At 45.8% G+C, this 142,934-nt stretch overlaps 5 protein-coding genes, 1 long non-coding RNA gene and 1 pseudogene across 12 annotated transcripts; 3 read left to right on the plus strand and 4 right to left on the minus strand.

Annotated features, from left to right (window-relative positions):
• Positions 1–1,464: 1,464 nt before the first annotated feature.
• On the minus strand, positions 1,465–13,110 carry HTATIP2 (HIV-1 Tat interactive protein 2). 5 transcript variants are annotated; one of them, XM_083599884.1, is made up of 6 exons: positions 12,766–13,110; positions 9,381–9,640; positions 7,785–7,892; positions 6,863–7,000; positions 5,278–5,339; positions 1,465–2,074 (listed from the first exon to the last, which is right to left on the minus strand). In XM_083599884.1, exons 2-6 carry the CDS (start codon positions 9,573–9,575, stop codon positions 1,858–1,860), a joined length of 720 nt encoding a protein of 239 aa, XP_083456010.1. In that variant the 5' UTR covers positions 9,576–9,640; positions 12,766–13,110; the 3' UTR covers positions 1,465–1,857. The 5 variants fall into 5 exon arrangements, with proteins under 5 accessions (XP_083456010.1, XP_083456011.1, XP_083456009.1 ...); XM_083599885.1 differs by lacking the exon at positions 12,766–13,110 and adding an exon at positions 12,277–12,403; XM_083599883.1 differs by lacking the exon at positions 12,766–13,110 and having other exon boundaries at positions 9,381–9,947.
• Positions 2,071–8,020, plus strand: LOC310756192. The gene is made up of 2 exons (XR_014544753.1): positions 2,071–3,738; positions 7,815–8,020. It is a non-coding gene; the product is annotated as an uncharacterized lncRNA (long non-coding RNA).
• Positions 13,111–35,751: 22,641 nt separating the features above from the next.
• On the plus strand, positions 35,752–37,082 carry LOC310754252 (1-phosphatidylinositol phosphodiesterase-like; annotated as a pseudogene). The gene is made up of 2 exons: positions 35,752–35,856; positions 36,074–37,082. The product of its transcript is annotated as a 1-phosphatidylinositol phosphodiesterase-like (transcript).
• A 676-nt stretch (positions 37,083–37,758) lies between these two features.
• On the plus strand, positions 37,759–44,153 carry LOC310756184 (olfactory receptor 10K2-like). Its single transcript, XM_083599879.1, has 2 exons — positions 37,759–39,449; positions 42,475–44,153. Exon 2 carries the CDS (start codon positions 42,514–42,516, stop codon positions 43,462–43,464), a length of 951 nt encoding a protein of 316 aa, XP_083456005.1. The 5' UTR covers positions 37,759–39,449; positions 42,475–42,513; the 3' UTR covers positions 43,465–44,153.
• Positions 44,154–53,447: 9,294 nt separating this feature from the next.
• Positions 53,448–56,796, minus strand: LOC310756254 (olfactory receptor 13H1-like; the record flags this gene model as incomplete). The annotated part of the gene is made up of 2 exons (XM_083599966.1): positions 56,590–56,796; positions 53,448–54,399 (listed from the first exon to the last, which is right to left on the minus strand). The coding sequence occupies exon 2, from the start codon at positions 54,378–54,380 to the stop codon at positions 53,448–53,450; it is 933 nt and encodes a 310-aa protein (XP_083456092.1). The 5' UTR covers positions 54,381–54,399; positions 56,590–56,796.
• Positions 56,797–79,031: 22,235 nt separating this feature from the next.
• Positions 79,032–80,430, minus strand: LOC310756185 (olfactory receptor 13H1-like). The gene has a single exon (XM_083599880.1). The coding sequence runs from the start codon at positions 80,069–80,071 to the stop codon at positions 79,139–79,141; it is 933 nt and encodes a 310-aa protein (XP_083456006.1). The 5' UTR covers positions 80,072–80,430; the 3' UTR covers positions 79,032–79,138.
• Positions 80,431–105,691: 25,261 nt separating this feature from the next.
• Positions 105,692–113,976, minus strand: LOC310756183 (olfactory receptor 13H1-like). 2 transcript variants are annotated; one of them, XM_083599878.1, is made up of 3 exons: positions 113,953–113,976; positions 110,339–111,795; positions 105,692–106,842 (listed from the first exon to the last, which is right to left on the minus strand). In XM_083599878.1, exons 2-3 carry the CDS (start codon positions 110,376–110,378, stop codon positions 105,902–105,904), a joined length of 981 nt encoding a protein of 326 aa, XP_083456004.1. In that variant the 5' UTR covers positions 110,379–111,795; positions 113,953–113,976; the 3' UTR covers positions 105,692–105,901. The 2 variants fall into 2 exon arrangements, with proteins under 2 accessions (XP_083456004.1, XP_083456003.1); XM_083599877.1 differs by lacking the exon at positions 113,953–113,976 and having other exon boundaries at positions 110,339–111,953.
• Positions 113,977–142,934: the final 28,958 nt, after the last annotated feature.

Below are 142,934 nucleotides of genomic sequence, written 5' to 3' on the forward strand. Positions count from 1 at the left end.
GGAAATGTTTTATCCCATGAGATGGCCTTTCAGCTGATTCCATGGTGGCCCACTGGAATGCAGAGTTAACCAGGGCTATCGACTGTCTGGCTCCGAAGCACCCTCTCTGATTGCATGGAGCCCAGACAGCCTTGTGGTTTTCCCCAGAGCTGACAGTGATGAAAGAATTGCTGAGATTGCTAGAGCACCAGTGGCAGAAAACTCATTCTGAATCAGACCGGACACAGGTTAGAGCTCAACGTCAAGCCTACCAAGTGGCAATAGCAAAGGCGAAGAGGACCTTCTTCACTGCCTCTATTGCATCTGCAGAAAACAGCAGCAGAAGACTCTTTCGGGTGGTTCGCAATCCAACGGAACCACCTTTGCCAAGTGGCCTGGTAAGGACCCCAAGAACTCCTGCAATGATTTTGCTAAGTTTTTTTGCAGATAAAGTTGCTCAGACCCACTGAAAGAGGCTGTTATTAAACCTACTGCTCCCTAGATCTGCTCTGGAGGAACAGATTTAGGGATGCATGAGGGGAGGAGAGGGAGAGAACATTTCACTGTACAAGGTGAAGTCTTACTGCAAAACAAATAAATCCACGAAAATATCAGAAAGCTTCACTTAGTAGCATTCAGCCGAAGATAGACTTTTACTTGAAGCACCAGAGCTCAGCTATGGCTAATATACCAGGCAGATTCCTGTACAGGCCCCTCCTCCATAATCTGTAGGCCACTTCACACAAGGCTTTCTCTAAAAAGGTGTGTGCCAACATTTCCAAACCTGGTCCCCTCCAGGTGTCTTGGGACTTTCTCTTCATCATCCCTGAGAACTGGCCATACTGCCTGGGGCTGATGGGGACTCTAGTCCAAAACATGCACAGGAGACACAAGTTTGGTGAAGGCTGGTGTACCTCGTGCGAATGGAGATCATGTGAACATGTATTGTGCCCTCTTGGGAACTTGTAAGTGACTGCTGTAACACAGCTTTGAAGCACAGCAGAAAATTCCGGGGTGGTGGATAATATTTGAGTCCTGTTCATTATTACATTCCTCTTTTCAACCTGTGTAGAAAAAGCATCCCTTATTCATTTTCACTCATGAGAGTTGAATAACTCCATTTTTCCCTTGAGCCATAAGCAGAAATTCAACATAAAAAGAAATCACAATCTTCTTTGGTATAGGACTAGGAAGAGATTGCCAGGTTCCCAGCGCCAGCTCAGATTGTTACATGTCTGAAAGCTTGACAGCTCAGTCCTGCCAGGGTTGCTTCCTGTGTCACAGAAACGCCTAGAAGGGTATAATCTTTGGTCCAAATGATGGTGACAGAACCACTGTTTTCAGACATGGGTATCCCAATCACACATTTTATAGATACTGACAGGAGCAAACCAGTTATGGCTGGTTTTCAGCCACATTCCTAAAGAGGCAGTTAGCCCAGAAGGGATCTGATCAGTACCTTCAAAGCAGTAAGGAAACAAGCACTTGAGGGGATCTTATTTTAATGCAGGACAGGAAAAGAAGACTTGTACCAAGAACAGATCTCCCATAGATCAAGGCACAGAGGAGAGTGACCCCATAAGCAGCACCCTCCCTCCATAGATGTGCTTTACAATCTTTAGTGAGCATTGCACAGCAGTGAAAATCAAATATTTGTCCTTCTGGTAACCAGCAGTGCTACTCAAAATGGCTGCCATGGGAGGTGTGGCGGTTTGTCCCATTACCATGGAGACACAGAGGAATGGTTTCAAGTTAACAGGCAAGGCTCTACTGCTTGAGGGGCACCTTCTGGCGGAAAAGAAGAACAGGAAAGACTGGGTTTGGGGAATGATGACACCCTCTGCCACTAGGTCATCTAGGAAACAATACCCTCGCCCCTTATTTTGCCTGCCCAAGGGCATGTATATCTGCATTTTCCAGCACATAAACCTTCTGGCCCTCCTTTCCTGGCATCACCACATGATTCAGCATTGCCTGCGCCACAGTCACTGTTGGGACAGAAAGGGCTGTGGGGAAGACAAGGGCTACCACTCCTAGGAATTTCTGGGCCATCCACTCTGCCGGCCGAGACTCCTGGCGATCACACAGCAGCACTCTGTAGGAGACAGAAGGAGAAAACCACTTCCTTTCAGTTGTCTGATGTCACCAGGTATCACGGCTGCTCAGAATGGTGACTTCTGGAAGGCAACAGATAACACACTGGATACCTTTTAGAGTACAAGCAAGCAGGGAGGGGGAAGCTGCATCTATCACAGGCATTTCTGGAGACAGCAAAATCAGTGAATCATATAAAAGACCAAGTGTATTGGATTCAGGACAGTGAATACAGTAATTTTTCAAACAGGGCATATTAAGTATCTGCCTCAGGCCCCAACATGGAAGCTACAGTGGTTCCAGCATAGGGGGCCGTTCACTCCTGCTGAAACAGCAACCCAGTTTATACAGAGGTGGGAGCTACTGGTTTGGGGGTTATTATTTACTTATATTTATCTGTCACTTACTACAAAGAAATTGTCTCCAAGTGACTTGCTTTTATTAAAAAAAAGCAATATAAGATTAAACTTCAAATACTTCAGAAGATAAAACATTATCAACTAAAAGTGTTCATTCTGCAACAACATGAAAAGGCACATCCCACCTAATGAAATAATAACTCCAATTAAGAGAGAAATGCCTGAGTGAATAGGAATGTCTTCACCTGGTGCCTAAAGGTTAACAGTGAAGGCACTAGGTGCATCTCTCTGGGGAGAGAATTGCAGAGTCAGGGAGCCATCACTGAGAAGGCCTGATCTTGTGTTGCCACCCTCCACACCCCAGATAATGAATGCAGGGTCTAGGCAGGTTAATGAAGGGAAAGGGGCAGCCCCGCAGGTAAGTCAATGCACTGGCATAATCTAACCAGGAGGTAGACAATGGAAGCTAGGCTCTCTTTCTCCAGATGAAGTCACAGCTGGGCCACCAGCTGGAACTCATGGAAGGAACTCCATGCCACCAAGGTCACTTTGCCTCCAGTGATAGGAGTGGATCCAGAAGTAACCACGTTGTGCATCTGCTTCTATAGGGGGAGTGCAACCCCATCCATAACAGGTTGAACCCCACCTATTCAGTCCAAGGAACCTCCATTAACAGTGATTCCATCTTATCTGAATTAAACTTCAGTTTACTGGGTCTCATCCTGGTCTAGAACATCCACTTCTACACCTGCAGAAATAGAGTTGCAAATCACCTGCAAATTAATGGCAATATACTCCACATTCCCTTCCAGTGGTTTCATGCAGATTTTAAACAGCATGGAAGATGTGGCACCTCACATCTCCTGAGCACAACCCTCTGGAGATGGCCATACAAACAGGACTAGAACCACTGTCAAGTGCCACCACCTACTGCCAATTCAGCTGCTCCAGAAGACTGAGAGATGAAAGAGAACCAACCGAGTCACATTATCCTGCCTCTGTCCTGACAAAGATAATCAAACAGGATGACCAAGGCTGTTTCAGTCTAAACCAGGCCTAAACACAGGTGGAAATTGGTCTCATCCAAGAGAGCCTGGATCTGGTTAGTGACAACTCCCTCAAGAAGAGCTGGAACGCCCAACAGAATGTTGTCATAATACGCACTTAGCCACTGTTGGGAGTAAAATGATGCCAAGCAACCTGTTGCAAACAAGAGCCAGTGTTACGTGGGAGGACTGAACTTGGAACTGAGGCGATCAAGATTCAAATATCTGTTCAGTCATAAAACCCACTGGGGAGGCCTCTGGTAAGTCAGTATCTTGGATTCCAACTGGCTTCACAGGTTGAGCGGATTATGCCATAACCTCATACCTGTGATCCTGGGTTTCCTTTGAGATGGAAAGATAAATAGGATGGATTACATCAAGCCAAACTGCCCTTGGAAGGGTGGAGCCATAACCACTATTTTACCAACTTCTTTAATAATACCTATACCAAAGCGTGGTTAAAGGGTAACCTATCCAGGGCAACTGAACTGGCATTATATACCCCCTGAGACCAAACTGGAACAATCCTCTTCTACTACAAACTTCGGAAAGTTGTTTCGTTAGTTATGCATTTAGACACCTCTTAAGATACTGGAACCAAATTTTTCAAAATGGTTCCTGGGAACAAGGAACATCTTTTTAACTATGTGTGGCTACAATGGGGTACCATTCTGAATGAAGATGGCAGGCTGAACTTTTCAAAACTCAGCTGCTTTTGGCCACTGATTATTATTACCATATTTTTCGCTCCATAGGGCGCACCTGACCATAGGGCGCACCTAGTTTTCAGAGGGGGAAATCAAGGAAAAAAATATGACCCCCCCCCAGCTCTGGGAGCAGCGGACAGGCTGCAGGCAGCCTGTGCGCTTCTCCCAGACCTTCTCCCTGCTTTTGCGGGAGGTGGGGGAATTCCCCCATCTCCCGCAAAAGCCCACAGGAGCCACGCACGCTTTAAGGAGTGCATGGCTCCTGCGGGCTTTTCTATGAGGAGGGAGAAGGGACTGATGCGGCCAGTCAGTCCCTTGTCTCTCCTCGGGGAAAAGCCAGCAAGAGTGGCGCGCTCTTTAAAGGGTGTGCTGCTCCTGCGGGCTTTTCTACGAGGGTGGGAAATTCCCCCACCTCCTGCAGAAGCCATGCGCTCTTTAAAGGGGCTGTGCCGCTTCTGCTGGCTTTTCTAGGAGGTGGGGGAATTCCCCCACCTCCCGCAAAAGCCTGCAGAAGCCGCTTTAAAGGGTGCGTGGCTCCTGTGGGCTTTTCTATGAGGTGGGAGAAGGGACTGGTGCGGCCAGTCAGTCCCTTCTCCCTCCTGAGGAAAAGCCCGCAAGAGCCACACGGAGCTTGTGTGCGGCTCTTGAGGACATTTCCCGCCTGCTTCCCCCCTGCATTCGCTCCATAGGACACGCACACATTTCCCCTTGCTTTTTAGGAGGGAAAAGTGCGTATTTTTTGTTTCACTGGGTGCAGGGCTGCTCGTGTCTTATCCACAGGTTACGTTGGACTGAAGCCTCCTCACATCCACACACTGTGCTTTGGGACCTGCTCCCGAGTAGACAACAAGATGGGAGTTGACTAGTTCGTGCCTGTTGGGAGGAGAAGGTTTAAATACATAGATCTGCAGGGGTGGGTCGGTCAATGCACAGAAGTGTAACCTGCCCCCAAGCGCTACTGTGATGTGCCCATCAACCACTCATCATCCCCACAACGGCCGTCAATAGTTGAGTGCTTTTCCTTCTATCCCACCCACACATCCCCAATCTACACACAGACACACAAACAAACACACACTTTGCATTACTTACGCCGGTCTAAAAATGGAGCAACGGTCAAAGCCAACTGCTTGGACCCTGTCCTCTGCTTCACCCTGTAGGGGAAGAGGAAATGAAATATTAGATCTCTCACACACGTTCATTTATTTACATACAAAAGTTTTATCCTGCACTTTTAACATAGATTCATTTTTCTAGGGTAGTTAACACAGTAATAAGAAACAAGAGGTACAATTTAAAATATTACTGTTATTATACAATGAAACTAAGTCAGCAAATTAAAAACCATCTGAAACATCAACAGCCAATTTAAAGAGTGTAAAATCAAGTTGCTCCAAGTTTTAAAATATTTCACTTTTTAAGAGACTGGGAAAACAACTTCTTTGAATTTTTGTCTGGGACCTAAAATGTATTAGAACTTAGGGATTAAAACCAATATTTTGAATTGAACCTGAAAACTCACTGGGAGCCAGTAGAGTTGTTTCTATGCAGGCAAGATATGATCTTTTTGCCTGGTTCCTGTTCACAACCTAGCTGCAGTATTCCATACTGTCTTCAAAGGCAGCCCCATGAAAAGTGCACTGCAGCAATCCAGCTTCAAAATTACCAGGGCAGGGGCAGCTGATGAAGCAATCCTATACAGAAGCAAAACACCGTAAAGTACACCAGATCCAAACTCTGTTCAGGAGTGCAGCTTCTCCTGTCGGAGCTGGCCTAAGCCTGGCAGAAGAAAAGTGAGCCTTTAAAACAGGGTTTGAGTAACACTTCCCTTTTCATCAGTGTAACTTACACTGGATTACCAGGTCATGAAACTGAACTGCATGGGCTGATGATCCAACCCAAGCCCCCCCCTTGCCCCACCACATCCCTTTATTAGGGCTTACACTGGCTTCGCATCTACAGCACACCATATTATGGCAGGGATACTGATCTTGACCTCTTAATTTTGAACCACAAACACTGTGTTGCTTCTGGGTTGTTTGTGTGTGTGCGCACGCTCATGTGTGTAGTGCTGATAGTGTCAGGCCAAGACTGGGGAGACCCAGGTTCAAATTATTCCTCAGCTATGAAAGCTACGTGATGATCATGGACCAGTTACTAATCTCTCTCAGCTAACAAACCCCAGAGGGCTTTTGTGAAAGTTTAATGGTCTGGGGGAGGGAGAGAAAACCCTGTAAACCACCTTGGAGGAAAGGCAATAATAATTATTATTATTATTATTAATAATAGCTTCTGCTAATATCCAGAATAGCAGTAGTATGGTTAATAAAAATTATTTAAGTTAATAAAAATTATTTAAGTTAATAAAAATTATTTAAAAAAAAAACAGATTAGCAGTAGAATGAAGAGTAGAGCCTAGAGCCACAGCCATCTGTACATAAAATTAAAACCTAGAACTTGGCAGTTAAGGACAGAATTCAGAACAGCTCAGAAAACTGGTATCTCCTCCCATACATTGATTACTTTGTTTTGAAAGACAATTCAAGACCTGGGGAACCTGTGGCTCACCCAATGTTGCTGGACTGCAACTTGCAGCTGATGAGTACTGGAGTCTGGCAACATCTGGACGGCCAGAGGGCTTGCACCCCAGGACTAGGCTCTCTCCAACAAGACACACCTTAACCCGGAGGTAGAAGAAGCGGCTCGAGCTATTGGCCCCTTTGCCCGACTGCAGAACGAAGTGGTGACAGCCACCAGCTTTGGCGAGTGTCGCAGAGCGCTCAACGTAGTCACGGTCGACCCGCACAAATCCATCCTGCAGGCCAGAGAAAGTAACATTTATTTGGAAATCCTCTCTATTCCAAAGGGTAAGGGTGACTCAAGCCATATTTAAATACCAATAATTTTCACTCAGTAGGTTGAACTAGCAGGTGACAGCTAGTGCAGGGCAAAACTTGGACTGGAAAGACCTGTGTTCAAGTTGGGCAAGCTAGTCTTTCTCTCAGTCCAGTGTACCTCACAGGGTTGTTGTGAACAAAGAATTAGATAACCTCATGCAACTTGGAAGAAATGTTGTGCATATGTAATAAATGAACAACTCCTATTGCATCCTCTGCCAAGGTCCCAATGCTCCCATTTCACCCTCACAGCTCTCAGACACAAAGGAAAAGAAAGCAAACATTAGGCCACACCAAAGTGCTTGGGTGGCTGCTTCATGCAGCTCCCATTTCCTTTTACTCCGGAGACAGGGAGCCACTTTTCCTTTGAGAAACCTTCCAGGGATCACATTCCAGTGGCAAAAATGTGCGGAACAAGAGATGTGAATTTTACATTTGCATATTAGGCTAGTTTCTTCACAGGCCACTCTCCATCCTCCATGCAGGCAAGCAAGAAGCATCACCTGGAGATGTGGCTGAGGGAAGAGGGGGGCGGCAGCTGTGGAGGGTGTGTGGCGTGGGGAGATGGTCACGGAACCAATACAGGTGCTTGAATGGCTCCTGACCTGAGGCTCCCCATGGCTGTGTGGGCCTTGCCATCTTCCTCAGTTCCTCCCACCCACAAAATACTGCCCCGCACTCCTGCTGGCATTGGTTGCTCACCACTCCCGCTTTGGCCTTTGTTGTCCCCAGGCAGCAAAACCCAACATCATGGCCTTGGAAGGCAGCCGCCGATTCATCCAGTTTCTCAAAGTCAACAACTTCTTGTGACTGGGATGCAGAGCACGAGAGGAGCCAAAAGAAGGAGAAAACAACATGCAAATCTTCAAATTAAAAAAATGACCCACGTGGAGGAATGGAGCTTCAAACAAATAAGTAAACTCACTTCTATCTCCTGGTGTAGCTGTCATCACACTCCCTAGAAGCCTCCACACCTCCACACATGTGGAAGCCAAGCACAGACTACTAATGTGTGTATGGGGGGGGGAATACATATGTTAAGCGGTGTTGTAACCCCATCTCTCATCCGCTGGCTCTGCCATTCTTTCCTAGAGAGCAGAAATCTACAATTTCTCCAAGGATTGTTTGGCCAACCCACACCTCTCTGCTCCAGACCTCCTGCCAGCCAGTGTGGGGGATTCTTGCAGGGCAGAGCTGGGCAGCTTGTCTGCGGCCCCATACCACATTCTGTGTTGCCCCCAATGCTTCCTGAAGCATCCCATAAGAGTGTCTTCTTTGTTGTTCTTTTGGTTATAAGTTTTACCTATAATATTAATTAATTGATTCCACCTGTGTGTTTTGTGTAACATTCTGAATACTGTTGGTTCTATTCGGAGAGCAACTTTTATCAGCCAAGCCCACCGTCTTAAGAGATGTCTCTGTGGTTTCTGACAGAGAAATCCAGCAGCAACATCTTGGCGTGACAGCCGAGTTGTTAAAGAAACACAAAGGAGCATCTTGTTGTATGAAACAGTGTTAATTGGCTGGCACTGCTCAGAAACAGGAAAAATGGACTCAGTGCACCCTGAGGTTGTGTTTCCAGATGGGGAGAGAAGCCAGGCATGTTGCAGGCAGTGGGCTGCCCACCACAAGGAGGATCCAACACAGGTAGCCATCCTTTTGGGGTCTTCCCTTCTGGGGGTGAAGGACTGCACCCAAATGGAAGTAGCAGACCCTAGGTGAGAGGCAGGGAAGTGAAGATCTCCCAGGATGAGACAATGGGAGAGGAAAGGAAAGATCTCTGGCGAGAGCTCCATCCACCAAAGTAGGATGGCGCATGACTAGCCCAAGAGCATCATGAGCACAAATCCAACATGAATGAGCCCTAAATAGGATGCCTGGAGGAACCCTGGTGTGGTCTAGTGGTGGAAAAGTCAGACTAGGCTTGGAGGAGACCCAGGTTTGAATCCCCAGGAAGCTCAGGGGCTTACCTATCTCTTAGCTTAGTAAACAAAACTGTGCGCTCTGGCACTTGTCAAGGTGACCGATTGCACCAGAAGCAGTTTAGTCCTGCTGGCCACATGACCCAGAAAGCTGCCTGTGGACAAACACCAGCTTCCTTGGCCTGAAGCAAGATGAGCGCCACACCCCATAGTCGCCTTTGACTGGACAACCATCCAGGGGTCCTTTACCCTTACCTTACCATAGCTTACTCTACGTCACAGCGTTGGTGGGAGGACAAAACGGGGGTGAGGGAAAGAGAATCTGGATCTATGTTTAAACATCAACAATGACTTAAGGAACATTTGCTTTCATTACCACATTGCTGTAAAGTGATCCTTCCAACTTCCGGCGGCCAATGAGGGTAATCTTGGAGAAAAGCTGTCGCCTCAAGAGCTCAGCTAGGAGTTCCTTCCCAGTTTCACCAGAAGCACCCAAGATGAAACAGGTTTGGTTCTTCTCCTGGAAACTCTTCCAGAAGCTCTTCATTTCTTCTGTGCTGGGGACAGTCATGCTGTTGGCAGGTCAACAGAGGTGGCGGAGAGGGGACCACAATCCTATGTAAACTATACACTTACCTGGGGATAAGTCATAAGAGAGTCAGTATGGTATAGTGGTTAGAGGGTTGAGCTCAGACCTGAGAGGCCGGGGTTGAAATCCCTGCTCAGTCATGAAACTCACTGGGTGATCTTGGGTAACTCACAGTCTCTTAGCCGAACCTAATTCACAGGGTTGTTGTGAGGATTAAAGATGAACATACTTCAAGGGACACAGGTGGCGCTGTGGGTTAAACCACAGAGCCTAGGACTTGCTGATCAGAAGGTCGGCGGTTCGAATCCCCGTGACGGGGTGAGCTCCCATTGCTCGGTCCCTGCTCCTGCTAACCTAGCAGTTCGAAAGCACGTCAAAGTGCAAGTAGATAAATAGGTACCGCTCCGGCGGGAAGGTAAACGGTATTTCTGTGCGCTGCTCTGGTTCGCCAGAAGCAGCTTAGTCATGCTGGCCACATGACCCAGAAGCTGTACGCCAGCTCCCTCGGCCAATAAAGCGAGATGAGCACCGCAACCCCAGAGTCAGCCACAACTGGACCTAATGGTCAGGGGTCCCTTTACCTTTACTTCAAGGGAAGTCATAGCACTGCTCTATTCTGCCTTGGTCACACCAGGAGTCCTGTGTACCACAATTTAAGAAGGATATTGACAAACTGGAATGTGTACAGAGGAGGGCAACCAACATGGCCAAGGGTCTGGAAACCAAGCCTTATGACGAATGGTTGAAGGAGTTGGTAATGTTTAGCCTGGAAAGAGGAGACTGAGAGGAGATAGGAGAGCCCAGAAGGGCAGTGGCCCTGGGCAGGGATTTTTGAGGGTGCATGAATCAGATGCCCCCCACAAGTGCCCTTGGTGCAGCGCAGCCCGGTCAGAGGAACCAACGTTTGCGGAGAGGAACACTGGGCCACATGGGGGGCACCTGTGTGGGAGCGCCTGGTTCACATCCACAAGTGCAATGTCAGCTGGCTGTGTTCCCCGCTGTGCGGCAGGTAGGAGGCGCAGCGCAACCCTGCTTGGATCTGGGGCGGGGTCACTCTGGCAGGGTTGACGGCAAGGGCTGGGGTGCCATGGTGGGCTCCTTCGCCCTCCCCCCTGCCTTGCACACATGCCTCCAGCTCACATGTGTCTCCCCAGGCGCCATGAGCTCATGAAACGTCACGGTGATAGCCATCTTCAAATATCTAAAGAGCTGTCACAAGGAGCCAGCTTGTTTTCTCCTGGTCTGGAGGGCAGGACTCAAACCAAAGGCTTTAAGTTACAAGAAAGGAGATTCTGACTGAACATCAGGAAGAACTTTCTGACGGTAAAAGCTGTTACACAGTGGAAAGGACTTTCCTTCCTTGGAGGTTTTTGAGCAGCACTTGGATGGCCATCTGCCAAGGATGCTTTACTTGAGATTTCTGCAGGAGGGGTTGGACTAGATGACCCTTGGGATCCCTTCCATCTCTACCATTCTAAGAATTTAAGAGCCTGCTGGATGAGGTGAGAGGCTCATCTAGTCAGGCATCCTGCTCTCAGGTGGCTGTAGGAGGACCTTAATGCAACAGCCTTTATCTCCCCAATTGTCATCTCAGCAACTGGCAGTCAGAGGTTCACTTCCTTTGACAGTGGCAGGAGAACAAAGCCATTGTGTCTCCTATTCACTGACAGGCTCTAATCTCCCTGACTTTGCCTAATTCCATTTCAGAGCCACCCAAGTTGGTAGCTAGTGTGAAATTTTGTGGCAACTAATTCCATAGGTGAATTGTCTGTCTTGAATCTTCCCATATTCATTCCCACTGAAGTCAACAGGGATGAGTAAAAAAGGGGAAGATTGATTGCACTGTTAGGCAAGAGAACCACCATTTTTTTAAGCCTGTCAAGAAAACGGGACAGTCAATTGCAAGGTATTTCATTTTCTTTCTTTTTTTTTTTAAAAAAGAGCATTCTTTTGAAAGCCTCTATCAATATACTGCATGACTTTTGCATCTTGGGCAGGCAATCCTGTCATCCTATCCCAGCATCGAGGAAACTTTGCTCCTCCAGATGAAGGCTGAACTCCCACCGCCATTCCTGCCCACTGGGGCTGATGAGAGTGGGAGTCCCCCCTCACCTGCACTTCCCACCCCTTTGCTACCTTACCATGTACACCACCTGGAGCTCCTTGGAGGAAAAAGCTGCAATATAGATGCAACAAACAAGCAAGCAAACATGCAAGCAAACAATGACATCATTGGAAGCCCCACCTACTTCTAAGCGACTTAGATCCTGGTTTAAGAACAGACATGATTTCAAACCAGATACCAGTGCTGGTTCATAGAACTGCAGAGTTGGAAGGGATCCCTGAGAGTCATCTAGTCCAACCCCTCAGCTCCTAGATTCTAGAAGCTGTCAGCATGCGACAGTGGCCCCACCCCAGGAACAGCTAAACCAGGTGAAGGTAGCCAATGGGTCTCAGACCCTTGATGAGTTACGGAGTTCCCCTGCATGTGAAGACAGGCTCTGGGCGGAAGATATCAAGAGTGGGTCCAACCCTCAAGCCCCTGCATGTGCAGTTGAGGGAAGTGGGGGGTCTATGAGGCTCCTCAGCCTGGGAAGGTAGGAGATGGAAAACTCTGGTCCTAAACCTCTGCTGCCATGAGGGTTATCTTTGGAGGAAGGAAAGGTTTAGGAGTAAATCCTACACAAATCCTGAGGGGCGTCCCCAAGACGGTGCCTCCTGCCAGCAACTCCTGCGGGTGCCAAACACATGGCTCTGCTTCCCTTGGCACATCAGTTCGGCTGAGAGAGGCGTCTTGTTCTCCCGACAAGCCCAGGCCCTCCGCCCACACTGACGGGGACACGGCGCTGCTAACACAGCGCTTTGGCTTCACCCTCAGAGGCGCACTCCATTGCCCCCGCCCGCCCAGCTCCGCCCCCGCGTCGCCAGGTGCGGCCGCGCCTTGATCGCCCTTGGGGGCAAAGGGCACCGGGGATCGGGGCCCCGGGCAGCCCCGGCTCCTGCCCGCAAACCCCCCCAGGGGCGCCCCCTCTGGCTCCTCTCCGGGGGCAGCTTCGTTCCCCAAACCCCTTCCCGGGGCTGCGCAGCCGGAGAGCGGCGAACCGAGCGGTGCGCTGCCTCCCCGCGCCGCCCGCCTCCTCCCGCGCCGCCCGCCCAACCGCCCGCCACTCACCGGCCGAGAGCAGACAAACCGCCGCCGCTCTTCCCTTTCTCCGCCGGGACGAAGCGCTCGGGGACGCATGCGCACGTGCGCGCCTCGCGCTCTCCGCCTCCCGAGCGGGATTGGAGAGCGGCGAGGGACGCCCCGGGGCCATCTAGTCCACCCCCGCAAAGCCAGCAAAATGTTTCGCGGCGAAGATTCAGGATGAGCTGCGCATTTCCCCCCTGCTTCAACCGCCCCGTCGTGTTAATCTCGCGACGTCTTTGGGCTGTTGCGTGTTCGCTTTTATTTGGGGTTTATTCTTCCTTTATCGTTTGACTGGTCCCGGAAACGCATTTGCATCGGAGAATGAAATCTTAACAAAATGATCGCAAGCCTTTGCCCCCTCCCAAGGAATTTTTTTTGGGGGGGCAGGGCAGGGCGAGGCCAAAGGGGGGGGGCAGCAGGGCAGCTCCCCCCATCCACAAATATTGTTGAAGAGCATTGAAAGTACTCAATTATCTGAGGTTCTCTGCCCCCCCCAGCAGAAGCCTGCCCCCCCCGCAATATCCTTTTTGCGGGGTATTTATACTAAGGTTACCAGATTTTTTTCAAAGAATTCGGGACACTTGTTTTAAAAAAAAAAGAGAAAAAAGTTCGTTTGAAAAAATCATTTTTAAAGAAAATTAAGAAGTAATATCTTCTCTTCTGTGGTCTCCTCTGTCGCACAGCCTTCCTCTGGGCCTGATCTCTTGGAGCGCTATCAGCTGTGGAATAGGCTCCCGCTGGGCCTGGCCACATGTCCTTGCCCTCCCGGTGCTCTCCTACCTCTCTTCCGCGGTGGCAGAGCAGCAAGGTCAGGGCTCCCCTCTGTGTTCTTCCTTCTCTTTCTCCTCTCCTCCTTCTCCCTGTGTTGGCTCCAGGGTTTTTACTGGCCCTGGAGCGCCGCTGGGCAGTTGGCTGGGTGGCCAGGCGCTCTCACTCCTGGCTTGATTTGGCTCTGCGGTTCCCCCAGTTGGCGTTCCAGGTGTCCCTGGTTCCGCCTTGGCAGCGGCAACCTAGGCAGCTTGGAGCCAGCCTGGTAGTGCAGTTGGCTCTGGCTGGCTTCAGGAGCTGCTCGCTGCCATGGTGCCCACCATTCTGCCTCGCCAGAAGTCCCCATATGATGTGTCTTGTGCCGTTGAACCAATCACGCAACATTCATTTCCTACTAATAAATCTACAACACTTAAAATATAAATCTGGGGACATTAAATGAAATCCGGGGACATTCTGGGGACGGATTTTGTCCGGGGACTGTCCCTGGGAAATGGGGACATCTGGTAACCATAATTTATACCCAAGATTTCCCAAGGTGGGTAGATCTTGTGTCTTCCAATACTTTGCGATAAGAATTCTTGCTGCTGTTGTAGCGTACATAAAGAAAGTTCTATCCTTCTTTAACACCAATTGGCCGACCATGCCCAGGAGGAAGGCCTCAGGTTTCTTCAAGAAGGTATATTTAAATACCTTTTTCAATTCATTATAGATCATCTCCCAGAAGGCCTTAATCCTTGGGCACGTCCACCAAAGGTGAAAGAATGTACCTTCATTTTCTTTACATTTCCAACACTTATTATCGGGCAAATGATATACTTTTGCAAGCTTGACTGGTGTCATGTACCACCTGTATATCATTTTCATAATATTCTCTCTTAAGGCATTACATGCCATAAATTTCATACCTGTGGTCCACAACTGTTCCCAGTCAGCAAACATTATATTATGTCCAACATCTTGTGCCCATTTAATCATAGCAGATTTAACCGTTTCATCCTGAGTATTCCATTTCAACAGCAAGTTATACATTCTTGATAATATCTTAGTTTTGGGATCTAACAGTTCTGTTTCCAATTTTGATTTTTCCACCTGGAAACCAATTTTTTTGTCCAAATTGTAAGCCTCCCTTATTTGATAATAATGAAGCCAATCTCGCACTTTGTCTTTTAATTTCTCAAAACTCTGCAATTTCAGTTTGTCACCCTCCTGTTCCAAAATCTCTCAATATTTTGGCCATTTGGCCTCCATATTGAGCTTTTTCTGAGCCTTCGCCTCCATCGGTGATAGCCACCTTGGGGTTTTATTTTCAAGTAAGTCTTTATATCTTATCCAGACATTAAACAATGCTCTTCTGACAATATGGTTTTTAAATGCTTTATGTGCTTTAACCTTGTCATACCACAAATATGCATGCCACCCAAAAACGTTATTAAAACCTTCTAAATCCAAAATGTCTGTGTTCTCAAGAAGCAGCCATTCTTTCAACCAGCAAAATGCTGCTGATTCATAATAAAGTTTAAGGTCTGGCAGGGCAAATCCACCTCTGTCCTTTGCATCAGTTAATATTTTAAATTTTATTCTGGGCTTCTTGCCCTGCCAGACAAATCTAGAAATGTCTCTCTGCCACTTCTTGAAACAGTCCATTTTGTCCAAAATTTGCAATGATTGAAACAAAAATAACATTCTTGGCAATACATTCATTTTTATCACAGCAATTCGACCAAACAAGGAGAGCTTCAAGTTTGACCATATTTCAAGATCCTTTTTCACTTCTGACCAGCATTTCTCATAGTTATCTTTAAATAAATTCAAGTTCTTAGCAGTCATGTTAACCCCCAGGTATTTTACTTTCTTAACTAGTGTTAAACCCGTCTCCTTCTGAAACCTCTCTTTCTCAAACGGTGTTAAATTTTTCTCAAGAACCTTAGTCTTTAACTTGTTCAACTTAAATCCTGCCACTTGACCAAATTCCTCAATCAGTTCTAATACTCTTTTGGTACTAGATTCTGGCTCCTGTAATGTCAATACTAAATCATCTGCAAAAGCTTTAAGTTTGTACTGTTTAGCTCCGACCTGAATACCTTTGATCAGATGGTCCCTTCTAATCATATTTAGCAAAACCTCCAGGACCGAAATAAAAAGCAAAGGGGAAATTGGGCAGCCTTGTCGTGTCCCTTTCTCCATCTTAAATTCTTCTGTCACCACGTTGTTAACAATCAATTTGGCCTTTTGTTCTGAATAAATTGCACCTATACCATTTTCAAAACCTTGACCAACCCCCATCCCCTGAAGATTTTTCTTCATAAAATTCCAAGAAATATTATCAAAGGCTTTCTCCGCATCAGCAAATATCAAAACTGCTTTAGTATTAATGTTCACTTGCAGCTTCTCTAAAATGTTAATTATATTTCTCGTGTTGTCAGACAAGTGTCTGCCCAGGAGAAAGCCAGCTTGGTCTTTATGTATCTCCTCAACTAAAACTTTTTTCAATCTTTTAGCCAATATATCTGCAAAAATTTTGTAATCCACATTAAGCAGGGATATGGGGCGGTAGTTCTTAAGTTGGGTTTTTTTCAAACTCAGTTTTTGGTATAAGTGTAATGTAAGCTTCCTTCCACGTCTCTGGCGCTTTTTTCCCCTCCAAAATTTCATTGCAAACCTCCTTTAGTGGTTGAATTAACCAATCTTTCAAAGATCTATAGTATTTTGAGGTTAAACCGTCCGGCCCTGGAGATTTGCCCAACTGCATATTCTGGATGGCACCTTCAACCTCCTGTTCCGTTATTTTATAGTTCAGCATTAACTTATTTTCTTGAGAAATTTTTTGTAATCCATTTGTTCTTAAAAACTGGTCTATATCAGTCTCTTTCTGTGGCCCTTGTGTATATAGTTGTTTAAAATATCTCTGGAAGCACTTTCTAATCTCCAATGGATTCTGTATATTCTTTCCTTCCACTTCCAAATTTGTGATGGTGTTTAAATTTTGTCTTTTTTTCATCTGCCAGGCTAGCAGTTTCCCACATTTATTAGCCGATTCAAATGTCTTTTGTCTCATCTGTTTAATTTTCCATTCTATTTCCTGATTTATCATTTTCATATATTGTACTTGATATAACTTTATTTCTCTCAGAATCTCTTGCAACTTTGGTTTCGCTCTTAATTTTTTCTCTCCTTTTATTTTCTCCAGAATTTTATCTTTTTTCTCATTTTGAGTTCTCTTCTTTATTGCATTCTGTTGAATCAGAAACCCTCTCATGACCGCTTTGCTTGCGTCCCAGATTACTCTTTTTTCAACCGTGGTATTCAAATTTATCTCAAAATAGTCTCTCAATATTTTTTGGGCCTTCTTGGTAACCTCTACATCTCTAAACAAGGTGTCATTCATCCTCCATCTAAAGGAACCAATTGGTGTTAATTTCATCTCCATTCTCACAGCATTATGGTCGGAGCAGGTTTTAGGACAAATTTCTGCTTTTCGGATTTTAGGAGCCAATCCTCTAGTTATCCAAATTTGGTCAATTCTTGTCCATGTCATTTTGGCTTCAGAGAAGAAAGTTCCCTCTCTACCCAAGGGGTTCTTAGTTCTCCAAATGTCAATCAAATCTATGTTGTCAGTCATGTCAAAAAAGGTTTTTGGCAGTCTGCCGTCTTTCATGACTACCTGTCTTTGTGACTTATCCATATTTGTGGACACCACTCCATTCATATCTCTCATCATAATGATGTTATACTCCATGTAGTCCAACAATGTCTCATGCAACTTCTTAAAAAATTCAGATTTCCCCTCGTTTGGTGCATAAACTCCTACTATCAAGAATTTCTCTCCTTGAATTTGAATTTCAATTGCCACGAATCTTCCTTGGTCATCTTTAAAAATGAATTTCGGTGATAGGCTCTCTTTAGCATAAATTACAACTCCTCTCTTTTTAACCTTATCCGATGAAATAAACTCTTGGCCCAATCTTTTGTTAATCAATACTTTCCTGTGTAGCCTTATCACGTGAGTTTCCTGTAAACAAATCAAGTCCAATTGTTCCTTTTTCAACAAATGAAAAACTTTTTTCCTTTTCTCTGGGGAATTAAAACCGTGAATGTTCCAGCTTAATAGTTGCAGAGGCATGATGTCGTTATTTTGCTTCTCCTCCAACTGCGCCAAGTAATTGTTCTTGTTCTGTCGGTGGTGTCACTTTCTCTAGTTTGTCCAATCCCAAAGGTAGTGACACTAAGTCTAGTATTCCTGGTTTTAGTACTCTTGGCTCTTCTTCTTCAGCTTCCTTTTGTAGGTTTTCTCCGTGTTCTCTCAGAAATTTTTCTTTGTCTTCCACTGATCTTATTTTGATTTTTTTCCCTTTAAAGGTAAAAGAAAGGCCTTGGGGAAACTCCCACCTGAAAACAATTCTGTTTCCTCTCAGCAGGGCCACCAGCTCTCCGTAGTTAGCCCTAAGATCCAATAAATATTTCGGAATGTCCTTAAAAATCTCCACTCTTGATTCTTGTATCTCCAAAGTCTGCTGGAAATGCAGACTCAATATTTTATCTCTCTCTTCTTTTGTTTGGAGGGTAATCAAACAGTCTCTCACCCTGTTCTTTCTCCCTCCTCTTCCAAGTCTAAAAGCACTTACTATCTTGAAATCTTGCTTATCATCCAGATTCCAGAAGTCTGCAAATTCCTGTGTAAGAAAATCACTTAGGCTGTCTTTTTCAAGTTCAGGTACCACCCTGATCCTCAAATTAGTCTGTTTCTCCTTCAGTTCAATCATAGACAAAAGTGACCGGTGGTCCTCAAGCTGCTTACATATCGGTGTTATCTTTTCCTCTACAGCCGATGCTTTTTCCTTTGCTTCCTCAGCTGTCTTTCGATTCGAAGTAGATTCTTGCAGCAGTTTTTCAATAGATTCTGTGTTTGAGTTCACCTTCTGCCCCAAGTTGTTAATGCTAGTAGTATTTTGGTCAATTTTAGTTGTTGCTTCAGTAACTTGTTTACTTAATTTTTCCAAGGTTTCATAAATTTTACTTAATACTGAAGTAAATCCCTCTTCAGATGCCATTAATTTTGACCCAGCTTGTGCAGGATCTTCCCCTTGTGGTGCGGAAGGGCCGGATGCAGATGCTCTGCGCTGCTGCAATACTGCACTGGTCTGCTGCAGTCTAACCTTGCCCGATCTTGTTGTTTTTTCCTGAGGCAAGTTTGCCATAACACTTTATCTGAGGATCAAGGTCAGTCGCACGGCCAGAGCTTGTTTTGCAGTGGAAATTTCCCTGGCCAGTTAGAAGTGGAAAATTCCCCAACTAATTGTAGCAATTTCAGTGTTCCTCTAGGGGGACACAGTAACAGTCAATGGTATTACAATAAAGTTTCTTTTCCAACTTTCCAAAGTCCCCCTTCAACAAAATAAGCAACAGTTTCAAGCCCAAAGAAGCCCTTCAGAATAAAAGTATCTCACTTGCAGAGTTAACTGTCAAAAAGTTACATTGTCCATAAACAGTGCGACTCTCAATACAGCAATTCTATTGATCCTGGCAGTCTGTTCCCAAGGATTAAGTGGTGGTCTTTATTCCCCTTTCTCTCCTTTTTTTCTTTTTTTGCAGGCAAAAAATACTTTCCACTCTTCCCTCCCCTCTCCTGCAGTTCAGGGAGGGAGTTCTTTTGATTTGACGTTAGGATTTAAGTCCTTTTAACGCAACTCTCCAGGTCTTAGCTTAGACAGTCTTTGCTTTGATCTGTATACAGAAAACGGAAGGCGGACTTCCTGTTTACACCTTCCCGCTTCAGTGCCAAATTAATCCTTTTTTTTCTTAAATTCCTCGATCTTTAAACTTGACCTACTCACGGGTAATTGTTTAGTAGCCGAATTGTCACAGGAAAAAGGTCAGCGCTCCCGGCAACAGCTGTGCGGCTTCACTCCACGGAAGAAGCAGTTGACTCTCAGCACCGCGCCAGGCTCCCCGTTTCGCTCCGGAGCCCCTTACAGGGTTCCCTCGCAGATTGGGGGGTGCTAAAGGTGCCCGCTGAGTCCCACGGTCACAGGCTTTACCCGCCTGTGATTTCAAAGGGGTCCCCGCTTCGCCGTAGCGGCAAGACCCGATTTCCGCGGAGCTACTCCCTCAGAACTAGAGGGAATCTGCCATTGCTGATGGCGCCGCCTCTGGAAGTCCAAATCAAATATTTTTTAAACATTTCATTAATTTGGAAATAATGCAGCCAGTCATTAACATATTCCTTAACCTCTTCAAATGGTTTCATTTTCCATTTACCTTCTGTTTTCAGTATTAACCTCTGATATGTCACCCATCCCCCTTTCATATTAATTTTTTTCACACTCATCGCCTCCAATGGCGAAAGCCAATACGGAGTTTTTGGTTCCAACAAGTTTTTATACCTTTCCCAAACTTCAATCAGAGACCTTCTTATGGTGTGGTTTTCAAAACCTTTATGTACTCGTTTTTTGTCATACCACAAATATGCGTGCCACCCAAACCTATTATCAAACCCTTCCAGATCTAACAAATCAGTATTTTCTAATTTCATCCATTCCTTTAACCAACAGAGGCAGGATGCTTCATAATATAGTTTCAAGTCTGGCGGGGCGAAGCCTCCTCTTTCTTTCGCATCTGTCAATAATTTAAACTTTATTCTCGGCTTCTTACCCTGCCAGATAAACCTTGAAATCTCTTTTTGCCAATTTTTAAAGATTGCTGCCCCCTTGATTACTGGAATCGTTTGGCATAAGAATAACATCTTCGGTAGCACGTTCATTTTTATCGTTGCAATTCTTCCCCAAAATGACAATTTCATTCTCCCCCCACACCTCCAAGTCTCTTTTAATCTTATTCCAAGTTGGAGTGTAATTATTCTGAAATAAATCAATACTCCTGGGGGTTAACCATACTCCTAAATATTTAACTTTCTTTACCACTTCTATCTCTAATTGTTGCTGTATTTTATCTATTGTTTCCTGATCCATATTTTTGGTAATTATTTTTGTTTTTTTCTTATTCAGATTAAATCCCGCCAATTGACCAAACTGGTCTAATTCTTTCAAGACTTCTTTTACAGTATTTGTAGTATTTCCCAACGTTAATACTAAGTCATCAGCAAAGGCCTTAACTTTATATTCTTTACAACCAACTGTAACCCCTTTTATCTGATCATTACTTCTTCATGCCCTTAAAAAGACCTCCAGGACCGTGATGAATAACAATGGTGAAAGTGGACATCCTTGTCTTGTACCTTTAGTTATCTTTATGTTTGTACCTTTAGTTATCTTTATGTTTTCTGTAATCACATTATTAACTATTAGTTTTGCACTTTGGTCCTTATATATTGCTTTAATACCATTCAGAAACCCTTGTCCTATATCCATCATCTCAAAATTTTTTAACATAAATTCCCAAGAAATGTTATCAAAGGCCTTTTCCGTGTCCACAAATATCAACATAGCTTGTTTATCATTCCTGGCAGTTAGATATTCCATAATATTAATTACATTTCTAATATTATCTTTCATTTGTCTGCCTGGAAGAAAACCCGCTTGGTCTTTATGTATCAACCCCTTCAATACATTTTTCATCCTATTTGCTAATATGCTTGCAAACAGCTTATAATCATTATTCAAAAGCGAAATTGGCCTATAATTTTTAACTTGAGATAAAACAGAGTCTTGTTTGGGTATTAAAGTAATATATGCTTCTTTCCAAGTTTCTGGTATTTCTCTTTTTGTTAACATGTTGTTCATTACTTCTTTCAATGGTACAATTAGAATGTCTTTCATTTCTTTATAAAATCTTGCGCTAAATCCATCCGGTCCTGGTGTCTTTCCACTTTTTAATTCTTTGTTTGTTTGTTTTTAAATGAATATTTATTAAATTTTCCAATTTTAAATAAAGACAAAACGAAAAAGAAAAAGAAAAGAATTAAAAACAATTCAATATCAATAACAATTTTCAATCACATGTTTCTTTGACTTCCTCATACCTCCCCTTCTTGTTCTCTAGTTCAATTTGTTAGTTCAGCAAATCCTAATCTCTTAACATTCCTTTTAAAATATCACCTTATTTTCCAGTCAACTTTTTTAAATTTAGTAACAAAAACAATTATAATCCCCATTATCTTTATCTTAACAGCTGGAGACCACCAAAGTTCAAACCAACATCTTTTCAAAGTTCATTAGTTTTATAATATTTCTGTAGGTATTCCTTAAATTTCTTCCAATCTTCTTCTGCTGACTTTTCTCCCTGGTCGCGGATTCTGCCGGTCATTTCTGCTAATCCCATACAGTCAATCAACTTCATCTGCCATTCTTCCAGAGTGGGTAAATCTTGAGTCTTCCAGTGCTTTGCTATAAGTATTCTTGCTGCCGTTGTAGCATACATAAAAAAGATTCTATCCTTCTTTGGCACCAAATGGCCGACTATACCCAAGAGAAAAGCCTCTGGTTTTTTCAGGAAAGTATACTTGAATATCTTTTTCATTTCATTATAAATCATTTCCCAAAAGGCCTTAATCTTTGGGCACGTCCATCATAGGTGAAAAAATGTACCTTCCACTTCCTTACATTTCCAGCATTTATTATCGGGCAAATGATATATTTTTGCGAGCTTGACTGGGGTTATGTACCACCTGTATATCATTTTCATAATATTCTCTCTTAAGGCATTACATGCCGTAAATTTCATACCTGTGGTCCATAACTGTTCCCAATCAGCAAACATAATGTTATGTCCAAGATCTTGTGCCCATTTAATCATAGCTGACTTAACCGTTTCATCCTGTGTATTCCATTTCAGCAGCAAGTTATACATTTTTGACATGATTTTAGTTTTAGGTTCTAGCACTTCTGTTTCTAATTTAGATTTTTCCACCTGGAAGCCAATTTTCCTGTCCAAATTGTATGCCTCCCTTATCTGAAAGTAATGTAACCAGTCTCGGACTTTGTTTTTTAATTTATCAAAACTCTGCAATTTCAGTCTATCTCCTTCTTGCTCCAAAATTTCCCAACTTTTTAATTCTTTGATTGCATTTCTTATTTCTTCTATTTCTATCATCTCGCTTAATTTATTTTTCTCTTTCGTCGGAATCGTCTGCACCCCTTTTTCTTTTAAGTAGTCTTCTATTTTTTCCCCATTCCCTTTCTCTTTCCTTTTATATAATCGTCTATAAAAGTCCACAATTCCTTTTCTTATTCCTTTCAGATCTTCAATCTCTTTATCTTCAACAACTATTTTGTGTATAGTGTTTTGCTCTTTCCTTTTTTTAATCTGCCAAGCCAATAGTTTCCCGGATTTATTAGCAAACTCGAAGTTCCTTTGCCTCATCCTTTTGATATTCCATTCTACTTCTTTATTTATTATCATAGAAAATTGCGCTTGTAATGTTTTTATATTCATCTTCAATTTTTTATCATCAGGTCTGGCAACAAGTTTCTTCTCATTCTCCATTATTTGTTTTAAGATTTCTTTCCCCCCTTTTTCTCTATATTTATTTTTAATTGTGTTCTGTTGAATAAAGAAACCTCTCATTACTGCTTTGCCAGCATCCCAGACTATACTTGTTTTTGTTCCTTGATTCATATTGTTTATAAAATAATCCTTCAAGCATTTTTGTGCATCCTCTACCACTTTTTGATCATCAAAAAGATTTTCATTTATTCTCCACCGGAAATATTTTTCTTCAAATCCTTTCAAAATACATTTTATTGGGTTATGGTCCGAAAGTGTCCTAGGTTGAATTTCGATCTTTAGAATTCTTATTGTAAGCTCATTAGTTATCCATATTTGATCTATTCTTGACATTGATTGATTTGCCTCTGACTGGTAAGTGAATTGTTTTTCTAATGGTTGTTTCAGTCTCCAGATATCAATTAGATTGCAGTTCTCCACCATTGAAAAGAAAGTTTTTGGCAGTTTCCCCTCTTTTGATTTACCTGTTGCTCTTAGTCTGTCCATCTCCATTGACACAACTGCGTTCATATCACCCATTATTATAATCTTTTGATCTAAATATTCAAATAATTTTTCTTCTAAATCCTTAAAGAAGTCCATTTTGTTTTCATTGGGTGCATACACTCCGACGATTATTATTTTTTCACCTTGCCATTTGACTTGTACCCCACAATTCTACCTTCTTCATCTTTAAAAATCTGTTGAGCCTCTATTTTATTTTTAACATATAGAACCACACCTCTCTTTTTAGTTTTATCTGATGAAATAAATTCATTTCCTAATTTTTGGTTTATTAAGATTTTTCTGTGTTTCCTCATCACGTGTCTCCTGTAAACAAATAATGTCCAAATTTTGTTTTTTCAAATATTGTTGAATTTTATTTCGTTTTCCCCCCTCATTCATCCCATTAACATTCCAAGTCCATAATTTCAACGCCATGATAGTTTCTAATTAATTTTTTATAATAGTCCTTAATTTTATTTTTCCTCTTCCTCTTCTTCCTCTCCTCTATCTTCTTCTGAGTCTTGAGAGCCTCCTCCTTCAGCTCCTTCTTCAATTGATGCTGCTTCTTCTCTTCCCAGTTCTTTATATCTTCTCAGAAATTTGTCCAATTCGTCTGGTCTTGTTAATCTGTGTCTTTTCCCTTTGTATGCAAAAGATAGTCCTTCTGGGAACTCCCATCTGAATTCAATTTTGTTTTTCCTCAAAGCTTGCGCCAGTTGTTGGTATTGGTTGCGTTTTTTCAGCAAACGAAGTGGGACGTCTTTAAAAATAACACCTCAGAGGACAGGATCATACTTCAAAACGACCTTGACAGATTAGAGAACTGGGCCAAAACAAACAAGATGAATTTTAACAGGGAGAAATGTAAAGTATTGCACTTGGGCAAAAAAATGAGAGTCACAAATACAAGACGGGTGACACCTGGCTTGAGAGCAGTACATGTGAAAAGGATCTAGGAGTCTTGGTTGACCACAAACTTTACATGAGCCAACAGTGTGACGCGGCAGCCAACAGTGTGACGCAGCTTTTTAGCCAATGCAATTCTGGGCTGCATCAATAGGAGTATAGCATCTAGATCAAGGGAAGTAATAGTGCCACTGTATTCTGCTCTGGTCAGACCTCACCTGGAGTACTGTGTCCAGTTCTGGGCACCACAGTTCAAGAAGGACACTGACAAACTGGAACGTGTCCAGAGGAGGGCAACCAAAATGGTCAAAGGCCTGGAAACGATGCCTTATGAGGAACGGCTAAGGGAGCTGGGCATGTTTAGCCTGGAGAAGAGGAGGTTAAGGGGTGATATGATAGCCATGTTCAAATATATAAAAGGATGTCACATAGAGGAGGGAGAAAGGTTGTTTTCTGCTGCTCCAGAGAAGCGGACACGGAGCAATGGATCCAAACTACAAGAAAGAAGATTCCACCTAAACATTAGGAAGAACTTCCTGACAGTAAGAGCTGTTCGACAGTGGAATTTGCTGCCAAGGAGTGTGGTGGAGTCTCCTTCTTTGGAGGTCTTTAAGCAGAGGCTTGACAACCATATGTCAGGAGTGCTCTGATGGTGTTTCCTGCTTGGCAGGGGGTTGGACTCGATGGCCCTTGTGGTCTCTTCCAACTCTATGATTCTATGATTCTATACTTTTGTGTTTCTTGAATGTGTGGTCTCCCCAGCACGCCTTCTGTAGTGCAAACTAATCTGTGAAAAAGCCAATATGAGGGGCAACTGAAGGAAGAAAAAGGAGGCTACACATTCTTCTGGAAAGGTCTACCTGAACAAGAACGTTGAATACATGGAGTAGACTTTGCTACCAAAAACAATCTTGTGAGGCTCTTGTCAGAAGTCCCTACTGGCATTAATGAGCAGCTTTAAACCCTTTGAATAAAACTCACCAAAAAGCAACAGGCTATTATTCTAAGTGCTTATGCACCAACACTGGATTCCAATAAAGACATTAAAGAATTTTTTTACTCTCAGCTGGATGCCATCTGATCAGAGACGCCTAAGGAGGATAAAATTATTCTCATGGGTGATTTTAATGCAGGAGTTGGGCAAGATTTAGATCTGTGGCCTGGGACTATTAGGAAAGAAGGAATTGGCAACAGCAACCAGAAAGGAATCTTACTTTTGACTGTATGTGCAGCACATTACCTTGTTATAACCAACACACTCTTGTAAAAAACATAAATTTAAAACATAATGGAGGCACCCTCAGTCAAACGACTGGCACCTCTTAGACTATGTAATTGTCTGAGCTGAAAATCACCGTGACGTGCTCCTGTGACGAGTGACAATGACTGCTGGACAGATCACCGATTAATACACTCCACTATGGCTACCAAGATTATACCTCAACACAGGCTTCAAGGAAAGAAACCAAGGTGCACAATGAACACTTAAGCCCTTCAAGATCCTATTAAGCGGGACTGCTTCCAAATGACTCCTAAGGACCACCTGCTTTTGGAGTTCCCTGATAACAGCAAGGAACACTTGACCAAGCTAAAAGCACCCATTATTGCAGCCTGTGAACAAACTATTGGGTACCAAACCAAGAAACACCAGCACTGGTTTGATGAGAATGACAGTGAGTTTGAATAATTATTGACAAGAAAAGGAAGGCCTTACATATCTGGCAAAGAGATAGAAACTGCTCCACTAAGAAGAAAAAACCTATGCCAATGCTAAGGCTGAAATTAAAGAAGAACCAGACAATTAAAGAACACCTGATGGATAAAAAAAATTCAAGAGATCCAGCACTTAGTCAACACTAATGATGCACAGTTTCTTTAAAGCAACAAAGACCATCTATGGGCCAATAAATCATGGCATATGTCCCCTATGCTCAACAGATGGTACCATACTTCTAAAAGATAAGCTATTGTACTGTGCTGGAAAGAACATTTCCAGCATCTCCTAAACTGCAACTCCAAATCAAATCAAAATGTTTATTCGGCTTTACGCCCATCATGAAACACAACACAACAAAACAAATCAAAACAAATCAAATCAAATAAAACAGCGGACTCGTACAAGCCACAAGTAGTATAACACAGTTCACAACTCACAAGGACAGATATTAGCCATTCATAAGAAAAGTTTAAGATTAAGATTAAAAATTTTAGGCACTACACTAAAATCAATATCTGATATCATTATAGAAAATTCTTATAACTATCAATAATCAACTAACATTCCATTCCGCCTCTTGTACGAGAGGACGGCTGTTAGGAATTTAGCAACCTGTAGGGTAATATAAGGATCCACATCTTGAAGAACCCAGGCAAGCTGTAGGTCTACTGGTTTGTCAGCCATAGGCTGGATTATGGAGTTTAGTATACTAAGACGGGCTGAACTGTACAAAGGGCAGATAAACATAACATGATGTAGAGATTCAGATGTTTTCATTTCACACGCACACATTGAAGGGACTTGGCCCTTAGTGAATCTATGTCTCAGCACGTTTGTTGGAAAGACATTAAACCTAGCTCTAATGAAGGCATATCGGTGAGACGCGGCCATAAGCGATGTTAAGTAGAACGGAGCGCGGTAGATAGGGGTTATGCTGAAATTTAACTGCGAGCAGACTCCACCACCAGCTACGAAATTTTGGTATAGCTCCGCATCATCCAGCCTTTGTTTTATACACCTTTTTGCCACATTTAGATCCAGTTTGAGCAATTCAGTGGGCGAGATCTCATAGGACAGCAATTTGGCATGGATTTTTCCTGACCACAAATTTGTGAAGTCATCTCGCCACATGCATTGAATAAGATAGTGGTTCGGGAGATTATGCCATAGGGATATCCAATAAATCAAAACTCTCCTCCATATAACTAACTCCACTGAGGGGATCTTCATTTCTAAGCGGATAGCCGCATTACTTACGCATGTTGGTAATTTTAGAAGTCGGCGTAAGAATTGGCTTTGAAGTGACTCTAAAGGTGAGAGATTTGCAAAGGCAGCCCATAAAGGTGCAGCATAGGCCATTGTGGCCATCACTTTGATGCTATACACTTTCAAGGCCGCAGGGATGAATAAGGCCCCCTCAGAGTAGAAAAAACGGAGGAGGGAGTGTGATAGGGCTTTTGTCTTGTTTTGAAGATATTCAACGTGCGCTTTCCACCCTAAATTATATTGAAAATAAATTCCTAAATATTTAAATTTATGTACTTGTTCGATTTTCGTGCCCTCCAGTTTCCATGAATAAAGTTTTCGACTCCTTGAAAATATCAGTACTTTGGACTTGGTGTGGTTGATAGACAGATGATTAGAATGGCAATATGTCACAAAAATCTTTAGTGCCCTCCTTAAACCCACTCTGGAGTAAGAGAGTAGTACCGCATCATCTGCGTAGAGAAGTAAAGGACAGCGGTAATCTGCTATACGAGGGGAGTGGATAAATTTTTGTGAGACGGCTAATGGGTTCCTCATATCACTGATAAATAAGTTAAAAAGAAGAGGCGCTAAAATACAACCCTGGCGTACACCCTTATTTACTGGCACTGGGTTAGTCAGGTCTCCAGCAGGGGATAATCTCACCCTGGCCACGGACCCGGCATGAAGTTGGGAGATAAGCCACAATAGCCTTCTATCTATTCCCCAACAGGCAAGTTTATCCCATAGTAATTTCCTCGGAATACTATCAAACGCAGCTTTCAGATCTATGAAAGCTGCGCAAAGTTGGCCCCGTCGAGGTGTCGAGTATTTCCGGGCTAAGTGATAAAGAATAATTGCCTGGTCTGTTGTGGATCGGTTTAATCTAAATCCAGCTTGCTCATGTCCAATCAGGTCAGCCTCAACTGACCACTTCATCAGCCTTGCCAGCAAAAAACGGGCATATATTTTCCCAATGGACGATAGCAGACTGATATTCCGATAATTCCCTGGGTCACCGGGAGGGCCTTTTTTGTAGATAGGAATTATAATGGCCTCCTTCCACATTCCTGGTATTAAGCCCGTGGCATTTATTGCGTCGAACGTTTTAGCTAAAATCCCTGCCCACCATGCAGAATGAAGCTTTATAGCCTCAACAGGGACCAAATCTGGCCCAGGGGCCTTACCAGTTTTCAGCTCAGCTATCAATTCTAGGATTTCAGCAGGGTCGGTATTAGGCCAGACGGGAAGGGGATTAGAAGGTCTCCAATGAGTGGCCGGGGCTTCTGCCACTGAGAAATATTTTCTCAGGAACTGCTCCCATGTAGGGGCTGGGATCATCGTTAAGGGATATTTCGTGTTTCTTCCCTTTATTAAGGACCAAAATTTCCGGGAGTTATGAGATTTTGAGGCAGAAATTATAGTCTGCCAACGATTTAAGTGCCACTCCCATTTGGCCGATTTCTGGGCCTGTTTGTATGCTTTTTTAGCCAGGGAATAAGATGGAGGTAAGGCCGGAGCGCCGGAAAATTGCAACTCCACTGTAGCTGCTGAGGTCCTCTCACAAATTCTGCAGAAACAAATTAGAGATGAGCTTGCAGCATCTCCAAATCAGGAGAGCTGTGTACAGCTATTAACCAAATGAAAAATAACAAAGCCAGCAGACCTGATGGGATACCTGCCAAAGTCTTCAAAGTGGGCGGAATTGAACTTGCGCAACAACTTCACAAGCTCATCAAAAAAATCTGGGTGAGTGAGGAGATCTCAAAAGACTTTAGGGATGCCAAAATTATCAATGTCTTTTAAAAAGATGACAGAATGGATTGTGGAAACTATTGAGGCATCTCTTTATTAGCTGCAGCCAGCAAAATTATTGCAAGGGTCTTAGCAAACCGTCTCTTAACAATATCTGAGGCAACCCTTCCTGAATCCCAAAATGGTTTTAGACCTTCTAGGGGGACAGTGGACATGATTTTCACTGCTCGACAGCTTCAAGAAAATTGCAGAGAGCAAAACCAATCCCTGTATATGGTGTTTATTGTCCTGACTAAGGCCTTCAACACTGTAAATCATAATGCCCTGTGGACTGTCCTTCTGAAAATTGGCTGCTCAGATAAATTTGTGAACACCCTTTGGCTCCTCCATGATGATATGACAGCAGCAATCACAGATAACAATGGCTCTCAAAGTGAACCATTCACAGTGGGATCGTGTGTAAAACAGGGTTGTGTTGCCCCAACTCTATCTATTATTTTCATTGCCATGATCCTTTGTCAAAGGGAAACTGCCCACCAGAGTCAAAATCATATATCAAACAGATAGAACACTCTTTAATCTGAGTAGACTGAAAGCAAAGAGTAAGGTTACCATAACTTCCATCGGAGAGCTTCAATATGCTGATGACGTTGTGTGTGCACACTCAGAGGATGACCTCCAAACCATCCTAAATATCTTTGCAGAAGCTTACAAAAAGCTTGGCCTATCGCTCAACATCCAAAAAACCAAAGCACAAAACACCCCATCTACAGCACTACAAATCCAACTCAATGGTGTAACGTTGGAAAGTGTTGATCATTTCTCCTACCTGAGTAGTTATCTTTCCACACGGCCGACATTGATACTGAAATCCAGCATTGCCTAAGCTCTGCAAGCGCAGCTATCTCCTAATTGAAGTGCAGAGTGTTGAGGACCAGGACATTCACAGGGGAAGCAGAGTGCTTGTTTATAAATCTATTATACTACCAACCTTACTGTATGCTTGTGAAACATGGTCTGCTTATAAACACTATCTCCAGCTTCTCAAAAGATTCCATCAACGGTGTCTATAAAAATTACACATCACTTGGGAAGACAGGCGAACTAATTCCAGTGTACTGGAAGAAGAAAACATTAGCAGTGTCGAAGCAATTGTTCTTCAACATCAACTTCGTTGGACTGGTCATGCTGTGCAGATTCCTGATTATCGTCTTCCAAAGCAACTACTCTATTCCGAGCTTATAAATGGAAAGCGTAATGCTGTCTCAAGGCAAATCTTTAAAAATATAGTATAAACACTGACAACTGGGAAACTCTGGCCTGCAAGCGCTCCAATTGGAGAACAGCCTTTACCAAAGGTGTCATGGACTTTGAAGACACTCAAACTCAGGACAAAAGGGAGAAACATGCTAAGAGGAAGGCACGCTTGGCAAACCCTTACCGGGATCAGCTCCCACCCGGAAACCTATGTCCCCACTGTGGAAGGACGTGTAGATCCAGAATTGGCCTCCACGGTCACTTACGGACTCACTGTTAAAACCATGTTCATGGAAGACCATCTTACTTGGCTACGAGTGAATGCCAGAGAAGAAGAAGATGACCTTTGAGTACCCCCAGAAAAAAGCACTGGATGGCTTTAATAATTCACATTTAAGTGAGAACTTAATAATTATTGAAGGGAACTCTGGGAAAATTAAATTGAACCTTCTCTTTTAAAATGTTTCAATTCTTATCAGACCATAATATTTATAAAATAAAATACTTCCATGACAGTGGAAGGGAGATTTATTTTCTTTCACGTTCAATTTATGGTATTTGAGAAAGGCAGATCATGCATTGAGACTTCAGAAGCAATTGTGTTCCTTTGGAAGTATTTCCTTTGGTTATAAATATCTGCTCAGAAGTAGGACCCATTGAACCCAGGTTAGTGGATATAGGATTGTGGCCTCATTCACTTAGATTATAGATTACAGATTACAACCACTCTGAAATTATTTAAACCAAACCTAATTGTTTTAAGATAGGCCTGTAACAATTTGACATGTAATCACTGCACTACAAATAACTACTTGCACTACATGAACAATATTGGCAAGCTTATTAACCTTCAGCTGTTATTTAATAAACATCCTATTCCCTGTTAGCATTTATTGCATGGGCCAAGCGCATAAGGCATACTGTGTGCCAATGGGGATTTGATAGTGAAAATAAGACACAGAAGACTATGGGGTGGGTTAGATTAGGCCACAACTTTATAGATTTCAGATGTAAGCCGTTTTGGCATCAGGCATTGGATAAGCATCCGCCATCCACCCTTAAGCAGACCACATGCTGGTTGAACTTAATAATAATCATCGTCATCATTATCATTATTATTTATTATTTTATTTATACCCTGCCCATCTGGCTGCATTTCCCCAGTCACTCTGGGTGGCTTACAGAATATATAAAACATAGTAAAATATCAAACATTAAAAACTTCCCAATACAGGGCTGCCTTCAGATACCTTCTAAAAGTTGTATAATTCTTTATCTCCTTGACATCTGAAGGGAGGGCATTCCACAGGGAGGGCACCACTACCGAGAAGGCTCTCTGCGTGGTTCCCTGTAACCTCAGTGTCCAGGCTGGATGATGGGGTTGGAGACGCTCCTTCAGGTATACTGGGCCAAGGTCGTTTAGGTAGGGCTGCCAAACGTCTAGACTTTACCAGGATTTCAAAGGCTGAATTGATGTCTGGGGGGAATTTCAGAAAGGCAGCACTTTGTTCTGGATCTTCAGGTTTTCCCTACTTTAGGGCTTTAAAGGTCAGCACCAACATTTTGCATTGTGCTTAGAAATGTCCTGGGAGACAATGTAGGTCTTTCAGGACCGGTGTTATATGGTCTCGGCGGCCACTCCCAGTCACCAGTCTAGCTGCCGCATTCTGGATTAATTGTAGTTTCCGGGTCGCCTTCAAAGGTAGCCCCACGTAGAGTGCATTGCAGTAGTCCAAGCGGGAGATAACCAGAGCATGCACCACTCTGGCGAGTCAGACAGTTGGCAGGTAGGGTCTCAGCCTGCGTACCAAGTGGAGCTGTAAACAGCTGCCCTGGACACAGAATTGTCCTGGGCTTCCATGGACAGCACTTAACGAAATAATACAATAAAATACTGGTGTGTTCTGAAGGGCCTTCTAGGCTTTGAGAAACTGCTTGGACCCATGTTTCCTAGGTGCAAGTGCAAGTCTGGATGAGCCCATAGTGCAAAGGGCACATGTGAAATGTGTCAAGAGCAGTGCACCAGCTCAAGTAACTTTGGCAGCCCAGCCCAGGTGAAGCTGGTGAAGATTGACTAAATGAGGGAGGTGCTTGGCATGATGTTCCAGATTGGTTGATAAAGCCCTGTCAGATCTGCAAACAAGGCTTAAGCAGGCACTCAAACCCGTCTTTCCTGCCTGTTGAGTAAGGTGACATCCACAAACTGATGAAATATTAATTAATCTGTTTGTAACATTTTAGCAATTAAATCTGAACTCTAAAGTAAGAGAGGCAGGAGAGGATCATGATTTCCAAAACAAGTAAATGGATCTGGGGCAGAAGAGTTGCTTAAACCATAGAACAAGGGGGACCTGTACCCAAAATGTTCCACTATGCAGTGCTCCCTATCCACCCTTTGATTCTTTCCAGCACTTTGTTTTCTCTATTTTCCTCAGTTATCATTCGTTGCCTACTGAGCATGTTCAGTCCTCATCAGCTTGCTTCTTTTCCTTTTTGTTCTTCGACAAAGGGGTTTCCCAGAACACAATGGAGCAGTTCCCTTATTGGGGAAAAGTTTCACTGTTCTGAGCTTTTTAGTTTAAGGAAAAGGCGATGAGGGACTCATACCTGCTTCCTTTTGCACCATGCTTTCCTAGCACAGGTCCGGGCTTCAAAGCTCTGTGTCTGAGCAGGTCTTTTTGTCTTGGTGCTTTTCCTGGAAAAACCCACATTTCACTGTGGAATTGGAGCAAATGGCAATCTGTGGAAAATCTGACTGACAAAATATGCTTGGACACAGTAAAACCCAGACTTGTGCCTAGAAATGCAGCACAGAAGGCAGTCTGGAGGAGCACTTCAAGGCAACATGATAGAAGAGTGTAAAATTATCCATGGCTTAGAGAAATTGGGCAGAGAAAAGCTCCCCATCCCCATAGCACTATGTGAACTTGTGAACATCCAATGAAGCTGAATGTTGAGGGATTCAGGGCAGGTAAAAGAAAGTCCTTCATGCAGCCCAGTGTTAAACTGTGGAATGTTCTCCCTTAGGAGGCAAGGATGGCCACTAACCTGAATGGCTTCAGAAGAGGGTTAGACCAATTCATGGAGGAGAAGGCTTTCGGTGACTACTAGCCACAATGGTTGGAGGCAGCAGGTCTCTGAATGCCAGTTTTTCTTGTGCGCAGTGGCTGCTTGGGTACTTCCCACAGCTATCTTGTTGGCCACTGTAAGAGCAGGACACTGGACTAGGTGGGCCACTGGCCTGATCCAGCAGACTCTTCCAGTGCTCTTAAGCTGATATAATACCCTCTTGTGTATGCCATTTTGGCTATGAAAGGACCAGTGGTCAGAGAACTGAGACCTGCAACAGAATGTTGCAGTGCAGGGTGTTAAGGATTCCAAGCATTCCATTATTTCCAAATTGCCTGTAGGTTTCCTATTTCTCTTCCCAGCAGTGCATGAGCATTCAATGCCACTAAGCATGCTCAGTCCAACTTCCCTCAGAGCCGCTTTTTTTTGGGGGGGGTGTCCAGAGGCGGAGCTAGCGGCTCTGGCACCTGGAACGGCACACATGCTGTGCACCCAGGGGCGGGCGGGGCGGGGCGAGAATCCCAGGGGGACGCCGCAGTGATGTCTCCCCCCCCTCAGGGATGACACCCGGGGTTGGCCACACACCCTGCACACCCCTTCCTCTGCCAGTGGGGGGGTCCCTTCATATGAGGGTTTCTTCCCCTAAAGATTAGTTGTACTTCTGCAAAACTTAGGGTATCTTGAGTCAGTGGTGTATTGGGGGGCACAACCAGGGCCCCCCGCTACAGGCTCCCTGCCAAGCTCCTACTGCCTTCCAGAGCTGTGAAGAGGCAATTCATGCCCAGCCTGATATTCAGATGCATTAGTGCCTCCAAGCATGAAGATGGATCAGCCATACTGACCATTTTTACGCAATTCAAACTCCAGCAAATCCTCCTAAAGGAGGTGTTCTGAAAATTAAGGGGTTGGGTTTTGAAAGGTAGGGGTTTTTCACATTAAAAATATGAGCACTAACTTCCCCAAACAGAAGATAAGTGCACCTGTGTGTTGAAAGTGGGCTGCTCTTCTGAAGAACTGGGATTCAGTTGTGGTGCTTCTGTAGCAAAAGTCCTTCCATATGCCTTTAAATCCACCAATGCTGTGACAGATGAGGCAGCCACAGCTCCTCTTGCCCCATCCCTTGCTGATCCTTCCATCCACCCACTTCCCTCACCCACTGCTGCTGGGCAGAGAGGGGGAGGACATTCAAATCTAGAAGGGAATGGGTGGGGTAAACTCTGGATGCCTCTTCCTCTGCTACCTTGAGAGATTTAAATGTGCCTAAGTGTTCATGGGGTTATTCACCCACGCACCTACCCATCAACCTCCCAGATATAAATGAGGAAGAGGGCATTTATGTGGTGGTGGACGTGCTCTGCAATGGCCTACCCACTGGAAATAAGGGGTGCACCAACTTTTATACAATATCAGTGTATGCTGAAAACTTCCTTGTTCATCTTGGTCTTTGCTAGCTGTTGATGCTAGCTGCTGTAGAATTGTTAATGAGAGCTTGTTGGGACTTGATTGTAACTATATATTTTAAAAATTGTATTTGTACTGTTTATACCATAATACAACACACTGAATAACTTGAATTTGGTATGTACGCGTATATTCTCTCTGTGTGTATGTTGTTTTTATGTAGACACACAGAGACAGACAGAGACATTCGTTTCTCAAGTTCTCAGCTGCCTTCCCTACAGGAAGTGGTAAATCATAGAATCATAGAGTTGGAAGAGACCACAAGGCCCATCGAGTCCAACCCCCTGCCAAGCAGGAAACACCATCAGAGCACTCCTGACATATGGTTGTCAAGCCTCTGCTTAAAGACCTCCAAAGAAGGAGACTCCACCACACTCCTTGGCAGCAAATTCCACTGTCGAACAGCTCTTACTGTCAGGAAGTTCTTCCTAATGTTTAGGTGGAATCTTCTTTCTTGTAGTTTGGATCCATTGCTCCGTGTCCGCTTCTCTGGAGCAGCAGAAAACAACCTTTCTCCCTCCTCTATGTGACATCCTTTTATATATTTGAACATGGCTAACATATCACCCCTTAACCTCCTCTTCTCCAGGCTAAACATGCCCAGCTCCCTTAGCCGTTCCTCATAAGGCATCGTTTCCAGGCCTTTGACCATTTTGGTTGCCCTCCTCTTTACACGTTCCAGTTTGTCAGGTCTGACCAGAGCAGAATACAGTGGCACTATTACTTCCCTTGATCTAGATGCTATACTCCTATTGATGCAGCCCAGAATTGCATTGGCTTTTTTAGCTGCTGCGTCACACTGTTGCCTCAGTGTAAAGTTACGATGTTTTCTATCCCTTGCAGGAAAGTTCATTTTCACCATGGAGACTGAAAATCAGGAGCAGACGGAGGCATTTGACAACACTCCATGGTCCACTGTTACCCTCCCTGACTGGATGTCAGATATGACAGTTTGATTCCCTCCCCCTCTCTTTTTCTTTTTCCTTTCCCCTCCTGTGAAGAGGCTGCATCCTAATGTTTTAATGTTGTATCTTAATCTTTTAAATTTTATTTTAATCAACTTGTTTTTATTATTGGTTGTTAGCCGCCCTGACTTGGCTGGGGAGGGTGGGGTATAAATAAATAATTAATTAAATAAATACATAAATAAATAAACTTCTCCTTTCGAGAGTCTCAATCCCTGGTACCCATGATTCCATGAGTCTTCTTGGTGACTTGAAGATCCACTGTCAGAGCTGGCCTCTCGAAGCTCAGCTGGCTGCTGGCATGCGCTTTCTGGATATCCGCTGCAAACTAGAAGGTGGCCATTTTCTTATCTACCATGTCAACACTTTCCAGGAGGCTGATTTTTCTGAAGTTCTGAACAAGACATTGAGCTTCCTCAGGGACCACCCACAGGAGACTGTACTTATGAGGGTCAAAGAGGAACTCCCAATTATTCCCAAAGAAGACTTTGCCTCCTGTTTGCAGCAGTATTTGGATGAAGAAGGCCAGGGCTGTGTTTGGACAAAGGAGGCCATTCCCACCTTAGGCCAGGCATGAGGCAAGGTGGTCCTCTTGGAGGAACTGGAGAAAGAGGTGTTGGGAGTGCTGTATGAGGAACTAAGTGTTGGCGATGCCTGGGATGTTTTCTCTGCAGAGCACAAATGGGACCGGGTTAAGGAGCACCTTAATGCAGCAGCCAATGGTGACCAAGCTGTCATACACCTTACCTATTGCTCTGGTAATGGGCTTCTCACCAACCCTGAGGAACTAGCCAAATAAATCAATCCACTCTGCTACGAACACCTGAGGGCTCAGGCTGTGGAAGTTGTGTGCTGGGGTGTGGTGATAATGGATTTTTCTGGTACAGGACTGATTCGCACCATTGTGGAGAGTAATTTGGAGATGGGGAGTGGCCACACAACCACTTAGCTTGGTAGAGGTTAGTTTTTGTTAAGAGATGTACTAAGGAAGCCAAGTTAAGGAGAGCCTAATCTATAATCACAGATATTTGTAGGCAGGTTGTTATCACCTAGTGGTGTCCAGAATCACTTTGTTTTGTCCATTATTCCTTTACTACTGACTAGACCATTTGACTTTGTTCTGTTTGCCAGCATGAAGTTCAGTGAAGTGTTTCAAGAGGAGTGAGACCAGAGCTCAGTGATAGTCCATGCTTTGCATGCAGATGTTATCAGGTTCAATCTCTGGCATTTCTAGGCAGAGTCCAGAAAGAGCCCTGTCTGTTAAAAAGAAATGCACATGAAAAGTCATATTTCTATACATATAATAACAATCTAAGAATGTTGTCACACTGCAGTTCACTTGGCCAATGACAGGGTGCTGTTGCCATACTGTAGTATCGCAACAGCTCAGCAGTAACAGCAGAGAGGATGGGGGGGGGGCTTTCTCCTCTTCATTTCACTCTCCCCCACTGATGACATGCTGGTCCTTTCAATCTTAGACATCAGAAATTAAAATGTTGACTCCAAGGTGGATGAGACCTTCCCCTTTCCACCTCATGCTGCTGCCACTGTCACTCCAGAGCCAGTGGTTGGCTGCCACTTCTGGGTGCTTTCCATGTCCCTTTCCATCTCATGCCATTGTGGCCTATGGCGGGGGTGGGGAATGAGGGACAGAAAGTCTTTCCTCACATTCACCACCCCATCACTTCTGAGCTGCCTTTCTGCTGCAGTTAGCAGCACCAACTTGTCTGTGGTCAAGCGGAGTGCAGTGTGGTGACATTCTTAGTTTTTTATTATATGCAGTGCTTTTTATTGGGGGGGATGCAGGGGTACACATACTCCTAAACATTTTGTGAATCTTTGTATTTTTGTCCATTTGTTCAGCTGGGGATGGGGCGTGCTGCGTGGAGCCTCTCTGCCACCTCCCCCTCAGCTGTAGGGCAGCTGAGGGAGAGGCAATGGGCAGATGCAAACACCACGTTGCAGGCCCTTTTTTTAAAAAAAAAAACAACCACTCAGATTTTTGTCACTTTGTCACCCCCCTAAGAGATGACACCCGGGGCAGACCACACCCCTGCACCCCCTTCCTCTGCCACTGCATTTACTGTATTTATTTTCCCCAATTTGAACTATAAAATGGTGGTTTTCTAGAGTCAAAATGAGAGTACCCCTAAACATTGTTTTATAGAAAAAAGGCACTGAAAAAAGGCACATATGAATTTCCATGTGAATTTTAAGTTTGGGTTTTTTGTTTTTTTTACAAGTTAATGAAGAAACTGGACAGAATGCATTTAGGAATATATGCATGAAAAAGTGGCATGGATCAGAAATGGTCTGATGCCTTATTATTCACTCTGCTCTAGCCAATCTAGGGAGTCAGTTGGGCCAGTTAAAGTGCAGAAGGTTACAGGGCTTTCTAATGAAGGCAATCAGTGGTGGGGGGATAGATATTCATGGGGTGATAGGGGTGAAGTTAAAAGGAAGGGGGCATTGGCTTACTTGGTTTCCTTGCTTCCCTCCTCTCTCATAGTGCAGGCTACAGTCCACATTGTAAGAAACTCAATGGGACATGTATAGGGTTGTGCAGTTAGTTTCCCATTTACTCCCAATTTATTTTGCTGCATATGTACCTGTAGTCCAGGTTTAAGATATTAGCTGAGGCTAGGGATGGATCAGTTTATCCCCCCACTCCCCCACCCTGACCTTGAAACAAGATTTGTTTTTACTTAAGATTTTCATAATGCAACAAGTTAAGCAGTTTTTGAGTAAATTATATAAAACAACTAGTTTTACAGCATCCCATAAAAGAAAAGAAAGCAGGACTTGAACCTGCTATGCTACATTCTTACTACCATATAATACTGAGTCATGCTCAAGGTTCTCGTATTAATTTACAAGGCCCTTAACAACTTGGGTCCAGGAGACCTTGAAGACCACTTGACTTCTCATATCCCAAACTAATCATGACAGAAGTCACTTTTAGAGGGCCCACAAGGCTTGGTCACACAGCTTGCCTCCACGAGGAGCTGTGTTTGGTACTGTGGACCGAATTCTGTGGAATTCTCTCCCACCCGAGACCAGACAGGCCCCTTGTTGATCTGCTGGCATGTGATGAACATCTTTTTTTATCTCAGCAGGCATTTAAAGCAAATTTTATGATTTTATAGTTAGTTTTATTTTTCTTTGTTTCTTTTCAACATCAGAGAGTGGCTGTGGTGTTACGCAGTAAATGAAATAGAATAAAATAATTCTTTTGGCGAGAGAGACATTTTATCTCAGCCTAAGTTATTCACCTTCAGCAGCATGCATCCTGTTCCTATTTTCCTTCTGGACTTCTGGTGGAAAAGGCTGGCAAGATCTCCCTGAGGACCAAACAAACCTATAAATGGCTCAGATAGCTATTCCATCTCTGCCAGCAGCCAGCACCTCCTGCTAGTGATGGATGTTCAGATTACAGCAAGCCTTCCTATCTGACCACCTAGACTTATGAATAAACATATTCAGCATGAGAAGAAAAGTTTGTAGTTGCTGATTCTTGATCGAAAAAATGTCCAAACTTCTCAGGAAAAGAATAACGAAACAAATCAGACTTCTGACAGGTAAGGAATTGCAGGGTTTTAAAGTTCTAAAGCAGGACAATGTTTCACAGGAACATAGGAAAGGCCAGAGCATACAGAGCCAGACCATTAGCCCATCTACTTCAGTACTGTAGCCATTGATTGACAGCAGTTCTCTAGCATTTCAGGCAGGGTTCTCTCCCAAGTCCTTCCTGGATGTGTTGGGGACTATTCTGGGACATTTCAGATTCAAAGCAGATGCTCTACTAATGAGCTACAATCCTTCCTCTTTTCAGCTGCAGGAGTTGAGAATCATAAGCTACAGCTAGACTTTGCAGAGACCATTTTTCAGAATGGTCCTTTTTTGAGCCTCTCTTACTTTACTATGTTAAACTCTTCTGATAGTTGCCTGGAAGGGAAAGCAGAGAAAAAATGTGTTTGTATTGCAAACTGGGTTGAAGCAAGATCCACTTTGTGAAAATGCCTGAAAGATATTCAAGGCAGCCTTTCCCAGCTTGAGGCCAACCAAATGTTTTGGACACCGGGTTGGGGGAGCTGGGGCTAAGGATTTGCATAGCCAAGCAACAATGGTGGGAATGGAGAGGGAATGCAGGAGCATACAGTTCCAAGAATTTCTTTTCAGAGCCAGTGTAACTGATGGACTCTCCTTCCTCTGGCAAGTGAATGTGGTGCAAATAAAGTTTTCAAGTTTCTTTGTGACAGATTTGCATAGAGGAAGCTGAAGAATGAGGACAATAAACAGAAGCTGGATTGGGGGTTCCTACATCTACACTTTAAATGTCAAAACTTCTTTGCAAGATTGCTTCCATTTCTAATTAAAAGCTGAAGGCTGCTCTTTATCTGGATGAAGAGTTAGCTGGACCTCTGTAGCAGTTTTGTGACAGTCATCCTAATGAACTGGATATTATGCTATGGTGTCCTGATGCTCTTTGAGGAAGCTGCATGTTCTATAATGAAATATATAGAACACTTAACTAAAAAAACCCCTCTGGGTGGGTTACACACATGCAGATGTACATGCACACACTTGTGTGTGTATGTAATAAATGCAAAAAATAAACAAAGCTGCTTGCGTTTTTGGACTTTCCTTGGAGACATGGCTAAGGGAACTTCTTTTGCAGGCACGTCTCTGTGACACACTTCAAAACTGACCACTGCATAGATCTATAACACCTGTCATACCTCTCCACTGGTTATTTATTTATTTATTTATTTATTTACATTTATATCTCACCTTTCTTCCAAGGAGCTCAAGGTGGGGAACAGGCTTCTCCCTCTCTCCATTCTCACATCACAGCCACTCATTGAAGCAGGTTATGCTGAGAGATAGTGGGAGCAGTAAGATTGCTACAACCTGCAATAATCAACCACTTCTTAAAAAAATTAATCCAAAAACATGCAGCCCTTACTCTGTTGTTGTGGGGATCTCATACATCCTACTTAAACAAACGTCCAAATGTCTAGGTGAGTTATTTTTATAGGACAGGAATATAGGAAGTTGTCTTCTACTGAGTCAGACAAGTACTGTTTACAGCAGGGCTTCCCAAACTGAGGTCTGTTGACCACCAGCCATCTATGAGCTCCTGTGACATATCTGTAAAGATACAATTAAAAAACTATACCACATCTAGTAGAATACATTACAATTGCCATAATGGGCAGAAAAATAATTAAGGCTCTATGGGGATAAATGTGTACAACTTTGGTTGGTGTGGCTCTCCAAAGTTTCAGGCAGGTGTCTTGCCTAGCCTTAACTGCAGATGCCAGGGATTTCAACTGGGATCTTCTGCATTCAAAGCAGATGCTCTACCAACTAGTGTTTTTGTTTCAGAAGAACCACTTCCAGACTCTGTGTGCAGGGGGATTCCCTTTGCATTGAAGCCATGAAGAAACATAGGAAGCTGCCTTGTACTGAGTCACACCATTGGTCCATCTAGCTCGGCATCACCCACTCTGGCTGGCAGCAGCTCTTGAGGGTTTCAGAGAGCAGACATTCTTTTTTTAAAAAAAAATATTTATTGAAGTTTTCAAAAAATTAAAAAACAAAAAACAAAACACACACAAAAAAAGAAAAAAGCCAAAAACAAACATATACCTTTCAATAACCTTTTTCCTTGACTTCCCCACATCTCCCCTTCTTGTATTCCAGTTCAATTTTTAATTCAACAAGTTCCTATCCCCAAACAGAGAGCAGACATTCTTAGCCCCATCTGGAGAATGAGCATTGAACCTTCTGCTTGCAGAGCAGATGCTCTACCACTCAGCAAAGAGTCACATGATCTGGTGCTAAGCTCCCAGTCCAGGTCAGGGTGCCATGCTAGCGTCCCGCTCCAAATCCACCCCCATCCCAGCTTTTATTTGGCCTCTAGGATGCTGTTTGCAGTAAAGAAATACTGCCAACCAACTCATACTGTTGTTTGTTATTTTAGTGGGTTTTTTGCAACACTGTGTTTTTAGTCTGTATAGTGCAATATCTTATATAAAAGTGAATATTCAAAGGAAGGAAGGAAGGAAGGAAGGAAGGAAGGAAGGAAGGAAGGAAGGAAGGAGCTAGCTGGGGAAGTGATTTTTGGCAGGAAACAGTTGTGAGTACCAATCTGGGTTGTGAGCATGGTACTAGGTCAGGGTTCCAGCTGGCTGATTTCCCTTCAAAATAAGTGGCCAGTTTAAGCTCCCCCCACCACCCCGCTTTAGGTTTGAATAATATCACATACCATTTGGTACATGATTTTCCTCTCCGCCCTCCAAAAACCACTACCACCACCAAAAAACCCAAACTGGCTTCCAAATTGCAAAAAGGGGAAAGCGTATGTAAACATTGTAGCAACTCATGATCTGGATGTCTCTGCTAGGGCTGTCACCCAATGATAATGAAATCTTACCTGACTCATCAAATTTGTCTTAACTGATTAACTGATCAATTAAAACTGCATACATTTACTTTTGACTAAAAGAGTAGTTTCGAAGGCAATCTTTTCATCTTTGCCTGTTGCCTCTTGCTAATATTATCCTGTCTTTATTTTATCTTTGTTTCACTCTTGTACAGACTGACAGCAAGCACTGCCTGACAACTATGTAACCTAGGATGGAGCAACAAGGGCAGAACAAAAGCCTGGGTGCTGATTTTTTCATGCTGGGATTCAGCACCAATGCAACTTTGCAGTCTCTGTTTTTTGCCTTGTTCCTTGCCATGCATCTTATCACTCTGTCGGGACACTTGGCCATTGTGGTCATAACCTTAGTTGACCCTGCCCTCTACACCCCCATGTATTTTTTTCTGCGCAACCTGTCTTTCATTGAGGTCTGCTACACTCTGGTCATTGTACCCAAAATGTTGGCCAACCTCTTGGCCAAGAGCAGAAGAGTCCCATTGACTGCGTGTGCTGCTCAGATGTATTTCTTCATTGCCCTGGGGGGCGCTGAGTGTTTTCTGTTGGCCGTGATGTCCTATGACAGATATGTGGCCATATGCAACCCATTGCGCTACACTCTCATCATGAGCAGGAATCTCTGCATGCGACTCTTGGTGGTAGCCTGCGCCAGTGGATTCACAATCTCACTGGGACTTACCATGCTGATTTTCAGCCTACCCTTCTGTGGCTCACATGATATCAACCACTTCTTCTGTGATATCCCACCTGTGCTGTACCTGGCCTGTAGTGACACACATTTCAATGAAGTGGCTGTGTTCCTTGTCTGCATGATGATCTTGCTCATCCCATTCCTGCTTATTCTCATTTCCTATGCATTCATAGCCAATTCCATCTTCAGGATCAAATGTTCTGAAGGCCGGAAGAAGGCCTTCTCCACCTGTTTTGCTCACCTGATTGTGGCCGTGCTCCACTATGGCTGTGCCATCTTCATTTACATCCGCCCTAAAGCTAGCTACTCCCTAGAGCAGGACAAGGTGGTCTCTTTGATCTACACCAATGTCACGCCCATGCTGTACCCCATGATTTACAGCCTCAGAAACAAGGAGGTCAGGGGAGCATTCTGGAGAATATGGGAAAGGAAATTCCCTTCCACTAAAAACTAAAGGGGTGTATGCATCTTCACTTTGAAAGATTGCATGGAAGGGTTAGGGAACTGTATGGGATAGGTCCATCCAGTGCTATTGCTGTGACCCACAGCCATGCTCTCACCCAGTTCCCACATGTCTAACTCATATCTGACGATGTGTGCTGTTGCATGTCTTCATCCCCATCTTTCAGCCCAGACACTGAGGTCCAGCTCTGAGGGCCTCTGGTAATTCCCTCATGGCAAGAAGTGAAGTTACAGGGAACCAGGCAGAGGGCCTTCTTGGTAGTGACACCCTCCCTGTGGAATGTCCTTCCACCAGATGTTAAGGAGATGAGTAAAATAAAACCCTGGATTTGTTGCACCAGAGCAAAAGAGTGCTTTAGTCCACTTTCATTATGTAAACCTAAATTTCTGTTATGCATTTGAATCCCTCCCCCCAAATACTCCCAATTGGGAGGCGGCCACTATCAGTACATGGATCTAGGTAGCTGATCTTTACATGCCAAACCTGCCATTTAGGATTAGGAAATTTTAACCTTTTCACATTTCCTTCCCCTTGAGACTTATGAGATAGAATAATAGAATCATGAAAGGCACCCCAAGTGTAATCTAGCCCAACCCCCTGTAATACAGGAATCTGAGCTTAAGCATTCATGTCAGATGGCCATCCAACCTCAGTTTAATAACGTCCAAGAAGGGAGAGTCCACGACCTCTCATGGGAGTCTGTTCCACTGCTGAACAACTCTTAATGTCAGAAGGTTTTTCTGAATGTTTAGTTGGAATCTCCTTTCTTGCAACACTGCCAGCTACGGAGGGCTCTCTCTCTCTTTTTTGTTAAATCATTTTTATTAATTTTCCAAATAAAAAACATCCAATTAACATATCAAATCATAATCCAATTAAAATAAAAAAATACCAAATTATAATCCAAATTATAATTATTAATTTTTCGGGACTTCCCATAGCCTGGACCTTGAAGCATAGCTCCAAATCTCAATCCTGCCTCTCCTCGTTGTTTCCATATTTCCACATCTATAGATGGCAGTTTGTCCTCCACCCCCGCCCAATGTGACAGTTTTGGCTGGGATGCCCCCACTTGTGGCCCTCCAGAGGTTGTTGGACTCCAGCTCCCATCCCCCCAGCCAGCATGGTCAAGGGTCAGGGGGTGATGGTAGCTGTAGTACAACAGCTTTTGAAGGTCCACAAGTCATCCCCCATACTGGTTTAAGCAGTCCTAGTGTATAGGTCATTGGTGGCCACCCTAAGTCATTGGTGTCACACATGGCACAGGATTTATCACATGCTTGGATATGTGCAAAAGAACCCTTGGGCCAATGCATGGTCAGGACTGGTGCATCATCATCATCATCATTGCCTGTCCTCATTGCAAAGCTGCCTCCAAAGTCTGGCCAGTGAACTAGAGGCAAAACACCATTAAATGAGAGGTGTGTGTGTTCTATTACAGGTCATTTCCAGCTTGTGGAATACAAGCTGGAAAAGACTGGCCACCACTGATTTAGGATCTTTGGCCATGAAGTCTTGGTCAACAACATTGGAACTCTGTATGCTGACCACTCCCTATGGTTTTCCCCCTCTATGTATGTTTTATATGTACAAGACCTCATTGTCTTGTACATGAAGGGATAAGTTATAGCCAAGAACATAATAAAGAGTCATTTAGGCTGGAGGCCATAGATTTCAATCGATTCATATGCACATATCTTTTTTTTTTTTTTTTGGATGGCCTGATCTATATTTTGTACCTGGGAAAATACAAGACTTCTCCCAGGAATTGTCCTTGTTGCCATCATTAATTGGAATGTGGAATGTACATGCATTGCACAAACATTTCCAGCACTTACATATATTTCAGACCTATCACTCAAAGTGCTTTTGAACCCCTATCCCACTGTTGGTGTGCATGTGAGAAAGACAGAAATATCATTTTATAGGAACTTTGTAAGAATTAAGGTCCATAAGGTCCATTTTTCTCCTTGGGAAAAGATGACATTACTGTCACATTTTAGCCTTCATGTTGTTGTCTTTGTGTATGTGTGTCTCCTATAAATTGTGGTGCCATATCTGAACCACATTTTTGTCAGTCACCCACACTGAATTACATGCATTTGGGAATGGCTATTTTTGCTGTTTGACCTCTCTCCTTGCCTATAAAGGGGCAGCCTGCGGTTCACAGAGGAACATATGCCTGCAATCTATCGTGCCATATAACCTGTAGCCTATAATGAGAAGGAATCCTTGACTTGCAAACCATCATTTGAACCTGATAATACTTGAAATCACATTGGGTGGGGTTAATCATATTGCCAATTTCTCTTTCTGTATGAGCTAAGAGATGCATGGACCAAGACGCTGAAAAGATGGGAACCAGAGTTCTGTAGTCCTTCCACAGCCTAAGGACTTATCCACACCCTCCTTTTGTCCCACTGCTTTCCTCTGGGGAAAACTGTGCTTTAGTGCTCAATTGGAACAAAAAGGCGGACTTCCGGTGCAGCGCGATCTCGTCGCAAGCGGGGATTTTACCGTGAGGGAAATCCCAGGCTATTTTGGAGGATTACGGGGTGCTACAGGGTGCGGTGGCCCCCAAAAATACCTCTGGTGGGTGTCCAGAAGGTCAGGTTCCCAGCGGGACCAGAAGCGGTCAGCCCGGCCGTCAGGTAGCTTCGAAAGAAGTGAAGAGAATGGCGGAGCAGAACGGCGGGTCGAGGGAAGCCATTAACTACCTCCGAATAGCGAAGCCCCGAGCTTGCTGAGGAAGCGCTACGCTCTCAAATAAAAAGAATCTGGGTCTAAATTAACTATATATCAGGAGTATTAACAACAAGGAAGTCCTGGAGAGAAAAAGAGAAGTTTGCGGAGTTCAGCGGACAGCCGAAATCAACTTTGACGCAGCGCAACTTGCAGAGCTGGAAAGTGAAAGTGAGTTGCCTTAGCGGCTACTGTTTTTCTCCCATATAAATTTGACTAAAAAGTAACTCTTTATGAGGATACATTATATCAGAGACATTATCAAAATAAGGGAGAACAGAAGAGAAATTTGTATAAATCTGAAGCCTTTGGTGTAATGGAGGGCATAAATAGAGGGAGGAAGCGCTTCTTCACTTTCGCTCTTAAGAACAAAGAATACTGAAACGGAAGAGAAGGTTCCGACGCCATTAAGAACCTTGAAGCTCAGTGAACAGAAAGAATATTAAAGAATAAGTACATTTTGGCATAATTATTGGCGGTTGTAAACTATCCTTATTGTTAATTTGATTTTGTTTTTTGGAATCCTTGATACCGAAGAGACTGAATTGTTGGAGATACATATATATATTTTTGTTTGTTTTTTTGGAATAGCGATACATCAGTGTGGCTCTGAGACCCCTAGTGGTCGGACTAAGATAATACAACTTGTTTTTTTCTTGTTTTTCTCATTTTTCTCTTTTTTTCTCTTTTTTTCTGCATTTCTTCCTTCTTTTTTTGAAGGACCTGTTTTCACTCCCCATTCGATGGTTGTGGAAAGTTGAATATAATAGTGGACATTGGATATAAATCAGACTTAAAGCATTTGGGATTATAACTGTGATATCTTCTGCCACTGGTGAAATTGGACTTTGAAGTACCCTCTCCTTTTCCTTTCTTTTCTTTTTTTGGACGTTTACCATATATATTGCTTTTGAATTTGAAGACCTTCATCGCTCCTTCTTTTTAATTGGATCATATCGAGAAAATAATACCATAAAGTGGACTAGCCTGAATAGAGGCAAGAAGACGGTGTTGTGCGGACTCTGTATTGATTTGTGGTGATATATAGGACTATATAGGACTATTAATTGTAAGAGAGTAAAATTTGAAATTGAGGACTAAATAATTACAACTGCAAATTTGAAATTAAATAACTGAAAAAGGTCAAATTGATAAATCGTGAGGGATTGCTAAGAGGTTGCTATTGTGCTGGTGGGATCAAGTAGAATAAAATGTCAAATCCATCGAAGAAAGGGACAGATGGGGGGACACCTGCTGAGAGGAAAGGGTCTAAACAAGAAACAGATTTCAAAGCTGATATTTTAAGAATGTTTGCAGAAATTAGACAGAGTGAAAAGAATTTAGAGTCTAAATTAGAGCAGGTAGACAATAAGATTGGAAAAATGAATAAGAAATTTGATGAAACAGTTAATGAATTGAAAGGCCAAATAAAAGAAGTGTTCAGGAGAACGCAATCTGTAGAGGAGGGGTTGAAGAAGACAAGATTGGAAATGAAAGACGTCAAACGGGAGGAAGAAAAGATAAAAGTAGAGATGATGGAACTAAATAAAGCACAAGAGGAAATGAAGGGTGTAATAGCAATGAATGAATTGCGGCAGAGGGAGGTGAATTTGAGACTCAGAGCCGTGCCAGAGACACAAGGAGAAAATATTAAGGAGAAATTGATAACAGAATTAGCGCAATGGTTGGAACTACCAGCAGAAGAAATGGCAAAAACAGTCCAAAATGCATTTAGAATGAGAGTAAAAACAACAAAAGCAAAAAGACTTACAGGGGACTTTGATAACATTTAAAGATAGAGAAATGAGAAATACGATTTTACAGAAGAATAGAGAAAAGAGACTGAACATAGACGGGAATTTCATAATTATCTTTAAAGACATACCAATTAGATTACTTAAACGAAGAGATCCATACAAATCATTGGTACAGACATTGAAGAGAAACAACCTTGAATTCAGATGGGAGTTCCCAGAAGGAATTTCATTCATGTATAGAAGCAAGAGGCACAGACTGACAAACCCAGAAGAAACTGGGAAATTTCTGAGAAAGTATAAAGAACTAAGATCAGAAGCAGAAGAAATCAAAGGAGCAGAGGGAATAACACCAGGAAAACAAAGACCAGAGGAAGAGGAGAGAGAAAACGGAAAGTATACAGATGAAGAAGAAGAGGAGGAAGAAGAATTAGCCAAATTATAGGAAAATAAATTAAATTTATTTAAAATTTGGAAATTATGGCGCTAAAAATTTGGAATTGGAATATTAATGGGATGAATGAAAAAAAGAAAAGGAATAAAATTGAACAGTTTTTAAAAAAGAAAAATTTAGATATTATTTGTTTACAAGAGACACATGTGGCAAGAAGACATAAAAAAGTATTAATCAACAAAAGACTGGGAAATGAATTTGCATCTTCAGATAAAGAGAAAAAAAGAGGAGTGGTTATATATATTAAAAATAAAATTGAAGCTCAACAAATTTTCAAAGATGAAGAGGGAAGGATAATCGCGGTTCGAATCAAATGGCAAGGAGAAAGTCTGATTATAGTCGGGATCTACGCACCAAATGGCAATAAGACTGAATTCTACAAAACCCTAGAAGAAAAATTATTTGAATATATGGATCAGAAAATTATATTAATGGGTGATATGAACGGAGTGGTTTCATTGGAAATGGACAGACTTAGAGAAGGAACAAGTAAAGAAGGGAAGCTCCCCAAATCTTTTTTTTCAATGATAAAAAATTATAATTTGACAGACATTTGGCGTCTCAGACACCCGTTGGACAAACAATTCACTTACCACTCCGAACCGAACCAGTCAATGTCAAGGATAGATCAGATTTGGATTTTGAACGAATTGATTCCAAGAACCCAACAAATAGAAATTCAACCGAAAGTAATTTCCAATCATAGTCCAATAGAATTCCAATTGAAAAGTTTTGAGGAAAGAACTTTCAGATGGAGACTGAAAGATTATCTCTTGGATGACCAGAAAATAGTGGAAAAAGCGCAAAAGAAGTTAACAGAATATTTTGTTGACAACTGTAACAAAGGAACAAAGACAAAAGTGGTATGGGATGCAAGCAAGGCAGTAATGAGAGGATTTTTCATACAGCAGAACACGATCAAAACTAAAAATAGAGAAAAAGGCAAAGAAGAAATCTTGAAGCAAATAATGGACAATGAACAAAAATTAATTAAGAAACCAAATAATCCGAAAATAAAAGAAAATATTAAAGTTTTACAAGCCCAGTTCACAGCTATAATAAACAGAGAAGTGGAATGGAATATTAAGAAACTGAGACAAAGAAACTTTGAGTTTTCGAACAAATCAGGAAAGTGGCTTGCATGGCAAATCAAGAAAAGAAAGGAACAGAGCACAATAAATAAAATAATATCAGATGGAGAAGAGAAAACCAACCCGAAGGAGATTAGAAAAGGGTTCTTGGACTATTACAGAAGATTATATAAAAACAAAGAAAGAAACAATTTGAGGAAAATAGAAAGATTTTTGAAAGATAAAAAGGTGCAGAAGATCCCGACAGATAAAAAAGAACATTTGAATACCCCAATTGAAATAGAAGAGATCAAAGAAGCAATAAAAGATTTAAAAAGGGGGAAGGCTCCAGGGCCAGATGGATTCACCGCGTGCTATTATAAAGAAATGAAACTTATTTTGATGACACCATTGAAGGAAGTAATGAATAACATTTTAAGAGAAGGAGAAATTCCGGAAACATGGAAAGAGGCATATATTACATTTATTCCAAAACAGGACTCAGACTCAACCCAAGTCAAAAACTATAGGCCGATCTCACTGCTAAAGACTATAAAATATTTGCAGGAATTCTTGCAAAGAGGATGAAGAATATATTATTAGAAATTATTCATAAGGACCAGGCAGGTTTTCTTCCAGGCAGGCAGATGAAGGACAATATAAGAAATATAATTAACATCACGGAATATCTGTCTGCCAGGAATGACAAACAAGCCATAATGATGTTTGTTGATGCGGAGAAGGCGTTCGACAATATAGCATGGGACTTTATGTTGAGAAATCTGGAATATATGGACGTCGGCAAAGAATTCTTTAATGGAATAAGGGCAATCTACACAGAACAAAAAGCTAAATTGATCATAAATAATGTAGTTACAGAAGAAATAAAAATACAGAAAGGAACAAGACAGGGATGCCCACTCTCACCATTATTATTTATAACAGTGTTAGAAGTGCTTTTGAATTCGATTAGACAAAGCAAGAAAATAAAAGGAGTGACAATCGGCCAAAATGAATATAAGATTAAAGCATTTGCAGATGACTTGGTAATAATGATTGAAAAGCCAATAACTACAGTAAAAGAGGTAATGGAAGAAATGGAACAGTTTGGAGGAGTGGCAGGTTTTAAATTAAAAAAAACAAAAACAAAAATGATTGCGAAGAATATGGACCAAAGTGCAATAGAATTAATGCAACAACAAACACAGATAGAGGTGGTTAAAAAGGTTAAATATCTAGGAATATGGCTAACTCCTAAAAATATAGATTTATATAAGAATAATTACGAGCCAGTATGGAAGGAAATAAGAAAGGACCTGGAGGTGTGGGGAAGAATGAAATTGTCATTTTGGGGAAGGATCTCTACAATTAAGATGAACGTGCTACCAAAAATGTTATTTTTATTTCAGACCATCCCCATAATTAAGGGGAATAGAATTTTCAAAGAGTGGCAAAGAGCGATTTCAAGATATATTTGGCAGGGCAAAAAGCCAAGAATTCAATTTAAGTTGTTAACAGATATAAGAGAAAGGGGAGGCTTTGCCCTGCCGGATCTGAAATTGTATTACGAGGCATCATGCCTTTGCTGGTTGAAAAAGTGGATCAAGCTAGAAAATAAGGAACTGCTCGATTTAGAGGGGTTCGCCAACAGATTTGGATGGCACGCCTATCTATGGTACGAGAAAAGGAAAGTCCATAAAGGTTTTGAGAACCACATCTTCCGAGGTCCTTTAATTCAAATATGGGATAGGTATAAAAACCTATTAGAACCTAGAATCCCACACTGGTTATCTCCTTTAGAAGTCATGAGTGTAAAAAAAATTAATATGAGAGACAAGTGGATAACATACAGTCAATTATTATTTGAAGAAGGAGGAAAATGGAAAATGAAACCATATGAGCAGGTTAAAGAACATGTATATGATTGGTTGCATTACTTTCAAATTAATGAAATGTTTAGAAAAGACAGTAAGGAACATGGTTATGCGGACAAGGATTCCAAATTTCAGATGGAAATTATAGATAATGATGGGAAAACTTTATCCAAAATGTATAAGTTGTTACTAGAATGGAATCTAAAAGATGAAGAAGTAAAGTTGGTAATGATTCACTGGGCTAGAGATGTGGGACACAATATACAATTTGAGGATTGGGAAAAACTATGGAAGGAGGGTGTAAATTTCACTGCATGTATGACGTTAAAAGAAAACACTATGAAAATGTTTTATAGATGGTATATGACGCCCACAAAATTAGCAAAAATGTATAAGACATGTAACAGGTGTTGGAAGTGCAAAGATAGAGAGGGTACTTTTTACCACATGTGGTGGGAATGCAAGAAACTGAAAGACTTCTGGGAAAAAATATATAATGAACTGAAGAAGATTTTAAAATACACATTTATAAAGAAACCAGAAGTCTTTCTGTTAGGAATATTAGGAAACGAGATAAAAAGAAAGGATAGTAAATTCTTTCAATATGCAGTGACGGCGGCAAGAGTGTTAATAGCCCATAAATGGAAACAACAGGAAATACCGACTGTAGAAGAATGGAGAACGAAATTGCTAGATTATGCTGAGTTGGATAAATTAACAGGAAAGATTAGATATTTAAGAGACCAAAAGTTCATCGAGGACTGGGGGAAATTTGTGGAATATCTGGAATGTATAAGTAATGGACAGATAACGCTAAGGGGATTTAAAGAAGCACTGTGAAGAATTAAGAAATATTGTCTAAAGAGAATAGAAAGAAAGATACAAATAATGTCAATATAAAAATAAGAAGTGTGTTATCCAAATGATAACTACGGATGATTTACGGAAAAGCTGAAGGAAGTCTTGAAAAGGAATAAGCTGTGAAATATTTGTTGTGAACTAATTTGTTTTTTCTTTTTTTTTTGTTTCTGTTGGAAATTAATAAAAAATCATTTAAAAAACAACAACAATTGGAACAAAAGGCAATTCAGATTTTCTCTGGATTGATGTTTGCTCTGAATTAGCACTAAAGAGTGGGTTTTCCATGGGAAATGAAGAGGACAATAGGAAAAACACTCAGACCTTACCTAGAAAGCATGGGTCATGTGGAAAACCATTCAGACTCCTTGCTTTCTAGGCAGGAGTGCCAACTTGACCACATGACTGTAGGTGCCTGGGGCCATGGGTGTCATGCAGCGTATATGGCCCTGGCAACAGAATTTGTGGGTGCCCGGCCTCTTCATGGGGAATTTTGTGCTCAGGCACCCAGAGAGCCAGCACCTGTGTTTCTAGGAGTGGGACAAGTGGAAGTGTGGATGATCCCTACGACTGCAAAAAACACCCTAGAACAGTGGCTCCCAATTAGGGGTCTGGGGACCCCTGGGAGTCTGCAGAACACACCCAGGGGGTCTGCAGCACCCTGCCAGGGACTCACTTATCTTGTTAATTGCACAGTGAAAGTCACAATGATGATCAGATCGCCCAGCCTCTGCTCATGAGCAGGGCCTGCTTGGTGGCAGGGGGAAAACATGTAAAAGATTTGCTGGGTGGCAAGTGAGCAGGGATTGGGCAAAAACCTCAGACACAGTTTCATTGGGCTTTTGTGATTGGAGGGGGGAGAGAGCGTGTGCAAACGGCTTGCTCCATGTGGCAGGTTCACATGCTTGTCATTTAAAAAATAATAAAGTAAGGTAGCCCTTCCCCTTGCTCTCTGCTTTTTAACTGAAAATAACTTCTAATTGCTTTCAATGACTATCAAGCTTAGAGGACTCTCCCACTGCTTGTAGGTAGGGTTTTCAGTGAATTTTGCCTTATGACTTTGGGATTCAGGTCTCATTCAGGTATGCAAAAATATACGGATCCAACATGAAATAGTTTATTTAAAGAGCCAGGACAGAAGGCTACACTAGAAGAAAGGAAGGAAAGAAGCATTGGCATATACAAAAACTTCATGATAATCTTCCATCAAAAACAGATATATTTATTCTGGTGGATTCTTCCCAATCAATCTGTACACAGCCCCCTTTACATCTTTGTTTCTCAAACTGTAAATCATGGGATTTAGCATAGGGGTCAGTGCCCCATACAGTACAGAGATCAGCTTGTCCCGATCAGAAGACGGTCTACCATGTGGCTGAAGATACATGGACATGGCTGAGCCATAAAATATACTGACCACAATCAGGTGGGAGCCACAGGTGGAGAACGCTTTGCTTCGACCTTGTGCTGATCGGATTTTCAGCACTGCCTGGCCAATGCGAATGTAAGTCACCATGATGAAAAGAAAGGGAACAACAAGAACTGGAATAGCCCGAGCAATTGAGAAGATCTCATTGATGCGGGCATTGGAACAGCCCAATTTAAGGACTGCCTGGGCTTCACAAGAAAAATGATTGATGATTTTAGGGCCACAAAAGCTTACTGGTATGAAAAATACAGGGACCACAGCCAGCAGAAAAGCAATAATCCAGGATGAGGCTACTAAACTGATACAGAGCCTACTGTTCATGATTAAGGTGTAATGAAGGGGATGACACACAGCAGCAAAACGGTCATATGCCATGACAGCCAGAAGAAAGCACTCGGTCATCCCAAGGAAGAGTCCACAGTACATTTGGGTCAAACAATTTGTAACAGGAATGGTAGCTCTAGCAATGAAGCAATTGACTAAAATCTGTGGTACACTGCTGGAGATGTAGAAAATATCTATTGAAGAGAGATTGCTGAGGAAGAAGTACATAGGAGTGTGGAGGTGTGAGTCAGCAATAATTACCACCACCATCAGACCATTGCCAAAGAGGGTAATGAAATAGACAACCAGAAGTAGGCAGAAGAGGACCTTCTGAGCTCTGGGGTGATCCGAGAGTCCTATCAAAATGAATTCGGTTACCATTGTATCATTTTCATCTCTCATAGTCTTCTAGAGCTATTATCTGTGAGGCAGAAATAGAAACAATATATTATGATGCGCCTATAGGCTAGAATGAGGCAGATCAGAAACCAAAAAAATGATTGCGCAACCATATCATAAATCAAATACACTCCTGATAGCTAACTCAGCTAGTAGGTTCCAACATGATTGTAGGCAAAATGGACAAAACAAAGGTTTCCCCCACAGAATTGAAAGCTTCACCTACATTATCTACTTCAAGGGCGGAGAACTTGTGCCTTCCAAATGCTGTTGGACTCCAAATTTCATTAAGCCCAGCCAGTTCTTTTCTTCTAGAATAAAAGGTGTCAGTACTGCATTCCCTTGAGTACCCCCAGAGAAAAAGCACTGGGCCTGACCCATATGGCCAATGGTCAGGGATGATGGGAATTGGAGTCCAGCAACATCTGGAGGATCACACCCTCATCATCCCTGATGTAGTTGTATCCTTGCAACTATCCTGTAAACATAGGAGCCAACTCCTAGGGGCTGAGATCCCTTCATCCCCCAAATAAAATATCTGAAAGGGCCACCCTTCATGGTGTGCATGCATGACATTTTGTGTTTAGTTATGTGGGGTGGGGCTTACCTGCCCCCTGCACAATATTTTATTCAAGTTGGCATCCCACCTGGAAAATATTACTCCCCATATTGCAGAGATCATGTGGCTTTCCTAAGTTCATGGTGGAGCTGAGATTCAAACTAGGGACTGGTGTATCTCATTCTTAGTCATTGTGTTACACCAGATCTCAAAAATAATTTTCATGAAACAGATTTTGCACTTTCACAGTGCACCTCTTTTCATATGCTGTATATAACACCCAGTCATGACCAAAAAGTTAGCATTGGGAATTAACTATGGTACCATGTCATGTTGACTTTCATTGAGACCCTGACCTAGTTTGCAGGGGTTTGGGCGAAATATACTGCTCATCCCTGGACTGCTGCATGGAAAATCTAGTGCCCCCATCTGCTGATGCAGAAGTTGGCCATCTGCAGACTGCAGTTTAGCCTATTACACAGAGGGAATAATCAGGGCTCTTAATTCAAAAGCTGTAGTTGGAAACAGGTATTCCTTCAAAGTTTATAACTGAAGGATTTTGCCCCCACCCTGTTATCTCTCACACTACCATGTCATTCAACATGTGGTGGGGAATCTGGATCTGATCTCATAGCCCATGTTAAACTTGCATTTTGAGATCTGTGGGATTTAAAGACCAGAATTTTTTAAAAAATGAACCTCCTGCCTCAAAATACTTGCAGTGGTAATTTCAGGGAGACAGTGGTGAGTACCAAGAGGCTAAGATATCCTAGCAGTGCCATAAGATGAAAACTGGGATTTACCAAGACTTGACAAATGTTTTCTCCCCCTGTTTAAAGCTCCCAGTGTAGGAGGGCCTCACTCTATTCTCATGGTTTTTGTTTTTTCATTTTATAAAAAAGACTTACATAGAAGTAACGTGGGGTTAAGCTGTCTGTTATGGACTTGAGTGTCAACATGGATCTAATTTAAAAGTCTTTTTGAAATCACTCATCTGTCCCCAATAAGATCAAAGAAGTTAATATAATGAACACTGGAGAAGAGGATAGCAAACAAATGTGTTACCTCAATTAACGAATATTGTTCTTCCATATTGTTCCATTTTTTATATTAGAGCCTTCCATCTGTACCACTGCTGAGCTTGCATATATAGGAATATCACACAGTAGAAGTTCTGTCTTCTAAAGCAGTCTCAATCCCTCTCGAGCCATTACCTCTACAGTGATAGGTCCCTTTGGTGTGAGAGCAGCAAATTTGCTATTGCTTCACTCTAGGGATTCCTCCACTTTGGATCAGGATCACTGATGCACTGCATCCTAACATCCTTATAAATCCTTAAAAATAAGTACCTAGAAGAACAAAAGAGAGCACCATCCCACCTTTTTTCTCTAAGGAGCACATGGTTCTCCGCCTCCTCCTTTGATCCTCACAACAACCCTGTAAATATTTTGCTTGCCATCAGCTTTCATGATTACAACTCCCCACACTGTTACATTTATGCTCTTGTATTATCATTTAGCATTCCATGAGTCATAGTATTTTGTTAAATAAAAAAAAAATCACCTATACACTCCAAAACAAAATAGTTTTTTCTTCAGTTTTTATTTGACTTCCCCTCCCGTTTTCCACAGTGTTATGTCCTGAAGTTCTCACCCTGGGCCAGCAGGGGGATACTGTAGATAGCTCAGGTCCACATATGCAAATAAGGGATCGAAAGTGACGTTCAGTGATTGGATAGTTACAGAAAATGGTTACTGTTGCGTTCTAGTGGGGCTCTATATAAGCAGGCTGGCTGAACCCTTCAGTTCTGTTCTGTTCTGGCCTGTGAATAAACAAGAGCTGTTTGAAGAATCACTGTGTCGTCTGATATGTTCACCCACAACTTAACACACAGGGTTTTTAATTTCTCCCCCTTGCTGCACCCTGTCTTCTCTCTCTCTCTCTCTCTCTCTCTCTCTCTCTCTCTCTCTCTCTCCATACAATAATCTCTAATTCCTTCTGTTATTTATAGTTCAAATCCTGCTCGCAAATTCATCATACTATACTATTTCCCACACATTCATGTCATTACCAAGGAGGCAGGTTTAGTTGTTATTTGAGGACTATCCTTGGTATGGTTTTGTCTGGACAAATACTGGAATCAGCAAGAGATACTCACATGACGACTTCCGGGTTAGCGCCATCGCCTAATGGCGGATTCCCTCCGAGCTCCGGAGGGAATCGGCTCAGCAGGGGTCGGGTCCTGACGCGCCGGCGATGCGGGGACCCTTAGAAACCACAGGCGTGGAAGCCTGTGGACTTGGTGACTCGGTGGGCACCTTTGCGCCCCCCCGACCCGCGAAGGAGCCTTTTTAAAGGCTGCGGAACGGGGGACGGGGAGCGGCGCGGTGCTGAGAGTCCTCTGCTTCCCCTGCTGAGTGAAGCCACATGCCATGGACGGAGAGCGCTGACTTCTTCCTTTAAATATCTGGACTAAAAGTAACAACCCGTGAGTAATACGGAAATTGGATTTAAAAGGGAATTTTTTTTCGGATTTGGAACAAACGGGGTAGGCGCAAAGAGGAAGTCCGTCTCCCCGCCTTGTAAACATTTTAAAGCAAGGACTAGCTAACTAAGGTTGAGAGAACATTTTCTTTTTTATTGGATAAAAGTTATTAATTTCACGACTTGGCAGTTTAAGCTATTTGCTGGAGGATAAGAGTTGTTTTTAAGAGTTGAAGTGCAACCCCCCCGGGATCTGGGAGTGATCCGCGAGAGAGCCTGTTTAAGAGACATAGAAGATTTTGACAGCTGTCAAACTAGCTGTCAAAGTTGGGAAAGAAAGAGAACATTGTTTCTGTTGTCTCTGCTGGATATATTTGTTACAATTTGGTTATAAATTGTTGGAAACAAGGAAGAATTGATACAAACTAATTTGACTTTTGGTTTTTTGAACTAAGTAACCAGAATCCCTCTAGAGGGGGTTCTGGGACACTACAATGGCTGCAAGTGGAAAAATACTGATGGAGCTAAACAGGACTTTCTTTCTCCTGGGAAAGTTACAAGAACAAAATGATGTTTTGGCTATAAGGGTCAAAACACTGAATGAAACCGTAAACAATCTTACTGAACTTGGAAGGGACTTGACTCAAGTATTTGCAATTGAACAAAAGGCCCTTGCTGCAGAACAAAAAGTTTTGGTAGCCGAACAGGAAGAGAAACTTGAGAAACTTGAGAAAGTGGGGAAAGAAATATATGATGTGCTGGAGAGTAAGGAAGGAGGAGCAACAATGCCACAGATGAAGGAAAGCCAGAGGCCTGTCAAGAAGGATACAAAGGAAAATAAGAACTGGATGAGGAAAATTTGGTTTGAATTGGAGAATGAAGAATGGAGAGATCTCCCTAGGAGATCTGAAGACTCTTGGATTATAAATCTGATCAAGATGGAAGTTGGAGCTTTTGGGACATTTGGACTTAAAAGGATTAAGAAACAAGATTTGAGCTCCACTTTTAAATATGGAGATCTGGCTGGAAGAAAAATGGACATTACTGAGACAGAGCTTCTCCGAGTTTTGGTGTTTGATATAAAGGACTATCAAAAAAACCGGCAGAGAGGAATTGAGAGAGAACTACGAGCCTCGGATGTGAGATCTCCAGGCTGACTGCAGATAGACTGATAGACATTGGTGGGGGATCAAAACCGGGAAAAGGGGGGTGGGGATTGGGAATCCAAAGGGTGTATAATTATATTTTGATCTTTTTTATTTTATTTTGTTAGGGGTATTAAAATGGGGAATTCGTGGAAGGGTATTGGGGTCGACCTTAGAAAAAGATTCTAAGATGGATGTTTATAAGTTAAAATTGGTTATATAAAATGAGCTAAATATAACAATGAATTAAATATAATAAGGTTAAAAATTGGGGATAAGAACTTGTTGAACTAATAATTGGAAATGGAATACAAGAGAGGGAGGTGTGGGGAAGTCATGGAAATATGTTACTGAAAATAAGGTTGTAAACGGTGAATGGTTTTTTAAAATCTTTTTTGTTCTTTCTTTTCTTTCTTTTTTTCTGGATTTTTGGAAAATTTTAATAACATTTTTGGGGGAAAAAAGAGATACTCACATGACCTGAAGATGCTGCTGTGCAATGCCAGGTCAATGATTCATAGGACCACTGCCATCCATGACTTGATCGTGGATGGAGGACTTGACCTGGCATGTGTAACAGAGACTTGGTTGGATGAAGCAGAGGGGCCTATTCTTGTGTGTCTAGACCCCGCAACCACCCCTCGTTGAGGAATAAAACACACCAGGACACAGATATTAGGTTAATGTTATTGGGCAAATTTAGGCCACAACTTTATTGATTACAGAATGTGAGCGGTAATTTGGTTAGACATTGAATGGACCTGACTATATCTCACTCCTGCCTGCTGCCGGTAAGGGTAAATCACCAGAAGGGGGGAGCCCCGTCGATGCAAACCAACTCGAGCTCCCCCAGGTGTTCATGACGGGGCCGTGTCATGGCCCTAGCCCCGCCTTGGGCTTTGGACAAGATCCACACACCCGGATTCCTTTAACAGAAATACCCTTAAGCTTGGAGGGGCAGGTGATGGCCACACCTCCCCTCCCCTTTCCTTGCTTGTACCCAAGTTGCGTCACCATTTTATGCAACTTTTGGTTCCAGGCTCTAGCAGCCTGCTTAAGTCCGTAAAGTCCCCTTTGCAGTTTGCATACTAAATGTGCCTCATGTGGTTTTACAAAACCTTGGGGCTGTTTATTACGTTTATTTTCACGATTCTGGACAGCTAAATTCTTTTCTTGCAGTAGCAAAGTGCATTCAGATTTACCCTTCTTTTCCCTTTTTGGTTGAAAGGGGTGGGGTTTCCTTGTTCTAGGAGCTTTGCAGTTCTTTGCAATGTGCCCTTCCTTGTTGCAATTGAAGCAAACCACTTTCTTGGGCATCTCTCTGGACTTTGTAAATTGCCTAGACACATAATTACTGTCCTTGCTTCTAGCATTTCTTATGGGAGACTCAGCTCTTCCTCTGCATTCCTCCCTTAAATGACTGGTCATGTCTTTAAAAGTTAGACCTTCAGAGTTGCATTATCGACAACTATATGAAACACATAAAGAAGACAGTAAGAAAGGATTTAGTTATACTAGATCTAGGTTTCAAATGGAAGTGATTGAAGGGAAAGTGAAACGACTGAAGGCCGCGTACAGCATACTATTAGAATGGGAGACAAAAGATGAAGAGGTAAAATCAATTATGATTAAATGGGCACAACATTATGATGGAAAATTGGGTTAAATTATGGAAAACTTAGAATTTACAGATTGTTCCCTATTGAAGGAGAATTACATGAAGATGATGTACAGATGGCATACAACACCAGTGCAGTTAGGGGAAATGTACAAAACTAGTTCAAATATATGTTGGAAGTATAAGGAAAAGGAGGGGACATTTTATCATATTTTTAATAAGGTAATTAAAAAAATTTGGGAAATGATTTACAACGAATTGAAGAAAATGTTCCATTTAACATTTGTTTTAAAACCCGAGGCATTTTTGTTGGGGATTGTAGGGAAAGACCTGCCAAAAAAGTTGAAAAACCTCTTCATGTATGCGACAACGGCCGTGAGAGTTCTGGTAGCACAAGGATGGAAGACTGAAGAAACCCCAACTAAAGAATCATGGCAACAAAAATCGATGGACTATGCAGAACTGGCAAAATTGACATGTAAGCTACGGGACAAGGATAACTGTGACTTTAAGGATGAATGGGAACCCTTTACAAAGTACGCAACAAAGCGAACTGGACTCCTTGGCAGGTTTTGAATAAACATTCACAATTTTTTTACTGATAATAATTAGCTAAACAGTTGGAGGATCTATACAACTTTGTAACATGCAGAAAACTGCATTCTTAGAGAAACCAAAGACTGGAACTGAGGGAAGTCGGGGGGTGGGGGGTTGTGTGGGAGGGGGGAGGGAGGAAAAATGGGGTGGGGAAACAAGGATGATATGTTTTTGGATAATATGTCTTGTTATAATTTTGAATTAAAAAAAATAAAAATAAAAGTTAGACCTTCTCTGTGGTCCATTATGCTAACAAATGAATCAAACTTTGGTCCTAGGGACGATAGCAAAAATGATGTCTTTGTATCTTCATCAAAAGGCTTAGGAATAAGATCAATCCTTTGAATAATCTCAGTAAACTTGTTGATGTGCTCTGTGAATTCTTCTTTTGAATTCATCCTCAGTCTGCTTAATTTACACATCAAGGTTCTGTAGGAGTTCTTGGTAGATTCTCCATACATGCACTCAATATCACTTAAGATTTGAGATGCATCATCTTTACTATTTATTAATTATAGATGCTCATCACGAAGCCCACTCAAAATTATGTGTCTGGCTTCGCTGCTCTTGTCTTTCCAAGCTCTTATCTTGGCTAAATCTTCCTCAGTTGCGCATGTAGGCTGAGGGTTCTCTACAGCATCCAAAATGTGTTTTGAATCTAAAAATACTATTAAACGCTGCTTCCAGTGCACAAAATTGTATTCATTTAGCACAGGCATTCCTAGTTTTGCATCACTATCAAAAGCTGCTCTAGCCATCTTAGAATTCAAAATTTTGAAAAATATTCAAAATTCAAAAATTTCTCAAAATTCTAAAATCAAAATCTCAAAATACAAAACAAATCTTCACTGCCTTGGGTCACTGTGAACTCTGGGGGGGGGGGTTGCTTACTCCCCACTGCACAATGGAACAAAGGACCATGTGCTCACCAGGAAGTTCTCTCAGAAAAATGCTTGTTGTTGTTGTTGTTTAGTCGTTTAGTCGTGTCCGACTCTTCGTGACCCCATGGACCAGAGCACGCCAGGCACTCCTGTCTTCCACTGCCTCCCGCAGTTTGGTCAGACTCATGCTGGTAGCTTCAAGAACACCATCCAACCATCTCATCCTCTGTCGTCCCCTTCTCCTTGTGCCCTCCATCTTTCCCAACATCAGGGTCTTTTCCAGGGAGTCTTCTCTTCTCATGAGGTGGCCAAAATATTGGAGCCTCAGCTTCACGATCTGTCCTTCCAGTGAGCACTCAGGGCTGATTTCCTTAAGAATGGATAGGTTTGTTCTTCTTGCAGTCCATGGGACTCTCAAGAGTCTCCTCCAGCACCAGAATTCAAAAGCATCCATTCTTCGGCGATCAGCCTTCTTTATGGTCCAGCTCTCACTTCCATACATCACTACTGGGAAAATCATAGCTTTTACTATACGGACCTTTGTTGGCAAGGTGATGTCTCTACTTTTTAAGATGCTGTCTAGGTTTGTCATTGCTTTTCTCCCAAGAAGCAGGCGTCTTTTAATTTCGTGGCTGCTGTCACCATCTGCAGTGATCATGCAGCCCAAGAAATCTCTCACTGCCTCCATTTCTTCCCCTTCTATTTGCCAGGAGGTGATGGGACCAGTGGCCATGATCTTCGTTTTTTTGATGTTGAGCTTCAGACCATATTTTGCGCTCTCCTCTTTCACCCTCAATAAAAGGTTCTTAAATTCCTCCTCACTTTCTGCCATCAAGGTTGTGTCACCTGCATATCTGAGGTTGTTGATATTTCTTCTGGCAATCTTAATTCCGGCTAGGGATTTATCCAGCCCAGCCTTTCGCATGATGAATTCTGCATATAAGTTAAATAAGCAGGGAGACAATATACAGCCTTGTCATACTCCTTTCCCAATTTTGAACCAATCAGTTGTTCCATATCCAGTTCTAACTGTAGCTTCTTGTCCCACATAGAGATTTCTCAGGAGACAGATGAGGTGATCAGGCACTCCCATTTCTTTAAGAACTTGCCATAGTTTGCTGTGGTCGACACAGTCAAAGGCTTTTGCATAGTTGTCAGGGAATCAGGAGCAGGAGCACTGGGGAGAGAGGAATTGGAGAGCGAAGGGGAAGAATCCGAGGGCAGCGTAGGGGAGTATGACAGTGGCCCGAGAGATTCCATGAGCTTCTCCAGCGAATCAGAAGATTCCCAGAAGGGGGCGCCGATGGTCAGGGCAAGGGGGGTCCCAGGGGGGACGCACCAGAAACAAGGAGCCAGAGGGGAACCCCAAAGCAGCAGTGGAGGATCGGGACCAGTTTCCCCACCAGAGCGTAGGGGGGGGAAGAGTCACATGTGTCAGGGCCAGCGTCTCCTCCAGAGGGGAGAGAGAGTGAGTCAGGGCTGACCACGCCTCCATCGGAGAGTGGGGGAATGGAGGGGAGGTCAGTTGCAGCTAGCCTCCCCGAAGGGGGAAGCAGTGACAGCAGCAGTGAAACGGTCAGGAGGAAAGCTGCTGGCTGGGCGCGCGCGCCAAGTTCAAATGTGCAGGCGCGGGGGACAGCAGGAGACCCGGATGGGGAACCAGCTCCTAAAGCCCGCCGGAGGGAGGGAGAAGGCTCAGGGGAATCAGCGTCAGAAGAGGCTAGAAAGGGCGAGACCCCGGCGGGCAGGCGGACCCAGAGGAGGAAAGAGCAGCGGAAAAGGTGGAGCAAGGCGAGGGTCTTAAATTGGTGTACAGGGGGAGGAGATTCAGACGGATCATCAGCGGTCTAAAGCTTGAGACGTAGAGCTGCGCGCTGCGGCTCTGGAAGTGAAACTGAACTTCAATAAAGACTTTTGTATTTAACAACGAAGCAGCGTTGGTCCTTTGTGAGCTGGGACCTTGGGCAGCTCTGACAATAGTCAATGAAGCAGAAGTAGATGTCGTTCTGGAACTCTCCAGCTTTCTCCATAATCCAGCGCATGTTTGCAATTTGGTCTCTGGTTCCTCTGCCCCTTCAAAATCCAGCTTGCACTTCTGGGAGTTCTCGGTCCACATACTGCTTGAGCCTTCCTTGTAGAATTTTAAGCATAACCTTGCTAGCATGTGAAATGAGTGCAATTGTGCAGTAGTTGGAGCATTCTTTGGCACTGCCCTTCTTTGGGATTGGGATGTAAACTGATCTTCTCCAGTCCTCTGGCCACTGCTGAGTTTTCCAAACTTGCTGGCATATTGAGTGTAGCACCTTAACAGCATCATCTTTTAAAATTTTAAATAGTTCAGCTGGAATACCATCACTTCCACTGGCCTTGTTATTTGCAGTGCTTTCTAAGGCCCATTTGACTTCACTCTCCAGGATGTCTGGCTCAAGGTCAGCACCCACACTACCTGGGGTGTACGAGCCATCCATATCTTTCTGGTATAATTCCTCTGTGTATTCTTGCCACCTCTTCTTGATGTCTTCTGCTTCTGTTAGGTCCTTACCACTTTTGTCCTTTATTATGGTAATCTTTGCACAAAATGTTCCTTTCATTTCTCTGATTTTCTTGAACAGATCTCTGGTTCTTCCCATTCTGTTGTTTTCCTCTATTTCTTTGCATTGCTCATTTAAGAAGGCCTTCTTGTCTCTCCTTGCTATTTTTTTGAAATCTGCATTCAATTTCCTGTATCTTTCACTATCTCCCTCGCATTTTGCTTGCCTTCTCTCCCCCGCTATTTGTAAGGCCTCGTTGGACAGCCACTTTGCTTTCTTGCATTTCCTTTTCAGCCGCTTCATCAGCTCTGAATCTACTTGTACTTGTCCTCCGCTCTTCCTCAGTAGCATGTTGGACGCCTTCCGACCTGAGGGGCTTATCTTCCAGCATCATAACTTTTATATGCCTGTTGTCTTTGTCCATGGAGTTTTCTTGGCAGGGATACTGGAGTGGCTTGCCGGTTCCTACTCCAGGTGGATCACGTTTGGTCAAAACTCTCCACTATGACCTGTTCATCTTGGGTACCCTGCTCGGCATAGTTCATAGCTTCTCTGAGTTATTCAAGCCCCTTTGCCACGGCAAGGCAGTGATCCATGAAGGGGAGAAAAATACTACTCAGCTCAAAATCACAATCCAATGCAATCCTTCAAAAATACAGAAAAAAATGAAATGCTGGGGCCACTAACCCTTTGTGGGAATGTTCAGGGATGCAGGAGAGGATATATTGTCTGATAATATCCAACTTGTGTTAACAAGTTCCACAATTTCAGCAGAGTAACATTCCCCTCTTTTAAATTTTGCAGCGGGTACGTTTTGCTCAGGCTCCCTAAAGTCTCTATAATAACTGTTCTGGTATTTTCCCCTTATTCCCTCATAAAAGATAAGACACAGCATAGTCTTCTACAAAAGTATAAAAAGAGTTTACTCACATTCTGTTCACAATTGGATCCCAGAAGGCAGACTTAGCTTAGAAAAGTAACATACACTTGGAATCTATCTCATAAGAAGACAGTCCCTTTGTTCTCTCTTGGATGGAAGCCAAGAGGGCATCTTTGGCTAAGCAGATGTTGTTTCTTTGATGCATGTGGAGAAAAAGAGATGGTTGCCCTGCCCTGTGCTTTTGTCGTTACCTGCACAGGTGAGGCCACACCCACCTCTAGTCACATGCAGAGGAAGTCTGTCCCAGCCCAGAAGAAAACAGGAAGTTTACCTGCTGGCTGGACAAACATTCCTCCCCATGTGCAAACATGTTCACTCTAGGAATGTTGTACTTGACTGCTCTTGTGTTTCACATCCCACAGCATCTGCGATATTATTAACACCAGGAATGAATTTTGCCGAGAATATAATGTTAAATTGCAGGCACCGCAACACAAATGAATGAAGTAGAATGGAGACCCTTTCTGAATGTGAAGATTGTTTGGTCAGGACGTTGACCACTGATTGGTTGTCTGCCCAAAAGCAGACGCGGTGATCCCTGAAGTCTTCAGTCCAGAGGTGAATGGCTACTACAATTGGGAAAAACTCCAAAAAGGTTAAGTCCCGGGTAATGGAAGTACCCCACCAACTGGCTGGCCATTGTTTGGAACACCAGTGACCCCTGAAGAACACCCCAAAACCCAAGGATCCCGTGGCGTCTGACTGAACCTGAAAATCTGTGGAAAGCCTTAAAGTATCCTGCCAGAGAAATATTCCGTTATAATTTTCCAGAAAGAAAAGCCAAACCTTGAGATCTCATTTTACTGATTTTGAGAGGCACACCCTATGATATGGTGATAGCAGACCTGCAGATAACCTAGCCAACCATGAGCAGAAAGGGCGACCTGGGGCTACAAACTGACAGGCAAAGTTCAGGTGGTCCAGCAAGGACTGGATTTGCTTGAGTGTTAATTTTTTGAGTGGGAGCAGTTGGGAAATAGTCGCTCTAAGGGCAGTCAACTTGGCCTCTGGCAAATGTGATGTCTGGGCGACCATGTCCAGATCAATGCCCAGGTAAGTCATTAACGTGACCTTCGGTTTTTTCAGCCGCTAGAGGCACTCCTAGCTCCATGGAAAGAGAGGAAAAGGCATTAAGCAGAGAAGAAGAGTTTGGATTTGATATCCCGCTTTATCACTACCCGAAGGAGTCTCAAAGTGGCTAACATTCTCCTTTCCCTTCCTCCCCCACAACGAACACTCTGTGAGGTGAGTGGGGCTGAGAGACTTCAAAGAAGTGTGACTAGCTCAGGGTCACCCAGCAGCTGCATGTGGAGCAGCAGAGACACGAACCCGGTTCACCAGACTACGAGTCCACTGCTCTCAACCACTACATCACACTGGCTCTCTCACAGAGTTGTGCAAACATTAGTATTTGGGGGTCCAGCTAGTAAAAAATCATCAAGATAATGGAACACTCCCGACAAACCAGTTTTAAAACACAGGGCCCAGTCCAAATAGGTGCTAAAAGTTTCAAAGGCGGCACAGGCGACTCAACCCATTGGCATCGCTTTATCCATGTAATAGGAGCCCTTGAACTTAAAACCTAACCAACGAAAGTCATCAGGGTGAATTGGTAGGAGGCTAAAGGCAGATTCAATGTCACATTTTGCTAAAGCCACTTCTGCTTCCAAAGGAGGTGGGGTTGCAGGCTTCACACCCACACCACGTGCGCGGTGGCTGATTCTCAGCCTCCGCGCAATTGAGGGAATCCCCGGGCACATCAACACCTGGACAGCCAATCAGCTGGCTCAGGGGGTGTGGCCTGCCCTATTTAACGCAGGCGCGGGCAGGGATCTCCCTCTTTTGCCGCCTCCAGCTGCTCCGGTTTCCCACCCTCCTGCCCTTTAAGATTTTCGTCTTTGACCTTGCTATGGACCTCAGTTGGTCGCCGTTAAGGAGCCTGGTAGGAATTTTTTCCACTTGGCAAATTGGCACCAGCCACTTGGTTTTTTGCCTACCTCGTAGCAAATCGTCACAACTTCCTTGGTATTGGTGGTTAGGCATTGGTATGTAGATGGAAGGGGGAGGAAGCATCACCTCCCCCGCATATTGAAGGGTTGTCCGATAAAGGATTCCAGGGGGTATGGCCCTGTCTGAAGCCTATGGAGGTGAAGGCCTAAGGCATGCCCCTGAGTGGTGACCCTGGGGGAGTTCCTAGTTGATGTGCATCAACAGGACTCCCCCTAGCGGATGGGCTGAAGCTGGATAGTCGGTTAGGACCAACGCCTAAGCCAATACTGCTCATCACCAATAAAGTTGTGGCCATATTTTGCCCATTAATCTTAATTAATTGTGTCATGTGTCTTTATTTCCACTGAGGGGGAGGGGGGATCTCACCACGCAATAGTGCCTCCTTTCCAAAAGTCCTAATAAGTTTTATGGCATGATCGAAGGAAGCGTATTTTACTGAATTATGAATCAGATGAAATTCCCCAGGTACATTTTGGGGGACAATCCCCAGTGGAGAGACATGTAAATTTTGAATAGGTGGGCTAGCAAAGGGACCAGCCACCTGCCCTGCCAATACTTCTTTTTCTATCTTTCTTTTTGCTACATTGGTGGATCCCTAGAATTAGGAGCAGTTGACACTGGGATTCTAAAACCCCAGGAGAAGCCCTCCCAAAGGTAATTTGCTGCTTTTTTTATTGGGGTATAAGTCTAGAAGGGCTTTTAGCACATTAAGCTTGATGGGTGAGAATGCAAGTGAAAGAGATTTACTGTCTACGCGCACCCCCTGGGGGAAGGGGTTGTCCACCCTGTCTGCTCTGTTGGTGGAACCCCCTGCCTCTCCAAAAGGGCTGTTTTCCTCTGTAACAAGACACCCCAGTCACCTGTCACACTCATGTGAGTACAGTGGTACCTCCGGTTAAGTACTTAATTCGTTCCAGAGGTCCATTCTTAACCTGAAACTGTTCTTAACCTGAAGCACAACTTTAGCTAATGGGGCCTCCCGCTGCTGCTGTGCCACCGCCGCGCGATTTCTGTTCTCATCCTGAAGCAAAGTTCTTAACCTGAGGTACTATTTCTGGGTTAGTGGAGTCTGTAACCTGAAGTGTATGTAACCTGAAGCGTATGTGTCAGGGAATCAGGAGCAGGAGCACTGGGGAGAGAGGATTGGGAGAGCGAAGGGGAAGAATCCGAGGGCAGCGTAGGGGAGTATGACAGTGGCCCGAGAGATTCCATGAGCTTCTCCAGCGAATCAGAAGATTCCCAGAAGGGGGCGCCGATGGTCAGGGCAAGGGGGGTCCCAGGGGGGACCTCGGACAGAGCGGTGGGGGCCGTCCTGTTGCAGCAAGATCCGCAAGGGGAATGGAGGCCGTGCGCATTCTACTCCAGGAAACTCAGCAAGGCGGAACAGAACTACACCATCTGGGACAGGGAGTTGCTGGCCATTCATGCAGCTTTCAAGGCGTGGCGGCACTTCCTCGTTGGAGCCAGGCACACAGTGCAAGTCCGCACGGACCATAAGAACCTGGAGTATTGGCGCACGGCGCGGTTCCTGAACCAGAGACACATTCGCTGGGCGGAGTTCTTTGCGGATTTCGATTTCCGGATAGAATACATCCCGGGAGACAACAACGTCATGGTGGATGCACTATCCAGGAAGCCGCAGTATCTCGAGGAAGCGGCGCCGGTGGCGGCCAAGCACATTTTCGCACCAAAAGCGTGGGCGTGTGCTTCAGCTGCCGTGGACCTGGACGCGGTGCGTCGAGCGCTGCAGACGGATTCGTTCACACAATCCAAGATGGAGGAGGTGCGAAAAGGCACAGCGAAGGACGACGAGTTCCAGATACGAGACGGACTGCTCATCCGCAGAGGGGCTCTCTACGTGCCCGGAGACGACCTCCGCGCGAAAGTCTTGCAGCAGCTACACAACGCGCCCAGCGCTGGGCACTTCGGCAAGGACAAAACGGCGGAATTAGTAACCAGAGACTTTTGGTGGCCCAAGGTGAGGGGAGAAGTCGCGGATTACGTCTCCAGGTGTGACACCTGCCAAAGGGCCAAGCCGGTACACAGGAAGCCGGCGGGTCTACTAGAACCCCTACAGACGCCGCTCGAACCGTGGGAGAAAGTGGCCCTGGACTTTGTCACAGATCTGCCCAGCTCGCGAGGCAAAACAGCGGTGCTCGTGGTCGTAGACATGTTCACCAAGATGGCGCACTTTATTCCGTGCGCGAAGGTGGCCACAGCGGAACAGACCGCCAAGCTGTTCATAGACCACGTGTTCAAAGCTCACGGCTTGCCGCGGTCCATCCTGTCCGACCGGGGTCGCCAATTCGTCTCGAGCTTCTGGCAGAAGCTGCTGGGCATCCTGAACGTCAAGATCAACTTAGCGTCGGCACGACACCCGCAGACCAACGGACAAGCGGAGAGGGTCAACGCCATCATGCAGCAGTACCTGCGATGCTACGCCAATCAACAACCCTCGACCTGGGTGGACTACCTACCGCTGGCCGAGTTTGCCTACAACAACACAAAGCACGGGTCTACAGGAGTGACACCGTTCTTCGCCAATAATGGGCGGCATCCCAGAACTTTCCCGGGGTTAGAGACGAAGGGGGAGGGGGAGCCAAGGGGAGCAGAGCACTTAGCAGCAGAGTTACAGGAGGTCCACGAGCAACTCCGAAGGCAATTGGAACTGGCGAAACACGCCTACAAAATGCAGGCAGACAAGCACAGGAGGGTCGGGGAGGACATCCAGGTGGGGGACTGGGTCTGGTTAGCAGCCCAGGCAGTGCCGGCCAGGACGCTAGCTAAGAGGAAGCTCAAACACAAGCAGCTGGGACCTTACCAGGTCGCGGCGCAAATCAATCCAGTGGCCTTCCGGTTGACACTCCCGGAGGGCTCCAGAATGCACCCAGTCTTTCATAGGTCAGTGCTCACACCCTACAGGGAACCCCACAGGTTTCAGGCGACAGGGAACGCGCCAGACCCACTTAACGAATCTCCGAAGAGGGAGGGGTCACGGAGGGCGACGCCACTCAACGAGGTCACGGAGATTTTGGACTCGAGGTGGGGGGAAGAGGGGGTGGAATACCTCCTCGCCAGGGAAGGTACCCCAGCCAGTGCCAACAGGTGGGTACCGTGCTATGCCGTGGAGGAGCACTATCTTAAAGACGAGTTCCATGCACTCTTCCCACACAGACCTATGCCGGCAGAGTATTTCAACGACTGGCTCTTCACACCCACACTGTCAGCCAGTACGTTCCAGGGTTTTTCATCAGCTGAAGAGACGACGCCGGACACTAGCTCCTCGGAGGGGTCTCTCTCGGAGTTTGCCACAGACCGCTCCTATTGGTGGGACACTCAACCGGAGGTGGGGTGGCGCAGAGAGCTGCTGCGGGGACCTTTGCAAGCAGTCTCACCAGAGGTACCCGGGGGAGGGGAGGACATGGACGTGTTGGGGGAGGATCCTGGATTCGAGCACATCAGCAGAGAGATGGAAGCAGAGGAAATCGACGTCGACTAGCCCGTTGCGGTTGGGCCGGATCCAGTGGACCGGCTACACACCAGGGGGGAAGAATGGTATCCCGCACTCACACCCACAGGACTGGAGCACCCGGAACCCACACCCGAAGAGGGGGAGGGGGAAGGGGGGGCTTCGAGGGGGGATGGATGTCAGGGAATCAGGAGCAGGAGCACTGGGGAGAGAGGATTGGGAGAGCAAAGGGGAAGAATCCGAGGGCAGCGTAGGGGAGTATGACAGTGGCCCGAGAGATTCCATGAGCTTCTCCAGCGAATCAGAAGATTCCCAGAAGGGGGCACCGATGGTCAGGGCAAGGGGGGTCCCAGGGGGGACGCACCAGAAACAAGGAGCCAGAGGGGAACCCCAAAGCAGCAGTGGAGGATCGGGACCAGTTTCCCCACCAGAGCGTAGTGGGGGGGAAGAGTCACATGTGTCAGGGGCAGTGTCTCCTCCAGAGAGGGAGTCAGGGCTGACCACGCCTCCAACAGAGGGGAGGTCAGTTGCAGCTAGCCCCCCCGAAGGGGGAAGCAGTGACAGCAGCAGTGAAACGGTCAGGAGGAAAGCTGCTGGCTGGGCGCACGCACCAAGTTCAAATGTGCAGGCGCGCGGAACAGCAGGAGACCCGGATGGGGAACCAGCTCCTAAAGCCCGCCGGAGGGAGGGAGAAGGCTCAGGGGAATCAGCGGGAGAAGAGGCTAGAAAGGGCGGAACCCCGGCGGGCAGGCGGACCCAGAGGAGGAAGGAGCAGCGGAGAAGGTGGAGCAAGGCTAGAATCTTAAATTGGTGTCAAGGGGGAGGAGACTCAGACGGAGCATCAGCGGTCTGACACTTGAGATGTGGAGCTGCGCACTGCGGCTCTGGAAGTGAAACTGAACTTCAATAAAGACTTTTATACTTAACAACGAAGCAGCGTTGGTCCTTTGTGAGCTGGGACCTAGGGTAGCTCTGACAGTATGTAACCCAAGTACTTACAACTTTGCCCTTGGCATAATCCCTTATTAAACTCCCAGCATACCTTCTGGCGTGTATCCTTTTTGGTGTCTGGTTTTTGGAATTTTCCCTGGTCCAGAGGTTTCTTTTTGATATGAGGGCCCACATATGTAAGCCAAATAAATTGGTCCACTCGATCCCAGCGTGCGGTCGGCAACAGTGCCAGCCATGGCATAGGCCGTCCGCACAAGTGATTGATAAATGATTAAATGCATAGCTCTCTTCGGATAAGCAGCAGATACTACACAGGAAAAAACTTGGAAGCCGTTTAGCCAATTTACAAAAGTTTATTCAACCCTGGGCAACTTATACTTCTGTTTACCATATCCACGCTTCCTATCATATTTTTCTTGGGGCTCATCTAGTGGGACCAGTTTAATGATGTCTACATATTCACCATTCAATATTTTGGCCCTAGTTTTTGAGGACAGATGGTTACCCAGGATAATGTCTTTGGGCCTGTTAGTAGAGACTTTAACATCCTCTACCAGGGCCCTGTCCTTACACTCCAAGGTCCCCCCAAACCTCTTTTGATGGGAATTAGTTCTCCTATTCCAAGCCCATAAAGGGAGACCAGGGACCCCTTCCCCTTGACCCCAGTAACGATCCATTGACTCATCACTATCAGAGCCCTACTGGAAGAAGTACCTGAATTTGAATCAGAGTCGTCATTCCTGGACCTCTTGCTCTTCTTGATGGAATGCTTCTTATGACAATGCTTCTTGGGTACTATTGCAGCATCTGGGAATGGAAGCACACTTTCCTCTTCTGAGGACGTGTAAGTACCTGCAATTTGTGATAACGCAGCTAGAAAATGACACGGACGGCTGCCTCAAAGCCAAGGCAGGTGCAAGAAGGGGAGAAACTGGCCTATCCACAATTCGCTTGGCCCTTCGACCTGTGCACTAAGCTTGACCTTGAGGTGCAATGGCAGTACAAGCTTTGACCAGCACACGCAATGAAGAATTGGGTTGCTTATTGCAGGGCTTGGGCGCGGAAGTCCCAGGCTGTGGTGCCACACTAGACAGCTGCGAGCTACTGAATAAAGCCTGGGAAGTGCAAGGCATCTCCTCCCCGTCATCACTATTCTAAGACATACTAGAACAGCTGGCTGCAGTGCCAGGGGGATACTGAGTCGGGGGAAGACTGAGGGTCTGAACCCTGGCCCTAATCCCCTGGCCTGAATCTCTGCATCATGGAATCAAACTCATCAAAGAATTTGCGCAAGGGGGGTGGATTTTTTGCCATCCCTGCCAAGGTTTAACCTAATTGCCCCACTGCCTGCCCTGCAAGTGAGGGACATTTGCCAGACTGGGCAGACTGGGACCTGGTAACAGGAGAACGCTTAACCCCAGTGCTGGCAGCCACTGAAACCTGATGTTTTCCTGGTGCATAATGTCAGCTTCGTTCCGGAGCTGACAGAGGCTGGGAATCTAAGCAAGCCGAGGGAGATAAGGACACTGGAATGTGGACTGGAATGTGAGAGGGAGGAGGGGCAGCCCAGTGGCAGTGTTTCAGAGAGCAGACAAGCAGAAGATAGCAAAACTCTAAACACCCATCTTAGCTCAGAGACAGAAGGGGAGAGGCCGGGAATAGCTAGCCCAAAGACTCGAAGGCGGGAAAAGGTCAGTGAGAGGAGGGGAAAAGAACGGAAGTGGAAGAAGAGGAAGGGGCGGAGTTTAGACTTGGCAACTGCTAATAAAGTCAGACACTGAGTGAAGGAGCTCCGGAGTGATTTATGTGTTCGAGCAATAAACCTGAGATAATTACTGCCGGTGTCTCGCTTCTGTGGGAGAGCCAAACCATTACACATAAATACTACTAACATCGCCTGCAAAGTCTAGCTTAGTACTGATTACACCAACAGCAGTTGGAAGGCCTGAGCAATAGTGATAAATATAAGGCAGTAAGTAAATGTTGGCTACCCAAGACTAGCAGAAACCAATAGACCTTTTAAATTGAATTACTTGAACCAGTGAAGCTTAATACCTTGCCCCTTTGCCAGGAGATAAAAATATTAACTTTGACTAAATGAACTGAATACTGAAACCAATAGGCCTCTTAAACTTGAGGCCTTGAGCCCCACCAAGCACAGCAGCACTGCAATAGTCCGAAATTTACAAATAAGGAACACAATATAACCCCCAATTAACTTCAAAACAAGTTGCCAACTGCACAATAAAACTTAGGCCCAGTAGCCGCTACACCAATCGCAGCCACACAGTAATTTATAGTAATATATATAAACTGTATATATATATAATACCACCCATTAACTCCAAAATAAATTGTTAACTGAACAATAAAACCTCATATATTTACTATCAAATCAATATTTTTTAAAATAATGAACGTAAACAAACTTGCACCCAAATTAACTTTGATCCAATGCAATCTAAATGAACCACAGCCAAATCACTTTTTTTTTAATTGCACGGGGGGTACCTGTACTCTAAGCCAAAACCCCAGAGGACCAATTCCAAATAGATTGTTAACTTGTATGTATGCATGCAAAATCATTCTTATTATTTATTTATTTATTTAGATTAATTAGATTAAATTAAATTATTTATATTCAATTTCTTCCTTAATATAGCCTGATTTAAGAGCCCCAACCCCAGAATACCAGCAGCAAAATGGGGGAGATATGGAAGCAAGGCAGTACAGCTAACAATGCAGAAGCACAGCGTGTGAACAACTCAAAAACAGCCTCAGTAGTAGACCATGTGGGCCAAGATGGCAGCCCCCACGTTGCCCTGGCAACTGGTCACGTGACCGCTGCTAAGATGGCGGCCCCCACAGCCCGCCTCTAACACAAGCAACCCCCGCAGCAGAATAAGGTGAGATGAACGGAAAATAAGCCAGTGGCTCAGCAGCAGCCTTCACAAAACCCTACAATTCTGCAACCCCAGCAACCTGCAAGCCCTCTGCGAGCCCTCGATCCAGTGATGCTCCTCCACTCCTCAGCCGGGACTTCGATCACCTGTAGACTGGACCGTGACACCTGGTGTTCACCTCTGTGGATGTTGGTGATCTGACACTAAGTAAAAGCGAAACTAAAGAAGTGCCATGGTCAGATCACTTCCTGGTGCAACTGGACTTCTCCATGACCCTTCCCCTCTGCAGGGAGGTGGGACCGATTTGGATGGTCTGCCCCCGCCAAGCTGTGGAGAGTGGTTTTCCACAGATCTGACAGCAATGAAACAATCGTTGAGACGGCTAGAGTGCTGGTGGCGAATAACTCATTCTGAAGCTGACCGGACACGGGTTAGAGCTCAATGTCGAGCTTACCACGTGGCGATAGCGACAGCAAAGAAGACTTTCTTCACCGCCTCTGTTGCATCTGCAGAAAACAGCAGCAGGAGACTCTTTCAGGTGGTTTACAATTTAGCGGAACCATCTGCTCCAACAGGGCCCAGTACGGGCCACATGATTTCCTGCAAGGATTTTGCAAAGTTTTTTGCAGATAAAGTCGTCCAGATTTGGGAAGAGGTAGACTCCACCGTGGGAGCAGGGCTGGGGCGGGAGAGTGCAAGAGTCCTGTCTAGTCAAGTCGTATGGGATCAATTCCAATCTGTTACCTCTGAGGATGTGGACAGGCTGTTTGGACGAGTGAAGCCAACCACCTGTCTCCTTTTGTAAGCCCAACCTGGCTTATAAAAGCTAGCCGGGAAGGGCTGGGTGATGGGCTTTGCGGGGTGGTGAATGCTTCTCTCTGTGAGGGAGCCTTCCCAGACCTGCTGAAAGAGGCGGTCATTAAACCGCTTCTTTAAAAAACATCTTTAGACCCGGCCAATATGGCCCAGTCTCAAATTTTCCATTCTTGGGCAAGGTGATTGAGTGAGTGGCTGCTGAACAACTCCAGGCACGCCTGGAAGAAGCAGACCATTTGGATCCCTTCCAGTCGGGATTCAGGCCTCATTATGGGACTGAAACTGCCTTGGTCACACTGGTTGATCATCTCCGGCGGGCAAGGGACAAAGGTGAGAGCTGTTTCCTAGTTCTGCTGGATCTCTCAGTGGCTTTTGACACCATCGACCATAACATCCTTCTGGACCATCTAGAGGGGCTGGGAGCTGGGGGCACTGTTATACAGTGGTTCCGCTCCTTTCTCCTGGGCCATGTTCAGAAAGTGGGGGGGGGATGAGTGTTCAGACCCCTGGGTTCCTCAGGCACTTGTGGCGAACCATCTACATGCAGCCGTGGGAGAGATCATCAGGTGGTTTGGACTGGGTGTTCATCAGTATGCAGATGAAAGAGCTCTACCTCTTTCAAATCAGAACCAGACACTCACACAGGAGTGTCTGGAGGCGGTTGGAGGCTGGTTAGCGGCTAACAGATTGAGGTTGAATCCTGACAAGACAGAAGTACTGTTTTGGGGGGACAGGAGGCGGGCAGGTGTGGAGGACTCCCTGGTCCTGAATGGGGTAACTGTGCCCCTGAAGGACCAGGTATGCAGCTTGGGAGTCATTTTAGACTCACAGCTGTCCATGGAGGCACAGGTCAATTCTGTGTCCAGGGTAGCTGTTTACCAGCTCCATTTGGTACGCAGGCTGAGACCCTATCTGCCCGCAGACTGTCTCACCAGAGTGGTGCATGCTCTAGTTATCTCTCGCTTGGATTACTGCAATGCGCAGGAAGGGGAGAAACTCTTCCTTCAAGCAACATCTTTTCAATGTCAGAACAGGTCTATAAAACCTTTTAATAAATCATTTTTAAAATACCAACCAATCCAATACCCTTCCTTGGATTTCTTCAAACTTGTTCAAATTGCAAACATTCCCAGAGAAACAAAATATGTCTTTGTATGTACTCCAATTCACCTGCATGTATAATGTGTACTAGTTTCTATAGCGGATAGCCATAAAGGTGTTTTTCTTTCAAGTAGATCTTGATATCTTGTCCACACTCCATATATACTTCTTCTTATAGAATGATTCAGATTGCCTTATTATACCACAATTAGGCATGCCACCCACACCAATTTCCATATCCTTCCAAATCTAAGAGCCTTAATTTTTTTAAGGACAGCTTTCCTCAGTAAGCTGTCATTTAGTCTCCATCTACTGTATATGAGGTGTTTTTGATCTCCTTTAATAAGATCATATTATTATTTAGCATTCCATCTCCAATAAATTCTCTAACACACTTACAGCCCACGTAGCTGGCACATTTGTGGTGTGATCCATTTTTTCCCAAGACTATCATTGTACAGTGGTACCTTGGGTTACAGACGATTCAGGTTTCAGATTCTGCTAACCAGGAAATAGTACCTTGGGTTAATAACTTTGCTTCAGGATGAGAACAGAAATCGTGCAGCAGCGGCGCGGCGGCAGCAGGAGGCCCCATTAGCTTCACGTTAAGAACAGTTTCAGGTTAAGAACGGACCTCCAGAACGAATTAAGTTCTTAACCCGAGTTACCACTGTAATAGTGACCAAGAACTGACATATTTCAACAATCACAATAGAACACATTATGATTGTAAGAGCCTCAGACATGTTTTCACTCCAGCCAAGTAAAGCACCCCACCATTTGTGTTTTCCTAGATCTTGGATTTTTGTTGACATCCTTTTGACTGCCTGGTTTTCATGTTGCACCTGAAATGTATCAGGGCCTTCCACTTTCAATTTCTAATTGTTTTCCACCAGGCTTATGCAGGCAGTTTAGAATATTTCTTCAATAGTTAACTGATTTCTGATTTTAACTTTGTATACGGTTTTTACTGTATGATTATATGTACAATAGTAAACTGCTCTGATATTTTTATGGATAGCAATTTATGAATAAATGATTGTATACATATAATAATGCATATAAATATGCCAGAATTGTTTGTATTTTTAGCAGAACGTTGGGGGGGGACCTTTCTTCTTCTCAAGATTAATGAGGAAGCTGGAAATCAGAAAAAAAATCATACAGATAAACTTAATATACTGATTTTCAGAAAATTCCATCCCTAATACCGTGCAACAAAGTTGTGGTGGTTGGATACTCCTAATAGCTAGACAACGTAGCCAGTTAATCTTGCACCATTAGGGAAATATATTTTTCCCTAATATATATAAATATTTTTATTCTTCTGACAAGAAGCCTCTGGCATTTTTTCAGAGCAGAGACTTCCTTTTTTGAGGGTGAGGGGAATTGTTAACAGGTGGAATTTAGTGGCAACTCTAACTTGAAGCCCTCCATTTATGCATATTGTGCTGAGCTGCTGATGCACTTTTTGCAAAAGTAATCCTGACTGATGCAAAAAATAATACACATTATAAGCAAAAATACATTTATTATTCATATAGTAAACCTGGAGTGTATGTGGCCATAAAATGGGCATAATATTATACATATAACAATGTGTATAACACATATAATGAAACATAAAATATGTCAGAACTGTTTGTATTCTAAGGAGAAGTGGGGCATCTCAATTAGGATATAAACTGCCTTAAAAAGGGTGAGGTATAAATAAATATATAATAATAAAATAATAGTGTCAGGGGCTCAGGAGCAGAAGCACAGGGGAGAGAGGAAATGGAGAGCGAAGGGGAAGAATCCGAGGGCAGCGTAGGGGAGTATGACAGTGACCCGAGAGATTCCATGAGCTTCTCCAGTGAATCAGAAGATTCCCAGAAGGGGGCGCCGATGGTCAGGGCAAGGGGGGTCCCAGGGGGGAAGCACCAGAAACAAGGGGCCAGCGGGGACCCCCAAAGCAGCAGCGGGGGATCAGGACCAGTTTCCCCACCAGAGCGTAGTGGGGGGGAAGAGTCACATGTGTCAGGACCAGCGTCTCCTCCAGCGGGGAGAGAAGATGAGTCAGGGCTGGCCACGCCTCCATCGGAGAGTGGGGGAACGGAGGGGAGGTCAGTTGCAGCTAGCCTCCCCGAAGGGGGAAGCAGTGACAGCAGCAGTGAAACGGTCAGGAGGAAAGTTGCCGGCTGGGCGCGCGCGCCAAGTTCAAATGTACAGGCGTGCGGGACAGCAGGAGACCCGGATGGGGAACCAGCTCCTAAAGCCCGCCGGAGGGAGGGGGAAAACTCAGGGGACTCAGCGTCAGAAGAGTCTAGAAAGGGCGAGACCCCGACGGACAGGCGGAACCGGAGGAGGAAAGAGCGGAGGAAGAGGTGGAGCAAGGCTAGACTCTTAAACTGGTGTCTGGGGGGAGGAGATTCAGACGGAGCTTCAGCGGTCTAGAGTTTGAGACGTAGAGCTGCACGCTGCGGCTGTGGAAGTGAAACTGAACTTCAATAAAGACTTTTATACTCAACAACGAAGCGGCGTTGGTCCTTTGTGAGCTGGGACCTCGGGCAGCTCTGACAAATAGTAATAAACTGAGCAATTCAAGACACTGACCACAAGTACATGGGAACTAAAAGTGGAGCCTTCTTTTGCACTGAAGGCCTGCTTAATATTGATCTTTCCAATAACCAGATTAACACAACCAGCTGATTTCCTACCATTAGAGAACGACAGAGAAGTTGTAAAGGACAAATTTTCTCACAATATGACTAATTTCATTTTGGCAGTTTCTTCTTGATCACTCTGCACACAGCTCTCTTTACTTCCTTGTTTCTCAAACTGTAGATCATGGGATTGAGCATAGGAGTCACCACCCCATAGAATAGGGAGATCAGCTTGTCCTGATCAGAGGAGGATCTGCCATGTGGCTGAAGATACGTAGACATGGCTGTGCCATAGAATATACTGACCACAATCAGGTGGGAGCCACAGGTGGAGAACGCTTTGCTTCGACCTTCTGCCGATCGGATCCTTAGCACTGCCAGGCCAATGCGAATGTAAGTCACCATGATGAAAAGAAAGGGAACAACAAGAACTGGAATAGCCCGAGCAATTGAGAAGATCTCATTGATGCGGGCATTGGAACAGCCCAATTTAAGGACTGCCTGGGCTTCACAAGAAAAATGATTGATGATATTAGGGCCACAAAAGCTTACTGGTATGAAAAATACAGGGACCACAGCCAGCAGAAAAGCAATAATCCAGGATGAGGCTACTAAACTGATACAGAGCCTACTGTTCATGATTAAGGTGTAATGAAGGGGATGACACACAGCAGCAAAACGGTCATATGCCATGACAGCCAGAAGAAAGCATTCTGTCATGGCAAGGAAGAGTCCACAGTACATTTGGGTCAAACAATTTGTAACAGGAATGGTAGCTCTAGCAATGAAACAGTTGGTTAGGGTTGGTGGTATGCTGTTTGTGGTGAAGAAGATGTCTATCAAAGAGAGATTGCTGAGGAAGAGGTACATAGGGTTGTGGAGGTGTGAGTCAGCAATAATTACCAGAACCATAAGGCCATTGCCAAAGAGAGTAATACAATAGGCTATCAGAAGCAGCCAGAAGAGGACCATCTGAGCTCTTGGGTGATTCGAAAGTCCCACCAAAACAAACTCTGTAACCATTGTATTGTTTTCACCTGTCATAACCTTCTTCAACTAGTCTGTGAGGAACAAAGGTGAGAGATCTTGAAGCTAAAATAGAGTGGAGTAAACCAGATTTTGAGTCAATGAATGAACATTTATCTAGGTAATAAAATCGTGTGCACTGATTTTTAATTGGCGGTGTCATTGCTAAGACAACTGGACTGTCTCTGTTGGAGTCTTGCAGATCCTGTTGCCCTACAACTTACACCATCAGTGACCTTTGGCCATACTGATTTCTAGTCCAAAATATCTAGAAAGCAGTGGGCTAACTCTGTAAGTTTAACAACTGGCTAGGATTTCTGGTAGGCTGTTAGTGGTGTAGTGTGTATTAAGGAAAGATTGCTGAGGAAGAATTACATAGGGGTGGGGAGGTGGAGATTAGAAATAATTACCACAGCCATAAGACCATTGCGGAAGAGAGTGGCATTGTGAACTAGCCAGAATGTCATTGTGTGACACCAGTTCTCAAAAATGAATTTGTTTTCAAAAATTATTTGCATGAGATAGACTTTTCACTTCCATGTGACACCTCTTTTTAGCTACTGTATATAGCACTCAGCCATGGTCCAAAGGTTATCATTGGTAATAGTAGTGAGAATGCCATAATTAATTAAATTATTGTGTTCTCAGTACTATGTCATGTTTACTTTAATAGAGACACTGGCACACTTTGCAAGGGTTGTCTTGTGCAGCAAAATATACTTTTGGCCCCCCGACTACTGTATGGAAAATATAGGACTTGCCTCTCCTGATGCAGAAGTCAACAGTCTGCAGTTTAGTCTGTGTAGCACAAAGGGATTAATCAGGGCTCATAATTCCAAAGCTATATTCTTAGTTGGAAACTTAGGTATTCCTTCAAAGGTTCCCCCACCCTATTTCCTCACACATTACTGTACAGCATGTGGTGGCAAATCCAGTATCTGAATGTGAACATTTAGCCCATTCATATTTAACCTGCATTTTGAGATCTGTCATGTTTCCTAGACCAGAATCAAAATATCTTTATTGAACCCCTGCCTCAAAATAATTTACACTCTACCAATGATAATTTCAAAGAGACAGTGGTGAGTTTTCCTTAATTAATATATCCTGCTGGGATTCTACCAAGACTTAACAGATGTCTTTCCAAATGGTTTAAAAAGAAAGCTCCTGGAGAAGGAAGTTCCCACTCTTACTCCTATAGTTTTATTCTTTCATAAAAACAAAAAAGTCTCACCTGAAGAAATGTGGGGTTGAGCTGCGTGATATGTACTTGGTTATCAAAGTGGATCAACTTCAAAAGGGTAACAGACACCAACTCTTATTTTGATTCTGCAGGCTTTTGAAGCCAGTTTTCTACCTCACCCCTAGTAAGATCAGGGAAACGAGCATACCAGACACTGGAGAAAAGGAGAGCAAACCTTAGCTAGATTTCCAAAGAATATTGTTATTCCAGTTTTATATCAGAGCCTCTCTTTTTTCTAAAGTTGCCTTAATGGTTAATGGTTTGCATGTCCCTATGGAGTGTGAGTGGCAGATTCCCTGTTGCCTCACAGCATTAATAATAAATGATAAGTAATGGAAACTCTAGAGATTTTTCCAGTTCAGATCAGAATCAAATACTGTGGTTCATATTTGGCTGTGAACCAATGAAGGCAGTTTAATTGATCAGTCAACTGTCTTCCAATTAATTAACAATCCAAGGCTGTAACTCTGGTCTCTGAGAACCTACATTCCTTAAGCTGTAGAGCTTGGGGCAGTATGAGTCACTGGACCCAGTTGCATAAAAAGATGATCTCCTTCTGGTCAGAGGAGTACAGTCATACCTCGGGTTAAAGTAGCTCCGGGATGAGTATTTTCGGGTTGTGCGCTGCGGCGACCCGGAAGTAACGGAATGCGTTACTTTTGGGTTTTGCCGCTGGTGCATGTGCAGACGGTCAAAATGATGTCACATGCATGCACGGAAGCGGCAAATCGTGATGTGCGGACGCAGGTTGCGTTCGCTTCAGGATTCGAATGGGGCTCCGGAACCACTGTACTTAATTCTGCAGCCAAAGGTCAATGGGGCAGAATGGAACTAAACATATTGACTACAAACGGATGAGAGCTGTAACGGGGTAATACAGTGTAGAAATGGAGACAGAATCTATTTTAAATAGGATTTGGTGTTCTGACCCAACTGAGCTTTGCTTGCATCAGACCACATCAAGCACCCACTTCTGAGCAGCTTGTGCATTGTCAGATTTCTTTTTAAAAGTCTCAGCTATTTATATGAAAGTTTATGCACACAATAACATGAAAAAAAAATACATATAGTACATATAGAGTCAAGTTATTTACTATATTATATTTGTACAGCATTGTATTTTAATATACACATATTTTCTACAGTTGTAGGCATTGCTGTATGTTACTGTTTATGTGTTGGTTACTTTAGAAGTCTTGGAGTTTATATTAAAATATGAATAAATCATTCCTATCTTTAGCAGAACTGGATGGCAGAACTTTGCTTCTCATCTAGATTAATGAGAGAGATGGGAATCAGAGATTAATGAGAGAGATGAAACGGCTAGAGTGCCAGTGGTGGAAAACTTATTCTGAATCAGGCCGAACATGGATTAGAGATCAATGTTTAGCCTACCAAGTGGCAATAGCAGCGGCAAAGTGGATCTTCTGTTAAATCTGTGGGAAAGGGCAGCAGGAGATTCTTTCAGGTGGTTTCCATTAGATCTAATTGAACCACCTTTGCCATTGGGGCCTGGTGGAGACCCCAAGATCTCCTGCAATGATTTTGTAAACATTTTTGCAGAGAAAGTCACCCAGAGTCACTCCACCGTGTGAGCAGGCCTGGGGTGGGAGAGTGCTAGAGTTCTGACTGGTCAAGTTGCGTGGGATCAATTCCAATATGTTACCTCCGAGGATGTGGACAGACCACCTGTCTCCTTGATCCTTGCCCATCCTGGTTCATAAGAGTGAGCCAGGAAGGTCTGGGCAATAGGCTTCAAGGGGTGTGAATGCTTCCCTCTGTGGGGGAGTCTTCCCAGATCCACTGAAAGCAGCAGTTATTAAACCACTTCTTAAAAACCATCTTTATACCTGGTCACTATGACCCAGTCTCAAATCTTCCATTCTCGGGCAAGGTGATTGGGTGGTCGATAGCTAAACAAGATCCAGGCATCCCTGGAGGATGCAGACCATTTGGATCCCTCATCATGGGACTGAAACTGCCTTGGTCTCATTGTTCAATGATCTCCAGCAGGCTAGGGACAAAGATGAAAGCTGTTTCCTAGTTCTGCTGGATCTCTCAGTGACTTTTGATATCATTGACCATGGTATTTTTCTAGACCAGCTAGAGTCAGGAGTCCAGGTTCCCGGCTTGATAACACAGTAAACATATGTAATTAAAAAGGAGAATTTTGAACTGATAGCAAAGAGACAAATACTAGGTGGCCAGAAGTAGAATTGCAGCCAACTTTTGGATTGATATTAAGGAGACAAACACCAAGTGGCCAGAAGTAGAATTGCAGCTACTTTTTGAACTGATATTAAGGAAACAAAGGGGAAAAGTTGAAGCTGCAGAGGAAAAACAACAAGTAGACTATTGTGTAATTACGAAAGGGGGACTGACTGAACTTTGGGGAGGAGGTGATTATTAATTTAATATAATCAAAGTGTGACTTATAAACAATAAGGAAGGAGATATTCAGATCAGGATTTATATATGGATGTTAAAGAATTAATTTGGAGTTTGAAGGGTGATATAGGGGAGATGAAAAAAGAATTTAATGACTTAAAAATGGAGATGAATAATAAAATGAAAGGAATAGATAAAAATTAGATAAAATGAGTGGTAGAATTGAAGATAATACAAAGTCAATCACGGAACTGAAACTACAAGTGAATGATCTCTCCAAGAAAAATGAGGAACTTAAAAAATCGGTACAAGAACTTAAAAATAAGTCACAGCATTTTGAGGATATGGCGAAAAAACTCTCAAAAGAATTAAAAGAATGTAAGAAGGAATGTGAGAAGGCTAAAAAAGAAAGAGAGGGTTTCAAAATAACACAGGAAGCCACATGGGACGCCATGTCAATTTTGCAGATGCAATCTAGAGATAAAACTCTCAGATTAAGAGGAATTCCGGAGATTCCGGAAGGAAATTTATAAAAAATTATCTTGAAAGAACTAGCCACATGGCTATAAATAAATGAAGAAGAAATTTTGGAAAATATAGAATCTGTGTTCAAAGTAAATTCAAAAAAAGCAAAAGAGAATAATTGGCCAGGGGATTGCCTGATCACATTCATTACAAATAAATTAAGAAACAAGATCCTACAAACAAGAAGGAAAAAGAAATTCAGAACCATGTTCACTAAGAAAAAGAGACAAATACCACTTTCTGACTAGAGCCCTAAAAGCAAAATCAATATTTTATAAATGAGAATTTCCTGAAGGACTGTCCTTTAATTTTAAAGGGAAAAGAAGGAAATTCAAAACAGTAGAAGAGGCAGAATTTTTTGCTAGAACATAAAGGAACAAACTAGGAGTCAAGAAACAACAAACAGACAGAAATCTCAGTCCAAAAACCTCACATTAAGATCACAATCCAGAGAGTAAATAGAGTCACCACACCTGAAGGTTTTCTTTTTAAATAATAAAACGAATCTTAGAATACTTACTTGGAATATAAATGGATCAAACAATTAAAGAAAAGAAATAAAACACAACCTATTCTGCTAAAACATATTCTGCTAAAACAGTTCAACATAATTTGTTTACAGGAAACACAGATCACGAAAGAACATAAAAGAGTATTGATAAACCCGAAATAAGGAGTAGAATTCATTGCAGCTGACAAAGTTAAAAAAAGAGGAGTGGTGGTTTCCATTAAGCCCCACCTCAAACCAGAATAATTATTTACAGACCCAGATGGGAGACCAGTAATACTCAAAATAAAATATCAAGGCGAAACAATCTACATAATAGGAATCTATGCACCCAATTGGGGGGGGGGGAATTAAAAAATTGAAACTAAGATGCTGGAATATACAGAAGAAAAACGATATTAATTGGAGACTTGAATGGGGTTGTGAATCCGCAACTGAACAGATCAGGAAACAGGGAAAAACAAGGGAAATTACCCAGTAACTTTTTTAAACTGGTGGAAAGTTTGGATCTGAAAGACTCCTGAAGGTTCAAACATGAGTTAAAAAGAGAATACACCTATTTCTCAGAATTAAAAAAAAAAGGCAAGTAGGATTGATGCCATATGGCAATCTACAGATTTATTGAGGAGAATACATGAGACACAGATCCTAACAAAGACAATTTGGGACCACAATCCGATTTTACTTCAATTAAAACCAGAATGGGAAGTAGGAATAAGAAGATGGAAATTAAATGAATCATTATTGTATGATGAGAAGATACTAGAAGGTGCAAAAGAAACTTTGCAAGAATTATTTAAATCCAATAGCAAAAAAGATACAGAATTGAGAATAATTTGGGATACTAGTAAAGCAGTCATCAGAGGATATTTCATTTTAAAAAATGCTATACAAAGGGGAAAAAAGAGGAGGCAAAAAATAGAATATTGAATGAATAAAAAAAAGGAATAAAAATCCAAAAAAGGAAAATATAAAAAAGGAAATTAATTATTAAAATTGGAATACGAAACAAAAATTGAACAGGAAATGGATTGGAATTCAAAAATTTGGATGCAAAATAATTTTGAATTTGCTAATAAACCCAGCAAATATTTGGCTTGGAAATTAAAGAAAATGAAAAATGAATAAATAGGCTAAAAATAGGAGAAAAAATTATAGACGATCCAAAGACAATAACGCAGAAATTTGTGAAATATTATGAAGAGTTATACAAGCAAAAGGAAAAAATAGAGATGATATAGAACAATATCTAAAAAGACATCAAATAGTGGCCAATATAAAATAAAAAATAAAAAAGTTAAATACCCCAATAACCGTACAAGAAATCAGAAATGTAATGAAAAAAATGAAACCAAGTAAAACACCTGGCCCTGATGGACTGCCAATAGAATATTACAAAAAAGTTAGAAGAAATATTATGTCAGCTTCGTTCCGGAGCTGACAGAGGCTGGGAATCTAAGCAAGCCAAGGGAAATAAGGACACTGGAATGTGAACTGGAATGTGAGAGGGAGGAGGGGAGTGGCATAGCTTCAGACAACATCAGAGAGCAAGGAGCAGATAGCTCAGAGACAGAAGGGGAATAGCTAGCCCAAAAACTCGAAGGCGCGAAAAGGTCAGTGAGAGGAGGGGAAAAGAGCGGAAGTGAAAGGGTTTTTTCCCCTGTTGGAAAAAGAGGAAGGGGTGGAGTTTAGACTCGGCAACTGCTAACTTGGAGTCAGACACTGAGTGAAGGAGCTCCGGAGTGATTTATGTGTTTGAGCAATAAACCTGAGATAATTACTGCCGGTGTCTCGCTTCTGTGGGAGAGCCAAGCCATTACATATTACTAGCCCCACTACAGGAAATAATGAACCAAACTTTTGAAAATGGGAAAATACCAAGATCCTGGACTGAAGCGTATGTTACATTAATACCCAAAGCAGACAAGGATCTTGAACTAATGCCCAACTACAGACCAATATCTTTACTAAATTGTGACTGTAAACTTTTTGCTGGATTAAAAGAGATATTAAAAGAATTAATACACCCCAATCAAGTTCTTACCAGGTCGACAAATTTCGAGTAACACCAGGAATATTGTAGATATTTTGGAATATTTAGAATTTAAAACTGATAAAAAAGCAGCACTTTTGCTGCTGGATGCAGAAAAAGCATTTGATAATGTCTCCTGGCATTTTATGGGGGAAAAACAACTAGAAATATTGGGAGTAGAAGGGCAAGTGGGAAAGGCAATAGAAGCGATATACCAACAACAAAAAGCAAGGTTAATTATAAATGGAAACCTGACTGAAGAATTTTCAATTCTTGCCCCCTGTTTGAAAAGATAAAAAGAATTACAATTGGGGGGGGGGAATCATATAGAGTTAGAGCATTTGCAGATGACTTGATAATAACAACACAAGACCCAAAAGAAAGTATCCCAGCAGCACTGGAAGTAAAGCATATGGAAAAGTGGCGGGCCTGAAGGTAAACTACCAAAAAACTAAGATATTAACTAAAAATCTAAATACGGAGGGGGGGGGGAGAAATACAACAGCTTACAGAGATTAAAGGCAAGGTAAAATATCTAGGAATCTGTATATCAACAAAGGGTATTAAACTTTATGAAGATAACTACACCAAACTATGGGGCAGAATCTCAGTAGTTAAGATGAATATATTTCCCAAAATGATCTTTTTATTTCAAATAATTCCGATACTGGGAGGAATGAAGTGTTTTCAGGTATGGAAAAGAGATATGGCAAAATTCATATGGAATGGGGGGAGAGAGAACCGAGAATAAAATACCAATTATTAACAGATAAAAAAGAGAGAGGAGGCTTTGCACTTCCAGATTTAGAACTATACCATGCAGCCGCAGGTCTTCTATGGCTCAAAACTGGATAACATCCAGTCTTTGGATTCAGATGCGTTGGATTTGGAGGGATATGATAATCGATATGGGTGGTATGCCTATCAAATTTATGAGAAGGTGAAGGTCGATAGGGGTTTCCTGAATCATCTAATAAGGAAATCATTATATAAGATCTGGATAAAATATATTGGAATATTGGAACCAAAAATACCTCTGTGGACCTTGCCAACAGAAGCAATGGCAGTTAAGAAAAAGTACATGGAGGGGGTATGGGCCACATACCGAGTAATGTTAGAAGAAAAACAGGAAGAGACAACCCTAAAAAAGTATGAAGAAATTTAGGAATATCTGACACACAGGCTGCAATATTTTCAAGTAAATCAAAGATTAATTATTGACAGGAAAATAGGTATTGCAAAAGAAACATCGAAATTTGAAAAAGAACTAATACAAAGTAAAGCTTTGCTTGACTGACGGCAGCCATGGCTCCGGTCCAGTGCATTCGCTGTGTAACACGCACAGGCATTTCCCCTTACTTTCTAGGAGCAAAAAAGTGTGTGTTATGGAGTGAAAATTACGGTATATTGCCAACTGAAATAGGAAAATCGAAAAGACCATTGTTCATGTATGGGGTAACAGTGGCCAGAAGTTTAGTGGCAAAAAATTGGAAAAAATACTAAAACACCTAATATAGCAGACTGGCAAACATTAATGGTAGAATACTTGCAGCTAGCAAAGGTGACGGGAAGAGTTAGAGGCCAAACAAAACAAAAAGTCCACAAGGAACGGAGAATATTTAAAGAATATTTGAAGAACCATGGTATAAAGGGTAATCTCCTGGCAGACCTAGACTAAGCCTTGTAGTATATAAAGGTAATCGACAATTCACACAGAAATACGATAAAAAATAGAAGAAATAAGTAACTGTGCTGTAAAAGTGTATTTAACAGATAACGTACAATGAGAATGTTTGGAAGTCCTTTTTAAAACCTCAACTATTTTTTCTTCTTTCTTTTCTTTCTTTCTTTTTTTAATAAATTGCAGTGTCATGTGTATTGTGAGGTATACAAAGTATATTTGCTTCAGTTGTCATAGAATCATAGAGTTGGAAGAGACCACAAGGGCCATCGAGTCCAACCCCCTGCCAAGCAGGAAACACCATCAGAGCACTCCTGACATATGGTTGTCAAGCCTCTGCTTAAAGAACTCCAAAGAAGGAGACTCCACCACACTCCTTGGCAGCAAATTCCACTGTCGAACAGCTCTTACTGTCAGGAAGTTCTTCCTAATGTTTAGGTGGAATCTTCTTTCTTGTAGTTTGGATCCATTGCTCCGTGTCCGCTTCTCTGGAGCAGCAGAAAACAACCTTTCTCCCTCCTCTATGTGACATCCTTTTATATATTTGAACATGGCTATCATATCACCCCTTAACCTCCTCTTCTCCAGGCTAAACATGCCCAGCTCCCTTAGCCATTCCTCATAAGGCATCGTTTCCAGGCCTTTGACCATTTTGGTTGCCCTCCTCTGGACACGTTCCAGTTTGTCAGTGTCCTTCTTGAACTGTGGTGCCCAGAACTGGACACAGTACTCCAGGTGAGGTCTGACCAGAGCAGAATACAGTGGCACTATTACTTCCCTTGATCTAGATGCTATACTCCTATTGATGCAGCCCAGAATTGCATTGGCTTTTTTAGCTGCCGCGTCACACTGTTGGCTCATGTCAAGTTTGTGGTCAACCAAGACTCCTAGATCCTTTTCACATGTAGTGCTCTCAAGCCAGGTGTCACCCATCTTGTATTTGTGCCTCTCATTTTTTTTGCCCAAGTGCAATACTTTACATTTCTCCCTGTTAAAATTCATCTTGTTTGTTTTGGCCCAGTTCTCTAATCTGTCAAGGTCGTTTTGAAGTGTGATCCTGTCCTCTGGGGTGTTAGCCACCCCTCCCAGTTTGGTGTCATCTGCAAATTTGATCAGGATGCCCTTGAGTCCATCATCCAAGTCGTTGATAAAGATGTTGAATAAGACCGGGCCCAAGACAGAACCCTGTGGCACCCCACTAGTCACTCTTCTTGTCATCATTTTCTTTTTTGTTTCAAACACAAACTGGGTCATGTCTAGAAAGTGATGTTGGGGGATGAGTGTTCAGACCCCTGGGCTCTCACTTGTGGGGTGCCTCAGGGCTCCGTCCTCTCCCCCATGCTTTTCAACATTTATATGAAGATGCTGAGAGAGATCACCAGGGGGTTTGGCCTGGGTGTTCACCAGTATGCAGATGATACCCAGCTCTACCTCTCTTTTAAATCAGAACCAATGAAGGCAATGAATGTCCTGTGTCTGGAGGTGATTGAAGGATGGATGATGACTAATGGATTGAGGTTGAATCCTGACAAGACAGAAGTACTGTTTTTGGGGTTTCCGGCTACATCAATGAGTCAACGGTGGTTGTTCTTTGTAGCCCTCTGTGGGTTGTGAAGAAGTTCAGGCAGAGGAAGGAGAGAAATGAGGCATAAATCCTCTCAATGCTCCTCTGTGGGGTATGGGGAGTTCACTGCATCCTGCAGTGTCACACAATCTCGAAAGGCAGAGTGGGAGTGACCTGGGAGTGTGCCCCTGCCTATGGGCGAGCCTCCATTATCAACATGTGTCAGAGCTACCCTAGGTCCCAGCTCACAAAGGACCAACGCTGCTTCGTTGTTAAGTATAAAAGTCTTTACTGAAGTTCAGTTTCACTTCCAGAGCCGCAGCGCGCAGCTCTACGTCTCAACTGTCAGACCGCTGCTCCTTCCTCCTCTGGGTCCGCCTGTCCGCCGGGGTTCCGCCCTTTCTAGCCTCTTCTCCCGCTGATTCCCCTGAGCCTTCTCCCTCCCTCCGGCGGGCTTTAGGAGCTGGTTCCCCATCTGGGTCTCCTGCTGTTCCGCGCGCCTGCACATTTGAACTTGGCGCGCGCGCCCAGCCAGCAGCTTTCCTCCTGACCGTTCCACTGCTGCTGTCACTGCTTCCCCCTTCAGGGGGGCTAGCTGCAACTGAACTCCCTTCCGTTCCCCCACTCTCCGATGGAGGCGTGGTCAGCCCTGACTCCCTCTCTGGAGGAGACACTGCCCCTGACACATGTGACTCTTCCCCCCCACTACGCTCTGGTGGGGAAACTGGTCCCGATCCTCCACTGCTGCTTTGGGGTTCCCCTCTGGCTCCTTGTTTCTGGTGCGTCCCCCCTGGGACCCCCCCTTGCCCTGACCATCGGCGCCCCCTTCTGGGAATCTTCTGATTCGCTGGAGAAGCTCATGGAATCTCTCGGGCCACTGTCATACTCCCCTACGCTGCCCTCGGATTCTTCCCCTTCGCTCTCCAATTCCTCTCTCCCCAGTGCTCCTGCTCCTGATTCCCTGACATCCATCCCCCCCTCGAAGCCCCCCCTTCCCCCCTCTCCCTCTTCGGGTGTGGGTTCCGGGTGCTCCAGTCCTGTGGGTGTGAGTGCAGGATACCATTCTTCCCCCGTGGTGTGTAGCCGGTCCACTGGATCCGGCCCAACCGCAACGGGCTCGTCGACGTCGATTTCCTCTGCTTCCATCTCTCTGCTGATGTGCTCGAATCCAGGATCCTCCCCCAACACGTCCATGTCCTCCCTTCCCCCGGGTACCTCTGGTGCGACTGCTTGCAAAGGTCCCCGCAGCAGCTCCCCACCTCCGGTTGAGTGTCCCACCAATAGGAGCAGTCTGTGGCAAACCCCGAGAGAGACCCCTCCGAGGAGCTAGTGTCCGGCGTCGTCTCTTCAGCTGATGAAAAACCCTGGAACGTACTGGCTGACAGTGTGGGTGTGAAAAGCCAGTCGTCGAAATACTCTGCCGGCATAGGTCTGTGTGGGAAGAGTGCATGGAACTCGTCTTTAAGATAGTGCTCCTCCACGGTATAGCACGGTACCCACCTGTTGGCACTGGCTGGGGTACCTTCCCTGGCGAGGAGGTATTCCACCCCCTCTTCCCCCCACCTCGAGTCCAAAATCTCCGTGACCTCGTTGAGTGGCGTCGCCCTCCGTGACCCCTCCCTCTTCGGAGATTCGTTAAGTGGGTCTGGCGCGTTCCCTGTCGCCTGAAACCTGTGGGGTTCCCTGTAGGGTGTGAGCACTGACCTATGAAAGACTGGGTGCATTCTGGAGCCCTCCGGGAGTGTCAACCGGAAGGCCACTGGATTGATTTGCGCCGCGACCTGGTAAGGTCCCAGCTGCTTGTGCTTGAGCTTCCTCTTAGCTAGCGTCCTGGCCGGCACTGCCTGGGCTGCTAACCAGACCCAGTCCCCCACCTGGATGTCCTCCCCGACCCTCCTGTGCTTGTCTGCCTGCATTTTGTAGGCGTGTTTCGCCAGTTCCAATTGCCTTCGGAGTTGCTCGTGGACCTCCTGTAACTCTGCTGCTAAGTGCTCTGCTCCCCTTGGCTCCCCCTCCCCCTTCGTCTCTAACCCCGGGAAAGTTCTGGGATGCCGCCCATTATTGGCGAAGAACGGTGTCACTCCTGTAGACCCGTGCTTCGTGTTGTTGTAGGCAAACTCGGCCAGCGGTAGGTAGTCCACCCAGGTCGAGGGTTGTTGATTGGCGTAGCATCGCAGGTACTGCTGCATGATGGCGTTGACCCTCTCCGCTTGTCCGTTGGTCTGTGGGTGTCGTGCCGACGCTAAGTTGATCTTGACGTTCAGGATGCCCAGCAGTTTCTGCCAGAAGCTCGAGACGAATTGGCGACCCCGGTCGGACAGGATGGACCGCGGCAAGCCGTGAGCTTTGAACACGTGGTCTATGAACAGCTTGGCGGTCTGTTCCGCTGTGGCCACCTTCGCGCACGGAATAAAGTGTGCCATCTTGGTGAACATGTCTACGACCACGAGCACCGCTGTTTTGCCTCGCGAGCTGGGCAGATCTGTGACAAAGTCCAGGGCCACTTTCTCCCACGGTTCGAGCGGCGTCTGTAGGGGTTCTAGTAGACCCGCCGGCTTCCTGTGTACTGGCTTGGCCCTTTGGCAGGTGTCACACCTGGAGACGTAATCCGCAACTTCTCCCCTCACCTTGGGCCACCAAAAGTCTCTGGTTACTAATTCCGCCGTTTTGTCCTTGCCGAAGTGCCCAGCGCTGGGCGCGTCGTGTAGCTGCTGCAAGACTTTCGCACGGAGGTCATCTCCGGGCACGTAGAGAGCCCCTTTGCGGATGAGCAGTCCGTCTCGTATCTGGAACTCGTCGTCCTTCGCTGTGCCTTTTCGCACCTCCTCCATCTTGGATTGTGCGAACAAATCCGTCTGCAGCGCTCGACGCACCGCGTCCAGGTCCACGGCAGCTGAAGCGCACGCCCACGCTTTCGGTGCGAAAATGTGCTTGGCCGCCACCAGCGCTGCTTCCTCGAGATACTGCGTCTTCCTGGATAGTGCATCCGCCATGACGCTGTTGTCTCCCGGGATGTATTCTATCCGGAAATCGAAATCCGCAAAGAACTCCGCCCAGCGAATGTGTCTCTGGTTCAGGAACCGCGCCGTGCGCCAGTACTCCAGGTTCTTATGGTCCGTGCGGACGTGCACTGTGTGCCTGGCTCCAACGAGGAAGTGCCGCCACGCCTTGAAAGCTGCATGAATGGCCAGCAACTCCCTGTCCCAGATGGTGTAGTTCTGTTCCGCCTTGCTGAGTTTCCTGGAGTAGAATGCGCACGGCCTCCATTCCCCTTGCGGATCTTGCTGCAACAGGACGGCCCCCACCGCTCTGTCCGAGGCGTCCGTCTCAACCCTCATTGGTCTGCTGGGGTTTACATGTAGCAGCTGTTCTTCAGACGCGAAGAGACGCTTGAGTCTCCGAAAGGACTGCTCCGCCTGGTCCGTCCAGGTGAACTTCTTCTTCTTGGAGCTGAGAGTGTCCGTGATGGCCGCCGTCTCCTTCGCGAACCCTTTGATGAACTTGCGATAAAAGTTGGCGAAGCTGACGAACTTCTGGACCTCCTTCCAATTGCGCGGGCTCTTCCAGTCCAACACCCCATGGACCTTGGTGCTGTCCATGGCGAGTCCCTTGTCGGACAGCTTGTAGCCCAGGAAATCCACCTCCGTCATGTCGAACTGGCACTTCTCTAATTTGGCGTAAAGTCTGTGCTCCCGTAGCCTCTGCAGGACCTCCTTGACGTCCCTCTCGTGAGCCTCCTGCGATTCCGAGAAGACCAGGATGTCGTCCAGGAAGCAGACGCACTTCTTGTAGAGGAGTCCCGCTAACACGTGATGCATGAAAGCTTGGAAGGTATGGGAGCCATTTTGCAGACCAAAAGGCATTACGCGATATTCATAGGTGCCTAAAGGTGTAAACATGGCTGTCTTCCACTCATCGCCCTCCCGCATGCGTATAAGGTTGTACGCCCCTCGTAGATCCAACTTGGTGAAGATCCGTCCCTTCCTCACCGTCGCGAGCAGGTCGTCGATCTTAGGCATGGGGAATGCTGCGGGCTTTGTTTTGGAATTTATGATCCTATAATCAACTATGAGCCTGCGTTGGGGCGTGTCCTTCTTCTTCACGAAAAACACGGGACTGCCCCCCACTGCTTTAGATTCTTGGATGAACCCCCGCTTCAAGTTGTGATCTATGAACTCCCTGAGTTCTTGCAGTTCGTCTTCAGACATGGAATACAGTTTCCCAGTCGGCAGCGTCGCTCCCGGCAGGAGGTCAATCTTGCAGTCGTAAGGCCTGTGGGGAGGCAGCTTATCTGCTTCCCTCTCGCAGAAGACCTCCAAAAACTCCTTGTACTTGTTGGGTACCGCTTGCACCATGCCCAGGTGTAACTGCGGTTCATCCTCTTGCCCCTCCTCCTCCTGGCGGGTCTGGATGCAGTGTTCTGCGCAGTAGGAGGAGCAGAAGGTCAATTGCCGCTGGTACCATGCTAATGCCGGGCTGTGCCTATCCAGCCAACTCATACCCAACACTATGGGTGTGTCTGACAGGTGGGTGACCTTGAAGCTGATGACTTCGCGGTGGTTTCCAATTTGCATCACCATCGGTGGTGTTTGCTGTACCACCTCTCCTCCCAGTAGCTTCCTGCCATCGACCGTGACGACGTTTAGGGGCATCGTGGCTGGCATGAGTGCTATGCGATGTTGCTTGATAAAGTCCACTCCTATAAAGTCTGCGTTGCTCCCAGAGTCAATGGTTATTGGTACTTGCAGGGTGTGCCCATTGGGCAACTGGAGCGATGCGGTGAGTTGCACCACTGGTTTGGGTGGGAGGGGGTCTGTGGGCTGTAAAATCTCTGGGGACTGCTTCACTGACTTGCCTGGTTGGGCCCCAGTGGCTCTGTTTCCAACCAGGCTTCTTCTTCCCCCTGCAGCTGTTTCGGCTGCTGACCTGTTCCCTTTACTGTTGCTGAGGCTGCAGTGTGCTTCTGGAGCCTCTGGGGACACTCTTTGGCCATGTGCTGAGCACTGTCGCAGATGTAGCACTTCCTGGTCCCTCTAGGAGCCTTCGCCTTGACTGCTCCCGGTGTTTGGGCTCTGCTGGCAGTCTGAGCCCTGGCACCACCAATCTCCATCGGCTCTTCTCCCCTTCCCAAAGGAGGCATGGACAGCGCCCGCCCCGCCTCTCTGGGAAAGAAAGGGGTTGTCCTGGCTGGGCTGCTTGCCTTACGTCCTTCCTCCCTGCTCCAAGGGCGTCCTTCCAGGCACACAACAATCGCCAACGCTCTTTGGGCAACTTCTTGGGTACTTTGCGGTCGTTCCCCTCTTGCCAGCTCATCTTTCACCTCTCCACTTAGCCCCTCCCAGAACAGGTCTCTGACAGCAATAGAGTCCTTCTCCCAGCCCAGCACGTTCAGTAAGGCAAAAAAGCGTGAGTGATATTGCCTCGGAAGTGAGTGATAAATGCATCGGAATCTTTGAGGGCGGGGTCTTTTTCGCGCCACAAATTCCGCAGCCACGCTTTTGCTTCCCCATGCAAATGAGTGATTATGAAGCCCACTTTCTCTTCCTCATCTCTAAAGTCTTTCTGAAGCAAATTGAGCGAGTAAACCACGTCAGCTCTGAAGTTAGGGTATTGCTGCAGGTTCCCATCGAAGTGGGCTACTAGGCTGCCCCCCCTCTTCCCGAGGCCAACTCCCTCCGGCTTGGGTCCTGGCAGCCCCTCTTTCCCCCAACGGTCCCACCTGGCCTGCAGATCCCGGCAGAGCGCTACTGCTTCTTCTTCTCTTTTCCTGGATGCTGCTACTTCTGCGTAAAGCGTCGTGACTGCTTCTTGCAGTTCTTTCACCTGGCTCTCTGTAGTCATCTTTGCCTATCTTCGTGAGCTCGCAAAACACCAAGTCTTGCCCCTCGCTGCACCAACTCACGCTGCGAGGTTTTTATGGAGACGGAGCATACTGTCAGAGCTACCCTAGGTCCCAGCTCACAAAGGACCAATGCTGCTTCGTTGTTAAGTATAAAAGTCTTTATTGAAGTTCAGTTTCACTTCCAGAGCCGCAGCGCGCAGCTCTACGTCTCAACTGTCAGACCGCTGCTCCTTCCTCCTCTGGGTCCGCCTGCCCGCCGGGATTCCGCCCTTTCTAGCCTCTTCTCCCGCTGATTCCCCTGAGCCTTCTCCCTCCCTCCGGCGGGCTTTAGGAGAGACCCGGCAACGGGAATCTGGAGCGACGTGGGGTGAGCGATGTGGTGCTTTGAATTGACCGCTTCTTTCACGGAGTGAAGCCGCATTGCCGCTGTCGGGGAGCGCTGACTTTTTTCCTGAGGACAATTGGATTTTAAACAACAACCCGTGAGTAGAATGGAAAATTGGACATTTAAATAAGTTAATTTGGCACCGAACGGGGAAGGTTCAAACAGGAAGTCCACCTTCCCTTTCTGTAAATAGACTGAAGCAAAGTACTTGCTAACTAAGGTCTTGGAAAGTTTTATGTAAAGGATCCAAAACTCCACTGATTGAAATTATTTAATCCCCCCTGGAAGCGGGGGGACAACCTTTAGGAGAAGGTGGAATTTAAAATTGAAGCACCACGTCTCTGAACCTGGGAGCGGTTTGTAAAAAGCCCATCAACGGTGAACAGGATAAATTTGACAGCTAGTCTAAAAGAAGGACATTGTTTCCATTGTCCGCTTCTGCGCTTAAAAAGAAGAAAAAAGTAACTAAAAATTGTTACTAAACTTACTTTTGGAATTGTGCTGGAAAGGATTGATACAAATGAAGTCTGGCTTCCTATAGAGGGAGCATTGGGACATTGTTACAAGAGTGCAGCTGCTAAGATAAAGACTGTGGGAAACTAGTTTTGACCTTGAACATCTCATGAATGTCGGCTAAGGAAGAAGTAATCTCTGCACTGAATAGGACAATCTATTTGTTGGGAAAGTTGCATAAACAGATAGATGTCATGGCTACCAATATTGACATCTTGGGAACAAAAGTGGGCAGCAGTACAGAAGTGGACAAGAATCCGGCACAGGAATCTATTTTAATTGAACAAATTGATGAATTGGAGAAGGAGAAAGTCGCTGTTGTTGAATATAATGCAATACAAGGGGGAGCCTTAACCTTACAGTGGCAAATGGAGGATTATAAGTTGAAGCCCTATATGACTGTAACTAGGAAAAGCCAGATTGTAAAGATGGGAGCCTGGCCTGGTTTGGAAAAGGAAAGTGGGAGAGATCCCCTTATGCAGGGATCAACCGGCTTTTGGGGCATGGATGTGGGCCAGGAGGAGCTTGGAGCTTTGGGGGCTTTTGGACTTGGAGGATTTGTGAAACAAGATTTGGAATACTTTGTGGACCCTAGCTTCAACTATGGAAATCTGGCGGACTGGTTAAGAAGGAATCTAAGCATCGTTGGGTTGGAGCTCCCCCGAGATCTGTTTTTTAGCATCAAAGATTATCAAGAAGATCGGCAGAAGGGACGTCAAGAAGAGTTAAGAGCCTCGGATATAAGATCTCCAGGTTGATGGACTGTTGGAGGTTGATGGAACTGACGGCAGGGGCCGAGACCGGGGAGGGGAGACGGCGGGGGAAAAATTGGGAATTTAAAGTGTATATATGGAGATTTTTTCCTTTTTTAAAAAAAAAAATTTAATGAGAGATGGAAAAATCGTGGAATGAAAATTTTATGACCCTACGGGAAATGTCTTAAGAGATCAAGTTCAAATATATTAGTTTTAATGAGAAATAAGATTAAATAAAGTAAAAATGGATGGTTAATTGGTGAAAGAAGAGAATGTAAAATTGCAGTATATTAGGATGGATTATTAGGATAGAAACAAAGATTAAGGATTTGCTGAAATATTTAACTCAACTGGAATACATAGAGGGGGGTGTGAGGAGGTCAAGGAAATAAGCTAAAGAAAGAAAGTTAGGTAAAGGTTTGATTTGTTCTTTTTTCCGATTGTATCTGTTTTTCTTTTTCTTTTTTATTTCTTTATTATTTTTTGATGTGATTTGTTTTTATGTACTGATTGTGTTTTCTTTTTTGTCTCTCTTTGTAACCTTTAAAACTTGAATAAACATCATTAAAAAAAAGAGAGAGAGAGAAGCTGCCAATCTGTCAGGTCTGTCTGTCTTGGTATAAGGCAGCTTCCTAAACCCAGGAAAGAGGGCTCATCTTCCTGCAGTGGGGAGCAATATTGCATTTTGTAGGGCTGGACATGGTCCTCCGCTAAGGCCTTGGGGAAGCCAAATATAAGCTCAGCCAAATATAATATGTTTAAGTTGAAGAATGACAATGGAAGAGTGTGGTAGATCACTGCCAGTTTTTGATACTGGGTCAGAGCCTACTTGAAGTTGGACATACCTGTTCTATATAATCAACTGATACTCTTTTAGCCCCACAGCCATATTAGTAGAATAACAGAAACTGAAGCAAGGAATTGCTTTGCTAGTTCATAGCTAAAGGTAAAATAAGAGGGAAATAATTCTAAGGACTTGGAGAGGAAGATATTTATATATAATAAATTTATTTAATATATAGATAATTTAATACAAATTGTTTGTACTCTGAATATGTAAATAATTTATTTGATGGCTGAAAATGGTGTCAGGGAGAGGCAAACGGGAGAAGATTTAAGAACAGAAACCAGCACTTATAGAGAGCCTAAAGAGATCATTAGCAGCCTGTCATCTGACAGCGAGTCAGAGAGGGAGGAGGATGAGCCTGGAACAAGTCATTCTGTACACATAGGAAGTCAGGGACGGGGTTTCCGCAGACTTGCATGCTGGGTAAAAAAAAGGAAAAAGAAATCAGACGCTGCAATTGTGCCAAAAGGGTCGGACGTTGATTGAAACACTGGAGATGTACTTTTGAACTTTGTCAATAAATCAAATAGATTGGAACTGGCTGTGACCCCAGTTCCAACTTGAAGTTGGACATACCTGTTCTATATAATCAACTGATACTCTTTTAGCCCCACAGCCATATTAGTATCTATGCCGGCTTGACAGCATAAAGTCTCTGAGAGCTTGCCGCGTCACCTTTTGCTGCTGGAAAGCTGGTGGAATAAGGAAATAGCCTCAGAATGGAAAAGGAGTTGTTGGAGCTGAAAAAGCGAAATGTCGCTCTGGAACAAAGATCGGCCGACCTGCAGAGCCATTTGGAGGAAGCCAGGGCTGCTCAGAGAGGAACCCAAGGTGGGCTATCGGCAGATGGGGGCAAAGGTGTGTGGGTGGAACGGTTCCATGGGGATCCGGAAAGTTACTTGGATTTCAAGACAGAGACGAGATATTTTTTAGAACTTGAAGGAGCCAAGTTTCAGAACGATGCCGAGAGAGTTGCTCACATCATTAGACACCTGGCAGGAGGGGCTAGAAGCTGGATCAGGCCGTTAATAGCCTCGGGGAATGAAGCCCTCAGAAATGAGGCCAAATTTTGGCAAGCTATGGACTTTATCTATGCAGATCAAAGTTTAATTGACAAAACGCAGGAGGAGCTGCTGGCTCTGAAACAAGGCAAATCCACGGTACGCAGTTACTGGTCTGAATTTGCTATGCTTGTGCAGAAACTGGGTTGGGATTTAGAGACTGAGCCAGTACAAGCGATGTTTAAAAATGGACTTAACCCAGAAATTAAGGACGAGCTTGCAAGGGGGCCAAGACCTAAAAATATGAATGAATTAACAAAGGCTGCTCTTGGTGTGGGTTTGAGACAAGAAGCCAGATGGCGGGAAAGGAAGCAAGGCAGAGAGCGGAGTTTCCATGGTGACCGCATTCTTGAGATGCCTGCAGCTGCCTCAGAACATCAACAAGCGCCGGAGCCTATGGAGATAGGCACAGCCAGGGCGCGGGAGAGTTTGAAAGCCCAACGGTCTGGCGGGAAGGAGAAAAAAGACTGGCAAGCGGCAAAAAGATGTTTTGTGTGTCAGAAAACTGGGCACTTTGCCAGAGTGTGTCCAGAGCGTCGTAACTGGCAGGGAATGGTGGGGGCCACCCAGCAGGCAGTGGCAGAGGAGCCCCAGCCTTCGGGAAATGAAGAAGCCTGGCTGGTGGTGAACCGGGGCAACAGCCAGGCGGGAGCAACACAGAAAGTCCTCGGCTTGGGCACCCCAAAGCAAGCATAATGTTGAAGGTGCTGCTAGAACTCCCAAATGGACAGACAGTGGAGGAGTTGGCGCTCGTTGATTCGGGTGCCTCAGCCTCCTTTTTTAGCAAGGAGTTTGCAGCGCGGCACCAACTGAACCTGAGGCCTTTGGATTTTCCGCTGCAAGTGACCACAATTGATGGAAGAGAACTGCTGGGAGGTGAAGTGATGCATCGAACACCTCCAATGCGAATGTGTGTGGCCACCCACTCCGAGGTCATCGCCTTTCACGTTGCCACACTGGCGGGTCCGCCTATCATATTGGGCATGAGCTGGTTGGCGTTGCACGATCCGGTGGTTTCCTGGCACCAACGGTCCCTGACGTTTGGCTCGACGCACTGCATGGAGAACTGCCTGGCTCAAGGGCTACCTCGACAAAGTTACAGATAGGTAGCCGTGTTGGTCTGCCATAGTCAAAACAAAAAAATTTTTTTCCTTCCAGTAGCACCTTAAAGACCAACTAAGTTAGTTCTTGGTATGAGCTTTCGTGTGCATGCACACTTCTTCAGATACACTGAAACAGAAGTTGCCAGATCCTTCTATATAGTGAGAAGGTGGGGAGGGGTATTACTCAGAAGGGTGGTGGGAATGGGTGGTGGGCAGATAGCTGTGATAAGCCTGTTGACGACTCTTAACGACTGCAATAGGTCTTACAGGAAAAAGCAAGGGGTGAGAAGGTGAAAAATGGCTTTGTCATGTATAATGAGATATCTCATGTGTGCTACTGGAAGGAAAAAAAATTTTTTGTTTTACCTCGACAAAGTGAGGGCAGGAGGGCAGCAGCATGCAGAGTGGGGACGAGCGAGATTCCATCGTGTTACAGGGATCTACAGGAGGTGTTCAGCGAGAAAGAGGCGGATGCGTTGCCGCCACATCGGCCATATGACTGTCAGATCAACCTGGTCCCGGGGGCCACGTTGCCGGTAGGGAAAACCTATTCCATGTCGGAGGGAGAGCTCAAGGACCTAAAGGAGTTTATTGAGAAAACCCTATGAAGGGGTTTCATCCGGGAGTCCAAGGCGGCAGGGGGGAGCCCAGTGTTCCTCATGGACAAGAGATCGACGAAAGAGAGGAGGCTCATGGTGGACTTTAGAATTTTGAACAGCCTGACAGAACCGGTGGCTTTTCCAATGCCGAGGATCGACGATGTTTTGGCACGGGTGCGGAAGGGCAAGATTTTCACCAAGCTGGACCTCCGGGGGGCTTACATCCTCATCCGAGTACGAGAGGGCAATGAGTGGAAGACCACCATGTTCACCCCGATGGGGGAGTTTGAGTATTTAGTCATGCCCTTCGGTTTGCAGTGTGGAAGTCACTGTTTCCAAGCCTTCATGCACCACGTGCTGGGACCTTTGCTGTACAAAAACTGCGTTTGCTTTTTGGACGATTTGCTTGTGTACTCAGAAGACGAACAACAGCACGTGAAGGATGTACGTCAGGTCCTGAGCAAACTCAAGGAGCACCGCTTGTAGGTCAAGCTGGAGAAATGTCAGTTCCACGCAAAGGAAGTCGATTTCCTGGGGTACCGACTATCAGACCAGGGGTTGGCTATGGATCCGGAGAAAGTGAAAGCGGTGGTGGAATGGGAGAGTCCCAAAACCAGGAAAGATGTTCAGCGTTTCCTGGGTTTCAGCAATTTCTACAGGAAATTCATAAAAGATTTCGCAAAATTGACGGCGCCCATAACGGACTGTCTCAGTGTCAAGAAGAGGTTTCAGTGGACACAGGCGGCCCAAGAGGGGTTTGAGAAGCTTAAGAGGGCTTTTGCTTCGGAGGAGCAACTGATCCACGTCGACCCGGCTCAACGACTACGGGTGGAGACAGATGCGTCGGATCGGGCGATTGCGGCGGTGCTGCTGCAGCCAGATCGAAAGGGGGAGTGGCGACCGTGTGCCTTTTTTTCGCGGAAACTGAACAAATCAGAGCAGAACTACACCATCTATGATAAGGAATTGCTTTTGATTGTGGCTGCTTTCAAACAATGGAGGCACTTCCTGGTTGGGGCAAAGCACCAAATTTTGGTGTGCACTGATCACAAAAACTTGGAGTACTGGCGTATGGCACGGGTGTTGTGCCAGAGGCAGATAAGATGGGCAGAGTTCTTTGCCAACTTCAACTTCAAGATCTAATACGTGCCGGGAGAGCAGAATGCAAGGGTTAGGTCCTCCGGTGGCAAGACTGATGTTCCCAGAGAGCAAATGGATGTGCGGGGGGACGTTAGTCAAGGACGACGAACTGATGCAACTGCTCAGAGACGATGTCTTTGCCAAACAAAAAATGGGGGAATTAAGAGAAAAAGGGGGTGCCAAGGGGGTTTTTGAAGTGTAAGGGGGGCTACTGTACCACAAAGGGGCCTTGTATGTCCCAGAAGAAAACCTTCGGGGCAGAATTCTCAAGCAACTCCACGATAGCTGCACGGCAGGGCATTTTGGACAGCATAAGACCATGCTACTGGTCACACGGGAATTTTGGTGGCCAAGGGTGAGAGAAGATGTAAAGGAATATGTGCGAGGGTGTGACACATGCCAGAGGACCAAAGGGGAAAGGGCGGCACCAGCTAGGTTGCTGGAACCATTGCCCACACCAGGGAAGCCAGGAGTAGACTTCATCACTGATCTGCCCAGATGTAAGGGTAAGACAGCGGTCATGGTTGTGGTGGATCTCTTGACCAAGATGTGCCATTTCGTGCCCTGTTCGCACGCAGTGACGGAGGAAGAAACAGCCAAGCTGTTCGTAGAGCATGTGCTTAGGTTGCATGGGGTACCTGCACGGGTGGTTTCGGACCAGGGGGCTCAATTTACCTCACGATTTTGGCGCAAACTCATGGGGCTGCTCCAAGTGGAAGTGAGCTTTACAACGGCTAGGCACCCCCAAGACCAATGGGCAAGCGGAGAGGGCGAATGCTGTTTTACAACAGTATTTGCGGTGTTATGTAAGTCAGAAGCAGAACGATTGGGTGGACAAGCTAGCCCTGGCAGAGTTTGCTTACAATAACGCGGAGAATGTATCCACAGGGATGACTCCATTCTTTGCCAATCATGGGCATCATCCAAGGGCCTTCCCCGGGAGGGGGGAGGAGTCGTGGAGTGTTCCCGCGGCCGAACAGTTTGTGGAGGAGATGGAAGCGATCCACAGACAGCTGCAGTTGAATTTGGAAAGGGCTAAGGAGTTATACAAGAAGGAAGCCGACAAACATCGGCGACCGGGGGAGGTTATCAGGGTTGGGGACAAGGTGTGGTTGTCCACGCAAGGATTGCCTTGGAAAGGGGGCTGCAAGAAACTCAAGCCCAGGAAGGTGGGGCCCTTTGAGGTTATCCAACAAATAAATCCGGTGGCGTTTAAGCTCAGGTTACCAGAGAGCATGAGAATCCACCCAGTGTTCCACAGGTCACTGATGTTCCCCTACAGGGAGGGGGGAAGGAGGCAGGGTAGTGGGGGAGGGGAAGGCCCACCACCCGAAATGGAGGAAAGGGAGCAGTGCAATGAGGTTACAGAAATACTGGACTCTCGTTGGAGAGGAGGGAATTTGGAATATTTGGTGGCTTGAGAAGGAGCCCCGACATCAGAGAATACCTGGGTCCCGGAAGACAGTATTTCCAACAAGGAGCTGGTGGAGGAGTTCCACAGTTTTTTCCCTGACAAACCCAAAAGCAAGGGTAGGTCCTTACAACAGGTGTTCGAAACAACAGACGACAAAGAGGAATTCAAAGGTTTCCCAGCATCGGACGAGGAGGAGGAAGAAGATGAAGGCGTAGACTGGGGAACACCAGGAATTGGGGGTTGGAGGGGGGTGTTCGAAGAGACGGATGAGGAAGAGGGTAGTTTTGCGGGCTTCTCCCCTACCACCCCAGAGGAAAGAGATAGGGGTACAGTCGGGTCTCCTGAGCAGGAGGGGGCCTTTGAGGAGGGGGGTGGATGTCATTCTGTACACAGAGGAAGTCAGGGGCGGGGTTTCCACAGATTTGCATGCTGGGTAAAAAAAAGGAAAAAGAAATCAGACGCGGCAACTGTGCCAAAAGGGTCGGACGTTGATTGAAACACTGGAGATGTACTTTTGAACTTTGTCAATAAATCAAATAGATTGGAACTGGCCGTGAGCCCGGAGTTTTATCTATGCCGGCTTGACAGCATAAAGCCTCTGACAAATGGTACCCAAAATGTACTTCTGAGGGTTGTGTGATAGATCTTTCACATGGTAAATAGAAGAGTTGGACTTTGCTTACTGTGAAAGATGTTTAATATGGTTTAATCTTACAAAAAACATTTTATGCACATCATGTACCACTCAAGTTTAAATGATACTACAACATGGTGATTTAAATGGTGCTTTAAATTTTTAACATTTGGTTAGCTGGCCTAAAAAGTGTGTTTTAATGCAGAATTTCTGAAGACAAGCTAGGAAACAATGCTCCCCAAGAGAAAGAAGGGAGGAAAAGCAAACCAAAAACCGATCTCTTACTAGTTGTGATTGAAAAAATAAAACTGCTTCTGAGATCATACAATTTTTGGAAAGAGGATGTCAAGAAATCTGCAGAGAAGAAACTGTAAATATCCTTGCCTTTCCTTGCCTTTTACTCTTTTACTCAAGCAAAGATGGAGAACCTGGGGGCCTCCTGATGTTGCTGGAATACAGCTCCCATCTTCCCTGATCACACTGGCAATGCTAGCTGGGACTGATGATAGTTGGAGTCCAAAAACAGCTGGAGGACCACAGGTTCCCCCAGCCCATGCCTATAGTTAGATTTGTAAACTGCTTGGGGTACAGCTAAATATTTTCCTTTCCTCACTATGAGAAGCTATATTGCCAACATAACCACCAGCAGCAATAAAAATATTGGACTAGATTCAATTAAATAAGTTGTGCTAATGGGAGCCAGCATGACTCATAGAATCATAGAGTTGGAAGAGACCACAAGGGCCATCGAGTCCAACCCCCTGCCAAGCAGGAAACACCATCAGAGCACTCCTGACATATGGTTGTCAAGCATAACAACCTCTGCTTAAAGACCTCCAAAGAAGGAGACTCCACCACACTCCTTAGTAGCAAATTCCACTGTCGAACAGCTCTTACTGTCAGGAAGTTCTTCCTAATGTTTAGGTGGAATCTTTTTTCTTGTAGTTTGGAACCATTGCTCCGTGTCTGCTTCTCTGGAGCAGCAGAAAACAACCTTTCTCCCTCCTCTATGTGACATCCTTTTATATATTTGAACATGGCTATCATATCACCCCTTAACCTCCTCTTCTCCAGGCTAAACATGCCCAGCTCCCTTAGCCGTTCCTCATAAGGCATCGTTTCCAGGCCTTTGACCATTTTGGTTGCCCTCCTCTGGACACGTTCCAGTTTGTCACTGTCCTTCTTGAACTGTGGTGCCCAGAACTGGACACAGTACTCCAGGTGAGGTCTGACCAGAGCAGAATACAGTGGCACTATTACTTCCCTTGATCTAGATGCTATACTCCTATTGATGCAGCCCAGGATTGCATTGGCTTTTTTAGCTGCCGCATCACATTGTTGGCTCATGTCAAGTTTGTGGTCAACCAAGACTCCTAGATCCTTTTCACATGTACTGCTCTCATGCTAGTGCAAATGGGCATGCCCCCCCCATTCTGCTCCAGAGAAGCACATTGAAGTGGAAATCCTTCCCTTCAGACAAGCAGAAATTCTTACACTGATGGAATGATCTCCTTAGCACTACTTTGAACTCCACCCATTTGCCGAATAACAAAACACTTTACGTATTCCTGCTGATATCTATCTATCAATATAGAATTTAATTTCTGAAGTGCTTTATTCCTCCACTTTCCTTCCAATTGCTCTCCACAGGGCTCCTTTCACATCCCTGTTCCTCAGGCTGTAGATCATGGGATTGAGCATGGGAGTGACGACCCCATAAAACACAGCCACTACTTTTTCCTTGTCAGTGAATGCTTTGGCTTGAGGCCTGAGGTACATGGCCAAGGTTGTGCCATAGAAAATTCCCACCACAGCCAGATGAGAACCACAGGTTGACAAGGCCTTACTACGGCCTTGTGATGAGCGGATACGGAGAACAGCAACACCAATGCGACCATAGGTCACCAAAACAAAGGAGAAGGGGAACACCAGAGTGAAGACACTGGTTACCATCATGCTGACTCCACTGGCTTGGGTATTAGAGCAGGCCAATTTCAACACTGCCTGGAGCTCACATTTGAAATGATTCACCACATTGGGCCCACACAAGCGTGCCTGCATACTGAAAAAGGGAACAATGGTCAGGAGGAAAGAGCTAGACCACAGGCTGACTGCCAGAGAGATGCACAACTTTTGGCTCATGATTAAGCTGTAACGTAGAGGGTAGCATATTGCCACAAGACGGTCATATGCCATCATTGCTAGCAAAAGGCACTCGGCCACTGCCAAAAACAGAGCAATGCTCATTTGTGCAAAGCATCTGCCCTTGGGGATTGTGGGCCTGTCTGTGAAGCAGTGGGCCAGCATCTGTGGGACAGAGGTGGTGACATAGCAGACATCAATGAGGGAGAGGTTGCTGAGGAAGAAATACATGGGTGTATGGAGGTGCGAATCCATCACAATGAGCACCACAATAAGTCCATTCCCAGCTACAGCAACCACGTACATCAGCAAGAAGAGAATAAACAAAACAGCACGTGCTTTGGGGTTTCTGGAGAGGCCTATTAGAACGAATTCAGTCACTGCAGTTGTGTTGCCCCATTCTTCCATGTTACCTGTAAAAAGTGATATCAAATATCATTGGACCTCATGTAGGACATTCCAGCCCTTCTGTTTATTTCCTCAGTTGTGAAATGGTATAAATGGAAAACAAATTAAAAGTTCATGTGTAGAGATCATGACTAAGTCTCAGCCACTAATGAAAGGCAAAATGTAAAGCTTTTGTTGATTAATCTAATTTTGTTGTTGTTTGGTCGTTTAGTCGTGTCCGACTCTTCGTGACCCCATGGACCAGGTCAGATCCCCTTCATGGATCACTGCCTTGTCGTGGTGAAGGGGCTTGAATAACTCAGAGAAGCTATGAGCTATGCCGTGCAGGGCCACCCAAGATGGACAGGTCATAGCGGAGAGTTTTGACCAAACGTGATCCACCTGGAGCAGGAACCGGCAAGCCACTCCAGTATACCTCCCAAGAAAACTCCATGGACAAAGACAACAGGCATATAATCTAATTTAGGTGATACATTAACATTCACCAGGTTGTACTGCAAACTGACTAACATTTGATAGCAGATTAAGAAATTCAATTGGCTCTGTGTAATTAGGAAAGCATAGAGGGTATTTTCCCTTTCTTCATTTGCATTTGGAGGGTGCATTGTACTGGTTTGCACTATGCAGAAGCAGTGGTGAAAAAAGTCCATGTGTTCCCTACGAAATCTTTGGAGAAGATAACACTTTCCCTCCATTCTACTGAGTACTGGATATTGTGTATGCATCCATTAATGCCAAACAAGCATAGATCCCCAGGTCACAACATGCATTGGGGGGCGACAACCATACATTCGCCACCAGTCAAGCCATGAAGGGTGAAATAATTTGCAAGCAAACTCACTCCACCTCACCCAAAGCCTCATTTATTTCATGTTGTAATGAAAGCCAAGAATAATCTCAGACCTTTGGGGGGGGATATTAAGGTACCCTCCAGATGTTTCTGGATCACAACTCCCATCATCCCTGGCCTTTGGCCAAGCTGGCTGGGTCAGATGTCTGTACAGCCATATGGGTAATCACTCACTCATGGCATATGGACTGGAATAGATTTTATTCTGTGTTTTATATATCACTAATATTTTCAGTTTTATTTCTAAACACTTTAAAGATTTATCTGTCCAAAAACAAACAAGCAAACAAACCGCTCCAAACTAGATAACAAATGGCTGACCTACTTACAGGTTAAAACATTGAGAGGATCATTTTGCTGTTCTTTCATAAGGGAGGTTCACTATAGTTTGGTCCTTGTGTTCATTTTATACGTAGCTCCAGGTCAGATTTCATGCTTTATCGTCAATCTATATTAGGGTTGTCAAACGTCTGGAACTTCCTGGACATATCCAGAATACTGCAGTCGTCAGCAGTGTCTGGGCAAAAATTGGCCAAAAAAGGCCTGGAAAATCCGGACATATGGTAGCCCATGTGGGCAGTTTCATTTTTGCCTGTTTCCCATAAAAATAGCTCAAAAATTGCATTTTAAGCTCAACAACTTTGGGCAAAACTAAACTTTTTTTTTAGTTAACCACTCAACATCTTTTCTGTTTGAAATATGGCAACCCTATATTATATTATGAGCCTATAAACTTGTCTTTCTCAAACTAGAGCTTTCCACATATTGGACTTGGTCGATGTTCAGGGATGAAGGCAAGTGGAGTTCAACACCTAGACAATGCCAAGTGGTGGAATATGCCAGTAAGTGTGGTAGTTCTGTCAGCTTTTGATTTTAAGAAATCTGGTTCTTGACTGTGGTCAGTGGCGGGGTCTGAACTGTAGTATTCTGAATGATAGAGCCTGGTTGACTCTAGTGGGAGTTGAGCTGATAAAAAAACCCTTTTCTTCCTTGTTTTGCTTTTTGCATTGGTACTTAGAGATATAGAGAGTTTAGCTTGGTACAGGAGCTGCACAAGTCAATAGAGCAAGAACAACCCCCTGAGATGCTACTGCCAATTTGCAAAATCCAGCCATAGTTAAGCACCTTTAAGAGCTGGTGATTTCTATGGGATAGAGATAGTCATGGACGTACAACCCTCTCTGAATGGTTCATATCTATCTCTCTCTCTCTCTCTCTCTCTCACACACACACACACACACACACACACATCACAAACAGACAAATTTCAGAGAGAATCTATATTTTAAATATTCTTCACTGGAGTCCTGCAACATTTAGAGAGCACCAGGTTGGGGAAGAGTCCTGTAAGTGTGACAGTCTTGCCAACCCCTGTCAAACTGCTGTGCCAATATCAGTCTTTTGTCCCTCAGCTCAGCAGACTTTAAAAAAAACCCCTCTTAAGTCTGATCTCCTCAAAATGGCTCTGTATTTTACAAAATAAATAATCCTAGTTGCATTTTAAGAATGGCTGAAAATTTTCAGATACAGGATGATGGCAGGATTTCAAACATGCAGCAGCCACTGCATCACAACTACTGCTCCATTCAGTTCAGGGCAGGCAGAAGTGTGTGTGTGCGTGTGCATGTGTGTGTGTGTGTGTGTGTACGCGCGCGCATGTACACACACACACACTTATATCCTTTGTGCATGGACTCATTAGTTTCATAGAAATAAATGGGGCCGCTGGAACACAGAGAGAACATCTCTGTCAGGGTCAGAAGGGCAACTAAAGACAATACTTTTAGCACCTGATGATATTAGTTGGAGAGAGAGTACCTACGTTACATTGATATTTTTATTAGCTGCGGAGAGTTAGTCATGTGCTTACCTCCTTCACTGAAATAAGAGGAAGTCACAAATAATATATTAATTACTGGATCCTATTCAAAGTTTGGATTTGGGGACATCAGCCCCTTCCCACACCACACAAAACCAACCCACTTGAGAGAACCCACGTATGAAGTATTGTTTTCAAAGAATGGATTTTATTACCTTCACACCACAAGCTACTTAGCAGAGAATGTATTGCAGATTTGCCCATTTTTGAAAACCTAAGCAAGCTGTTGGGCTGTATTTGACTTAGTGGTTCACATATTGTTCAGATCTTTCTTCAAACCAAACCTCCCCCACTCCTTTCACTAGCTTTCCTTTGCTAGCTTTACTCACAAGGAGCAAACTAAAACATTTGTTTGTTTGTTTGTTTGTTTGTTTGTTTGTTTGTAGTATTTCCTTAGGAGATTTTTCTCCTGCTCTTTGATTTTGACACACTGAAGGTGTTTCACAAAAACAAGAGACAGAAAGTGCAGTAAATAATAATAATAATAATAATAATAATAATAATAATAATAATAATAATAATCTGAAACAAGGCTCTAACAACATGTTTGCATCACAGTGTATTTGGGGAGATGAAGCAACCATATAAAATATCTCTAAGGTCCTGAATTAGTGCATGTAGATTCTCAACTCAAAAAGATACTCTTTGTCACCCTTATATTTTATGAAATATCTGTCTACCATAAGGGTCTCCTTCTATATTGAAAGACCATATACAACTGTTCACTAGAAACAGCGTCAAACACATCTTCAAAACTTTTTATCACACTTACCTCTCAAAAAAATCACTCCACTGTGAATGCGCTTGAACATTCAGCAAACATCCGTTTTAACTTAGTCCTACTTATTGAAATTTAAATCTTTAGATGACTCACTAGTGTTGTAGAATCTTCATCTGGCTAAGAACAAAACATAGTTTCGTCGGAACCAATTAAGATTTACATTTTTATGGTATTGCCAAAGTATTTATATTATCTCCAAACATTTTTAAATCCATGATCTTATGTTGGAAATTCAGAACTGTTTATGAGATTCCAGAGGGACCACATCCCATGAGGATAATTAATGAAGAAGAGCAGAAGCTAGAAGCAACTTCTAAGAATTTGCAACACCAAAATATCAAACATAAACTGAAAAGGATAATATGACTTTTATCTAGGCTTCTTAAAAGTGCACATTGTGTTGCAGAAATTCACTCAAGTTCTGAACTCCTGAACCCTTGAATTTGGTAATTGTTATATCAGATTTTTTTTCTGATGAAAAAAGTACCAAACATTTGGCTCAATAGCTTCTTAAATTTACAGCACTAAAATATCAATGATAGGCTGAAAGAATGGGAGGAAATATTTCAGTGTTGCATTATTATGATCTTTCCATCAGTGTAAACGTCGCACTTTGTCAGTTGGAACAATCTCCCCCCCCTGCTGTTCTGGGGGTTCTCCTGACCTTCCAGAATGGATATGATGGAGGTGCAGAGGTACTTGTGGGGTGAATGGGGAAACCTGACTTTGGGCTAGCGGAAGTCCTTGCACGGGCTTTTGCTGGCACGTCAGGTTAGTTGAAGCTGGCCTGATGTGACTTTCCTCTATTTTTTCATTTCAGTTCACTTTTAATTTGTATACTTCCTTTCTGTATTACACAAGGCAGTTTACAACAACGAAATATACAACAAAGATCACGCACCTTATAATCTGATCCAATACAACAAGGTCATAATAAAATAATAACTTTAAAATAAGCAACATATCAAATGAAGTAATATTCAATAATCCATTAGAACATAATTGTACACAGCAGTAATATTGAGGTACTCTGGGCTTCTAAAAAGTACACACTATCAGATAAATTCACTCAGGTTCCTTAACTATGGGCAGACTCAGTTGGTGTTACACCAGGACATTTTCTGTTGGTAGGATTGAGGATGCCATTAGTTTCAGCTCAAGATAAATGCAAAGTGATATTGAAGGTTTCTTCTCCAAGGAAACATCTGAGAAATTCCATGGGACATGCCCCCAAAACAGCAATCAAATTTGATAAAACTACTGAAAGTTTCAAGGGATCTGTGTAGTATCACAGTATCTGTGTAGTAGCAGTATTCAACTAAATCGTTTGCCTTCACTTTCACTCTTTCTCTCTCTTCCCTTCCTTCTCTCTCTCTCTCTGCTTACTTCCTTCTCTCTATCTCTCATCCTCTCTCCCTGATCTTTCTCTCGTTCTCTCCATTTCTTATCTCTCTCTCCCTTTCCTCTCTCTCTCCCCTTCCTTCTCTCTCTCTCTACCTCTCCCTTTCCCTTTCCCTTCCCTCTCTGTACCTCTATCTCTCTCCTTTTCTCTCTCTCTCTCTCTCTCTCTCTCTCTCTCTTTCGTCTCTCTCCCTCCCTTTCTTCTCTCCCTCTCCCTCTCCTCTTTTTCTTTCTCCATCTTTCTCACTCTCTCTCTTTTTTTTTCATAAAATATTTATTGAAGTTTTCAAAAGAATTTAAAAAAAACAAAAAAAAACAAAACACACACACACAAAAAAAAAACCAAAAGCAAACATATATCTTTCATTAACATTTTTCCTTGACTTCCCCACATCTCCTCTTCTTGTATTCCAATTCAATTTTTAGTTCAACAAGTTCCTATCCCCAAATTTTACCTTATTATATTTAAATCCTTTTGTTTAACCAATTTTGACATAAATCTCAATCTTGATACATCAAATCTTATTCTTAATACCTTTTTCTAAAGTCGACCCCAATTCCATTTCACGATTTCCCCATTTTAATCTAAAATAGCAAAACAGATTATTTACAAAAAAGAATATATTTATACCGCCTTTGGATACCCAAAACCCCACTCCCCACTTTTCCCGGTTTCAATCCCCAACCAATGTCCATCAATCCATCTGGTATCAGCCTGGTGATCTCACATCCGAGGCCCTTAAATCTCTCTCCTTTCCTCTCTGCCGGTTTTTTTGATAGTCCTTTATGTTAAACGCCAGATCTCGGAGAAGCTCTGTCCCCATAAGGTCCATACTTCTTCCTGCCAGGCCACCATATTTAAAATTGTAATCCAAATCTTGTTTTTTACTTCTTTTAAGACCAAATGTCCCAAAAACTCCTGCTTCCACTTTGGTCAAATTTATCTTTCCCTTTAAGTCCATCTTTACAGGCCTCTGGCCTGCCAGGTCTCCATATTTATGATTGTAATCCAAATCTTGTTTTTTGCTTCTTTCTTTAATCCTCTGCTGCATTATAGCTCCTCCTTCCTTTCCCTCTAAGTTGTCATATGTAGCTTCTTCAAATTTCTCAAGTTCCTTTTCTTGTTCAGCTGCAAGAGTTTTTAGTTCAAGGGCACAGTCTTTTTGTTCTGGTACAGAGACTTGAGTGAAGTCCCTTCCAATTTCCACAGGTTTGTTTGCTTTTTCATTCAATATTATGACATTTTTAGCCAAAACAATGCTTTGTTCATGAAGTTTTCCCAGGCTTCGAAATATCTTCTCGAGTGCCGTCTGTATTTTTCCACTTACAGCCATTCTGTAATGTCCCAGAGCCCCCTCTAGGGGAGTGCTGGTTACTTAGTATTCCTTCCAGTTGTAAATCCAAAAGTCCTTTATTTTCCTTGGTTTTCGACAATTTGTTACCTATATGTAACAAATATAACCAGCTGAGGCAATAGAAACAAAGTTCTCTCTCTTTTTTTCCCTCTCAGCTTTGACAGCTAATTTGACAGCTGTCAAAGTCTTTTAAATCTCTCCAACAGGCTCCCTCGCGGATCGCTCCCAGGTCCTGGGGGAGGGGTATCAATCCACTTTCAAAATTAATTCTTATCCTCCAGCACATTCACTTATACTGCCAAAACGTGAAATTAGTTACTTTTGACTTCCCACGAAGAAAATGTTCTTTTCAACCTTAGTTATCTAGTCCTTGCTTTAAAATGTTTACAAAAGGGGGAGACGGACTTCCTCTTTACGCCTTCCCCGCTCGTGCCGAATCAAAAAAGGGTGATTTTTAATGTCCAATTTCCGTAATACTCACGGGTTGTTACTTTTAGTCCAAATTTCAAAGGAAGAAGTCAGCGCTCTCCAACCATGGCATGTGGCTTCGCTTCGCGGAGACGGGTAGACAGCTCTCAGCTCCGCGCCGCTCACCCCCGGTATGTTCCGGAGCCTTTAAAAAGGCTCCTTTGCAGCGGGGGGGGGACGCAAATGGAGCCCGCCGAGCCTTCAGTTCACAGGCTTCCCCGCCTGTGATTTTTTTCGGGTCCCCGCTTCGCCGTAGCGGTAGAACCCTAGCTCCACGAAGCAGATTTCCTCCGGAGATCTGAGGAAATCCGCCATTACAGTTGCTGGCGCTGACCGGAAGTCCCTTTCTCACTCTCTCTCTCCTCTTCTCTCTTTCTCCACCTTTCTCTCTCTCTCTCTCCCTTTCTTCTCCCTCCCCCATCCCTCTCTCTATCTCTCTCCTTCCTTTTCTCTCTCTCTTTCTCTCCCTCCCCTCCTTCTTACTCGTTATGTCAAATAAAGCAAAACAGATTCCTTTTGGTTCAATATGCACAAAAAGAAGACGAATAAGCTTTGATTGGATATTTTCACCAGGTTTCAGGTTCTATGGCTGTGCACCCAAAAATCGCAAAGCGAAGTGAAAGAATCCCAAACAAAGGAAAACAGATTCTTTTTGGTTCAATATGCATAAAAAGAAGACAAATAAGCTTTGCTTGGGCATCTTTCACTTGCACTTGGTTTCAGGTTCTTTCGCTGTGCATCCAAAAATCTCAAAGCGAAACGAAAGAAGCCTGAACAAAATAAAACAGGTTGTTTTTGCTTCCATATGCATAGAAAGAAGACAAATAAGCTTTGGGCTTCTTTCAATTGGTTTCAGGTTCTTTAGGTTTGCATGCATATTACCCCAAAAAACACAAAGTGAAGTGAAAGAATACCAATCAAAGCAAAACAGGGTTTGCATATGCATAGAAAGAAGACAAATGCTTCTTTCACTTGGTTTCATTTTTTTGGGGTGTGCTTGCATAGAAAGAAGACGAATATGAGCGAGAGAGATAAAAAGATAGAAGTAAGCGAGGGAGGGAAGGAGAAAGCGAAAGAAGAAAGAGAGAGAGGGAGAGAAAAGGGAAGGAGCGAGAGAAGGAAAGAGAAGGGAGAGAGGGAAGGAGGAGAGAGAGAGAGAGAGAGAGAGAAGGAAGGGGGAGAGAGACAGAGAAGGAAGGAGAGAGAGGGAGGGAGAATAAAGGGAAAGAGAGAGAAGGGGGAGAGCTCAGAAGGAAGGGAAAGAGAGAAGAAAGGAAGGGAGAGAGAGAGAGAGATAAGGAGGAGAGAGAGAGAGAGAGAGAGAGAGGAAGGGAGAGAGAAAGAAAGAGAAGGAAGAGAGAAAGAGAGATGGAGAATGAGAGAGAAGGAGAGAGATAGAGAGTAGGAAGGGAGTGAGAGAGAGAGAGAGAGAGAGAGAGTGAAGGACGGCAGAGAGAGAGAAAAGGAAAGGAGTGAGGGAGAGAGAGAAGGGAGGGAGAGGGAGAAAGAGAGAAAGAGACAGATGAAAGGGAGAGAGAGACTGAAGGAAGAGCGGGAGAGAGAGAAGGAAGGAGAGAGAGAGAAAGAAGGGAGAAAGAGAGAGAGAGAAAGAAGGATGAGAGAGAGAGAGAGAGAAGGAAGGAGAGAAAGAGAAAGAGAAGGGGGAGAGAGAGAAGGAAGAGAGGGAGAGAGAGAAAGAGAAGGAATGGAGAGAAGGAAGGGGGAGAGAGAGAGAGAGAGAGAGAGAGAGAGAGAGAGAGAGAGAAGGAAGTGGAAAGAGACAGGGAGAAGAAGGAGAGAGAAAGTAGGAAGGGAGAGATCGAGAGAATGAAGGATGGCAGAGAGAGAGAGAGAAAAGGGAGGGAGGGAGAGGGAGAAAGAAAGAGAGAGGAGAGAAATAGAGAGAGAGGAAATTGGGGGGGAGAAAGCGAGAGATAAGGAAGGGAGAGATAGAGAGAGTGAAGGACTGCAGAGAGAGAGAAGGGACAGTGAGGGAGAGAAAAAGAGAGAGAGAGACAGAAGAGAGGGAGGGAGAGGGAGAGAGGGGGAGAGAGATAAATGGAGAGAGAGAAGGAAGAGGGAGAGAAGGAGAGAGAGAAAGGAGGGAGAGGGAGAAAGAGAGAGGAGAAAGAGATATAGAGGAAATGAGGGGAGAGCGAGAAAGAGAGTGAGTGAGAAGGAAGAGAATGACAGAAAGAGAGAGAAGGGAGGGAGGGAGAGAGGAAAGAGAGAGAAAATGAAGGGAGAGAGGTAGAGAGAGATAGAGAAGGGAGAGAGAGAGGGAGAGAGAGAGAAGGAATGAAGAGAGAGGAGGAAGGGAGAAAGAGAGAGGGAGATAGATAATGAGAAGGAGGGAGAAAGAGATAGAGAAAGAAAAGGATGAAAGAGAGAGAGAAGGAGAGAGAAGGAAGGGGTAGAGAGAGACGAGAGAAGGGAGCGGAGAGAGAGAGACGAGAAAGAGGGAGAAGGAATGGAGAGAGAGAAGGAAGGAGAGAGAGAGAGAGAAGGAAAGAGAGAGAAGGAAGGGAAAGAGGCAGAGACAGAGAAGGAAAGAAGAGAGAGAAGGAAGGGAGACAGAGAGAGAGAGAAAGAAGGAAGCGGAGAGACAGCAAGAGAGAGGAAGGAGAGAGAGAGAAGGGAGAGATAGAGAGAGGGCGGGAGAGGAAGAGAGAGAAAGAGAGAGAGAAAGAGGAAATTTGGGGGGAGAGAGAAAGAGAGAGGGAGAGAAGGAAGGGAGAGAGAGAGAGAGAGAATGAAGGGAGATAAAGAGAGAGAGAAGAAAGAGAGAGAGATAATGAGAGAAGGAAGGGGGGAGAGAGAGAGAGAGGGAGAGGGAGAGAGAGAGAGGGAGAGGGAGAGGGAGAAAGAGAGAGAGAGATAGAGAAGGGGAGAGAGACAGAGAGAGAAGGAAGGAGAGAGAGAGACAAGGAAGGGAAAGAGGCAGAGACAGAGAAGGAAAGAAGAGAGAGAAGGAAGGGAGACAGAGGGAGAGAAAGAAAGAAGGAAGCGGAGAGAGAGCAAGAGAGAGGAAGGAGAGTGAGAAGGGAGAGATAGAGAGAGGGCGGGAGAGGAAGAGAGAGAAAGAGAGAGAGAAAGAGGAAATTTGGGGGGAGAGAGAAAGAGAGAGAGAAAGAGGAAATTTGGGGGGAGAGAGAAAGAGAGAGGGAGAGAAGGAAGGGAGAGAGAGAGAGAGAGAGAGAGAAGGAAGGGAGATAAAGAGAGAGAGAAGAAAGAGAGAGAGATAATGAGAGAAGGAAGGGAGAGAGAGGGAGAGGGAGAGAGAGAGAGAAGGAAGGGGGAGAGGGAGAAAGAGAGAGAGATAGAGAAGGGGAGAGAGACAGGAGAGAAGGGAGGGGAGGAAGAGAAAGAGAAAAAGAGAGAGAAGGAAGGGAGCGAGAGAAGGAAGGGAGAAAGAGAGAGGGAGAAAGATAATGAGGAGGAAGAAAGAGATAGAGATAGAAAAGGAGGGAAGAGAAGGACAGAGAAGGGAGAGAGAGGAGAGCAATGGAAGGGAGACAGAGAGAGAGAAAGAAGGAAGCGGGGAGAGAGAGAAGGAGTGAGAGAGAGTAGGAAGGGAGAGATAGAGAGAAAGTGACAAACGGCAGAGAGCGAGAAGGGATGGGGCTGGAGAAAGATAGAGGAGAGAGAGAGGGGGGAAATTAGGGGAGAGCGAGAAATAGAGACAAATAGAGAGAGAAAGGGAGAGAGAAGGGAGGAAGAGGGAGAGAGAGAGGAGAGAGAGATAGAGGAAATTAGGAGAGAGCGAGAAAGAGAGTGAGTGAGAAGGGAGAGAAAGACAGAAAGAGAGAGAAGGGAGGGAGAGAGAGAGGGAAGAGAGAGAGAGAGAGAAAATGAAGGGAGAGAAAGAGAGAGAGAAGGAAGGGAGACAGAGAGAGGGGGGAGAGGGAGAAAGAAGAAAGCGGAGAGAGAGGAAGGAGAGAGTGAGATAAGGGACGGAGAGGGAGACAAGGAAAAAGAGAGACAGAGAGAGAGGGGGAGGGAGGGAAGGAGGGAGGGAGGGGAGAAAGAGAGAGGAGAGAGAGGAAATGAGGGGGAGAAAGAGGGAGAGAGTGAAGTTCTAAGTTTTTAAAAAGAATAGCAGCAATCTATTCAGAACAAAAAGCCAAACTAATAAATCAGGTGATAACAGATGAATTTAAGATCCAAAAAGGAACAAGACAAGGATGCCCATTATCACCATTATTGTTTATTTTGGTCTTGGAAGTACTTGCCAAAAACATAAGAGCAGATAAAGAGATTATAGGTGTAAAAACTGGGGAAAGTGAATTAAAGTTAAAAGCGTATGCAGATGACTTAGTGATAATACTGGAAGAACCTAAAACTTCACTCCCTAAAGTAATAGAAAAAATTCAGAAATTTGGGGAAGTGGCAGGATTTAAGCTAAATAGGAATAAAACTAAATTATTAGTTAAAAACATGAAGGAAGAAGAAAGAACCGAATTAGAACAAAACATTGAGATTGAAGTCCATAAAAAGGTTAAATATTTAGGGATTTGGTTAACATTAAGAAACCTATTTAAAAATAACTATGAAAAAAATTGGCTTGAGGTAAAAAGAGATTTAGAAATATGGAGCAGAATGAATCTCTCAATGTTAGGAAAAATATCAGCAATTAAAATGAATGTGTTGCCAAAAATGCTATTTCTTTTTCTTTCTTTCTTTTTTAATAATTTTTATTAAATTTCCAATTAACAAACCAATCATATCACATTAATTCCAAATTATACCAATACATAATAAACTCCAAATATTTAGCCGAATTTTAAATTTTTGTTGGGGGTATCCATGCTTCGAGTTCAGAAAGGGTCCAATCATCTCATATTTCTGCTGCTTTGATGTTCACATGTCCCATCTTTCTGTCTCTTTGCTGTTATCCTTTACAAATCCCGTCTTCCAATCTTCTTGTTGTTATCGTTTTTCTTTTTAATAACCTCTGAGTTATCTCCACAAGCAAGTTGAAGTAAACATTGTTATAGTCCTGTGTGGATTTTCACGCTGATCCAAAAGTCTTTCGAACTCGGGGGTGATTTATTGGCAACTGCGGATGAGGCAGCGTTTTCCCATCCCCTGGGAAAACAGGGAGGCTAATTTACTCCCATCATTAGCCTCTTAATTACCTCGTGTGAGCCGGAGAGATGGTATTGTCGGCCATCTTCCAAAGTGCCCCTAGCGGCCCCCTAGAAAATGCTATTTCTTTTTCAACCAATACCAGTCATCCTGAAAGATGAATGTTTTAAAAAATGGCAGGAGGTTTCAAAATCTATCTTGGGGGGGGGGGGGCAAAAGGCCAAGGATAAAACATAAAATACTTACAGACATAAAAGATAAGAGGCGGGTTTGCCCTCCCAGACCTTAAATTGTATTATGAATCTGTTTGTTTGGTATGGATCAGGGACTGGGTGAGATTGGATTAAGCAAGAGGCATTAGAACTGGAAGGACATGACAACAGATTCGGCTGGCACACATACTTATGGTACGGGAAAGGGAAGGTTCATAGAAGTTTTTACAACCATATAATCAATAAATCACTAATGAGAGTATGGGAGAAATACAAAGACTTATTGAAACAAAAGACTCCGTGGTGGCTTTCACCACATGAAGCATTACTGCTCAAACCACTTGGAAAGAAAGGGAAATGGCTCACATATGCTGATTTATTAAAGGAACATGATGGAAAATAGAAATTAAGAGATTATGATGAGATCAAAGACCACTTTCAGAGTTGGTTGGATTAGCGACAACTACATGAAACATATAAAGAAGACTGTAAGAAAGGATTTAGTTATACTAGATCTAGGTTTCAAACGGAAGTGATCGAAGGGAAAGTGAAATTACTGAAGGCCGATGTCAGGGAATCAGGAGCAGGAGCACTGGGGAGAGAGGAATTGGAGAGCAAAGGGGAAGAATCCGAGGGCAGCGTAGGGGAGTATGACAGTGGCCCGAGAGATTCCATGAGCTTCTCCAGCGAATCAGAAGATTCCCAGAAGGGGGCGCCGATGGTCAGGGCAAGGGGGGTCCCAGGGGGGACGCACCAGAAACAAGGAGCCAGAGGGGAACCTCAAAGCAGCAGTGGGGGATCGGGACCAGTTTCCCCACCAGAGCGTAGTGGGGGGGAAGAGTCACATGTGTCAGGACCAGCGTCTCCTCCAGCGGGGAGAGGAGATGAGTCAGGGCTGACCACGCCTCCATCGGAGAGTGGGGGAATGGAGGGGAGGTCAGTTGTAGCTAGCCCCCCCGAAGGGGGAAGCAGTGACAGCAGCAGTGAAACGGTCAGGAGGAAAGCTGCTGGCTGGGCGCGCGCTCCAAGTTCAAATGTGCAGGCGCGGGGGACAGCAGGAGACCCGGATGGGGAACCAGCTCCTAAAGCCCGCCGGAGGGAGGGAGAAGGCTCAGGGGAATCAGCGTCAGAAGAGGCTAGAAAGGGCGAGACCCCGGCGGGCAGGCGGACCCAGAGGAGGAAAGAGCAGCGGAAAAGGTGGAGCAAGGCGAGGGTCTTAAACTGGTGTATAGGGGGAGGAGATTCAGACGGATCATCAGCGGTCTGACAGTGGAGACGTAGAGCTGCGCGCTGCGGCTCTGGAAGTGGAACTGAACTTCAATAAAGACTTTTGTACTTAACAACGAAGCAGCGTTGGTCCTTTGTGAGCTGGGACCTGGGGCAGCTCTGACAGTATGATCCGTCCCACTCAGAATTAAACCTCGCAGCGTGAGTTGGTGCAGCAAGGGGCAAGACTTGGTGTTTTACGAGCTCACGAAGATAGCCAAAGATGACTACAGAGGAGAAGGTGACAGAACTGCAAAAAGCAGTCACGACGCTTTACGCAGAAGTAGCAGCATCCAGGAAAAGAGAAGAAGAAGCAGTAGCGCTCTGCCGGGATCTGCAGACCAGGTGGGAACGTTGGGGCAAAGAGGGGCTGCCAGGACCCAAGCCGGAGGGAGTTGGCCTCGGGAAGAGGGGGGGGCAGCATAGTAGCCCACTTCGACGGGAACCTGCAGCAATACCCTAACTTCAGAGCCGACATAGTTTACGCGCTCAATTTGCTTCGGAAAGACTTTAGAGATGAGGAAGAGAAAGTGGGATTCATAATCTGCATGGGGAAGCTAAAGCGTGGCTGCGGAATTTGTGGCGCGAAAATGACCCCGCCCTCCAAGATTCCGATGCATTTATCAAAGCTATGGACGCTTGTTTTAAATCAACGGTAGATGTAGATGTGGCTCAGAGGGAAATGCATGGGCTGCAGCAAGGGAAAGCCACGGTGAGGCAATATCACTCACGCTTTTTTGCTTTGGTGAATGTGCTGGGCTGGGAAAAGGACTCCATTGGCGTCAGGGTCCTGTTCTGGGAGGGACTAAATGGGGCCGTGAAAGATGAGCTGGCAAGAGGAGAAAGACCAAAAAGCACCCAAGAAGTTGCCAAAAGAGCGTTGGCGATTGTTGTGTGCCTGGAAGGACGCCCTTGGAGCAGGGAGGAAGGACGTAGGGCAAGCACACCGGCCAGGACAACCCCCTTCCTACCCAGAGAGACAGGGCGGGCGCAATCCACACCTCCACTGGGGAGGGGAGAAGAGCCGATGGAGATAGGTGGTGCCAGGGCTCAGACTGCCAGCAGAGCCCAAACACCGGGAGCAGTCAAGGCGAAGGCTCCTAGAGGGACCAGGAAGTGTTACATCTGCGACAGTGCACAGCACATGGCCAAAGAGTGTCCCCAGAGGCTCCAGAAGCACACTGCAGCCTCAGCAACAGTAAAGGGAACAGGTCAGCAGCCAGAACAGCTGCAGTTAAACGAAGAAGCCTGGTTGGAAGGGGAAGGACTGGGGCCCAACCAGGCGAGTCAGTGAAGCAGTCCCCAGAGATTTTACAGCCCACAGACCCCCTCCCACCCAAACCAGTTGTGCAACTCACCGCATCGCTCCAGCTGCCCAATGGGCTCACCCTGGAAGTACCAATTACCATTGACTCTGGGAGCAACGCAGACTTTGTAGGAGTGGACTTCATCAAGCAACATCGCATAGCACTCCTGCCAGCCACGATGCCCCTAAACGTTGTCACGGTCGACGGCAGGAAGCTACTGGGAGGAGAGGTGGTACAGCAAACACCGCCTATGGTGATGCAAATTGGAAACCACCGTGAAGTCATCAGCTTCAACGTCACCCGCCTGTCGGACACGCCCATAGTGTTGGGTATGAGTTGGCTGGATAGGCACAGCCCGGCATTAGCATGGTACCAGCGGCAATTGACCTTCTGCTCTTCCTACTGCGCAGAACACTGCATCCGGACCCGCCAGGAGGACGAGGGGCAAGAGGATGAACCGCAGTTACACCTAGGCATGGTGCAAGTGGTACCCAACAAGTACAAGGAGTTTTTGGAGGTCTTCTGCGAGAGGGAAGCGGATAAGCTGCCTCCCCACAGGCCTTACGACTGCAAGATTGACCTCCTGCCGGGGGCGACGTTGCCGACTGGAAAACTGTATTCCATGTCTGAGGACGAACTGCAAGAACTCAGGGAGTTCATAGATCACAACGTGAAGCGGGGGTTCATCCAAGAATCCAAAGCAGTGGGGGGCAGTCCCGTGTTTTTCGGGAAGAAGAAGGACACGCCCCAACGCTGGCTCGTAGTTGATTATAGGATCATAAATTCCAGGACAAAGCCCACAGCATTCCCCATGCCCAAGATCGACGACCTGCTCGCGACGGTGAGGAAGGGAAGACTCTTCACCAAGTTGGATCTACGAGGGGCGTACAACCTTATACGCATGCGGGAGGGCGATGAGTGGAAGACGGCCATGTTTACACCTTTAGGCACCTATGAATATCGCGTAATGCCTTTTGGTCTGCAAAATGGCTCCCATACCTTCCAAGCTTTCATGCATCACGTGTTAGCGGGACTCCTCTACAAGAAGTGCGTATGCTTCCTGGACGACATCCTGATCTTCTCGGAATCGCAGGAGGCTCACGAGGGGGACGTCAAGGAGGTCCTGCAGAGGCTACGGGAGCACAGACTTTACGCCAAACTAGAGAAGTGTCAGTTCGACATGACGGAGGTGGATTTCCTGGGCTACAAGCTGTCCGACAAGGGACTCGCCATGGACAGCACCAAGGTCCGCGGGGTGTTGGACTGGAAGAGCCCGCGCAATCGGAAGGAGGTCCAGAAGTTCGTCGGCTTCGCCAACTTTTATCGCAAGTTCATCAAAGGGTTCGCGAAGGAGACGGCGGCCATCACGGACACCCTCAGCTCCAAGAAGAAGAAGTTCATCTGGACGGACCAGGCGGAGCAGTCCTTTCGGAGACTCAAGCGTCTCTTCGCGTCCGAAGAACAGCTGCTACATGTAAACCCCAGCAGACCAATGAGGGTTGAGACGGACGCCTCGGACAGAGCGGTGGGGGCCGTCCTGTTGCAGCAAGATCCGCAAGGGGAATGGAGGCCGTGCGCATTCTACTCCAGGAAACTCAGCAAGGCGGAACAGAACTACACCATCTGGGACAGGGAGTTGCTGGCCATTCATGCAGCTTTCAAGGCGTGGCGGCACTTCCTCGTCGGAGCCAGACACACAGTGCAAGTCCGCACGGACCATAAGAACCTGGAGTACTGGCGCACGGCGCGGTTCCTGAACCAGAGACACATCCGCTGGGCGGAGTTCTTTGCAGATTTCGATTTCCGGATAGAATACATCCCGGGAGACAACAACGTCATGGCGGATGCACTCTCCAGGAAGCCGCAGTATCTCGAGGAAGCAGCACCGGTGGCGGCCAAAAACATTTTCGCACCGAAAGCGTCAGCGTGCGCTTCAGCCGCCGTGGACCTGGACTCAGTGCGTCGAGCGCTGCAGACGGATTCGTTCGCACAATCCAAGATGGAGGATGTGCGAAGAGGCACAGTGAAGGACGACGAGTTCCAGATACGAGACGGACTGCTCATCCGCAAAGGGGCTCTCTACGTACCCGGAGACGACCTCCGCGCGAACGTCCTGCAGCAGTTACACGACGCGCCCAGCGCTGGGCACTTCAGCAAGGACAAGACGGCGGAATTAGTAACCAGAGACTTTTGGTGGCCCAAGGTGAGGGGAGAAGTCGCGGATTACGTCTCCAGGTGTGACACCTGCCAAAGGGCCAAGCCAGTACACAGGAAGCCGGCGGGTCTACTAGAACCCCTACAGACGCCGCTCGAACCGTGGGAGAAAGTGGCCCTGGACTTTGTCACAGATCTGCCCAGTTCGCGAGGCAAAACAGCGGTACTCGTGGTCGTAGACATGTTCATCAAGATGGCGCACTTTATTCCTTGCGCGAGGGTGGCCACAGCGGAACAGACCGCCAAGCTGTTCATAGACCACGTGTTCAAAGCTCACGGCTTGCCGTGGTCCATCCTGTCCGACCGGGGTCGCCAATTCATCTCGAGCTTCTGGCAGAAGCTGCTGGGCATCCTGAACGTCAAGATCAACTTAGCGTCGGCACGACACCCGCAGACCAACGGACAAGCGGAGAGGGTCAACGCCATCATGCAGCAGTACCTGCGATGCTACGCCAATCAACAACCCTCGACCTGGGTGGACTACCTACCGCTGGGCGAGTTTGCCTACAACAACACGAAGCACGGGTCTACAGGAGTGACACCGTTCTTCGCCAATAATGGGCGGCATCCCAGAACTTTCCCGGGGTTAGAGACGAAGGGGGAGGGGGAGCCAAGGGGAGCAGAGCACTTAGCAGCAGAGTTACAGGAGGTCCACGAGCAACTCCGAAGGCAATTGGAACTGGCGAAACACGCCTACAAAATGCAGGCAGACAAGCACAGGAGAGTCGGGGAGGACATCCAGGTGGGGGACTTGGTCTGGTTAGCAGCCCAAGCAGTGCCGGCCAGGACGCTAGCTAAGAGGAAGCTCAAACACAAGCAGCTGGGGCCTTACCAGGTCGCGGCGCAAATCAATCCAGTGGCCTTCCGGTTGACACTCCCGGAGGGCTCCAGAATGCATCCAGTCTTTCATAGGTCAGTGCTCACACCCTACAGGGCACCCCACAGGTTTCAGGCACCATTGAACGCGCCAGACCCACTTAACGAATCTCCGAAGAGGGAGGGGTCACGGAGGGCGACGCCACTCAACGAGGTCACGGAGATTTTGGACTCGAGGTGGGGGGAAGAGGGGGTGGAATATCTCCTTGCCAGGGAAGGTACCCCAGCCAGCGCCAACAGATGGGTACCGTGCTATGCCGTGGAGGAGCACTATCTTAAAGACGAGTTCCATGCACTCTTCCCACACAGACCTATGCCGGCAGAGTATTTCGACGACTGGCTTTTCACACCCACACTTTCAGCCAGTACGTTCCAGGGTTTTTCATCAGCTGAAGAGACGACGCCGGAAACAAGCTCCCCGGAGGGGTCATTCTCGGGGTTTGCCACAGACCGCTCCTATTGGTGGGACACTCAACCGGAGGTGGGGTGGCGCAGGGAGTTGCTGCGGGGACCTTTACACGCAGTCTCACCAGAGGTACCCCGGGGAGGGGAGGACATGGACGTGTTGGGGGAGGATCCTCGATTTGAGCACAACAGCAGAGAGATGGAAGCAGAGGAAATCAACGTCGATGAGCCCATTGCGGTCTGGCCGGATCCCGCGGACCGGCTGCACACCGGGGGGGAAGAATGGTATCCCGCACTCACACCCACAGCACTGGAGCACCCAGAACCCACACCCGAAGAGGGGGAGGGGGGAAGGGGGGCTTCGAGGGGGGGATGGATGTCAGGGGCTCGGGAGCAGGAGCATAGGGGAGAGAGGAAATGGAGAGCGAAGGGGAAGAATCCGAGGGCAGCGTAGGGGAGTATGACAGTGGCCCGAGAGATTCCATGAGCTTCTCCAGCGAATCAGAAGATTCCCAGAAGGGGGCGCCGATGGTCAGGGCAAGGGGGGGTCCCAGGGGGGACGCACCAGAAACAAGGAGCCAGCGGGGAACCCCAAAGCAGCAGTGGGGGATCGGGACCAGTTTCCCCACCAGAGCGTAGTGGGGGGGAAGAGTCACATGTGTCATTGCCAGCGTCTCCTCCAGCGGGGAGAGAGAGTGAGTCAGGGCTGACCACGCCTCCAATGGAGGGGAGGTCAGTTGCAGCTAGCCCCCCCGAGGGGGAAACAGTGACAGCAGCAGCAGTGAAACGGTCAGGAGAAAAGTTACCGGCTGGGCGCGCGCGCCAAGTTCAAATGTACAGGCATGGGGAACAGCAGGAGACCCGGATGGGAAACCAGCCCCTAAAGCCCGCCGGAGGGAGGGAGAAGGCTCAGGGGAATCAGCGTCAGAAGAGTCTAGAAAGGGCGAGACCCCAACGGCCAGGCGGAACCAGAGGCGGAAGGAACTGAGGAAGAGGTGGAGCAAGGCTAGAATCTTAAATTGGTGTCAGGGGGGAGGAGACTCAGACGGAGCATCAGCGGTCTGACAGTTGAGACGTAGAGCTGCGCGCTGCGGCTCTGGAAGTGAAACTGAACTTCAATAAAGACTTTTGTACTTAACAACGAAGCAGCGTTGGTCCTTTGTGAGCTGGGACCTTGGGCAGCTCTGACTATATATATATATATATATATATATATATATATATATATATAATTTTTTATTCGTTCTAAACACATTTATATTGTCATACATTTTACAAATTTCCGACTCTTATACAATCTTTTGGACTTCCGTCAGCTCCTCTGATGATCTCCCGTCTTTAAGATTTCTCCTGCATTTCTTAAATTTATATTACCTTTAACCTCATAACCGATATCATCCCTTTCATTCAATAAGGCAATAATTCAAATTATTCCCCTTACAAAACTTCCTGCAAACCTACAAATGTAATCGAGTCATCACAATTACTTTTCATATAGTCCGTAAATTTACTCCAATCTTCTGTGAATCTCTGGTCCCGCCGGTTTCGGATTCTTCCCGTTAATTTGTCCAGTTCTGCATAGTCCATCAGTTTCATCCTCCACTCTTCTTTCGCCGGTAATTCTTCTTGCTTCCATTTTTGTGCCAATAAAATTCGTGCTGCCGTCATTGCATACAAAAACAACTTACCATCACTTCTATTTATATCAGTTCCTACAATGCCTAATAAAAATGCTTCTGGTTTTTTGATAAATGTATATTTCAACATTTTCTTCATTTCATTATATATCATTTCCCAGAAGTTTTTAACCTTTTTACATTCCCACCACATATGGTAAAATGTTCTTTCTTTTTCTTTGCATTTCCAACATTTATTGCTTACCTTATACATTTTTGCAAGTTTAACGGGTGTAATATACCATCTATAAAACATTTTCATCACATTTTCTTTTAAGGCATTGCATGCAGTGAATTTTAAACCTTCTTTCCATAATTTTCCCCAATCATTCAGTTGTATATTGTACCCAAAGTCTTTAGCCCAATTAATCATAACCGACTTTACCTCTTCATCCTTTAAATGCCATTCCAGCAGTAATTTATACATTTTCGATAAAATTTTACATTTATTACTTCGAGATTGTCCTTCAGGAAGAATCCCCAAAGCAGCATAGCTCTGGATGACCTGATCCTGTCTCCCGGTTGCATCCCACAAAGCAGTGAGGGGAAAAGGAGTAGAAATAAGGCTCTAGTTCTCTTTATAACCTTTCTTTCTTCAAAAATATTTTACATGGGTTGTATATGTGTGTATACCCATGTATGTGTGAGTGAGTTTCTCTCTGTGTGTGTCTTGTGAACTGCCCTATGGGAATGGGAGAATGGGAAGGGACACTGAGGGTCATCCAACCCAATCTTTTTGGCTGGAATCCAAAACCCACAGATGAGGAGTCTCATGGGATGGAGCCATCCTCCCATATGTATTCCTCCCACCAGTCCCGGACATTGACACCTCCTTCCCTCCCCATCCAGGCCTGTTCTCTGCTCCCCCCAGAAAGCCACACACACCCCGCACCCGCAAGGATGGCCAGTTTGCCAGCGATGACGGTGTGCGCTGCATCAGCAGAGAGCAAATGTGCGACTTCGAGCCTGACTACGATGGCACAGAGGAGAGCCAGTGTGGTGAGCATCTGCAGGGAATTTGAGGCCTGCCACATGTCTTTGTTAACTTGTGGAACTGGCTGCCACAGGAGACAGGAAAGTGTCTTCTCTTCGTGTATCTTGTCATGCCAGAAATGGGGCGGCCATGTTACACAGAAACCAAATCCCTGCTGGGTCTGAGCCCACCCAGGGGCAGCACCCTGTGCAGCACTAAAACCCAGCACCCTCTGCTTTGAGCATGTCCTGCTTTACAACATCACAGAATGATAGCATTGTAGAGCTGGAGGGCACACCCTGGGTCATCTACCCTGCAGATGGGCACTGGGAGGCAAGGAACGTCTTCAGATTCCATCAGCCCTTGTCCTTTCCTAGGAGCCAGCCCCACCAGGTGGGCATGGCAGGGTGGCGCCTTGGAACAAGGTCTGCTTGACAACCACACCTGGAGGGTGAGTGGCGCCTTGCGGCAGGTTGGACTGGATGACCCCCAGGGTTTCCAATCCAGAAGAAGATTCAACTGGAACACATTTCTTCCTTTCCCCAGGGCACTACATGGTTGCTGACACCAGCACTGGCTCTCTGGCAGCAGGTCAAGCAGTGGCACTGTGGATGGGGATATACCTGCTTGGGGGCACCCACTGCATTGGCTTCTGGTCCTACCTGAGCAGCGGAGACTCCAGTAAAAGCTCAGGGTGGGCTGGATGGCCCACAGAGTTCCCTCTTGCCTCCAAGCTAGAGGACCCCAGTGAAACGATGCCCTGCTTTCCCTCGCCAGGCTCTCTGCATGTTTGCATGGAGAAAGAGGGTGAGCGGCAGGCTGAGGTGCCGGTGGCAGGTTCGAGGCAGGGCGGGAGCTGGCACTACAGGAATTTCACTGTGGAGGTCAGTGGCAAGTGTTGGGTGAGCATCAGGGTTCGGGCAACAGTACCAGATTCAAGTTTGCAGCATGCCGACACACACACACACCCAGTGCAGGTGGCAGGGACTGCGCCATCATACATGGTGCTCGACAACCTCAAAGTGACGTCGGGGAGCTGCCTCGGTGCAGGTAAGTCTTGGGAGTTGTAGAGCCATGGAGGGTGTCCACCCCAAGACCAAAGGGTTCCAGGTGCAAAACGGGGACGGAGAATAGACTGCTCTGGCTATTTCAATCCGCATGGTGTTTTTTGGGTGCCCACCAGAATCACTCAAAGCTCATTCGTCCTTTTTCTATTGAGATGGAACCAAAACCCCTATGCTTGATTTGGGCTGAAAACAAACATTTCACTCTGCTATTTTTGGTTGAATGTGCATTCTAACCCCAAAAACACCAATTTTGAATAAGCCCAATCAGAGCGTTATTATCTTCTTTTCATGTAGATGGAAACCAAAACACCGTTTTGCTTCTGTTAGGAGTGACTCTGGTGCGCACCCAAAAAACACCATGCGGATTGAAATAAGCCCAATCAAAGCTTATTCGTCTTTGTCAGGGAATCAGGAGCACGAGCACTGGGGAGAGAGGAATTGGAGAGCGAGGGGGAGGTATCTGAAGGCAGCGTAGGGGAGTATGACAGTGGCCCGAGAGATTCCATGAGCTTCTACAGTGAATCAGAAGATTCCCAGAAGGGGGCGCCGATGGTCAGGGCAAGGGGGGTCCCAGGGGGGACGCACCAGAAACAAGGAGCCAGAGGGGAACCTCAAAGCAGCAGTGGGGGATCGGGACCAGTTTCCCCACCAGAGCGTAGTGGGGGGGAAGAGTCACATGTGTCAGGACCAGCGTCTCCTCCAGCGGGGAGAGGAGATGAGTCAGGGCTAACCACGCCTCCATCGGAGAGTGGGGGAATGGAGGGGAGGTCAGTTGCAGCTAGCCCCCCCGAAGGGGGAAGCAGTGACAGCAGCAGTGAAACGGTCAGGAGGAAAGCTGCTGGCTGGGCGCGCGCACCAAGTTCAAATGTGCAGGCGCGCGGAACAGCAGGAGACCCGGATGGGGAACCAGCTCCTAAAGCCCGCCGGAGGGAGGGAGAAGGCTCAGGGGAATCAGCGTCAGAAGAGGCTAGAAAGGGCGAGACCCCAGTGGGCAGGCGGACCCAGAGGAGGAAAGAGCAGCGGAAAAGGTGGAGCAAGGCGAGGGTCTTAAACTGGTGTACAGGGGGAGGAGATTCAGACGGATCATCAGCGGTCTGACAGTTGAAACGTAGAGCTGCGCGCTGCGGCTCTGGAAGTGAAACTGAACTTCAATAAAGACTTTTGTACTTAACAACGAAGCAGCGTTGGTCCTTTGTGAGCTGGGACCTGGGGCAGCTCTGACAGTATGATCCGTCTCACTCAGAATTAAACCTCGCAGCGTGAGTTGGTGCAGCAAGGGGCAAGACTTGGTGTTTTGCGAGCTCACGAGGATAGGCAAAGATGACTACAGAGGAGAAGGTGACAGAACTGCAAAAAGCAGTCACGACGCTTTACGCAGAAGTAGCAGCATCCAGGAAAAGAGAAGAAGAAGCAGTAGCGCTCTGCCGGGATCTGCAGACCAGGTGGGAACATTGGGGCAAAGAGGGGCTGCCAGGACCCAAGCCGGAGGGAGTTGGCCTCGGGAAGAGGGGGGGCAGCATAGTAGCCCACTTTGACGGGAACCTGCAGCAATACCCTAACTTCAGAGCCGACATAGTTTACGCGCTCAATTTGCTTCGGAAAGACTTTAGAGATGAGGAAGAGAAAGTGGGATTCATAATTACTCATCTGCATGGGGAAGCTAAAGCGCGGCTGCGGAATTTGTGGCGCGAAAATGACCCCGCCCTCCAAGATTCCGATGCATTTATCAAAGCTATGGACGCTTGTTTTAAATCAACGGTAGATGTGGATGTGGCTCGGAGGGAAATGCATGGGCTGCAGCAAGGGAAAGCCACGGTGAGGCAATATCACTCACGCTTTTTTGCTTTGGTGAATGTGCTGGGCTGGGAAAAGGACTCCATTGCCGTCAGGGTCCTGTTCTGGGAGGGACTAAATGGGGCCGTGAAAGATGAGCTGGCAAGAGGAGAAAGACCAAAAAGCACCCAAGAAGTTGCCAAAAGAGCGCTGGCGATTGGAGTGCGCCTGGAAGAACGCCCTTGGAGCAGGGAGGAAGGACGTAGGGCAAGCACACCAGCCAGGACAACCCCCTACCTACCCAGAGAGACAGGGCGGGCGCTATCCATGCCTCCACTGGGGAGGGGAGAAGAGCCAATGGAGATAGGTGGTGCCAGGGCTCAGACTGCCAACAGAGCCCAAACACCGGGAGCAGTCAAGGCGAAGGCTCCTAGAGGGACCAGGAAGTGTTACATCTGCGACAGTGCACAGCACATGGCCAAAGAGTGTCCCCAGAGGCTCCAGAAGCACACTGCAGCCTCAGCAACAGTAAAGGGAACAGGTCAGCAGCCAGAACAGCTGCAGTTAAACGAAGAAGCCTGGTTGGAAGGGGAAGGACTGGGGCCCAACCAGGCGAGTCAGTGAAGCAGTCCCCAGAGATTTTACAGCCCACAGACCCCCTCCCACCCAAACCAGTGGTGCAACTCACCGCATCGCTCCAGCTGCCCAATGGGATCACCCTGGAAGTACCAATTACCATTGACTCTGGGAGCAACGCAGACTTTGTAGGAGTGGACTTTATCAAGCAACATCGCATAGCACTCCTGCCAGCCACGATGCCACTAAACGTCATCACGGTCGATGGCAGGAAGCTACTGGGAGGAGAGGTGGTACAGCAAACACCGCCAATGGTGATGCAAATTGGAAACCACCGCGAAGTCATCAGCTTCAACGTCACCCACCTGTCAGACACGCCCATAGTGTTGGGTATGAGTTGGCTGGATAGGCACAGCCCGGCATTAGCATGGTACCAGCGGCAATTGACCTTCTGCTCCTCCTACTGCGCAGAACACTGCATCCGGACCCGCCAGGAGGAGGAGGGGCAAGAGGATGAACCGCAGTTACACCTAGGCATGGTGCAAGCGGTACCCAACAAGTACAAGGAGTTTTTGGAGGTCTTCTGCGAGAGGGAAGCGGATAAGCTGCCTCCCCACAGGCCTTACGACTGCAAGATTGACCTCCTGCCGGGGGCGACGTTGCCGACTGGAAAACTGTATTCCATGTCTGAGGACGAACTGCAAGAACTCAGGGAGTTCATAGATCACAACGTGAAGCGGGGGTTCATCCAAGAATCCAAAGCAGTGGGGGGCAGTCCCGTGTTTTTCGGGAAGAAGAAGGACACGCCCCAACGCAGGCTCATAGTTGATTATAGGATCATAAATTCCAGGACAAAGCCCACAGCATTCCCCATGCCCAAGATCGACGACCTGCTCGCGACGGTGAGGAAGGGAAGACTCTTCACCAAGTTGGATCTACGAGGGGCGTACAACCTTATACGCATGCGGGAGGGCGATGAGTGGAAGACGGCCATGTTTACACCTTTAGGCACCTATGAATATCGCGTAATGCCTTTTGGTCTGCAAAATGGCTCCCATACCTTCCAAGCTTTCATGCATCACGTGTTAGCGGGACTCCTCTACAAGAAGTGCGTATGCTTCCTGGACGACATCCTGATCTTCTCGGAATCGCAGGAGGCTCACGAGGGGGACGTCAAGGAGGTCCTGCAGAGGCTACGGGAGCACAGACTTTACGCCAAACTAGAGAAGTGTCAGTTCGACATGACGGAGGTGGATTTCCTGGGCTACAAGCTGTCCGACAAGGGACTCGCCATGGACAGCACCAAGGTCCGTGGGGTGTTGGACTGGAAGAGCCCGCGCAATCGGAAGGAGGTCCAGAAGTTCGTCTGCTTCGCCAACTTTTATCGCAAGTTCATCAAAGGGTTCGCGAAGGAGACGGGGGCCATCACGGACACCCTCAGCTCCAAGAAGAAGAAGTTCATCTGGACGGACCAGGCGGAGCAGTCCTTTCGGAGACTCAAGCGTCTCTTCGCGTCCGAAGAACAGCTGCTACATGTAAACCCCAGCAGACCAATGAGGGTTGAGACGGACGCCTCGGACAGAGCGGTGGGGGCCGTCCTGTTGCAGCAAGATCCGCAAGGGGAATGGAGGCCGTGCGCATTCTACTCCAGGAAACTCAGCAAGGCGGAACAGAACTACACCATCTGGGACAGGGAGTTGCTGGCCATTCATGCAGCTTTCAAGGCGTGGCGGCACTTCCTCGTCGGAGCCAGACACACAGTGCAAGTCCGCACGGACTTCTAACCCCAAAAACAGCAATTTGAAATACGCCCAAACAGAGCTTTCTCTTCTTTTTATGCAGATGGAACGCAAAACGCCTTTGTGATTTGGTTAGGGGTGATTCTGGTGCACACCCATGCGAATAAGACCAATCAAAGCTTATTCGTCTTCTTTCTATGCATATGGAAGCGAAAAGACGGTGTTTTGTTATTTTGGTCTCGTTACATACACTTTGCGATTTCAGGGTCAATGTGCATTTACACCAAAGAAAACGACTTGAAATAAGCGACATCCAAGATTCTTCTTTCTATGTAGATGGAACCCAAAACAACCTGTTTTGCTTTGTTTAGGCTAATTACCCTTTGCTTTGCTACTTGAAGATGAATGAACACCGAAGGAAAAAACAAAGCTTATTCGTCCTCTTTCTATTGAGATGGAACCACAACACCTATGCTTAATTTGGGCTGATAAGAAACATTTCACTTTGTGATTTTTGGGTGAATGTGCATTCTAACCCCAAAAACAGCAATTTGAAATACACCCAAACAGAGCTTTCTCTTCTTTTTATGCAGATGGAACGCAAAACGCCTTTGTGATTTGGTTAGGGGTGATTCTGGTGCACACCCAAAAAACACCATGCGAATTGAAATAAGACCAATCAAAGCTTATTCGTCTTCTTTCTATGCATATGTGTCAGGGAATCAGGAGCAGGAGCACTGGGGAGAGAGGATTAGGAGAGCGAAGGGGAAGAATCCGAGGGCAGCGTAGGGGAATATGACAGTGGCCCGAGAGATACCATGAGCTTCTCCAGCGAATCAGAAGATTCCCAGAAGGGGGCGCCGATGGTCAGGGCAAGGGGGGTCCCAGGGGGGACGCACCAGAAACAAGGAGCCAGAGGGGAACCCCAAAGCAGCAGTGGAGGATCGGGACCAGTTTCCCCACCAGAGCGTCGTGGGGGGGAAGAGTCACATGTGTCAGGGCCAGCGTCTCCTCCAGAGAGGGAGTCAGGGCTGACCACGCCTCCAACGGAGGGGAGGTCAGTTGCAGCTAGCCCCCCCGAAGGGGGAAGCAGTGACAGCAGCAGTGGAACGGTCAGGAGGAAAGCTGCTGGCTGGGCGCGCGCGCCAAGTTGAAATGTGCAGCAGGAGACCCGGATGGGGAACCAGCTCCTAAAGCCCGCCGGAGGGAGGGAGAAGGCTCAGGGGAATCAGCGGGAGAAGAGGCTAGAAAGGGCGGAACCCCGGCGGGCAGGCGGACCCAGAGGAGGAAGGAGCAGCGGAGAAGGTGGAGCAAGGCTAGAATCTTAAATTGGTGTCAAGGGGGAGGAGACTCAGACGGAGCATCAGCGGTCTGACACTTGAGACGTGGAGCTGCGCGCTGCGGCTCTGGAAGTGAAACTGAACTTCAATAAAGACTTTTATACTTAACAACGAAGCAGCGTTGGTCCTTTGTGAGCTGGGACCTAGGGTAGCTCTGACAGCATCTAACCCCAAAAAAGCAATTTGAAATACGCCCAATCAGAGCTTTCTCATCTTCTTTTTATGCAGATGGAACCCAAAACGCCTTTTTGATTTGGTTAGGGGTGATTCTGGTGCACACCCAAAAAACACCATGCGAATAAGACCAATCAAAGCTTATTCGTCTTCTTTCTATGCATATGGAAGCGAAAAGACGGTGTTTTGTTATTTTGGTCTCGTTACATACACTTTGCGATTTCAGAGTCAATGTGCATTTACACCAAAGAAAACGACTTGAAATAAGTGACATCCAAGATTCTTCTTTCTATGTAGATGGAACTCAAAACAACCTGTTTTGCTTTGTTCAGGCTTATTACACTTCGCTTTGCTATTTGTGGATGAATGAATACCGAAGGAAAAAATAAAGCTTATTCGTCCTTTCTATTGAGATGGAACCACAACACCTATGCTTAATTTGGGCTGATAAGAAACATTTCACTTTGTGATTTTTGGGTGAATGTGCATCTAACCCCAAAAACAGCAATTTGAAATACGCCCAATCAGAGCTTTCTCATCTTCTTTTTATGCAGATGGAACCCAAAACGCCTTTTTGATTTGGTTTGGGGTGATTCTGGTGCACACCCAAAAAACACCATGCGAATTGAAATAAGACCAATCAAAGCTTATTCATCTTCTTTCTATGCATATGGAAGCGAAAAGACGGTGTTTTGTTATTCTGGTCTCGTTACATACACTTTGCGATTTTAGGGTCAATGTGCATTTACACCAAAGAAAACAACTTGAAATAAGCGACATCCAAGATTCTTCTTTCTATGTAGATGGAAGCCAAAACAACCTGTTTTGCTTTGTTTAGGCTAATTACCCTTTGCTTTGCTACTTGAAGCTGAATGAACACCGAAGGAAAAAATAAAACTTATTCGTCCTCTTTCTATTGAGATGGAACCACAACACCTATGCTTAATTTGGGCTGATAAGAAACATTTCACTTTGTGATTTGTGGGTGAATGTGCATTCTAACCCCAAAAACAGCAATTTGAAATACGCCCAGAGCTTTCTCTTCTTTTTATGCAGATGGAACGCAAAACGCCTTTGTGATTTGGTTAGGGGTGATTCTGGTGCACACCCAAAAAACACCATCCGAATTGAAATAAGACCAATCAAAGCTTATTCGTCTTCTTTCTATGCATATGGAAGCGAAAAGACGGTGTTTTGTTATTTTGGTCTCGTTACATACACTTTGCGATTTCAGGGTCAATGTGCATTTACACCAAAGAAAACGACTTGAAATAAGCGACATCCAAGATTCTTCTTTCTATGTAGATGGAACCCAAAACAACCTGTTTTGCTTTGTTTAGGCTAATTACCCTTTGCTTTGCTACTTGAAGATGAATGAACACCGAAGGAAAAAATAAAGCTTATTCGTCCTCTTTCTAATGAGATGGAACCACAACACCTATGCTTAATTTGGACTGATAAGAAACATTTCACATTGTGATTTTTGGGTGAATGTGCATTCTAACCCCAAAAACAGCAATTTGAAATACGCCCAATCAGAGCTTTCTCATCTTCTTTTTATGCAGATGGAACGCAAAACGCCTTTTTGATTTGATTAGGGTTGATTCTGGTGCACACCCAAAAAACAACATGCAAATAAAACCAATCAAAGCTTATTCGTCTTCTTTCTATGCATATGGAAGCGAAAAGACGGTGTTTTGTTATTTTGGTCTCGTTACATAAACTTTGCGATTTCAGGGTCAATGTGCATTTACACCAAAGAAAACGACTTGAAATAAGCGACATCCAAGAGTCTTCTTTCTATGTAGATGGAACCCAAAACAACCTGTTTTGCTTTGTTTAGGCTAATTACCCTTTGCTTTGCTACTTGAAGATGAATGAACACCGAAGGAAAAAATAAAGCTTATTTGTCAGAGCTACCCTAGGTCCCAGCTCACAAAGGACCAACGCTGCTTCGTTGTTAAGTATAAAAGTCTTTATTGAAGTTCAGTTTCACTTCCAGAGCCGCAGCGCGCAGCCCCACGTCTAAAGTGTCAGACCACTGATGCTCCGTCTGAGTCTCCTCCCCCTTGACACCAATTTAAGATTCTAGCCTTGCTCCACCTTCTCCGCTGCTCCTTCCTCCTCTGGGTCCGCCTGCCCGCCGGGGTTCCGCCCTTTCTAGCCTCTTCTCCCGCTGATTCCCCTGAGCCTTCTCCCTCCCTCCGGCGGGCTTTAGGAGCTGGTTCCCCATCCGGGTCTCCTGCTGTTCCGCGCGCCTGCACATTTGAACTTGGCGCGTGCGCCCAGCCAGCACCTTTCCTCCTGACCGTTCCACTGCTGCTGTCACTGCTTCCCCCTTCGGGGGGGCTAGCTGCAACTGACCTCCCCTCCGTTGGAGGCGTGGTCAGCCCTGACTCCCTCTCTGGAGGAGACACTGCCCCTGACACATGTGACTCTTCCCCCCCACTATGCTCTGGTGGGGAAACTGGTCCCGATCCTCCACTGCTGCTTTGGGGTTCCCCTCTGGCTCCTTGTTTCTGATGCGTCCCCCCTGGGACCCCCCTTGCCCTGACCATCGGCGCCCCCTTCTGGGAATCTTCTGATTCGCTGGAGAAGCTCATGGAATCTCTCGGGCCACTGTCATACTCCCCTACGCTGCCCTCGGATTCTTCCCCTTCGCTCTCCCAATCCTCTCTCCCCAGTGCTCCTGCTCCTGATTCCCTGACATCCATCCCCCCCTCGAAGCCACCCCTTCCCCCCTCCCCCTCTTCGGGTGTGGGTTCCGGGTGCTCCAGTCCTGTGGGTGTGAGTGCGGGATACCATTCTTCCCCCCTGGTGTGTAGCCGGTCCACTGGATCCGGCCCAACCGCAACGGGCTCGTCGACGTCGATTTCCTCTGCTTCCATCTCTCTGCTGATGTGCTCGAATCCAGGATCCTCCCCCAACACGTCCATGTCCTCCCCTCCCCCGGGTACCTCTGGTGAGACTGCTTGCAAAGGTCCCCGCAGCAGCTCCCTGCGCCACCCCACCTCCGGTTGAGTGTCCCACCAATAGGAGCGGTCTGTGGCAAACCCAGAGAGAGACCCCTCCGAGGAGCTAGTGTCCGGCGTCGTCTCTTCAGCTGATGAAAAACCCTGGAACGTACTGGCTGACAGTGTGGGTGTGAAGAGCCAGTCGTTGAAATACTCTGCCGGCATAGGTCTGTGTGGGAAGAGTGCATGGAACTCGTCTTTAAGATAGTGCTCCTCCACGGCATAGCACGGTACCCACCTGTTGGCGCTGGCTGGGGTACCTTCCCTGGCGAGGAGGTATTCCACCCCCTCTTCCCCCCACCTCGAGTCCAAAATCTCCGTGACCTCGTTGAGTGGCGTCGCCCTCCGTGACCCCTCCCTCTTCGGAGATTCGTTAAGTGGGTCTGGCGCGTTCCCTGTCGCCTGAAACCTGTGGGGTTCCCTGTAGGGTGTGAGCACTGACCTATGAAAGACTGGGTGCATTCTGGAGCCCTCCGGGAGTGTCAACCGGAAGGCCACTGGATTGATTTGCGCCGCGACCTGGTAAGGTCCCAGCTGCTTGTGCTTGAGCTTCCTCTTAGCTAGCGTCCTGGCCGGCACTGCCTGGGCTGCTAACCAGACCCAGTCCCCCACCTGGATGTCCTCCCCGACCCTCCTGTGCTTGTCTGCCTGCATTTTGTAGGCGTGTTTCGCCAGTTCCAATTGCCTTCGGAGTTGCTCGTGGACCTCCTGTAACTCTGCTGCTAAGTGCTCTGCTCCCCTTGGCTCCCCCTCCCCCTTCGTCTCTAACCCCGGGAAAGTTCTGGGATGCCGCCCATTATTGGCGAAGAACGGTGTCACTCCTGTAGACCCGTGCTTCGTGTTGTTGTAGGCAAACTCGCCCAGCGGTAGGTAGTCCACCCAGGTCGAGGGTTGTTGATTGGCGTAGCATCGCAGGTACTGCTGCATGATGGCGTTGACCCTCTCCGCTTGTCCGTTGGTTTGCGGGTGTCGTGCCGACGCTAAGTTGATCTTGACGTTCAGGATGCCCAGCAGCTTCTGCCAGAAGCTCGAGATGAATTGGCGACCCCGGTCGGACAGGATGGACCGCGGCAGGTCGTGAGCTTTGAACACGTGGTCTATGAACAGCTTGGCGGTCTGTTCCGCTGTGGCCACCTTCGCGCACGGAATAAAGTGCGCCATCTTGGTGAACATGTCTACGACCACGAGCACCGCTGTTTTGCCTCGCGAGCTGGGCAGATCTGTGACAAAGTCCAGGGCCACTTTCTCCCACGGTTCGAGCGGCGTCTGTAGGGGTTCTAGTAGACCCGCCGGCTTCCTGTGTACTGGCTTGGCCCTTTGGCAGGTGTCACACCTGGAGACGTAATCCGCGACTTCTCCACTCACCTTGGGCCACCAAAAGTCTCTGGTTACTAATTCCGCCGTCTTGTCCTTGCCGAAGTGCCCAGTGCTGGGCGCGTCGTGTAGCTGCTGCAAGACTTTCGCGCGGAGGTCGTCTACGGGCACGTAGAGAGCCCCTCTGCGGATGAGCAGTCCGTCTCGTATCTGGAACTCGTCGTCCTTCGCTGTGCCTCTTCGCACCTCCTCCATCTTGGATTGTGCGAACGAATCCGTCTGCAGCGCCCGACGCACCGCGTCCAGGTCCACGGCAGCTGAAGCGCACGCCCACGCTTTCGGTGCGAAAATGTGCTTGACCGCCACCGGCGCCGCTTCCTCGAGATACTGCGGCTTCCTGGATAGTGCATCCGCCATGACGTTGTTGTCTCCCGGGATGTATTCTATCCGGAAATCGAAATCCGCAAAGAACTCCGCCCAGCGAATGTGTCTCTGGTTCAGGAACCGCGCCGTGCGCCAGTACTCCAGGTTCTTATGGTCCGTGCGGACTTGCACTGTGCGTCTGGCTCCGACGAGGAAGTGCCGCCACGCCTTGAAAGCTGCATGAATGGCCAGCAACTCCCTGTCCCAGATGGTGTAGTTCTGTTCCGCCTTGCTGAGTTTCCTGGAGTAGAATGCGCACGGCCTCCATTCCCCTTGCGGATCTTGCTGCAACAGGACGGCCCCCACCGCTCTGTCCGAGGCGTCCGTCTCAACCCTCATTGGTCTGCTGGGGTTTACATGTAGCAGCTGTTCTTCGGACGCGAAGAGACGCTTGAGTCTCCGAAAGGACTGCTCCGCCTGGTCCGTCCAGGTGAACTTCTTCTTCTTGGAGCTGAGGGTGTCCGTGATGGCCGCCGTCTCCTTCGCGAACCCTTTGATGAACTTGCGATAAAAGTTGGCGAAGCCGACGAACTTCTGGACCTCCTTCCGATTGCGCGGGCTCTTCCAGTCCAACACCCCGCGGACCTTGGTGCTGTCCATGGCGAGTCCCTTGTCGGACAGCTTGTAGCCCAGGAAATCCACCTCCGTCATGTCGAACTGGCACTTCTCTAATTTGGCGTAAAGTCTGTGCTCCCGTAGCCTCTGCAGGACCTCCTTGACGTCCCTCTCGTGAGCCTCCTGCGATTCCGAGAAGACCAGGATGTCGTCCAGGAAGCAAACGCACTTCTTGTAGAGGAGTCCCGCTAACACGTGATGCATGAAAGCTTGGAAGGTATGGGAGCCATTTTGCAGACCAAAAGGCATTACGCGATATTCATAGGTGCCTAAAGGTGTAAACATGGCTGTCTTCCACTCATCGCCCTCCCGCATGCGTATAAGGTTGTACACCCCTCGTAGATCCAACTTGGTGAAGATCCGTCCCTTCCTCACCGTCGCGAGCAGGTCGTCGATCTTGGGCATGGGGAATGCTGCGGGCTTTGTTTTGGAATTTATGATCCTATAATCAACTATGAGCCTGCGTTGGGGCGTGTCCTTCTTCTTCACGAAAAACACGGGACTGCCCCCCACTGCTGTAGACTCTTGGATGAACCCCCGCTTCAAGTTGTGATCTATGAACTCCTTGAGTTCTTGCAGTTCGTCTTCGGACATGGAATACAGTTACCCAGTCGGCAGCGTCACTCCCGGCAGGAGATCAATCTTGCAGTCGTAAGGCCTGTGGGGAGGCAGGTTATCCGCTTCCCTCTCGCAGAAGACCTCCAAAAACTCCTTGTACTTGTTGGGTACCGCTTGCACCATGCCTAGGTGTAACTGCGGTTCATCCTCTTGCCCCTCCTCCTCCTGGCGGGTCTGGATGCAGTGTTCTGCGCAGTAGGAGGAGCAGAAGGTCAATTGCCGCTGGTACCATGCTAATGCCGGGCTGTGCCTATCCAGCCAACTCATACCCAACACTATGGGCGTGTCTGACAGGTGGGTGACGTTGAAGCTGATGACTTCGCGGTGGTTTCCAATTTGCATCACCATCGGTGGTGTTTGCTGTACCACCTCTCCTTCCAGTAGCTTCCTGCCATCGACCGTGACGACGTTTAGGGGCATTGTGGCTGGCATGAGTGCTATGCGATGTTGCTTGATAAAGTCCACTCCTATAAAGTCTGCGTTGCTCCCAGAGTCAATGGTTATTGGTACTTGCATGGTGTGCCCATTGGGCAACTGGAGCGATGCGGTGAGTTGCACCACTGGTTTGGGTGGGAGGGGGTCTGTGGGCTGTAAAATCTCTGGGGACTGCTTCACTGACTTGCCTGGTTGGGCCCCAGTGGCTCTTTTTCCAACCAAGCGTCTTCTTCCCCCTGCAGCTGTTTCGGCTGCTGACTTGTTCCCTTTACTGTTGCTGAGGCTGCAGTGTGCTTCTGGAGCCTCTGGGGACACTCTTTGGCCATGTGCTGTGCACTGTCGCAGATGTAACACTTCCTGGTCCCTCTAGGAGCCTTCGCCTTGACTGATCCCGGTGTTTGGGCTCTGCTGGCAGTCTGAGCCCTGGCACCACCAATCTCAATCGGCTCTTCTCCCCTTCCCAAAGGAGGCATGGACAGCGCCCGCCCCGCCTCTCTGGGAAAGAAAGGGGTTGTCCTGGCTGGTGTGCTTGCCTTACGTCCTTCCTCCCTGCTCCAAGGGCGTCCTTCCAGGCGCACACAAATCGCCAACGCTCTTTGGGCAACTTCTTGGGTACTTTGCGGTCGTTCCCCTCTTGCCAGCTCATCTTTCACCTCTCCACTTAGCCCCTCCCAGAACAGGTCTCTGACAGCAATAGAGTCCTTCTCCCAGCCCAGCACGTTCAATAAGGCAAAAAAGCGTGAGTGATATTGCCTCACTCTCGCTTTCCCTTGCTGTAGTCCATGCATTTCCCTCCGAGCAACATCTACATCTACCGTAGATTTAAAGCAAGCGTCCATAGCTTTGATAAATGCATCGGAATCTTTGAGGGCGGGGTCTTCTTCGCGCCACAAATTCCGCAGCCACGCTTTTGCTTCCCCATGCAAATGAGTGATTATGAAGCCCACTTTCTCTTCCTCATCTCTAAAGTCCTTCCGAAGCAAATTGAGCGTGTAAACCACGTCAGCTCTGAAGTTAGGGTATTGCTGCAGGTTCCCATCGAAGTGGGCTACTAGGCTGCCCCCCCTCTTCCCGATGCCAACTCCCTCCGGCTTGGGTCCTGGCAGCCCCTCTTTCCCCCAACGGTCCCACCTTGCCTGCAGATCCCGGCAGAGCGCTACTGCTTCTTCTTCTCTTTTCCTGGATGCTGCTACTTCTGCGTAAAGCGTCGTGACTGCTTCTTGCAGTTCTTTCACCTGGCTCTCTGTAGCCATCTTTGCCTATCTTCGTGAGCTCGCAAAAGACCAAGTCTTGCCCCTCGCTGCACCAACTCACGCTGCGAGGTTTTTATGGAGACGGAGCATACTGTCAGAGCTACCCTAGGTCCCAGCTCACAAAGGACCAACGCTGCTTCGTTGTTAAGTATAAAAGTCTTTATTGAAGTTCAGTTTCACTTCCAGAGCCGCAGCGCGCAGCCCCACGTCTAAAGTGTCAGACCACTGATGCTCCGTCTGAGTCTCCTCCCCCTTGACACCAATTTAAGATTCTAGCCTTGCTCCACCTTCTCCGCTGCTCCTTCCTCCTCTGGGTCCGCCTGCCCGCCGGGGTTCCGCCCTTTCTAGCCTCTTCTCCCGCTGATTCCCCTGAGCCTTCTCCCTCCCTCCGGCGGGCTTTAGGAGCTGGTTCCCCATCCGGGTCTCCTGCTGTTCCGCGCGCCTGCACATTTGAACTTGGCGCGTGCGCCCAGCCAGCAACTTTCCTCCTGACCGTTCCACTGCTGCTGTCACTGCTTCCCCCTTCGGGGGGGCTAGCTGCAACTGACCTCCCCTCCGTTGGAGGCGTGGTCAGCCCTGACTACCTCTCTGGAGGAGACACTGCCCCTGACACATGTGACTCTTCCCCCCCACTACGCTCTGGTGGGGAAACTGGTCCCGATCCTCCACTGCTGCTTTGGGGTTCCCCTCTGGCTCCTTGTTTCTGGTGCGTCCCCCCTGGGACCCCCCTTGCCCTGACCATCGGCGCCCCCTTCTGGGAATCTTCTGATTCGCTGGAAAAGCTCATGGAATCTCTCAGGCCACTGTCATACTCCCCTACGCTGCCCTCGGATTCTTCCCCTTTGCTCTCCCAATCCTCTCTCCCCAGTGCTCCTGCTCCTGATTCCCTGACATTATTCGTCCTCTTTCTAATAAGATGGAACCACAACACCTATGCTTAATTTGGGCTGATAAGAAACATTTCACTTTGTGATTTTTGGGTGAATGTGCATTCTAACCCCAAAA

The sequence above is a fragment of the Podarcis filfolensis genome (genome assembly GCF_964270895.1).
Source record: "Podarcis filfolensis genome assembly, chromosome: 2".
NCBI lineage: Eukaryota > Metazoa > Chordata > Lepidosauria > Squamata > Lacertidae > Podarcis > Podarcis filfolensis.

Bases quoted from the DNA above. Each gene is read 5' to 3' on its own strand.
- HTATIP2 (XM_083599884.1), bottom strand. From the start codon at position 9,575: ATGACTGTCCCCAGCACAGAAGAAATGAAGAGCTTCTGGAAGAGTTTC. The intron at 7,893-9,380 runs GTAATGAAAGCA...TCTGCATCCCAG, and splicing joins GATCACTTTACAGCAATGTG to TCACAAGAAGTTGTTGACTT. The intron at 7,001-7,784 runs GTGAGCAACCAA...TCTGGCCTGCAG, and splicing joins CAAAGGCCAAAGCGGGAGTG to GATGGATTTGTGCGGGTCGA.
- LOC310756184 (XM_083599879.1), top strand. From the start codon at position 42,514: ATGGAGCAACAAGGGCAGAACAAAAGCCTGGGTGCTGATTTTTTCATG.
- LOC310756185 (XM_083599880.1), bottom strand. From the start codon at position 80,071: ATGACAGGTGAAAACAATACAATGGTTACAGAGTTTGTTTTGGTGGGA.
- LOC310756183 (XM_083599878.1), bottom strand. From the start codon at position 110,378: ATGTTCAAGCGCATTCACAGTGGAGTGATTTTTTTGAGAG. The intron at 106,843-110,338 runs GTAAGTGTGATA...CACTTTTTACAG, and splicing joins TGGAGTGATTTTTTTGAGAG to GTAACATGGAAGAATGGGGC.